This window comes from Corvus moneduloides, chromosome Z (genome assembly GCF_009650955.1).
Source record: "Corvus moneduloides isolate bCorMon1 chromosome Z, bCorMon1.pri, whole genome shotgun sequence".
NCBI classification, from domain to species: domain Eukaryota; kingdom Metazoa; phylum Chordata; class Aves; order Passeriformes; family Corvidae; genus Corvus; species Corvus moneduloides.
Genome location: NC_045511.1, coordinates 29,797,229 through 29,930,830, shown reverse-complemented (window position 1 = coordinate 29,930,830; position 133,602 = coordinate 29,797,229). Strand labels below are relative to the sequence as shown.

Below are 133,602 nucleotides of genomic sequence, written 5' to 3'. Positions count from 1 at the left end.
AGAACAAAGGCAGTCATGCTGAAATCAGGCAGAATTTCATGCCTGCAAAAGAGCTGCTGACAAAATCAAGGATTTAGAAAGTGCCCTGTACATACAAAAGTCATGTTTTTTTCTTGGGAAGTGTTTCATGCAGACCCCACACTACAGTCATAGGAATCTTAGGAATCATTATAGATATCTGTACATTGTTTGCTCTTGTTCTACATACACAAAGAAAAGTACTAATGCCTGCTTTAATAAAATAAGAGTTTCACATCCTCTTTGGGACCCTGTTCTGGTGTTTGACCATCCTCAGAAAGAAAACTTTTCCTACTGTCAATCAACATTTTTCTCATTACAGCTGGAGCCATGTTGTTTCACTGTGCCTTTCCAAGGGGAGTTTCAGTCTCATCTTCTCAATCTACGCCCATACAGGAGCTGTAGACAGCACTAAGTTCTCTGACAGAGGCTGAACAATTCCAGTTCCTTCCACATGTGTTTTGAAATGCCCAGCTTCAGCTCCAGTACCGTCTTTGTGGCTTCTGCAGGGGGGTTTGCCTGATAGAGTCAGTCTGTGTCTTGTCCAGAGGAGTGTGTGTGTTAAGTAAACGTTCCCATCTGACCACTCAGGAGCACTCTGGCAGTCACACCACCAGAGACTGTCACTGCTGGGACTGAAGCCCCTTCACAGTGATAGCTCCAGTGAAGGGTGCCTGCCTGACTCCCTATGCACCCTGCACCCACACGGTAAGACAGGGCTTCTTTTAACAGTTCAACACCAGGTTTCCCACAGCAGAATCTGAGATCTCTGGATCCCTGAGGAGGTTTATTTACAGTTCAGTAACAGTATCAGCTCCAGCTGGTGCCTCAAGGAGGAACCCTGAACAAAGGATTATGTGGGCTTCTATACCCTCACAATCTGTGTGCCAGAAAGTCTGGAGTCTTCCTGCTGAGTCCTTGGCTTCTGCTGTGTCTCAGTGTCTGCTCCCCTGGCTGGATCACAGGTCCCTGTGCCCTTTGTTGTGCCAAGGGTTGGCAGTTCCTGACCTCTTGCCTCTGGCTCCCACCCAGAGCTCAACCTGCAGCTCCCACTGCAGCTGCACCCTGAGCTACCTGCACTGAGTGTTCGTCCCTTTTCTTGGATTGAGCATATGTGCTAATACATAAAAAGGGAAATATAAAGCTTTCACAGCATCTTCCACTGCCCTTACGTACAACATTATTATAAGTAACAGAATGAAGGCTAACATTAATGTCATGGGGAAGAAATTATTGTCAAGACAAGATCATGAAAGATCCTTCAAACTCAGTTATTGACCCACTGGTTTATCATTCACTACTTGTTTGATATGAGACTGGTGTATCCAGTTTTCCTAATCCAAAATTTTAACAGCAAAGTAAGAACACAGTAAGCCAGCATATGGTCCCTCCCTTTTAGGTCCTAATTTGAATTTTTGTGAGATTATCTTGATTAACACTACAACGGCAGGTTGTATATCATTTACTTGTATTTCAAGTGAGATGAGATGTTATTATTCTGCATACTTTCTCCATTCCTCAAACCCTTTCTATATTTTATATATTAAGTACTGGGTCAGGCATTCATTTCCATCCAAAAATGGGCAGCTCCAGGAATTTATGCCACCACAAAAAGAATAAAAAATGGCTTTCTAACCTATCAGAAGTTCTCAAGCGTCAGACCAAGCTCAGAGTTAGGATGACTAACTGTGAACCTACTTCACTTTTCAGCAAATATAAATAGCCTCTGTGGACACCTATGGCTGGGTGTAAGCATTTGCTAGTGATAGCAGATCAGCTATCAGGCTAGGCAGTAGCCTTCCCAACAAAAAAGGAGAAGAAGAAAAGGCCTTGGCTAAAAAAAAGGTATACCTAGATACAGGGTTCCAGAGTCAACTGAGTCAGACATGGGTCCTCATTTTACAGCTAATATAAACAATCAAGTTGTGTAAGTCTTTGAGAATAGAGAGAAAATTACATATAACTGTATCACCCACAATCTTCAGGACAAGTAGAGGGGATGAATAGAACATTAGAAGAAAAAGCAAAAATATGCACATGTCGGGGTCCCTCCCCCCCTGCCGTGTAGCCCTGGGAGAGGGGCCCTGAGGGCACAGACACGGGGCTTCCCTGTCCCTGCTCAGCCTCGTTCCCATTGGTTGGTTTGTGTTCCCTGGTGTGGCCAAGGACCCTCGGGTCCCGTGACTGTGAGAGCTCCTCGGCAGAGCCACAGCCATGCGGCTGGGGAAATAAACATCTCTGAAACATCTAGCAAAAATCAACCTATACATATTTCTTTTCCACGGGCCGCCTTGTTTGATACATGTGTTACAGTAATCCCCACTGTAACATGCACATGCACTTATCTGAATGGCCACAAGCCTTAAATTTGTCGCTGCAGAATGCTTGGAATGTTCCATCACAACCCATAGCACTGGCAGAAATTCTCTTTGGAAGGGACTCAGCTATATCAGGAACTTGTGTTCCAGCTAAGACCAGCCTTTTGGATGGAAATGAATGCCTAACCCAGTATTTTATCTATAAAATATAGGAATGGTTTGAGAAGTGGCAAAAAATGGTGCCACAGGTCCCTGTGCCCTTTGCTGTGCCAAGGGCTGGCAGTTCTTGGACTCTTGCCTTGGGCTCCCACCCAGAGCTCAACCTGCAGCTTCCACTGCACCTGCACCCCGAGCTACCCACACTGAATGTGTTCCTCAACACGTGGCCAGTCTTCATCACCACAAAGCCACACAACACTGATGGAAGACACTCAGCCCAGGACCCTGGTTCCTTTTCTGGCAAAGTCAATCCCCAGCCTGTTTGTGTCCAGTCTTAATCGTTGCTGAGTTACCTTATGGTTTGGATTAGCCCAGATGCCTGTCTTGATCTTTGTGAGGTTCATGCTGGTACATTTCTGCAGCACCTCACAGTCCCTCAGAAGACTGACTCTGCCTGCCCCTTAATCTTTCCTCATCCTCTGCTTCATCCAGTCCTTGTTTGTAATGACAGCAAACGCTCTGAGGGAGTATCCCATCCTATTGCTCTGGTTGCTGTTAAGAACATTAAGGCACATTGGGCTCAGCATCTGTCCCTGGGGAATGGCACTAGAATCCAGCTGCCACTTGGACTCGGTACATCTATTGACAGCACGCAGTGTCTAGCAGTTCAGGTGTTCTAGCCTATCTATCCAAACAATGTCATGAGTTTGTCTGTAAGGACACTTCAGGGCCCATTACTTGCAGCATTAAAATTTGCACATTATTAGTACCTAGGGCATTTCCCGTTACAAATGAACTTATTGAGCTAGATTCTCTGTGCTTTCTAGTGTTTTAAATCATTAATTATGGAGAAGAAAGTTGTGATAAAACTAAATAATGCTTGTGTAAATACTACTGGATTACCAGGTGCTGTTGTAATGCACCAATTTAAGATGTAATTTGCCCCCAGGACTTTGCTGTCTAACACTGGAGGGAAGTGCTGCTGTACTGTGGTTGTGAAAGGTCTGAAGATTTTTTTTGCATTCAGCTCCCACATTCCTCTCTCTGGAGGAAACACCTTTTGTCTTTCAAAACAGGTTTTAAATGCCTCAGAGTGTGCCTCAGGCTGTTTTTGCCAAGAATAATCATCCTCCAGCACAGGCAGTGGAGAGAAGAGTTAAATCAAGAAGAAAACAGGAAGTTATAATGTTTTCCTAAATCAGCACAGTCTCAGCATGAAAGCCAGCTGAGGAAGACGTGTGGGTGGAGTAATCTGGTAGGGTCAGAATGGGTTTGAGTCTTCATCTGCTAGTTTTGAGGTGAAATGACACTTTCCTTCTCCTGACTTGGATCCAACAAGCCTTCTGCAAAATAGGGTGCATTTCTGCCAAGTTTGTGTGTGAAGCTGTGTCACGATCCGCTAATGCAAGCAGGGGTCGTGATGGTTCGTTTATCAATCTCAGAGTGTAAAAGAACACAAGAGATTTCAGTTTTAATCAGAACAGTGCACCTTTATTAAGTGCCCACAACACAGTAATGCAATAGAAGAGAGTAAGAGAGAGAGAGAGAAAGACAAACAAAGTAGAGAGGGGGAAAAAGAGGGGGCAATAGCTACCAACAGATGAGACGAAGTCCTCGTGGTCTTCCGCCAATAGATTCGTCTTCTTTCCGTGGGGAGATCTTCTACTTGGTTATTTTAGAAGGTCCCTTTGTAGTCCTTTTCAGAAGCGAGGGGCAACTGGCCAAGAGGTTGGGAAATCTACAGCCATTGTTATGGGGCCTGTTGCTTTGGGAAGCAGGTACAGGACAGACGTACAAGACAGGTGTACCGGAGAGGTGTACAGGACAGGTCATTCCTTTCCGCTTCAGCGCAGTCCTTCCCGCCTGGGCAGCAAGAACGGCGCAGTCCATTGTGACCTGCACTAATTTTCCTCAGGAATGAGTACCAGTTCCCAGCGGGCACACCCGTAGGCAACACTTGGCAGACAATCCCACCTCAGCCAGGCCAGGACTGCTGTGTTCAGTCTCTGTCTTTGGCGATGATCGTGAGGCAGATGAGGGATTTTCGGACCGTCTCTTACAAGCTGCCAGCATGCAATACACAGAGACCAGGCTTTTGTTCAGCCATAGCATCCTCTATTTCTTTGTACAGAAAATTCCTAATACAAGTTCTGACTTCATACTTGCATGTAGGGGTAAAGGAGGGAAGTCTAGTTTAGTGTACAATTTACAGGTTTTGGTGCAGATCTGGACTTCTTTGCAACCATCTACAAAAAACCAGCCAAACAAACAAACAAACAAATCAAAACCAAGTGGAATCACCACTTCAGCAAAGACATTGAGGACTGCAATTTGAATGGCACTGATACACAATGTGTATGCACTGAACGGCCTTTAGTCCCTGCCACACAAGGGCTGAATGTTAAATACGGCTGAACTCAAGAATCCTGTATCAAAGTGGGTTGTTTTCAATAGACGTCACACTTCTCACTGGCTTAAGAAGATAAATCATTTTTACTGCGGAAGTCAGAGTTTATCTTGGTTTGGTTTGCCTCAGGGTTACCCATTTCCAGAGGGCCATGAAGGGAACACCTATTTTATTCAGAATCAAGAGAACCTTCCAGAAACATGCATATATGTGTGTATTTTAGGTATTCCAATTTTACACTTAGAAAAATGTTTTAGCAGGGCTACATGAGCTCAGTTTTCATGTTCAAGGTTTTTTTTCCTGAAAAACAAATAAAATTTTGAAACTCCTAGTTTTACTGGCACTGAATGCTCGTTCTCTTTTGACATTTTCATTAAGAAACTAAATGAAAGTAGGAATTCTTCTGTGGCTTAGCTGCCCACTATTTCATTTTAAAAGATATTTTAGGCTCTCAAAAAAAAAATCAGAGTATGTATTTCTTTCTAATTTTTAGAAAAATATGCTTTCAAACACATACTTTTCAAAGTATACTTTCTGCAGTATTGTGAAGATAGTATGCATTAAAGAAGGTCAGAATTATTTCACACTGACATGAAAATTTTGTCTTTCCTTGTAGTGTCACTGAGTTGGCTGTGTACTGGCAAACCCTTTCAACACACACATTTTAAAGCACTGAAAGTACCCCAGACAAATAGGGATAAAGAAGAAGTAAGCATATTTGAAGCTTTTTATGCCTCAGTTTTTACTAGTAACAATAAACCTTGTGTTGCCTGGTCCTCAGAGTTGGGAGGAACATGACAGTGGGAAGTGACTTTCCATTTGTGGTCAATGAAATTGTCAGGGACCAGCTGTAGCAGCTGACTGTTCATAGGTCTTGTGTGGCCAGATGGGTTTCATCCCAGAAGGACAAAGGAGATGGTGGATGTTCCAGCAGGACCCCTCTCAATCACCTACCAAGGTCTTGGGAGTCTGGAGAGGTGTATGTTGACAGGCAGCTAGTCAGTTTTATTCCAGTTTACAAGGCCATGAAGGATGACCCAGGGAAATACAGACCTCTTAGTCTAACCTCAGTACCTGAAAAAGTTTTGGGGAAGATCATACTGGCTGCTGCTGAAAGGCATTTAAAGGATAATGCAATCATCAGTCACAGCCAGCAGAGATTCACATAGGGGGAGTCCTGTTTAATTAATGTGCTGTCCTTCTGTGATGATGTCACCCACCTAGGGGATGAAGAGAAGGCAATGAATGTAGTTTTTCTGGATTTTAGTGACACTCACTGTCCCTCACAGCCTCCTGAACAAGTTTTCCAGCTGCGAGATGATCAGATACGTGGTGTTCTGCAGGGGTCAGTGCTGGGAGAAGTGCTGTCCAACATCTTTGTTGGCAACATGGACAGTGGGATTCAGGGCATCCTCAGCAAGCTGGCCACCGACACCAGGCTGTGTGGGGCAGCCGACATGCTGGAGAGAAGGGATGCCACACAGAGGGACAGGCTGGGAATGCACTGCTCTCAGGTTGTTTACTCACCCACCTAATACCTTTGTCTTCCCTCAAGGCTGAGCTCTGACGCTGTTACTTTAGGATGGGTTTCTAGAGGAAGACAAATTCTATTTAGGCAGCTCAGACTACAATTGTTTTCCTGGGCTGTAAGTGCACATTGCTGGCTCATATCTAATTTTTCATCTACTGATATCCCCTGGTCCTTCTCTTCAGGGCTGGTTGCAGTCCATTCATCCCCCAGCCTGTACGGATAGGAGGGACTGCTTCTTCTTTTTATTTGCTTGTATGTGTGGTTTTTGCTTTTCCTGTTAAACCGTCTTTATCTCAACACGAGTTTTCCAGCTTTTACCCTTCTGATTCTCTCCCTGATCCCACTGGTGTGGGAGTGAGCAACTGCGTGGGGCTTTGCTGCTGGCTGGGGTTAAACAAAATGCAGGGTAAGGTGCCCTCTGGGACAAGCCAAAGTGGGCATAAACATGGTTACAGGCCAGGAGAATGTTCTTTCTGAGGTAACCACAGCCTCTAATACTGTACCATGAATGGATGCTGGTTGGACTGCTGTCCTTCCCCAGAGTTTCTCACTAATCCTAGTCCTTCCCTGTCACAGGGGAACTGTGTTCACCTCACATGTTCACCTTCACATGGCATGCAGAATCAAAGCGGTTTACTGGTTTCTCGATTACATGCAATTAGCTGACAATGAGCTTGCACTTCTAGTCTCCTGAGAGGTCTTGGGCTGCAACTGGGCAGGGCAGTTGGGCAGGCACCACCTTAATTCGGATCCTAGAGTTCTCCCAGAGGGGATCAGAGCTCAAGGCAGAGCAGGAAAAGAAAAAGGAAATGCCATTGCTCCCTGTGGCAGAAAGAGAACAGACTCATGGTCATTCTGACCCAAGTTCAGCTATCCCTTGATAACTAACATAGAGAATAGAAATTTTCAGCTCCTGTGAAGCTGCTGAATAGCACTTAAAGACTAACTGGCAAAAAAGAGAAAAGGATGTAAAGGTATGCACACAGGATGATAAATGTAGCTGGAACCAGCGGAGAAACAGATAACGAGGTCTACAGTGGTTTTTTAGCAAGTTATGTAACAAGAAGCAACAGCTCATGCCCAAAGAAAAAGTTTGACGAAAGGTCATCTTTAATATTGAAGTATGCAGGGAATATGACCACCAGAGACCCCTCCTGATGAACCTCCAGGACCATAAAAAGACTTCCAGTAGGAGGCAGATGCATGCAAATTAGTTCTAGGAAAGTGATGTTTATGTATTAGACAAGAAACACATTTTAATTGAGATAAAGAAATTCAGCCAATTTAAATTTAATAAAGAAATAGATTTTATTCCATGGCCAAAAGACCGGTCACACAGAAAGCCATGATCGAGAAAAGCAGCCCCAAGCCTGGGGTCGGAGCTGGGTGAACACTCATAGATCTGATCTCTATTGCACCAGACCTCCCAAGTTCACGACTGCTGCTTCGGCTGGTCCCTTCTTATACAGTTTTTGGGCAGAGTCTGAATTAATTCTATTCTTCTTGCAATTTAGCATATTCATGATGTTTTCTTGTCCCAAAGTTGGGCTGCACAAAAGCCTTTCCTGGGTCTGGTGAATTGTCCATCCTGGGTGATGAGTGGGCCATCTCTGATGATGGATGGGCCATCTCTGGTTCCTGGAACCGTTATTTTTAGTTCCTGGAATGTCCGATTCATTATCAGATGAGATGTAGATATCAGAAGATGGTGATCAAGTCTTCATAGTGTTCATGTCCCGGTGACAAGATCCAACCCCACCTGGGATGGAATCCTCACCTATTGATTACCTCTGTGCTGAAAAAACTTCTTGTTCAACTGCTCTAGTGTTGTGAAATTTTCCTCTCAGCCAGGTTGGTGGGGGGGGTGGTTTAAACTCTGCCTCTGCATCGTTTTATTACATTTCAGTTTTATACATAATAGCACGAATTACATACTTTATTTATAACATAATGAATATGTATGATTATGATGGATAAAACCCCTGTTGTGAAGTTTCACAAGATGCACAGAATAAAGAGATATCCTCTGTGTGTCCTGCAGATAAAGAACGTTTACTTTCTAATGCTTCAAATTGTGTTAAAAAATTTATTTTGGCCAATTACAGTATCTGCCTCTGCTCCAGAAGAAGCTGTCTGCTCATGAGGGATGGGAAAGGTTCTTCATGTGTTAGAGGAGCTCCAAATACAGGCTCCTGGGCTCAGGGCAGGCATGCTGGTAATCAGGCTTGGCGACTGCTGGGAGATGTGGGAAGCAGGGACAGGGTGCTCAGCAAGGGCACAAGGGTGGGCGCAAAGGTCTGCTGGGTACAGAGAGAGCAACTGGGCTTTTCCTTGCTGTCAGGGCTGGGTCATGTGGCCACTACAGAGCCCCAGTGAAGTCCCTGGCAGCTGGGAAGTCTGGGAGATGCATGGTGGCCCTGGAGCAAACCCCTAGCATTGGATGCTGAGCTGCAGGTGACCCCTCAGCCAACATGAGAGGCAGCTCTGCACAGCCCCAACAGCACCAAGTTTTGCCTTGCCTTTGGCTCTGTTGTGGCAGGGCTCCTCTGGCTTTGGAGAGACACACAAGGACCTGAGAGCCTGGGGCTCTGCAGGAGGTGCTGTTTTCAGACTTGCTGGTAGGGCTCCCCAGAAGGCAGTGACCCCTGCAGCAGCACGCTGGCCCTAGCTCTGGCCCTGGCTCGGGGACCCTGCAGCTGAGCCCATCTGGAGAACAGGGGGCATTTGTAGCCGGAGCCAGAGCCCTGATGCATGCCTGGCAGCAGAAGAGATGTATTGTGCACCACAGCCAGGCACTTGGTGCTTGCAAGCACAAACGGATTTTTGAAATTAAATCTCCTTCCCCTCCTGTTTGCTACCTCCAAATAGGTATTTGCTATGATGTGGCTCCACAGCAACCACCCTTAGTCATCTTAATGGCCCTTTCTGGACTCTCTCCAGTATGTCCATATCTCCTTTGTACTGGGAAGCCCACAACTCAGCTCATTAACAGCTCATTGAGCCTTTTTGTCCATGTCCAGTGGCCTCACTGAGCTGCTTCTCTGGCCGCTTGTACAGAGACAGGTCAACACCAAAGCCTCCCAGTTTGCTGAATACCATGAGATGGGAAACATTGCTGGAGACTTGAAAACGTTTCCTTTGAAACCTGAAGCCCCAATCCATCAGCTGGTGGGGAAGGAAGAGCAGAAGAGATGGGAGTCTTCCTTCAAGGATGGTATTTCTCCAGAATAACTTCTGGGGAGGTGGTAGCCCTGCCTGCACCTGCAGTCAGCCATCCTGTCTGGGAAAGGGTTCCCCAAATGCACTCTGACATGCCAGCACTTCATGCTCATTCTGGGTGGCTGAGGGCTGAGAGCAGCTCTCTGGCAGCAGACTGGCACCTAGGAAGGCATTCTTAGGTGTTATGTTCCTTACCAGCTTTCCCTGAAACTATTAAAGGCCGAGGCATTCACAATATTGTCCAACAAGATTTTCTCAGCCCTGTCAACTGTTACTGGCAGCACAGGGACCTCAGACAGAGGACAGGAGATAAAGACAGAAAAGGGGCAGAAAGAGGAGGGCCTGGGATTAGCCCCTACATCCCTTGGGAGGCAGCGCACATGCAGGGAATAGGGGCACACTAGCAGCCTCCACTGCAAACCCCTTCGCTTTCCCTGGTTTGGGGTCTGATTAAAAAAAGCCTTCCCAGCTAAACTTAAGAGGGCTGTGTGTGCTTCAGGTAAGCTCCTCTCCCTGCGGAGTGGTTCCTCTCCCTGCAAGAAGTGGTCTCTTCACCAAGCCACACAGTGCCATTAAAAACAGTATGTTTCAAAGCATTCCTCTAAGCAAAAAGATTTTGCCTGTAGTTCAGGCTGTTACTCAGACAGCAGCAGAGCATGGCCACAAGCAGCCCCTCCAGAGAGTTAACCCATGGCTTTTCACAAACAGGTGCCAGAAAAGGATGCATATGCCTCCCCACCTGCTCCCTAAAATAGTGCTGTAAGTCAAACATAAAAGGAGGGGTGAAGGAACCGTCCTAGGTTTCACTGAAGCAGGGATAGAGATAGTTAAGAGATAGTTCCCAGTTACCCCATCAAGCCAGGCTTTGCTCATGTCCTCCCACTGGTGTCCTCACAGCTGCTCCATCCTGGGCTACCTGTGCCTGCAGGGGTTGGGTTAGCTTTTGGGTATCCCTGAGTGTCCCTAGCCTAATGTGTTCAGCGTCTCAAAAGAGCATCTCTTTGTAACCCTGCTGCTCCTCATCCCTCTTCTTGCATAAGGGACCTCTGTGCTGACAATGGACAAGTGAATATCTCCTCTTGCCCCTGGGCTGCAGTACAAGCCATGGATTTGGCCTTAGAAGCATCTATCAGAGTTTATCCATGGCTTGTGCACTGAAAGCCTTCAGAGCAGGAGGAGCACCATCCCAGACCCCCTGTGAAACAAGGCACTTACATAAAATAGACCAGTTGTAATTCATTGATTTACTTCAGATTTATTGCCGCAAGCAAAACACTTTTATTACACAAGCTCTCTGGACTCCAGCCACATTTCAAAGCATGATACCACAACTGAAGACTAGCTGACAGGAGAGCATTAAAGTGCAACTGGCTCCTTCCTCCCCAGTCACATGCTCTTGCTTTCCACATGACACTCCCCCAGCACCCCGGCAGACTTCCTGCTAATTTGCCTTTTGATGACAGGCAGGAGTTTCAGACCCACGGGACCGCCTGCCCACCCCGGTGCAAGGAGTGCTGTGTCAGCCAAGTGCCTCATGTGGGCAACCACGGCCTGGAGCACAGGAAGCAGCATCACTCCACCGACTGATGTGACTTGAGGGCTGAGGAAGATGAGGTTCTGCTAGGGGCAAGTCCCAGGGTCAAGGCAAACAACTCTCAGCAAAGCCCTAGTGATGGTCAGGGGTTACTGCTTTCACAGGCAGGAGAGGGATTCTCTAGTGCCTGGTGTTCTAAGTCCCAGACAGGATCAAGGCTGCATATCCAGCATGGAGATGCTCAGATCAAGCAAGACTGGTTTCATGTGGTTTGCTTGGAAGAAGACAGCTAGGAAGAGACAGCAAGTTTCAATGTAAACACACAGTCTGGATATGCAACTGAGAGAGTGATTGCCATTTGGGGCTAGGAAATGTCGTATTTCTTCTTGGCATTCTTATCTATGCATTTCACATGCCCGCTCTCCCGATTTTGTACTGATTTAATTTTGTTTTCTTCTTTTCTCTCACTGTTGCTGCACTTCAGCCATGGATTCTTTCTGTGGTACGTTCTGCTCACTACAGACAATGCTCTAACTGGCAGTAAGGCAAAGATCTTTTTTTTCTGTATTATCTTTTCCCATCTACCTCTATTTATGACAACATTCTGATTTCACTTTCTGTTTTTCTACTTTGCTTGTCCACGAGGTTATTGATGAACTGTAGCATCAAAAACACTCTCCTAGGACAGCCCAGCAAATATAGCACTGAAATCAATCTGCACTCATTGGGAACCAAGATTTTCTTAGAATAGTTGTTCTCTGTGTCCTCTGCCCTTTGCTTACCCATGATATTATCCTGGTTATCAGTCCTTTGTAATACTTGCTCAACACTGCCAATCGCAGAGCAGGTGGTTCTTGCCTGAGTAACAAACAGATGGTTGCCCTTCAGGGGCCAAAGTACAGCAGCTGAAGTTCCTGCCCAAAAGGCACATTACACATTTCCAGGGAAATAGAAACTGCCCCACTAAGATGTGGTAGATAACAACCTGCAGAGCAGATTTTTGGAAAAAGAGTCCAGGAATATCAGCAGGTAGGTACCATCTATGTACCACCTGAGGTGTAAGAGGTGAATTACTATGTAATAATGTAATTATTGAGGAGAACACCACTCCGTGTCTCATTCACCTAATAGCAATGTCAGCAATATCTCTGAGGTGGAAAGGTATTACCTAATGTCATGGCTGTGCCACAGAGCTTCAGCAGGACTGTAACAGATTCAACACTTTCTGCAACATTCATAGCACACACAACAGCATCTATGAAAGGGCTTAGAGACCGGTTTCCCCCAGCAGTACCACAAGGCAGCAAGGCTGAGCTGTCTGCACAGCTCACAAGGAGCTTTGTCACATTGGCAGTAATATTGTCCTTAGCTGTGTCTGTTCTGTGCTGTTGTTGTCACAATGGGCAGGAAATTGGTTCAGTTTGGCAATAATCCATGATCCCTCCCACTACTGAAGGGGAAACATGCCATGTGGGGAGGTGGGGGAAGACAAAAGGGAGGAGGAGGGATGGGAGTATGTAGAACTTGCACTGTGTTTGAAGGTTTTGTGTTATAAAACTGCAGCTCTGAGACACAGCGAGATGCACAGGGCAGTGGAGGGAACGCCCCATGCAGAAAGAATTAGTTGTTGAATTGCTGCCATCTGCAGTTCATAGGGAGACTGGAAGCCTTCTGCTGGTTAATGCATTCTGCCTCATCCAACAGGCACAGTGCAGCAGGGGCTTGCTGTGCTTGGCTACAGTCTTCTCAACTCTCCTCGGCTCATTTTTTCCTCCAGGTCCTAAAACAAGAACAAAATGGAAGTGTATCTTTCCATTTCCACTCTTCGATAGAGCCACCTACCTAATAGTCCATGAACTGAGGGCAGTAATTCTAGCCACAAGCTGTTGTGTATCAGCAACAGACTCAGCAGTTTCTGAAGCTCAGGGACGCTGTGATCTGTAAGACAGTTGATGTTGAGATTCCCCTCGGCATCAGATCCTGCAAAATCCATCAGAACCAAAATTATGGGCTCACTACGACAATCCCCAGGAAAGCCAGAGCCCAGGGGTGTTTGGTATTAATGGATTCCCAAGGAATAATCTCCTTAGTCAGCGAATAGTCTCCTTAATTGAGCAAATCTTGTCTGTGCTCCAAATTTCTCACACCCTGAGAAAGATTCACCAAAGCTGATCATTGCTTCTTTTCTTAATGGATTCAAACAGATTGCACCTTTTGATTTACCAAAATATGAATATCGATCTAATACTGATATCCAACTGAGACGGACAGAAACTCTCTAACAGTTTAGAGTTAGAAAGTGTATGTTTTATTTGGCGTCAGGCTCTGTGTGGGATAGCTCCCTAAGACTCAGGGCCCTCATCCAAGCAAACACAGAGCTTTTTATTTACAAAAATTATGAATATCCAAAATACAAATGTATATTCATAACATTAACACCTCCCATTCTCCACTTGTATGTAAATGAGCTTACATGTCATTAAGCATGTGTAGTGTGTGTTCTGAATTGAGTCGGTGGTCTTGAATTGGGTCAGTGGTCCTAAAAAAGATGAAGTAACTCATCTTCCTCATTTTGACCTTTTTGCCTTTCTGAGTTTTAACAATCCTAATTACTTTAGTGACCTCTAAGTTTCTTCTTGCGTGACTTTTGGATGGGTTCCCACAAAGGGAGAAAATTGGTGATTGCCCTTGTTCCCTACACCAACTTATCAATGTTTCTACTCCTCATTCTAAGCACAGCTAAACAAACATGCAAATGACAGATCGTCAGTTATTTGGTAATCAGTTACTAACATCTTAAAACCCATTACAGGTCCAGCTCTCCTAACTATTTTAATTAACTCTCACTGGGCCCAAGTTATTTCCTATTCCAACTAATCTCAACACAGCTAGCCTATAACTAAAATCTTTATGTTTCTTCTAAATCTATGTTTCACTTTCACTTCAGGTATGGAGTTCTGTCAAAATAGCACTCCTACCTGCTACCCCAGGATGAATTTAACAGCTAAACATTCCACAGTGACCTTCAGTTAACTTGAAGGTTTGTGCTTCTGGCTCTCATCCCTAATCCCTCCCCTGCGGTAAAGTGAAGTCACACAACAATTCTTTATTTGTTTCACTCTTCTTCTATCAGTAAATTGATGAAACTTGACTGGTTGAGGATGTCACAGAAAAATGAGGGTACGCAGAATGGTATGACCATACAAATTCATTACTGTGATTGTGTTCCCTGTGACTTCCTCAGCATCTGGAATTGATATTCATCAGAAAATGTCAAACCCCATAGAAGTTTTACAGTTTCCTGTCCTTTCGTATGCAGCTAATGATTGTGCATTGTAGAAGTACATTCGTTTGTTGAATGAGACCCCCATTTATAACAGACAGATGGTCTGGTGATAGAATTAATTTTAGTATGTGAGTGAGCAATCATCCAAGACTGAAACTTTGATATCTTTATTTTTTTTGATGCTGTGTCACTTGTAGTATTCAACTGCATTTACTCCTTTTGTGTCTAATGGATCATTCTCCATGCTGAAGTCTTAAAGACGAAGCACAATCGCTTCTTTTCATGCTCTGCAATCTCCTTTCCCTGCTCTATTTCCTTAAATCTATCAATACTGGCTCAAGATGCAATGGTGTATGTCCTGGGTTGCAGTGTATTCTATTACCATCCTCATGAGATGTTGAAACCAGGTGGGGCAGTGTTCCCTTGCCTCCTCCCTCTGGACTATCTTCTGTTAATGGCCCATCAACGCCTGGCCTCATGACTCATCATCCCATTGTGAGATGCTCCACCCAGAGGGAGGAACCAAGCATTCCATCCTGGATATAATCTGAGATTCCAAACACCACAGACACCCTTTCCACTGGATTCCCAGAGGACAGGAGCTACATTGCCACCACTGGACCTTCCGAGGAAGAGCAGACCCTTCTACAGGATCACTGCTTTGACAGAACCACATCCACCACTTCAGGAGGACTGCAGCCACCATCTTACCGGACTGCTCGCACCACCCTGACTAACAGGGTGTCGGGTTGTATCCTGACTCTGTCAGTTTGAACCAGTGTTTTCTGCCTCTTTTTTTAATTTCACTATTAAATTGTTATTCTGACTTGGTGCCTCCCACTGGTTTGTTTTCAAACTAGTACATATTTTGGCGCCCAATGTGCAGCTTGACCTGAGAGAAAGTCATAATTACAATTTTGTTGTAATAGAAACTTATTCACCATGGTGCTCATCTTGTCTATATCGGTACTATACCTTGCTCTCTACATTTTTCCTCACATGGGGAACTACCTGCCTGTTGTATTGCTCCTGTTAAAACCAGGGAATGGTATGAGAATTGCTTTATTGGTTTATTATGTCTATAGCATAATAACGTGAGGCAATGAATACCATTCGGAATATATACGCAATTTTGTTTGGCTGTCCTAGTCTGGGCTTCTACGCCTGGGATCTCCTCAACAATCGCACCCAGCCCCTAGTGGGAAGTGTAGAGAGTGGTTTCTCCCAGTCTTTCAGGCCAGGCACAGCAGTTTTTGAAAATACTGAGCTCCCTCTGGATGTTAACGACAGCATAATCTTCTTGTCTGTTCTATCTTCTTTTTTCTCTATGACCTGCACTGTGTACACCATGCTGAGAAACAGAGCACTACTTGGTGTGGTGCAGCGTCCGCTTAAGAAGGAGGAAAAAAAGAGCAAAGCAACAAACACCATGTCTGTACAGACTGCCACAAAGAAGAAAGGAACCAAAAGCAAAGCAACAGCGTTGATGTCTACGCAGACTGACACAGAGGAGAAAGGAACCAAAATTGCAGTCAGTGTCACCACACAAACCGTCACTGAACCAGAACAGCCTAAACCGATTGCAGTTGCCCCCGTTCAGAAGAAGAAATCAAAAAGCAAATCAGTCCGCATAGTGACTGACGAGGATGCAGCAGGACCTTCGCACCCAGCAGAAGAAGCAGAACCGGAGATCATCACTCGATCACTATCCCTGGGTGAGCTGCGTGACCTGCGGAGGGAATTCACCCGCCAGACGAACGAGTCTATCCTGACCTGGCTGCTCCGCATCTGGGACGCTGCAGCCAATGACACAATTCTGGATGGAAGTGAGGCCAGGCAACTGGGATCTCTGTCCCGGGATGTGGTCATTGACCAGGGGATCGGGAGAACCCAAGAAACCCTCAGCCTCTGGCGGCGACTGCTTACAAGTGTAAGGGACAGGTACCTTTGTAAAGAAGACCTCCAGGGGCACCAAGGAAAATGGAGCACAACGGAACAAGGTATCCGGTGCCTGAGGGAATTGGCTGTGCTGGAGATCATTTTCTCAGAAGACGAGAGATTTCCTAAGAGCCCAGATGGTGTCCAGTGCACGTCACAGATGTGGTTGAGGTTTGCACGCCTTGGACCAGAGATATAATCCCGTTACCTGGCAACGCTGCAATGGAGGGAAGGCGAGGACAGGGTGGGCGTCTTGGTGAACAAACTGAGGATTTACGAGGACACCGTCACAGCCCCGTTTCGCACCCATGTCTCATCCGTGGAAACAAGTCTTTTGGCTGAGCAAGTCCGGAGCTTGATTGAAGAAGGCCATCAGAAATTGAAAAAGGAACTTAAGGAAGAGATTTACCACATCTCGCCAGAACCAACAAGAGTCTCTGCCATTAGGAGCCGGCGTCCCCCAACCAGGGAGAGAGGATACACTCCATGAGGTAATCTCTGGTTTTTCTTCAGGAACATGGAGAAGACATGAGGAAGTGGGATGGAAAACGCACCTCCTCCTTAGCAGCCCAGGTACATGAACTAAAAAGAGGGACAGCTACCACAAGAAGCGCATCTAGAGTCAACACTGCTCTGGTCTCTCGCACACAGAACTCCAGATGGTATAGGAATGATAGTATGACTGATCCTCTTGAAAAAGGACCTCAGGAACGTATTCACCAGAAGGGAGCAACATGCAACATGACCAGGAATAGAGGGGCCCTGCCTCTAGCCAGGTAGAGGAAAGGGATAATCGGGTCTTTTGGACTGTGTGGGTCCGATGGCCTGGCACATCTGACCCACAAAGATACACGGCTTTGGTTGACACCAGTGCTCAATGTACTCTGATGCCATCAAGGTATGTGGGAGCAGAACCCATTTCTATTTCTGGGGTGACAGGAGGATCCCAGCAGCTGACTGTACTGGAAGCTGAAGTGAGTTTAACTGGGAACGAGTGGCAGAAACACCCCATCGTGACTGGCCCAGAGGCCCCGTGCATCCTCGGCATAGACTATCTCAGAAACGGATATTTCAAAGACCTAAAAGGACATCGTTGGGCTTTTGGGATAGCTGCTGTAGAGACAGAAGATATCAGACAACTGAGCACCTTGCCTGGCCTCTCAGATTGACCCCTCTGCTGTGGGACTGCTGAGAGTTGAAGAACAACAGGTGCCAATCGCTGTGGATACAAAAATGCTGTTAGCAAGAAATTTTCCTGCTTCTTTCTAGGCCCGTGAGATACTTTTCTCTCTCACAAAGATATTTGCAGAGTTCTGTAAACTATGAACACCTGCAACTTTGTAGAACTACGTTTATGGTACAGTAGAAAAATATTTTGACAATGGATATTTTAGGATTCTAGCCAATCACCCCAGGGGGTGGCTGATCCTTTGTCCAGTTAGACTATGAAGAAAAAGGTCTATAAAAGAGTTTGTAAAATAATTAAATAAATCAATCTTGCTGCACAATTCCTGCCTGCTGGAGCTCTCTCCTCCTCCCTACCACTGCAGGATACAGTGATAAATCGCCAGAGCAACAGTGCACTGCTGGCAGTACCGCACCGACAGAGACTCTGTGGCTCCCATCCATGAGATGATTTGTGAGCTGGAGAGCCAAGGGGTGGTCAGCAAGGCCCATTCACCTTTCAACAGCCCTATATGGCCAGTGCGTAGGTCCAGTGGAGAATGGAGACTGACAGTGGATTACTGTGGCCTGAATGAGGGCACGCCACCCCTGAGTGCTGCGGTGCTGGACATGTTGGAACTTCAGTACGAGCTGGAGTCCAAAGCAGCGAAGTGGTACTCCACCATCTATATTGCCAATGCCTTCTTCTCCATTCCTTTGGCAGCAGAATGCAGGCCCCAGTTTGCCTTCACCTGGAGGGGCGTGCAGTACACCTGGAACCGACTGCCCCAGAGGTGGAAGCACAGTCCCACCATCTGCCATGGACTGATCCAGGCTGCACTAGAAAAGGGTGAGGCCCCAGAACATCTGCAGTACATTGATGACATCATTGTGTGAGGCAACACAGCGTCAGAGGTATTTGGGAAAGGAGAGAAGATCATCCAGATTCTCCTGGAAGCTCGTTTCACCATCAAGAAGAGCAAAGTCAAGGGACCTGCTCAAGAGATCCAGTTCCTGGGAGTAAAGTGGCAAGATGGACAACGTCAGATTCCCACCGAGGTTGTCAATAAGATCACAGCAATGTCTCCACCAACCAACAAGAAGGAAACTCAAGCTTTCCTAGGTGCCATAGGCTTTCGGAGGATGCATACTCCTGAGTACAGCCAGATTGTTACCTGCAAGAAGAATGATTTCCACTGGGGCCCTGAACAGCAACAAGCTTTTGCCCAAATCAAGCACGAAATCGCTCATGTGGTAGCCCTTGGCCCAGTCAGGACAGGACCTGAAGTGAAGAACGTGCTCTACTCTGCAGCCGGGAACAATGGTCTGTCCTGGAGCCTCTGGCAGAAGGTGCCTGGTGAGACTCGAGGTCGACCACTGGCATTTTGGAGCCGAAGCTACAGAGGGTCTGAAGCCAACTACACTCCCACAGAGAAGGAAATCTTGGCAGCCTATGAAGGAGTCCAAGCTGCCTCAGAGGTAATTGGCACGGAGGCACAACTCCTCCTGGCACCCTGACTACTGGTGCTGGGGTGGATGTTCAAGGGAAAGGTTCCCTCCACACATCGTGCCACCAATGCCACATGGAGCAAATGGATTGCTCTCATCACACAGCACACCTGTATTAGAAACCTGAGTCGCCCTGGGATTCTGGAAATCATAACAAACTGGCCTGAAGGCGAGACTTTTGGATTCAGCCTCTGAAGAAGAGGAAGAGCAAGTGACCCGTGCTGAGGAAGCCCCACCATATAACGAGCTACCGGAGACTGAAAGACATTATACCCTCTTCACTGATGGCTCCTGCAAAATTGTAGGTGCTAACCAGAAATGGAAAGCTGCAGTATGGAGCCCCACACGACGAGCTGCACAAGCTACCGAGGGACAAGGTGGATCGAGTCAGGTTGCAGAGCTTAAAGCTGTCCAGCTGGCTTTGGATATTGCTGAACGAGAGAAGTGGCCGAGGCTCTATCTCTACACCGACTCATGGATGGTAGCTAATGCTCTGTGGGGATGGCTGGATCGCTGGAGAAAGGCCGACTGGCAGCGCAGAGGGAAACCCATCTGGGCCGCTGAGATTTGGCAGGACATCGCTGCCTGAGTAGAGAGGCTGAATGTGAAGGTTCGACACGTGGATGCGCACGTACCCAAGAGTCGGGCTAATGAAGAACATCGCAACAACAAGCAGGTGGACCGAGCTGCCAAGGTGAAAGTATCTCAGGTGTATCTGGACTGGCAGCACAAGGGAAAATTATTCCTAGCTCGTTGGGCCATGATACCTCTGGCCATCAGGGGAGAGACGGAACATACTGATGGGCCCATGACCGAGGGGTGGACCTTACTATGGACAGGATCTCACAGGTCATCCACAGTTGTGAGACTGTGACATTTAAGTAAAACCTTACAAAAGGAAGGCCTTGTTGCCTTTGTAAAATTATGGCTCAGGCCTGTTACTTTGGCTAGACAAGGACTGTGAGAAAAGTTCGTGAGAAGAAATACAATTAGTTTTTACCCATGAGAATGGAGTATCAACAGAAGCATGAAAGTTAAACAGTAAAAGGAGAAAACAGCAACATATCTGCACCTGTTATTTGACTGAATGCTTGAATGCTTGTGCTATAGGTAGCCAATGGTAGTATATTGAAGTTAATAATAACCAAGGAGTCTATTGTAGCAGTTTAGCAGCCAGTGAATATGTAACATGAATGATAACATACAAAAGGTATATAAAAGAGGCTGCTTTGTTTAATAAACGGCTTTTTGGCCCTTGAAAGAGGCACTGTCTGTGTGTGACCCCCCCAACAGCGACATGAGACCTGTGCTGCAATCAAACAGGCCAAGCGGGTGAAGCCTCTGTGGTACAGTGGGTTATGGTCAAAGTACAGGTATGGTGAAGCCTGGCAAGTTGATTACATCATCCTTCCCCAAACCCGCCAAGGCAAGCACTACGTGTTGACCATGGTTGAAGCAACCACTGGATGGCTGGAGACCTACCCTGTGCCTCATGCTACAGCCCGGAACATCATCCTGGGCCTGGAAAAGCAAGTCCTGTGGAGACATGGCACCCCTGAGAGGATCGAGTCAGACAACGGGACTCATTTTAAGAACAGCTTCATAAACACCTGGGCCAGAGAACACGGTATCGAATGGATATATCATATTCCTTACCACGCACCAGCTGCTGGGAAAGTTGAGCACTGCAATGGACTACTTAAAACCACCCTGAAGGCACTTGGTGGGGGGACCTTCAAAAATTGGGAAGTGAACTTAGCAAAGGCCACCTGGATGGTCAATACCCAAGGGTCCATCAATCGAGCTGGTCCCGCCGAGTCTGAACCCTTGCACACAGTGGATGGAGATAGAGTCCCTGTGGTACACATGAGAGGTATTTTAGGAAAGACTGTTTGGATTAATCCCACCTCAGGCAAAGGCAAACCCATCCGTGGGATTGTCTTTGCTCAAGGACCTGGTTGCACTTGGTGGGTAATGCAGAAAGATGGGGAAACCCACTGTGTACCACAAGGAGACCTAATCTTAGGTGAGAACGGTGTGTAGGGTTTCATTGTATACATACGTGTGTGTGTGTGTGTGTGTGTGTGTGTGTGTAGAGGTACTGATTTGGGATGATGTAGATGGTAATAGAATAAGGGGTGGATAATGTCCTGGGTTGCAGTGTATTCTATTATCATCCTCATGAGCTGTTGAAATCGGCTGGGGCAGTGTTCCCTTGCCTCCTCCCTCTGGACTATCTTCTGTTAATGGCCCATCAACGCCTGGCCTCATGACTCATCATCCCATTGTGAGATGCTCCACCCAAAGGGGAGGAACCAAGCATTCCATCCTGGATATAATCTGAGATTCCAAACACCACAGACACCCTTTCCACTGGATTCCCAGAGGACAGGAGCTACATTGCCACCACTGGACCTTCTGAGGAAGAGCAGACCCTTCTACAGGATCACTGCTTTGACAGAACCACATCCACCACTTCAGGAGGACTGCAGCCACCATCTTACCGGACTGCTCGCACCACCCTGACTAACAGGGTGTCGGGTTGTATCCTGACGCTGTCAGTTTGAACCAGTGTTTTCTGCCTCTTTTTTTAATTTCACTATTAAATTGTTATTCTGACTTGGTGCCTCCCACTGGTTTGTTTTCAAACTAGTACAGTGTCCAGAGGAAGATGACAAGCAGTTTGCAGTAACCATTTTTTTAATTTGGCCTGGCTCTTCAGAAAGAGGAGATAAAGCAAAATGTCGTAAGGCCAAGCAAAATGAAATCGTACAGGCCCAAAGTGCTCCTGGCTTTGCATGTTGGACTAGATTTAGGTAGAAAGGAAGCATATGTTGCATAGACTACCAATAACCTCTGTATGCAGAAGGGATATAGTCTATGATCAACCGTAGGTCAGGAAATTGCAGAGCAAGAGCAAGCTGTAAGAGAACCATTACTTTTTGGTATTGCAAAAGCATGTGTTTTAGCAGAACCAGTATGCATAATTACTTCTTTCAATTAGCATGATTGTTTTAAGAATTTTCACAGAAATAATTTCTAATTACTGTGCAAAACTATCACAGCTACTCGGTAAGGATTTTTAAGATAGTAGACCATATAAACATTATGGTCTGTGTGCCTCATTTTGTTACTAGTGTGTTGCACATGAAAAAAAGATTTCCATTCCTTGTTTTGAGTACAGTTTCTTCTTGTTTCTCTTGTTGAACTCACAGATTTATATTCAGGTTTTGAACAAGGCTATATGATGGCCCAAGAACTCAAATGAGCTGTGAATTGCTTCTTAATTTCTCTCTCCATATTCTTCCCTTAACTGCCTCTCAAAAAAAACCAGACATTCTCCAAACCTTAGCAAGCATGGCTTGGTGAACATGATTCTCCTGCAAACACAAATCTATGGGAAGAAACGGTGAGATGGAGGAGCTTTGTCAGGTATCTCCCAGGACATTTATCATGGAGGACTTTGCTGGCTTGGGCATCTGCACAACCATTAACTTCAGACTCTTCTGCTGGTGCCAGGATGAGCCTCTCCAAGATGTCCATTCCAAAATGAAAATTTGCTAAATTTTGTTCTAGGTAGAAGTCTGATGGTACCTGAATCCTTTCACAGCTGGAAACTGCACTTTGGGACATACTGATGTGTTAAGTGGCCCAGTGCAATACACTGCAAAAAGCCAGCAGGTGACACTGTTTTAGGCAGAATATGTATTTCAGAACTCATGGCTCACATTTTTATTTGTGTGTTTGAAAAAGCACAGAGCTTTGTGGGTGCAGTAATTCATACACTCAGAGAATTTGCTGAGTTGAAAAGGACCCATCATGATCATTCTGCCCAACTCCTGGCCTAGCATGCCACCATCCCCTAGAATCACACCATGTACCCAGGAGTATTGTCCTAACCCTTCTTGAATTCTGCCAGGCTTGGCGTCATGACCACTTCCTTGGAAAGCCCATTCCAGTGGCAAACCACCCTCTGGGTGAAGGACCTTTTCTGATAATCCAACCTAAACCTCCCCTGACTCAGCTTCAGGCCATTTCCTCAAGTCATGTCACTGGTCACGAGGGTGAAGAGATCGGTGTCTGCCGTTCACTTGTGAGGATATTGAAAACCACAATGAGCTCTCCCCTCAGTCTCCTCCAGGCTGAACAGACCAAGTGACCTCAGCCATTCCTCATATGGCTTCCCCTCAAGGCCCTTCACCGTCTTCGTTGCCCCCATTTGGACGCTCTCTAAGAGCTCAGTGTCTTTCTTATATTGTGGCACCCAGAACTGCCCCCAGAACTCGAGGTGAGGCCACCCCAGTGCAGAGCAGGACAATCCCCTCCCTTGCCTGGCTGGTGATGCTGTGCCTGATGCACCCCAGGACATGGGTGGCCCTCCTGGCTGCCAGGGCACTGTTGGCTCATGTCCAACTTGCCACTAACCAGGATGCCCAACTCTCATTCCATGAGCTGCTCTCCAGCCTCTCACTCCCCAGTCTCTACACGCACCCAGTTGCCCTGTCCCAGGCACAGAATCTGGCACCTTCCCTCATTGAACTCCACACAGTTGGTGACTGTCCAGCTCTCTCATTTGTCCAGGTTTCTCTGCAAGGCCTCTGAGGGAGCAGACAGCTCCTCCCAATTTAGTGTTGTCGGCAAACTTACTTAGTATCCCTTCCAGTCCTGTGTCCAGGTCATTTATGAAGATGTTGAAGAGCACAGGGCTGAGGATGGAGCCCTGTGAAACCCCAGCAGGGACAGGTCACCAGTCTGATGTCACCCCATTCACTGTAACCCTTTGCACCTGACCCGTGAGCCAGTTGCTCACCCATCCCATGATGTGTTTTTCCAGCTGTGTTGTTCTGTCCAGAAGGACACTGTGAGAGCCACTATGGAAAACTTTACTGAAACCCAAAAGATTACATCACCTGGCTTCCCTTGGTCAGCTAGGTGAGTTACCTTGTTGTAGAAGGAAATAATGTTTGACAAGCAGGACTTTCCCCTCAGGAAGGTGTGCTGGCTGTGACTGATGACTGGGTTGTCCTCCAGATGTTTTTCAGTACTCCCAGAGAAATCTTTTCCACAATTTTACAGGCCACCAAAGTGAGACTTCACTGTAGTTTTCGGGGTCTTCCTTGAAAATTAGGATGTCACCAGCTTCCAGTCAGCTGGAACCTCTCCAGATTCCCAAGACTGCTCAAAAAGCATGGAGAGGGGCTTTGTGATGGTATCAGCCAGCTCTTTGAGGATTCCTGGATGAATCCCATCAGGCCCCATAGATCTGCAGGGATCCAGCTGGAGCAGCAGATCCTGCACAATGTGAGGGTCAACTGGGAGCTGATCTTTCTCACAGTCATGGTCCTCCAGCTCAGGGCACTGAGACCCCCTTGGTCCATCACCCATGTTAAAGACTGAGTCAAAGAATGCATTAAACACCTCTGCCTTGTCCCTGTCCGTGTTTGTGAGGTGACTTTCCTCATCCTGTAATGGGCTGATGCTATTTCTACACTGCCTTTTGTCATTAATGTATTTGAAAAGACTGTTTTTATTGTCCCTGTTTCCGGCCAGCTTCAGCTCTGGGTGAGCTTTGGCCACATAAATTTTCTCCCTACAGTGGAAAGCAGAATCTCTGCATTCTCCTCGTGTTACCTGATCTTACTTCCATTGGGCAGACACTTTCCTTTTTTGCCTTATTTCCAAGAGAAGATCGCTGCTCAGCCAAGTTGGCCTCCTGCCTCACCTGCCTGACTTCCAACATTGAGGAATTGCCTGCTCCTGTGCCCTTAGGAAGTGATGTTTAAAAAGGGACCAGCACTGATGGACCCCAGCATCTGCCCGAACATTTTCCCAGAGATTTTACTTACTAGTTCCCTCAGCAGTCTAGAGCTGAAGTTTTGCTGGCATTTTCCCTCCCATCAACAGAGATTTTAAATTCAACTGCTTCGTGGTCAGTATGGCAAAGACGGATGCCAATCCCTGCTCACGAGATCCTCTCTGCTGACAAGCAGCACAGCAAGGAGTGAATCTTTCCCAACCACTCCCTTAGCTTTGACAAAGCTGTCACCAAGGTTTTTTAAGAATGTTACAACCTGGGCTGTACCAGCTGTGTGATGCTCCCAGTTGATTTCTGGCAAGTTGAACTCCCCCATAAGGACAAGGGCAGTTGAACTGGAAGTGTACCCCAGTTCCTCAAAGAATCATGGATAAGGGAAGATCCTTATGCCATTAAATAAAGCCATCTAAACCTACCAAGGTTAGCAAAGGCTAGAATTGGACAAAAGCTGCAGCAGTGCCACTGCTCCTGAAAAGCCAAGCCCATCTACTGCACATGTAAGACAAAATAAGAAATGAGGAACTCCATCTGTTCTTAAACAAGCTGTCATTCCTGAATCAGTTGATAAGTACTGTGGGCATGCAAATCAAGGATCAGTTGCAAGGAAACACCACACCTGAAAGTCACATGGTCATGCGCACCACACTGGGAGCTGTGGGGGAAGGAGGGTTACAGCAGACACACAAGATGGAGAAACCAGAGCTGTAGCCAGTAGTTGAAAGCAAGACAAGAAAAAAGAACCACAGAAGAGTACATAGGATGCAGTATCTGGTGGCAGTGATATGATTTACTAGAACTTAGCAACAGAAAGCTGATTTGCCAGCTACTTACCGAGAACACCAGGAGACTCACAAGCAGTGGTAACACAGGACCAGCAAAGACAGACACTGCACAGGCTAAGCAAGAGAGTGAGATGCTGTGACACAAAGAGGGTGGGAGCAGAGAGCAGATCAGGAAAGAGGAGGAGGGCAACTCTGCTCTTCAGGCTAGTCATGGCCAAACTACTGATGATCCTGGAAGCTGCTCTGCAATATACTTGAGTGCAAAAAATGTGGCTTTGCAAGTATCCGAGCTCACAGATTGACACCTTTCTCTTTTCCAGTGTCTCCCAAATCCAAAAGTTATGTGTGTGAACCTGCATAAGGATTCTCAAAAGCACAAATGAATCTTCAAATATGTCTGAGTACCAAGAACGCCTGCTATTGATGCAGCTATTAAATGTCCTGTGCAAATGAAAACCTCTTAAGTAACTACACCTGTCAACTTAGTTTGCATTATCTTAAAACCAAAATCACACAAATTTTTTGTTTTGTTTTGTTTCACAACCAGTTTCTCATGTGACCCTGGCTAATAAAACCCATTATAACTCAGGATGCATCATTTACTACTGTTAGGGCACTGCAAAAGTTAACACATCTTCAGCTGATACATAGTGCCAATAGTACAGCTAAGGAGAGCCTTCATCCCTGCAAATTTTTTCTGGCAAAGTAAGATCTTTAGAACGCTGTCCTTTTAGGCAAGGCTTTGAGTACTTTGAGTTCTCGCATTCTTAAAAATATGGTACAGGATTTCATATCAGTTTCTTATGCTCAACATAAGATTAAAAAAAAAAAGTTGTGTGCTACAGTTAAGGGGGCAGCATGTCCCCCTACAACACAAGTGGCTGTTGCCAATAATATTTCAATTTGCATGATCATGCACAGAAATATGCCCAGTAACAAAAGAAAACAATACATCCCTCAGAGAAAGAACAGGACAAAATTGTGTAAGTGTACATCATACATTTATTACTGAACAACTCTCTCAACTCCAAAATTGGGCACAGGGATTAAAAATAAAAATTCATTGCACTACCTAGTAAAGCATTACTAGTAACTCTCATAAAAAATGTACAAATTTTGTTAAAAATTTATCAAGCCTTCAAATGATTTGGTTACAGATATTTATAATACATTTAAAACTACATGTTAAATGATACAATAGCATATGATTGAAAGAAAACACTTAACAAAATGATTCCAACAAAAACCATAAGCTTTCATAATAATTAGCAAGTCTGAAACACAAGTAGCAAAATGAGGTAACAATGTACCAAAGGAAAAAACCACAGCTTTTACAAAGGCCCAAAGATAACTCAGTTGAAACTGTTTTCTACAATTAAAACAGTTGGTAAATCTCATCCCAAGTATTATGCATTGTATTAACAGCTCTGAAGTCACATTCAAGACCCTGTACAAAATGACATACAACACATGGCCTTACTTCTTCTTCTAAAGAAAGCCAAAAAATGAGACACTGGAATTATCTGTAGGCCTTGATATCCACTAAGACGTCAAATTAAATTGACAGTTTATGCAAAGAAAACACAGCAGTGCCAATATGATAAAGCAAACATATTAGAGGTTGGATGTTTTTGTTTGTTTTTTGGAGAAAAAAGAATCAGTGGATGGCAGAAAGGCAATGAACATAAAAGAAGTGTTGCTGAATTCAGGTGCTGTCAGGCACCATGGCAGCTGTGCATAAGACATGGCAGTTAAGAGCTGAACAGAAATCCCCTGCCCTTGACAGCCACCACAGACGATGTGGTTGTAGCTTGTCTGAGCTGATTGAGAACATAAGCACGTGTGCTGTTTGTACACACTAACCACGGGAAGCAAGTCCACATTCATCCATGCAAACCAAAGAACCATTCCAGAAGAGATGAGCCATAAGAGTGCAACAATTAATTGCAGGATTCTACCAACTTAGACCCTCAATCTCCTAGATCTCCCACTGTCTCACTGAATTTTAGTAGGGGGAAAAGGGACATTCCTCTAGTTCCAGAAAGAGAACTACTTTCTCTTGGCTTCAGAAGGATGTGTCTTGTTCACTTGTATCAAGTTTAGAAAAAGTACCCTTTTCCATGCTTTGAACTGAATACTAAACACAGAAATGTTAGTAATTTTTAAATCTGTACACAAGGATTTTTTTTTCTTTTGCAGTTATATAAAAGAGGCTAAGTTTTGTAAGACATATGTGGCATATGCTTTTTAAACAACATGATTTATTTGTTAAAAAAATAAATTTTATTAAATGTAATTTAACCTGCTAGGCGCTATTGTGAAAAGCCTATTCTTTAACTCCACTGGAAGAGAGGAGAAAGAAATTCTAATATTTTGAAGTGGATTTTTATTTATTCAGTGTTCCTAAGTAAGGATAGGTATGGAAAGCTTCACTGTTTTTGAGAACTATCTGCATTGATGCCATGAAGATTTTTTTGCCTTTTCTTTTATACCCCTGTTATACCTTTTTACAACATCTGTATTCTTAGTGCTTTTTGCCTACATTCTTGGACTTGTCTGTCCAGCTAGGAGACTAAACATTTTAGAAGCCTCATAAGTGAGGGTTAGTGTGCCCCGGACCCCAAGGTCCTCTCCAGATCACATTCTGTAAACTAAGATAGAACCATCCAGGGGAAGGTTCCTTGGGGAGGGGGGCTCATTCAAGCCTCTCACTGGGGAATTTTTGATAGATATGCTAATTAGTAAGACCTATAATGTTATACCTGATCTTTGGGGGGGGCATTGCGGTGTGCATTGCGGTGCATTCGACCTGGAGGTGCACTTTCAGCGCACCTAAGGATCCTTAAAATAAATAGCAAGGTAAAATTCCTTCTTCCCTTCTAACCATGTTTGGCTCTTGATTTTAAGACCAGGAAAAGGCATCAGCATAACTAAACAGACGGAAAAACATCTGAAACAGGGCAAAATTGTGCTTTTATTTAGCTGCACAAAGAGCTGTGACTGGTCTGTAGAATGTTCAAAGAGAAAAACCAGCATGGAGAACATCTAACACTGTTTGAAATTGTAACTGATACTAAAGCATAGCAGCATACAAAAGCATCAGAAATGATAAAGAAGAAACTTAAAGCTGAGACTGGCAGCAAGTTGTAGCAATACTGGTAATTGTGCCACTTGTGGTGCTGCAACCAAAGTAATGACACTGAATTTATGAAAAGAGTTTAATTGCAAAAAGTGCATCCTTTTGGTAACTGTGGTATATGCAGACCTAAATATTTTGCTAGAATGTATCAGAGATGTTAACAGTGTGAATGTTAAAAAGAAAGCTAATTTTTTTCAATGGCCCAAATAAAATACTATTCAGAGCACTTGAATAGACATTATCCCCTCTATTTCACAGCACTGTTCTGGAAAGTATTCCAAATTTCTCCTATAGTGGAGTACTCTGGAAACTTGATTGCAAAAACCAAGGGAGTCCCTTCTTCCTATTACACTCATCATGAAATAAGGAAGGGAAAGAAGCAGCATCAGGGCAACTGAGTTCTGCGGTTAATGACCAAAACCTACCTCCTCTTGAGATATGGTGAAAAAAATATGAAATTCTACTTCTCTAAGAAAATGCTAAAAATTGTATTTTATTCATGAAGTTGCAGGAATAAAATTGTAACCTTTTACAAGTTATTTTAGTTACATACAAACTTCCTTGTAGATGACAAAGAATGTATGTGATTAAAGCCAGTGTTTATAAGCTAAAAGATGATGTCCTTAGCAAGTACAATGGCCAAAAGTTAAGAGCTGTTTCACAAAACCAGGACACCCTCAGTGTACTTTCTGCTTCCTTTCATGGAAGAAACACACAACTGGTAAACCCAGCTAGAAAAATTTAAAAGGAAAACAGAAAAATATTGATATTCATATTAGCAATTGAAAACATTAATATTGCTAAATGCGATATTGCAACTCTATATTGATAAAATAACTTGGAAATCAGCCATTAAAAAATCCAGACTTTGTAACATATGATAAAACCCCCAAAGTTACTCATGTATGAACAATCAATGCATTCTTTAGTGGTACACACTTAAAGCCTCCAATGAAGGGGAAGCGTAACAGCTGTTTGAGTAGCAGTAGGTAGAAAGGTCTTTACACCTGTAAGTACGTTGGGGAGGAAATACTAAATGTCTGTAATTGCTGCACCCATCGCATTCAGTGTGCAACTGCAAACACAAGGAAAGGAACCAGTGTACAGTACTAGTACTGTTTAAATAACACACAAGATTATACATTGCAGCATAATTATTACTACACACATACGTTCTCAGTACATGCTGGTATATAGGTTCTCAAACACGCACGCACACCCTGTCACAAGCACACTTCACTCAACCTCTCACAGCCTCTCACACTCACACCGTTCATCCCCACTCACAGTATCTGAAGGCTCTATATAAGGTAGATTGCTATATTGTTTGGAGCTACCACTTTTTTTTTTCTTTTTCTTTTATATAAAAGCACATGCTAAAAGATCACATCCACAGTAATCTCGCAGCAATACTCGGAATGATCACACAAAACCCAGGGAATGTTAGTGCACACACAAAATTAAGCTAAAAAAAAACAAAATCTTTGGAGTTCCACTCACACTTGTTAGTATAACAATCCCATAACTGTGAAGACTAGTTATAAGCTTTATAATTGATTAAGTCACACAGTGCAAAGTAAGGTCCACTGACCCTTTTGTGTAAAGGGTAGGCTGGAAGCCACATGGGTAGATAAGTTCAATAGAGAGTTCATATATACAGGCAACGAGAAACACCCAAACCAGATTTGTGCTCTTAGATTGGTCATTCTGAATCACGATGCACTTCTGAGGCATCAGCTCTACAAATCGGGCAGGTACGATTCGCCTGTAAAACCAGAAAAACAAAAGAGAGTTAAAGAGGGTTAAGACTGACAAATACAATGTAATGTGTATGTGACACTGACATCTATGACCACTGAAGACCAATTCAAGAGAAGACAGATGTGCTTAGGCCTTTTCTTAGTTTGTTTTGTTATGTTTGGTGTGGTGAGTTTGCCAATTCAAAATTACATTTACAAAAAGTAATTGTGCCTTTTATCTTTTAAGACAAAGCAAGACAACAAATTAGGCTCTAGCTAAGTGATGGTGGTTTTATTAATGCAGATTCACAGTTACAGTATATTGCAGTCAGATGGGTGGAACTAACAACCTGTACTGTATGCTGTAGAGAAAGCCACCAAAACAAATTGAGACATCTTGGGCTGCAAATAAACATCCTGTGTGAAGACGTCATGTTATCACAAACCCTACTGATCAGGAATGACATCATACTTTGTTTATTCCGTTATCGTCACACAAAATCAGCATACAGATTTGGTCAAAGCTGAAAGCAAACCAGGGAAAAAGGGAGGGGGTTTTAGTAAAGGGGAAGGGGAATAAAAAAAAGAAATACAAAGAAAGAGAAGATGACCTGACCAAGCAGGTATTCAAGTAACACACACCAGCAGGTCTAGATTTAGCTCTTCAGTAAAGCACACACTGAAAATTAAGTCCTGTGACTTGTTTACTTTTATAGCTTCCTTAAAAAGTAAGACAGATAAGAAGTAGTATTTCTTAAGCTACGGGGAAAATATTTCTGCTTTCTCATTCCCCTTTTCAAATAATGGCTAATTTTAGCAAATGATGAGAAAAATCCCCAGACAATTATGTAACATCTGTGAGTCAATACTTCCCTTGCAAGGGGAAGAGTGAAGAGAACTCTTCCCTGTCCCAAATTCTCTATTTCATAGCCACCAAAACTGCAGGACCAACCACTGTCTACAGCAAGTCTTCTAAGGAAACCAGATTTTTCAATGAAAATACAAGCAAAGAGCATCAAGAAATATGACTCTGTAGGCCAGAATTCTTTATCAAATATTTTAAATCCAAACAATAACAAATCCAATGAAAGTAATACGTTATTTATTACTGAAAAACATTATTCAGTAATGGAAGTTAAAGTGAAGGTTTATTTTTCCTGTCAATTTTCCTGCTGTCAACTGTTACCATTGTCCCTAATTTTTTAATTTTAATTTTTGTAAATCATGGATTGGAGTATAAATTAAGATTTTATTTCTCTCTCTTTCACTAGCAGTTTCAAAATATACTTCAAAATGTCCTTACCTGGTCATTTCATGTGCATGATTTTAAATATAATCTGGCTAATATAATGTTTAAAATAAAAAGGCGTGTTATTCAACATTCAGTGGATTAATGAATCAGGAGCTATTCACTTAGATTGATAATGAAGTAACAACCACTTGCACCACAGAACAGCATTCAGTAGGAGTAATTTCCTGATAGGAACTGCAGAAATAGATCTACTGTGCCAGGATAAAATGAATACTTATGGACACCACACCACTGCTTTTCAAGGAACTTTTCAAGATCCTACATGAACATGTGCTTTAAATTTAGTCACATTCTTGTGTCTTTCATGAAATTATTTTTCCCTTCCTGGCATTTAACATGACTCTTTCATGCCAAAAGAGGAGTAAGGGGGACATAATATTGTAATGTTGACCTTCTAACTTGCCACTCTTCCAGGCAGACTTAATTTTGTACTGTAACTAGAGAGTGCTGCACAATAAATGGATTTACTGTTTTATATTTTTTATAGAAATTTATAGTTAAAATGAACTGCATTTAGAATAATGAAACTATAGGACTACTAGAATCCTCTAAAAACCATTGCACTACTTTGGTGTTAGTCCATCAGAAATAAGCTGAAGTATAGTTACAGTTTGTCTTTTCTCATATATAATACAGCATTTCCTATTAGACTGCTAAATATAAAGGCAAATTGTCCTTTTAAGGTTGTTCTAAGCCTTCAGGCTGAACACAGGTCATGGTGTCAAGCTCTCCTTTGGAATGATGACTTTTGTTTTATAGAAGAACACATTTCTCATATATTCATATTTGACTAGAGGATATAGGGTAAGAAGCAGCCAAATACTGTGAAATATGAGAATTAGGAATACTACAAAAAATAAAAGGATAACATCCCTCTTTTTAATTCTGTTGTTTCCTCCACTGTATTACATCTTCTCTCCTTAAGACTTCAACCTTGCTTAAATAGGGAAGTATTTTAGCTAAAGTGGGCAACCAAATGCATTGTTATAGAACATTTCCTCTTACTTGCTCAAACTACCTAAGAAGATAGTACTGTCAATTATCCATGCATACAAGCCACAAAACTTTTTTTAGATAGTTTCTTTACTCCTCCATCATCACCAACAGGCAGCCCAAGAAGAGTATTTTTAAAGTAATGAGATTGAATCACTAACTTTTTACTTAGATCTTTCACTAAAGTGACATACAATGAAACTTAGAATCAATTTGACTCCATAGTTCTAGAAATAGTCCTAGATAGCAAATACTCTCTTCAAAAAAATGAGATTAAATTGGTAAAAAATAGCAACAAACCAGTAATTTTCTTCTTTTTCTATCTTGTGGAATAACAGTACAAGTGCTGAAAGCCACAATCTTAACCTTCCCTTGCAGAATTTATGAACATGATGTTGACTGGATGAGGTGAATTAAGTGGATGTGGACATAATTATACAATCAAGATACATTTAAAAAGGTTTTCAAATTCATAGATGAATGAACAGAAGCAAAACCAAAGCACAGAATACTTTCCCAGTTATTATCACTCCCAGATGTTGACTTATTAACTGTAACCAAGTTTAGGCAGAGGCTTAACTAAAATAGACTGGTGTTACAGGTAATTCGGTACAGCTTGCAAGCAAAATAATCTTTATTTCCATATACCATCTTTGTACCACTGTAACTGAACCCACATGGTGTAAAAGTATTGCCTTATTCATCCTACACTAGGATGGTTTAACCTTGTCTATCTTACTTTGTACTCAGCTCTGGAATAATGATGTCAATGCAAGTTTTAGTAGGTTTAACTGCACCTCCCTAGATTTTCATTGTGTATCTTGCACCTCATTCTGAACACAACCTTTACAAAATACCACATGTGAAGATCTGTTAGAAAATGCAGTTTCTAAAATGGGACAAGAACATCAGCAAAACTATTTCACCGCTAGAATAGTACACTATGATTTTGAAAACAGACTAAACTAAATCTACTTTTTTCACTTTGTGGTTCCAAATGCTATTGCCATTGAAAGGACTAACTCTTAACTTTAAACATACTACACTGAGTCCCAAAAAAGCTTAACTCGACATACTTGTCTGATTCCTGAGTGAGATGTCAGGTAAGAAAGAGCATTAAGAACAAGACAAGCATGCATCATACTTTCCTGACATGTTCTTCTAACTTTCAGAAATCTGCAGATCAGGGGTTCTATGAATCAGAAGTATATTTTTTTTTTTTGCATCAATAGCCTGAAAAGAGCTATCTTTAAAAAAGTCCACATAATAGACTTATAGCATCCACTATCTCACAGGCTGGGTCAAATGATATTTTCTTTAGATAATACTATCCCTGGATACTCACTTTCCACACCACAATTGAGTTAGAGAGTTTCATGCAATGACGCTGACACATGCAGTGTGAACGCTGCTCAAGAAGAGGAGGGGATGCTGAAGAACACAACTTTGATACATAAAGAGTCTACTCTTAATTTGTAGTAAGAGAATAAAACTGCATACATCTAGCAGAGAGAAACTGCTAATATTATGTGGGGTGTGTGCATGTGGGTTTTAATATGACGATATAACAACCAGGTATTTAGTTCCTCTTGATGATTCTTGAGCACGTACGTGAATTCAGATATTTTTGGACCACTTCTACCAAAAATTCTGAGCATTGCTGTAGAAATAGTTTCACTGGCCCTAGATTTTGTAGAAGCTTTAGACATAGACTACCATGGATACTGTAGCCAAACGGCAATTTCATATCCCACCTTTCAAATCCTTCTCGTTATTCTTCATATCTTGTTAGCAAAAAAAATACCATCAATATTAATTTGATTTTTTCATTCTCTGCACATTTCAGCACTTGCCTAAGACATGATGCCATAAAGGCAAGGTGTTTTTATTTCTTTTTTCAAAACAACAAACAGCATCTGTAATTCTCTAAGGACCATATCAACATAGTATCATTGCAGTTTCCAATGTTCTGCACAACAGACTAAATAGATTAAAGCTGAATAGAATAAAATAGTAAAAAAACTGAGGCAAGATGGTAATCAATATCTTGCTGAAAGTAGATCTGGCTAAATGCAGCTGGTAGAAATGTCTGCCATAATTTACTTGTATTTCTTGTTCTTCTCACCTTCTGCACAGCTGCTATTTCACCTATGCTCTTACTGGGCTGCCCTGATTCTTGAGCTTTTCTTTTTTGTTCAGATTCTCTTAGATGGGTAAATAATTTTGAAAAACTATAATTTCTATTTGTATGTATTACATTTTTGTGTATATGCATACACATAAACATACACATGTAACCCACTTTATTTGCCCCAGAAACTAACATTAATAGCAAAGTGGGGAAGGAAACGTGTCGGTACTCATTCTTGCCAGACAAGCTATGTAACAGTTGAAGCCACCATCATCATCTATGTCATACCTCCTATATTATTTACTTTTTTCCAAGTATTCTCTAATGTCATGTATTACTCTAATGCACAGTTATTGTTTTAAGCAAATGGAAAACACAGCAAGAGCTGTCCATGAAAATAATTGTATTCACATTCATTTTCCCTTGTGCCAAAGATTATGAAGAAACAATCTTTGTCAATTATTAGAATAATATCCTATCTAAGCAGTGCTTCCACTCTGCTAGCATTTCTAAGTATCAGAAACATGAAACAAGGTGAAATGAAGTGCAACAGCAAAATATCCCCACCCTCTCCTATAAAACTACATAATCAATTTCATCTGAGATAGGATTTTTCCTTACCTTCAGCCATTTATCAACACACTTGGCATGGAACTCGTGGTTACAAGGTAAGACTCTAAGTAGCTGCCTTGACTCAAAATCACACATGCACACCACACATCTAAAAAACAGAATGAAGTTTAAATGTATCTGCTATGTAAGAACAACAAATATGCAATTCCATACAAAACTTTACAGGTATGATTGCAACACAGCAGCTATTTTACTCCTTCAGTAGCTACAGTGATTGACATCTGACAATGGAAACTGAGAATTGACTCTGTGGGGTTTTACGGGTGTTTTGTTGCTTTTCTTATTTACTGTGCTTTCACATTGCAAAGCACGTATTCTTGCTCTTCTGACCTAGCTGTGACTGCAAGTTAAAGAAACGAAAATCAAACCATCTAAATCACGGATCTTTGAAAGAGACCAATATACTTACAGTGTCTGCTCTGATTGGTGATTGTTTGGATTGAACCTGTAGGATGGAAGCTGCTCAATGTCTGCTTTTGTTAATCCCCGTGGTTTGGCTTCTCCCAGACGTTCCGCCAAATTCAGCAGTGCCTGCAAAACATGGAAACTAGACATTTAAAAATTCACTGATCAAACAGGCTCTGGTTCTGTTGGTGTTGGGACTGCCATCACATCTTACTACCCCAGCTGGTAGTACAAAACACCCTTCTATTAAGAAATATTTAGAACTTTAGTTCTCCCATACAGTACAAGCTCCTTGGAAAGTCCTTCCGAACTTAACCATCTTTGTAATTATTTAACGTGTTATCTTTGGGATTTCAAAACCCACTCCAAGGACCCAATTTCCAATTACTACTGTGACTGCATGTATAGCTCAGTAAGTAATTTGCTTCTGAGGGATCCCCTCACCCTGCTATGAAATGAACAATGCTGGTAAACCAGAAAAAAATTGTCAACTAATTTCCTTCGTAAGAATATTTGAGTCTGGTCTTGTGAGAGAAATCATAAATTTAATGGGACAGTTTATGATTTCCACTCCACATTGAGGGCTAGTTGAATTAAAATATGGAGATTTTATCCTCAATCTGGAAAACAAATACATACTTCAAACTTTAAGTGCTTTTTTTGGCTGCTAATTTTTATGTTAATTTTCTGTAAGCCAAGCATTGCAACTAAAATCCTTCCATGTATATAATTTGCAGTCTGTCATGTATTTAACTCACACTCCTTCATGAGGGGCCTAGGAAACGTGTGATACAGAATCAATGCACAGAAAAGACCCTGTGAAAGCTGCAAATGGTACTGATTTCTTACACTGCTGAAACTAGGGCCCAAATTCTCAGAAGACATTGCTTCTTCTGAACCACCACAGAAGTTATTACAGAAGTGCTCATTGTTAAACTGAAGATGTACAACTACACAGAGATCTTAAGGGGAGCACAGGCAAAGAGATGCAAAAATCAGGGTTAATGATGACTAACTCAAGAGAAATCAAATGGAATCCATTAGCTTCAGAACCAGCAAAGAAACAACAATTGGAACAGCCCCATAATTGTCTAGGGTATTTAAGAGGGTTCTGCATCTCTAGATGTGAATTACCATCCCCTTCTGACGGCAAGAAGAACAGGCAGTAAGGCAGTTTTATAAACATTACATTTAGATTAATTAATCCTATGATATTAAAACTATTCTGAAAGTTACACTCATAAAACCAGTAACTTACCCTTTTTGAAAGTGTTTCACTTCTGTCTGGTATTTAAAATCAATTAAATTTTGAAAGGAGAAGAGTAGCATGTAGAACATAAAAGTTGAACAATTTAATGATTACTAGCCTGGAAAGGTGAATTCTGGGGAAGAGCAATAGACAAGAAAGAAAGCTAAACACTCTAGTATCCAGTTTTACAAAAAGAAAGTGGAAGGACTGTTTTTGGATTCTGTCTTCACAGTCATCACATTTATTTGAAAGACAAACAAGGATTAAAAGCAAAATATAATAAAATTTTATCTATTGCTTGAGCTAACATCTGTTCTTTAAAGGTAGTTGTAGTTCACACACCAACCTCATAGTTTTCTACCTCTCCATCTTCCACATCCAACTCAAAGCTGAAAGCTGGTCCAACTGCCGGTGGAACTGGGAGCATTGATCTACCACGAGAGCAAACAAGGATAAGGTTCAGCATCATGCTGAAGGAAAGCACAGAAACATCTGGCAGAGGTAAAGTAACCTTTCTGATGCCTCTCTAGTCAACATGTTCTCAGAACTGGCAAAAATGTTACGTTTGAAGTCAAGAACAGACATTTGAAGTGAAAGAGTCACAGAAAAAGCTTTTTCTGCTACTTTCTGATATTGGGAGTGCTGACTTTTTAACTGCATGCACATTTCACTTGGTACTTTTAACCAAGCTCAGCTTTATTACAAAAACTAATGTCTTAATTACCACACACTACGGAGAACTAAAACTGACAAAAAATTGACATTCTGGTTTTAAATGTATTTCTTTAAGTGGATAAAAGACCATCAAAGAGGAATGCTAAGTTCATTTAGGTCTCCAACACAAAAGTCTTTCAAGTTCTGCAAGCCTAAAATACACGATGAAGAAAAATAGGATTTGCTACTGGACAAACTTCCATACTGAAGGCAAGCACAAATTCATTTTCTCATGTACTGTGATGTTGGTTAAAGCCGAACCCCTTCAAACTGAGAGATCAGAGAGATGTTTTTCTGCTTGTATTTTTACCCCCCAAGACAGTACAATGGGTCAAAACTTCATCCACACACACGGAAATGACAAATTCAAAGCACTAATATAGTAGAATCAGGAATTACTGTGCCACATTATGTCCACAATGAATAGGCAAGAAGCTATGACATTACTCTCAGACTGCAAGATGCAAAGCTGAACAGCTTTGCTGAATCAGATTTCTGGTGCCATTTTCATGCCACGTCTGACACTGCGCACAGAGAAACTACAGATCTGGTGTCAGTGTTTGATCATTTCCTTGTCAATGTCACCTTTGCCACCAGAAACTTAATCTTTGTTTTCCAAACATTTAATTCTTACTTCCAATACAGAACATTAGAAGATAATACATCTCATGTCATAGACCCAAACTCTTCCAGAGAGTCTACCATAACACACTACAGATAATTCCTAAATGTTAATTGTTCCACATCTTTTCCAGAAACAGCTAATCAGAAGCAGAACAGAAATGTGACAGCTGCGACAGAGTAGCACTTCAGCCAATAAAGAGTAACACATCACAGAAGCTCCCACCCTTGTATTTTATAAGTAAGAACCAAACCAAATTAATTTATTCCATAAGTGAAGACTCCTACAATGTGATCCTACAGTGTAACCATGCCTCTGTAAGAGTATCACAGAACTATGATTTAAAATCTGTTGAAGACTTTACCAAGAGTTCAGAAACCAGAGGCTACTGTGCCTCAAAATACCTGCAAAACTACACTGGACAAAAACTGTTCACTTGTATTTTATCTTGCTCAGTGGTGTAGGTCATTCAAAACAGGCTGAAAAGTTTACACAGAAATGCAAGTTTTCCTCCGAGACAGGTGAAATATGCCTGGTCTCTGGTAGAGTCCAACCATAGGAAGTGCCAAGATGCTTGCTGCCTTCTTAATAGCCTACATGGAAGCAAATGTACTTTTCACTTACAGCACATAAGGTAATAGGCTGGGATGGTAAGGGTGTGGTGGTATTGGCTGCTGTGATCGGTATCTGCTGCGCCCTGTGAGTCTTCGAGGCATAAAAGGTGGGTAAGGCTGCAAGAAAGAAGAAAATAAGCTTCAACTGAAACTTGTGGAACTGGAACTTGTGTCCAGTTTTGGGCTCCCCAGCACAAGACAGACATGGACATACTGGAGAGAGTCCAACAAAGGGTCACTAAGATGGGTCTGGAGCATCTCACATGTGAGAAAAGGCTGAGAGAGGTGAGCCTGTTCAGCCTGGAGAAGAGAAGGCTTGGGGGGGGATCTTATCAAAGTATATAAATACCTGAAGGGAGGGTGCGAAGAAGATTGAGCCAGGCTCTTTTCAGTGGTGCCCAGTGGCAGGACCAGAGACATTGGGCACAGACTGAAACACAGGAGGCTTCATCTGAACATCAGCAAACACTTCTTTACTCTGAGGGTGACTGAGCACTGGCACAGGTTGCCTAAGGAGATGGTGGAGTCTCCCTTTCTGGAAGATACTCAAAAGCTGGCTGGACGTAGTCCTGGACACACGGTTTTAGGTGGCCCTGCTTGACCAGATGATCACCCTTCCAGCCTTCCAGTCTGTGAGCCCACGATTCAACATTTTCTATCCTTAATCTCCACCCTCAATAATGAAATCCACTTTCAGTAAAGCATTATTTAAAAAATCCAGCCTCTGCTAAAATCCAAAAGAATCTCAGCCTCAATTTGAAATTACTATTCCCATCTATAATACACAATCAGACCAACCTGTGCAAAAAGTAGTAATATACAACAGAACTCCTTGGAAGTTCTTGTGTTTTGGTCTACAGTCAGTATAGTTTGGGAAACAGGACATGAACTGCTGAGCCTGTTGTAAATATAAAAGCCCAAGGGCTATTATGCAGGCTTCCACACAAGCAGTTGAGTAAAGAAGCCCTTAAAAAATTCTTTAAAATGAAAATTTTTTAAAAATATCTTTAAAAAACCTCTAACTTTTAAGCAGTGGTATATATTTACATTTAGGCTTAAAGGCTTGAAGCCTTTCAAGTGTATGTGGAAAGTTTAATCAGTACAGTTTCTGCAGCTGACCACACCTAGAGAGACACTCAAGGTGAGTGTCACTCAAGGTGAGAAGCTTCAATGCATTCATTCCATGGATAAATCAGGGCACTTTCTGTCATCTTTTACTAAAAATTGTTTTGTATTTTCTACAACTGAAATTCATGTATCTCTATTGAATTCATATTTGAGGGCCTTCAGACCTTATTTTTGAAACAAAGACCCTAAGTCTTTACAAACACGTTTTTCTTCTTACATGTTTGAAACTGGAAAGCACCAAACCCCAACAACCCCAATGACTAACCTAAAATTCCCTAATTTTACATTATGATTAGGTAGCCACAGTCATACATAAAATTAACTTATGAATATAAACACAATGCAAAAGAGCCAGGTTCCTTTTGGTTGAAGTCTTAAACTAGGCATAACAAATATTAATTTTACTGCTTTGCGAATTCTGAAATCCAAAAACATAATTAGAAACTGTTGTGTTCACCGAATGAAAAAGAATCAGAAATGCAGCTATTCCATTCTAATGTTAATGCAAATAAAGCTTTATAAAGATTTAGTATTACTTTATAAAAGGCCACGTGGTTACTTGTAGTAAGTCTCTATTCTACTCCTTAGCAATAAACAACATGGAGCTGAAGCATCAGAGAGGACACATGCTACTATCTGCAGAAAATGGTATTATGTTCCCTACCTATTTTAACAACTGAACTTAAAAATGAAGGAAGTCTGACTCCCAGCAAAACATGTATAATTTGACTAATGCATCGAAGCATACAGAAGCTTTCAAGTGTCCTGGTCTCCAGAGTGTCTCATAGTGACTGAAAACTTCATTGAAAATCTGTGCATCTTTAAATTAACCATAAGTTGACCACTTTTTAAAATGGTGAACACTTACGTGAACCTTTATAAAAACTGCAGCAAGCATTTGATCAGGTTCTGTGATTTCAAGGAGATTAATTAAAGACAGATATCTGTATATTCTGCAGCTGCAGGGTCTAAAATTTAATTCTTATTTAAAATTTAAATAATATGCCTCTAAAACACTGACAACTTGATACACATGTCAAACAATAAATAATATCAGCACCCATACTTGGGATCTAGCTATTTCTCCCAGCATCACACAGGCAGGAGAGGTTTTTTGTTTGTTTGTTTTTAAAAAGTGACCCACACAAAACAACAAGAACAGCGACAACAACAAACCCCTGACCCATTTCAGGACTAATATAATTGCAGATTCAAGTACAAGACAAAGATCCTATAAGTAGCACCACTGGACACACCACAGAAACACACAATTCAACGAAGTTCAACACAGACTATCCTGCACCACTTTTAATTTTATTTTGTACTGCTGCAGCTGAACCACCTGTAGATCACCTGAAAGCTGACTTAAATCAAGGTTTGTAACATGGCTATCTTTATAGTATGTATAGTATAGTATGGTATGTTGTGGTCTAAATTATGGAAGCACTCTACAACTGCTTCAAGAGAAGAACGGTTTTTAAAGCATTCTGGCTTTCCTGAGCTGTAGAAACTCAACATATGATGAAGAATTAACAAAAGTGACAGCAGTTTTTCTAAACTGCACTAATTACTAATTACTAATTACTCCCTGCAATAGAAATCATGGACTGTGTGACAACATGGAAAGTTTTCTAAGTAAATGCTGCTGCACTCCGCAGATAACGTTACTGGAAATAATTTGCTGGTGTCATTAAATTATCCTTAACTTGATTAACACAAGCTTAAAAGAAAATACCACAGTATGCAGCTATTCCAATAACGGAATATGATTGCAAAAGTGTGACTTTTCAACAAAATGTACTACTAGAATAAAGATCAAGAATGTTAATGCAGCATGAAAGAGAACGTAGCATAGAAAACAATACTTACTACCCCAAATGACATCTCCTGGTGTAATGGATCATGGGCTAAGAATTGAAGAGGAGCTGAGGGAGGCAACGTTGGTGGATGGGCTGAGGGAGGGTATGTAAAACCTCCTACAGGAAGGTGTTCTCCAAGCAATTCTACGTCATTTTCTATCCTTTGAAGCGGCTAAAAAAAAACCAGAGATAGCCTTTGTTGCAGTAATAGAGATGAAATTTTTCCCCAATAAAGAACTGCAGTCCCACTTGTATATTCTGTGCTGCTGTGATCAATTTTGTAGTAACTCTGTGAACAATTCCTAGGTCATTAACACTACCCAAAAAAGCAAAGACAACACTACACATTTGATATAAATTCACCTTTTCCAGCTAGCCATGCTTATAGACCAGGAATTTATGAGATCTAGCAAATATAGGAGTGGCTGTAATTTCCTGTATCTTGCATTTTTCAGGAAAAATATTTGCTCTCCTTCTTGCCAGGCTCCTCTCAATTGTATAACTATGCGAGAGAAAAAAATAAACCACCATAGACAAGAACTGAAATTATGCCAGAAAAACTGAAAATCGGGAGAGGAAACATGGTGGTTCCAGTACATGAAACTGATAATGATGTCCAGTAATTAAGCAGAGGTTTTCCTAGGAGGGTCATGCAAGTAGTCCTAACAAGCAGTCCAGAGGTTGCAGAAGCATGAGATTCCAGATTAGTTTTGTAGCTAGTCAAATCTATTACATCAGTCAGGTCCAAAAGTGCCCAAGAAACAACCAGAAATTCTCCCTGTTTCATAAATACATCTTTCTGTTACTGACACTGAATTCCACCATTTCAAGAAATTCAGCTAAGAAAGCCACCTTGTGGAACCAAAGGAATATTCTGTTTTCCTGTTATGCAGAACAAACAAGATATTCTTAAACCACTACAATGCAAGCTTTTTGCCAGAGCTGAAAGTTGACAGACAAGCGTGGGTAAAAACCTAAGTAAGCAACTCAAGCTAAAACCTGAGTCCACACATTTTGTAAAGGAAAGTCTTATAAAGATTACTACCACAGAAAACCACTTTGTTATGATGATGGAAACTGTTTTCCCATGACTGTAATGAAGTGATTACAACCCTATCCACACCTGAGACACAGCATGAAGGAGTCTCAGCAGTGTTTGCAACAATAAAGCTATATCCTATTTCTGCATTACTGAAATATCTGCATCTTCTACTTAGTGGGGCAAACAAATGGTCCAGTACTCAGATAACCACACAGAAAGTGTGGTAGGCCAAAACTGTAAACCTGGTTTCCCCCTAAATCCAAAATAGGGTCACATTTTCCCATGTTTGCATAGTCCCTATCACTAAGCCAAATCTGCTTAAGCAGACAAGATCAGTAACTTTTGTAAGTGTGAAAAAAAGCTCCAGGAAAAGGACTGGTCATTTAAAAATTAATCAAGAAGTAATACAAAAGAAGCATGTAATTAAAGTAACATTCAGTACTTCTTTCTCTGCTGAGCTTTTCTCTGACATGCTTACTATGCTTACACAACCTCCTCTGGATTCTATTCTGCTTCCTGGGAAAAAATACCTGATGGTGAAGAAAATACCCATCTTTCTGAGAGAAGTAAAAGCGTATGGAAAAACAGCACAGACAATGACGAAATCTGAAGCAAAACACTGAACTTCAGAAGTATTTTTTCATCTTTTTCATCAACCAAGTGGTTACAGCTTGGAAGAAAATCCTTGTTTCCTCAATCAGGTATCAGTACTGTGTACCCATCCAGCCCACCAGGTCTACTGAGAGTGGGGTAAGAAGCATTACTTACCGACCGTGACTGCTGTGCTTGGAAAGGAACAAATTGTCCTGGAGGAGGTAAGTGAGGAGGGTGGTGTGTAGAGATATGAGGAGGATGCAAAAGGAATGGGTCACTAGAAATGAGGGGTGGAAATGCTGCATATGGTACAGGTAGGTGCTGGACTGAGCATGCCTGAAGCATCTGAAACAAAATGAAAACAATATATTTTTGTAGCACAAATATTCCCTATACAATGTTCCATATTCTATGTATTTATTATGGAAAGGTATCCTTATAAGAGAACAGTTCTTTTGCCTTGTTGAAAAAGCCTCCAAAATACACATAAATAAAAACTCATTCAAATACCCAAGGAACAGTGATGAGTACAGAACAGGCTCTAGGAAGTAGCATAGTGTGACATCTGCTAGGTGCTCATGAGGTCAGCAGGAGTTTGGATTTTCGATACTCCAGGATTAGACAGGCTCCTAAGTGATGAGAAGATACATTTATCCTAGTTCATTTTATTTTTCCCACATATCACCATCAAAATAATATGCCAGAGCAATCGTCTTGCAATCACTTCAAGCTCTAGATGCAGCTGAGGGACTCTCAGCTGTCAGACTGTACCTAAAGACTTCTGCTGCCTCATGTACTATGAATAATTCCTACAGTCTGCTTGGTTTTGCACTTTTGGGTGAGTCCTATGCTCTGAAAGCAGCTCCCTAGTGACAGATACTATGAGAAATAGTTCTTTTTCTCTCCTTCTTTAAAATCCTGACATAAAAGCAACTTTGGGTACTAAAGTTTGAACAATAAAATGATGAAGGCACTGCAGGGGAACTGGAATGTGCTTGATAGCACTGTTCAGTTTTACTTCCACCTTTCTATATGGCAGAGCAAGGAACCTCCAATCTCTTTTTTGTTACGCTTTGATCCATTATGAGAATGTCAGGTGTGTCTTTTACACTTTTAACAATTAAAACAGCATTTAATTAAGATATTCATTATCAAATCTTGAAAAGAAACACTACCCACCCAGTTTTATATCTCACTTTTTTTTTCTTATTAGTCATGTCACACAGCATACATTTGCATATTGACTATAAGAGCACAAAATGGTAAAAGGAACCAACTTAAAATTAGATTTCAGTAGTGGAGGCGGAACTATCATCTCAATTTGCTGTGACCATGACTAAACATAAATCTTCAAATGCACCAAAACAGTAGTAGATTAATTTGATTTGACTACTATTTTTCCTTAAATGCTGACTATTCTTTTCCCTCAGTTACTGCATCATTTTTCTAAAAAACAAATACTGTAGGCAAGTGTTTCTATGGTTATAACATATTTTTATTGTATTTTATTAAGTTGAAAACTGTCCTCTGAAATAGCTGAAGATAATTTTGCAGCTAGAACATCTCACAGTCCTCCTCAATACATGAGATTCTTTGGGAAACATCAAAATAGGATTTTATGCGGTAAAGAGTACCCTAGTTCCTATATATATTTGGAATGTTTGATTTGTGCTATGCCCATGTCACTTTTTTAAGTTAGAGCAAATGAGGCCACCTAGCTTTCAAGCAGAAAGAAATAAAAATTACCTGTTTATTCATGCAAGCTTTTAAAAGAGTTTTTCTGTTTGGACATATCACGGAATGATAGAATGGGTTAGAAGGCACCTTAAAGATCATTTTGTTCCAAACCCCCTGCTTTGGGCAGGGACAACTTTCACTAGACCAGGTTGCTCAGAGCTTCATCCAATCTTGCCTTGAACACTTTTGGGGATGGGGCATCCATGACTTTTCTGGGCAACTCATTCCAGTGCCCCACCACCCTCATAGTAAAGAATTTTTTTCCTAGTATCTAATCTAAACCTACTCTTTTTTAGTTTAAGGCCATTCCCCACCTTGTTCTGTCACTACATGCACTTGTAAAAGGCCTCTCTTTGCCCTTCTTGTAGGCTGCCTTCAAGTACTGAAATTAGGGTGCCTCAAAGCCTTCTCTTGTCCAGGCTGAACAAACCCAATTCTCTTAGCCTCTCTTTGTATAGGAGATGATCCACCCCTCTGATTACCTTGGTGGCCTCCTCTGGACTCACTCCAACAGGTCCCTGTCCTTCCTGTGCTGGGACCCCAGAGCTGGATGCAGTGTTCCAGGTGGGGTCTCACCAGAGCAGAGCAGAGGGGCAGAATCCCCTCCCTCCCCTGCTGCCCACGCTGCTTTGGATGCAGCCCAGGGCACGTTTGGCTCTCTGGGCTGTGAGTGCCCATGGCTGGGTCATGTCCAGCCTCTCATCCCCCAGCACCCCCAGGGCCTTCTCACAGGGCTGCTCTCCATCTGTTCAACCCAGCCTGTGTTGATGTGACCCAGGTGTAGCACTTTGTGTTCAGTCTTGTTAAACCACATGAGATTTCACACAGGCACACTTCTCAAGCTTGTCCATGTCCCTCTGGATGCCATCCTGTCCTTGGAAGAACTTTTAAAACTGATGAAGGTATTTACTAAATGGCATTTGTTTACTTCATAGCTACACATGCAGTGAGAGAGACAAATATTGTGAAAATAACAAAAGGATACTGGGAAGTTCACAGATTAAGCTGGTGAGCAGGTGACATGCTGGAGGGCACAGGCTACCTTTGAGATGAATTTTTATACGCTGGAGAAATTGGCTGACAGAAATTATGTAAAGTTCAAAGGCAAATGTGAAGTCTGGCACTGGAAGAGAGTAACTCGGTGGAGCAGGACACTCTGAGACTAATTGGTTGCAGTCAGATTTGCAGAAAAAATATTGGGGTTGTGGTGGACATGTACACAATACCCACAGTCAAAAAGGCTTATGGCATGCTGGGTTGCGTTGCTAAGAACGCAACTTGTGAAACCAGTGAAGTGATTCTGCCCCTCCATTCAGAACTTGTGACACTAATCTCAAGTCCTAGGCCCAGTTTTGGGCGTCCCAGTGCAAAACAAAGACAGTGACAACATGATGACCAGGAGCTTGGAGGAAACTGCATAGAAGAAGTGTCAGAACTAGACTTGTTCTGCTTTAAAAGAGAAAACTAAGCAAATACCTTACCACTGTGTCTAACTACTTCTCAAGAGTGGACAGGAAGAATCCAAATCCTCCTCAAGAAGCAAAGTGAAAAAGCACAAGCACCAATGGGACCAAGATGCAGCAAAGAAAACTCAAGCAGACATACAGAGGAAATTCTTCATTACAGGAACAGTCAAACACTGGAGCAGAAGTTCAGAGGCGTTGTGAAATCTCCATACTTGGAAATTGGTACTGCAGCAGGTGACCACCAGACAATGCCCAGAGTCCCCTCTTAACTTAAAACTGTTCCTCAATTTTATGCTCTAACAGAAGAAAGCATAAAGTCTGCTTGCTGATGCTACAGAAACGTAACTGTTTATATCCACTTGTACTGCATCTATTCTCTCAACACACTTATTAGCTGTTGTACATTCAAAATAAAAACTAGAGCTTTAGTCCTATATGTATTAAAAGGACAACTGCATCATTGAATTAGAAAACATTTTATGAATTGCACAGATAATATACCTATTCAAAGCAGAGGGTAAGATTGTTAGTATCCATTGGATGGATTTCCCTAAGGCCCAATATAGTTTCAGATTTTTCTTTGTTGTTGTTTCTTAGGACATGTTGCTTTCTTGCCTTGCTGAATTTACTGTGTAAGTATTGTTCCAGTCTCTGGGTACTCATTCTGAGATTGCTTTGCTACACTAACACCACCACTAAACAGAAGAAAAAGGCTGTCTCTCATGTTGCCTCAGGGATACACAGCAGTTTATGTAACAGATTTTCACCAACTTGGCAGGTAAGGGGAACTGATTCTCACAAATACTCCAGACTAGCCAGCAGTATGCTGCAGACCTTGTTGCCTCTCATGGGGATAAATGGCACTTGGACATGATAAACACAAATTACCTTTACTCTTCAATAAGCAGCTTAAAGAAATAGATGGGTCATATCGAGGGTTTTGTTTCAGCGCCACACAGGCTTATTCATGTCACAGAATGCACCACAGGGAAAGCAAAGTCACACACTGCTGGCAGAGACCAGCATTACACCAACATCAAAAATGTTCACCAGACGCTGTATGAAGTACTGTGCATGACACTATAGATTTATACTAGAAAAAGATTGAAGCAGCTGTAGTTACAGAGACCCACTTACTGGGGGAGGCACACTGCAAACTGGAAGGTGCTGGCCACTGAAAACCACTGAGCACCCTGGGACCTGCTGCGTGCTGCAGGCTGGAATGTGCTGGCCTGTGCAAAGTGGTATCCCATGTGGAGCCACAGTTGTCACTGTGTATGAAACAGGAACTGTGCCCTGATGGATCTGCAGCAAAAGGGGGAAAAAAAAGTATTTAATAACTTACTGCAAAGTCTTAACACTAACACAGCACAGTACGATTAAAAGCTTTTACTTACATTTCAGAAAAATAATATATTCACAAAGAAAGTGTAAAAGAAGGCACATGGTTGTAATTTCTGTTCATTAAAATGTTTTTATCAATGGAACGTTATTTATTGATTGGAAGTTTCTGGGCAAGAGGGATCTCTCAGTTTAAAATGTTAAAATTTCAGTGGCACCTTAGTCACTCAGAAGTATGTCAGACCTGCCCACCCTCCCTTTTTTCCCCCAGGTTAATTTTATGAAATAAGAAGGTAGTAACTCCCACATAAAAGCTAATCTACAAGCAGTTCAAGTTATTTTTTTATTTCTGAAGGGACTGATTCAGTATTAATTCAAGAGACTTGTATCTTTGAACAACAAAACAATTTTAAAGATTTTCTTTCTTCCAAAGAGACTGCTCTCTTGATTCACTTTCAGGACAACATTTAAGCTAAATTCCTAACCTAAGTAACAGAACAGCTAACCAGGAAGCTGAAAAGGAAAAGTTAACATGACTAAGAGGCTGTAGACCCTAACTATCCAGATTCATATTAGGAAACCATGTAACCCAATTCTCTAACTAGTGGCAATCCCTAAAATTTAATCATCAAACTAAGATTCAAAGATATTCTCAACCAACAAACCACACGGGTTGTTCTGCATGTTTGAAATTTTGTTGTTGGTTTTGTTCTGTTGGATTTTTTAACACTAAACAATCTTTTAACACTAATAAAACTGAAAAGACTTAAGAGTCAGGCAGCACAGATTAATTGAAAGTAATTATTTCAAATCTCTCTCTTCCTTAATGACCAGCCAAAATAGAACCTGCTTGTTTAAAATGGAAGAACAGCTCCTCAGGAAGGTGAGAATGAGTAAAGAGAGCTAAACTATCGAACCGGTAGTGTACAGCCAGACAAACAGAACACAGATCACTGAACAGAGGTTAAAATCTCAACCTGTGTATCAATGACAGAAACCACTCTCAGGAGAGACACTGAACTTGAACCAGTTCTGGCTCTGCAACAAAAGTTGGGTGTAAGTGCAATGCTGTGCATGATCCTGGAACATTTATTGGTCAAAATAATAGTAGAAAATGACTTCTCAAAATATTCATGCCCCTGAACTGTAAAGTAGCACCATGGAAGACCCCATTTAGTCTGGAAATACTGACATCTGAGCACAGATGGTGTGTGGCAGTGGGATGGAAAACTGTTCAGCCAGACTTGTCATGATGTAAGCTTACGACATAAAGCAAGAGCATTATCTGATCTGCAGCAGAAGAACTGTTAAAAATATAAGTTTGTGAGATGGCTAGAATGGCATTGGCTTCCATCCTTGCACTTGGTCCCAAAAGCAAATACTTCCCTGCTGAGAACTGCTCTGCACACATCATATGACACATCAGTGCTATGCAACTGCACAGAATGCAAACCACCATTTAAGCAGGGATGTTAGAGCTGCATTCTGAGCACATGCAGCTTCAGATCTGGACATCCACACAGCCAGGTCTAGTCATGGCTATGTAGCAACTAGTGTACTTGTGCTGCAGCCTGTTAATTTAGCAGACAACAACAAAGGTTACCTCAACAGGATCACAGAATCATTTAGGCTGGAAAAGACCCCTAAGTTCATCAAGTCTAACCACTAACCCAGCACTGCCACTCCTAAATCATGTCTGTAATTGCCACACCTATGTGTCTTTTAAAAACCTCCAGGCATGGTGACTTCACTACTTCCAGCCAGTTCCAACATTTGACAATCCTTTCAGTAATTTTTCCTAGTATCCGATCTAAACTATCCCTGTGCAATTTGGCACAATTTCTTCTTGTCCTGTCACTTGCCACGTGGGAGACCAACCCTCATCTGGTTACAACCTCCTTTCAGGTAGTTTTAGAGATTGCTAAGGTCCTCCCAGAGCCTCCTTTTTTCCAGGGTAAACCCACCCAGCTCCCTCAGCCACTCCTCATATGATTTGTGCTCCAGCCCCTTCAAGAGCTCCATTGCTCTTCCAAGGACATGCTCCATCACCACAATGTCCTTTCTGTAGTGAAGGGCCCAGAACTTCTTTTACAGGTCCTCATTACAGAATTCTATACAAAGTGCTGTCGCAGAGAGGAATTCTTTACTTTCTGGACCAACTATGTATGTAACTTTTTCATAAAATTTAAGGAGGAATTGACTAGGCTTGAATGGTTAATTTAGTTATGCAACAAAACTGCTGTGAGTTCTGCTGTTATGTAGCCAACCAACAACAGGCATTGTGAATTCTACTTCTAAATAATACATTTTAACAATTTAATGACTCCTAAGCTAAGGTGAGGTATTTCACGTGAAATCGAACACATAATTAGCAAGTACCATCTCACATCCTCATCACAAGAAACTAATTACGAAAACAAAATAACTGATTTCAAAGGTTTTAGACAGAGACCTAGAGAAATATGCCAATTAATACATTGACAAATTGTTAAGTACGAATTATTAAGTATCAATCTTCTTTATTAGAAGAGTGAACTTTCTTTTTGGTTTTTTTTTTTATTGCCTACTGCAATGCATCATTCACATAATAGTCAACAAAAACCACCACTCTGTAAGAAGTCAAATAGAATTTAGTGCTCTGTGACCTTCATTGTCAACTATGAGGTGAAGTGAACTATTTAGTGAGGAGAGGGTTCCTGAAGATGTTGGGAAACTCCCCCAAAACCAAACACATCTTGAACAGCCTTCTGTTTGTACTCTAAAAATTTTACCTGATCATGAATGTCAACCATCACTGCATTCTGCTGTGGTGGGTGAGCGGCTGGGTGCAACATACGAGGAGATACATTCGGTGGGCGAAAGGCTCGAGGCTCTTCTATTGCTTGCTGCTGTCCATAGGAGAGATGGTGATAGTTTTCATCCTGGCTAATAGAATTATGTCTAGACAAACGATCTCTCCTTGTTCTCTGACGTCGAACAGGAGGACTGGAAATGCATTAAAAAAATTAGAGGTTATATAAGCGACACAAATCCTTCTTAATAACTAAAACCTCAGACAATAAAATACCAAGAAAATTTTAAACTGGAAAATTTTACTAGAACAAGCTTATTAGATTGGAATAAAACTTTTACTGACGGAACTGTTAGAATCCTTAAAAATGATAGTTTTTTCAGTATGGAAACGCTTAACATTGCATAGCTTAATGCTGTTAGGGAAACCAAGAGAAGAACTCCTATGTAAATATTACCTTGTTAAAAAATATGACACTTGGATTGCCGCAGTTGTGCTCAAAAGTCAAGACAGCAATCTTCATAGTATTTCCATGCCTTTATTCTATCTAGGTAAAAATCCTTCATTAAATGATCACAGATTTCCCCAGGGTCTTTGTTTCAACCATGCCACAGAATGATTGCTTGCTTAGTGACAGCAGGAAAAACAGCAGACTTCTTTGAAGAAACAAATTAATTTTTCAGCTCTCACATGTTCACTACATAACTGAGTGCTTTCTAAAACTCTCTCCAGAAGATCCCAGGAAATCATGATTGCAGTATTTTTTCTTTCTTGGAGTGGAGAACTTCTGTAGATAGATAGATTTAGACCAAAGCACATACCTCTTTTGAGCAAGTGATCTACAGGTGTGTAAGATTTGATTATATATTCTTATATAAATGTGTGTATGTTCTGGGCAGAGCTGCAAATACCTTGAGCTGAAACTTACATAAATCAGAGACCAGTGGCTCAGGTTCAGCACTCAGAAAATGATGCACAAAGAGGTGATAAACTCACTATAAGAAATTTTGAACAAGTCACTTCTCATTTATTTGGAAGGGGAAAGCACTGCAAGCACAAAATGATCTTGCAGTACTTCCAGCACATGCCTTCCAATCTCCACGACACACACAAGTTACAGGTCCCAGAAGCAACAGCAAATTAAAGCTACATGGGGTGAAATGGTTTCCCATTTATGAAACGGGCTAAAGGACCCAAACTGCAGAGAACAGACAAAAATGATCTGTGATCATTATTGGAACACGTCCTCTCCAACAGTGCATGGAACAGAACTTCTGCTATTACTGAATAAAAATCAAATAAACCTGAAACCTGTTGGCAAATCCCAGGTCTTTCTCTGGTTGAGTCCAATTTTCCTGCTGCATGAAACAGACATACTCTGGGGAAGTGAGATCACTTTACCAGCTATCCACATGCTACTGTGAGTATATGATACAATGTCTCAAGCCACTATTTTTCAACCCTACTTCACACAGATTTTATGACATTATTGCCTCTGGAACTGAAACAAATGCTAATTCTCAACAGGTCAGATAGAAGGCATAAGGCCAGGCTGTAACACAGCAAAGAAAAACCCAAACAAACTAAAAAATGCATAGCCACCGTTATTTTTATAAACTACCATAGCAGAACATACAAGCTGAGTTTTCTTCTAAGCATCAAGAACCTAAATTTACATTCTTACGAATGTACTTTTCTTAAATCCAGTTTTCTTTCATTAAGTTTTTGCTGCATCCTCTATTGCTATATTACTAATATGATACAACTGCTACATTCTCCTTAGGTAAAATTGGCATATAATTTCTAACCATGGAACTAGTAATGCAGAAGATGTTCCTGTTTGGAGTGCTCAGGTTGTTTTAAATTTGCTATTTCCTGCTATGAAATAGAAATGGTCTGAATATTTTAATATAAAAATGTCTGTGTGAGGATTTTTCTTTGGAAAAGCTCCAAAAATAGAGGAAAGTTACGAAAGCACCAGTGCTTCAGAAGAACAGAAATTCTCTTGACTGCCACCAGCACTTAGACAAGGTGGCTTCTCAGACAAGGTAGTTCTCATAAAACTAGTCTTGCCTCTGTCTTGGTTAAAAGGCCTGGCTTTACTTTTCTATGAACCCAGAATTATGAAAATGCCCATAAAAGCTGGCAAAGTTTCTGGAATGACTTTTTAAATGAAAAAAGAAGTATCATTCTCTGGTAAAAAGCAAAGCTGTATTATTTCCTGTGCAGAATTATAAATTATACTATACTTTCAGTCAGCAAAATTCAGAGCATCAGGATACATAGCTTTATTAGCTTCTGAATTATTGGAAATTACTTCAGAATAATTGTCAAGTCATGGGTCTAAACTATTATTAAACATCAGTAATGAACTTGTGCTTAAAGTCTTTAAAAAACAGCCACCAAAAAAATCCTCTGTTACTACATGCACATTATAAACATGGTAAATGCCAGGTTAAAACAAAGAGACAGGATAAAGTGGTGAAAAAATTGCAGGAATTCCTACCCTCAGGTAAGAACAGTCATCAAAAGGTACCCATAACTGCAGAGTTAGTATGTGCAGATCTTAGTATTTCTAACAAGGGTGATTTCTTTGCAGTAAGACATTCTTGAATCCTTTTAGCTCAGAATTACATTCAAGACAAGGAGGAAAGGAAGCACAGATGAAAGATAAGGCCCAGCAATGCAACAGATCCTCCCATTTCACAATGACTGATAAATTGGAATGGCCTTCTCTGTTTCATATGGGCATACATCATGCTTTTACATTCATAATTTATCTGTACTACATATAAGTATCTAGACAAAAATAATCTTTCTGCAAATTTACACCAGAAGGCTATCTTTCTTAATGCAGTATGTATTTGCTTACAATGAATCAGAATAAAAAACCCACAAAAAATTAGGGCACTGTTATGTTAGGCACAATACAAAATCACTGATACCAAGACGTAAGGTCTAAATAGTAAGCCAGGTAGTTAAAAAAATCCAGGTAATAAAAAAACCCAAAACAATCTGTCCTGACCAATAGGAGCCAACTGGTAGGACGGAAGAGTTAATGCTGATGACATTGGGGCAGTGATGTCCACACTAGACACACTTCATAGGTTTTGTCTGCACTTGCCCTAGCCTGTTTCCTTAAGCTCAATGACCATTTGCAGCTGGAGTGCACCTTTCATCTTATTTTAACCTGAAAACCCGGTGAACTCTTGAAACCACTCTGCAATGAGAAGAGAAAACAAAGCAGGCAAAACAGGAAATTTGCTTCAAAAGCATGTGCATAACCTCACCTAAAGCATTAATAACAGATGTACTCATAATGATCTTAAGAAATCAAACTTTTGTTCCATAAGAATGGCTATTAGTTCTGATATGACTCCAGAGCATTCTTAAGACTCAAAAAGACTCCTGCAAAACAAGAAACACATATGTGGTGTTCTCCCTAAAAATCCTGGTTCCTGAAGAAGAAACTGGGTCCAATGCTATTCTGCAACTGACCTAAAGATAGCTCAAATGTAACACTGCACCCAAGCTAAAAAATGCCCTGGCTCAAGTGCAGGGAAACAAAGTACTGACACATTCAAATGCCTCTGATTAGAGCAAAAACTTGGGTTACTACCCAGGAGCAGGCGAGCTGGCCCTAGAAAGAGTAACAATTTGTGTCCACAATGCTGCAGCCAACCTAACAGCTCCTGTCAGACTGAAGATGGCTTTGCAATGAGGTGTCTTGCTGTTTGCAAATGGCTTACCTGCAAAAGCCACAGACTACTACCCCAGTGACACTTGACTGCATCTGAATGTCAAGACACTTGTCCCATGCACATTCACCCCTTACACATTTCTGTTCTTATCCTCCATCCCACAGTATATCCAAACTGTTGAGATTCTGCTATCTAGCATTTATCTTGTTAAGCACAGTGCTTAACTCTGCAGATGTTAATGAACACTGCGAAGAAATTTGTGTAAGCTGACTGGACACCAAACAAACACGACCAAATGCAAATATTCTAGGCATCTCAGTTCAAGACATTTGATGTCAAGATAATGCTGTAGACCAAATGCCCCTAACAGAGCATCCTTGTACCAAACTATATAAAAGGTCTGATCTTCTGTCTTCACAACAACCCTTTTAAGTTCACAATTCAACCTCCTTCCCAAGTCTGACAAGCTGCATTGAGAGCTGCATATTTTGCATGCCACTGACAGAAAGCTTTCAAATTCATGAAGCTGAAGCAAAGATACCAAACTAGTAGGCTCTAAAATTCCTTGCTTCAAAATTACTGGCTGATCATTGTTGACAAATCTGATTTGTGCAATCTGAAGAAAAATAGTTAAATATATCTTAAGCCTAAATTTTATATTCATTAAAAAGCATATTCACTTTTTTTTTTTAGTACAAACCAAGCCAAAACATTTCTTAGAAACAAACAGAGACAGTGTGTTTTAACTTGCATAAGATGACTCAGTATTTTTGAGGCAGAATGTGAGGAAATGAAAGCTTCTGTTTTGGATAATTTGTTTAACTGGAATAGCAAAAAAGTTTGTGGTTTTATGCTTTGCTAGACTGTTATCTGTCCAGGCACCAGTTCCAATCTCTCTTCCATGACCACTGGAACTTATTCTGAAAGCTCTGCTTTGAGAAGTTAATGAGCCACAAGGTAAAACCAACATGAAAATCTATATCCTGTTACACGTGAATCACCCACCTCAGCAAACATTTGACACTATGCTAACCTCTTCATCTCCCCAGCTAGTATCTTTCATCTTTATTTTGACTGGTTTTAAGTACAAATATAACTGTGACTTTAATGAAAACGATGGTATTACATAAGCAACTCTTTAACACCTTTAAAAGTACCCAGATGAGAAAGATTTTTCATTGCACTTTTCTACATGCTTTTTGCCTCAGTGCAGAGTAATAGAGAATTAGATTCATAATAAAACACGTTTTGAGCACTCTTTTCCTCAAGTGGACTGTTCACATAAATTACATGATGATGCACAAGCCTGAATTACTTCCAGTAACTTTTTAGTCACAAATGCAGTATCTTACAGCCCAGGAAATGTTAACATGTTTACCACATTTAATCTAGTCAGTGCTGCCCAAAATACACCTTCCTTGAGGTAAAATCAGAAAGAATAAGAACTTGTTTCCCAAGCTACACAGCTTGCTTACCTCCTCCTGTTTCGTGCAGGTGTGTTGCATCGTTCCCCTGAGAAGTGGTGTTGGTTGGGTCGAGCCAAAGGAGGCTGCCTATTTGATGTCATCTCCCATGGTCGCATTGGTGGTGATGGGGCTGGTGATGCTGCTGTGTAGTCAAAGACTGAATGGGAAAGGCGTTGTCGCTTGGGACTAGGACTGTCTTCGCTCTATGCCAGTGCAGAGAAAATCAAAACAAAACAAAAACAAAACCCACCTCCAGATGAGTGAATTACAAGCCATACTTCAGTTATTGCTTCACAGCTAGCATTAGGAGTGATTTATTGAAGACTTAAACACCATGAAATTTATCACCTGAAAGTATTCACCTCTATATTGTGTTTATAAACACAGATTTTTGATGGTTCCCTAACCCCTGGAAGAATTACTACTAAATTATACTTTAGCAGCACTAAAATATAAAAACTCCAACATCCACACAAAATCAAAACTCCATCAGAAAAGAGTAACATGAAGAAAATAAGGCATCACCTATTTTACATTCCTCCTGCCTCAGCACTTACAGGCTACAGAAGCATGGAAATATGTACAAACATTTGCACATATGCACAGCAATGGAATCTGTAAGGTCAGTAAGCAGCTGCCACACAGAGCTTGCTCTCTGCATTGCATCCTTTTCCTATCAGGTCTGTACTTAGCTAGTCAGACATTTGCTCTGTACTGTAGCCTATTTTAATTCTGCTATCTCAGCACAGAGATGCTTCATCCATCTAGTTATTTGTGTAATAATAGCCATTCATACACATAACCTGAAAAAAACAAATCATCAATCTCTGGTTAAGTCTGTGTACTTCATTAAAATTCCACAGGTGTGGAATTCCTACATAGTGCCTGAAGTTTCCAGTGCTAGTGATGTGAAGGTCATTCACCTCCAAGGAATGTTTTCCCAGTTGGTTATAAGCACAACTCCTTTTCCTCTTCACTGTGTGTCCATGCTATTGAACAATTCCATAAAGCTGTCATTCTTCTCAGAAGTTCCCACCAATGCCTATGAAGCCATCAGCAAATGCAATAGACATCCCTCCCCTCCACCCCACTATTCTGCCAAAATTAAAACACATCATGCTGTTAACAGGCATGGCAACTGAAAGTATAGAAAAGTACATGTCATACTTCAGAGATCACCAACTGAACAAACAAAAACTAGAAACACATGGAACCATCCTTGAGTCCAAACATCATGTGAACTTCTCTGACAGAGTTGCTTGTGCAAGCAAACTTATAGTATTTAGCTGCTCTCCAGCTTGTCCACTCACTCGAACGCTTCTGTTTCAGTCCACCACAGCACTATTTCCATTACATTTGCATGTAATTGCAGATAGCTGAAGCAGAGAAAACAACTTGTCTGCAATGCCTCTGGGTTCCAGAACTGCCTCCTCCCCCTAGATTGTTAAGAGGTCTCATTTCAGACTTAGTTCTAGACTGGACTGTGGACCTCTCCTGGCTCCTAGCTTTACAGGGGCATTTTGTTTTCTGAACTCTATTAAGATGCTTCTTGGTAGGTTTCCACCACCATATAAGTTTATATTCCAGCATTCTTTCCAGTGCAAGGACACTCCTTTTAAGAACTAGAAATTTTGTCCAGATGTTCAAGAGAAAAAAGGTATTTTTCCTCTCTTTGACTTGTGGCCATTTTAAACAAAATTTTAGAGCTTTTCAGTCTCTTGCTTTCAAATACTTTAACACAGATTGTAGTTTTCCCCTACTGTATCTTATCTAAAGCAATCAGCTTCCCTAGGGAACCAGCTTGATGATGCATCTGTTTGTTGTTCAATCTCTTCTGAACTCCTTAACCAACTGCACTTTAATGTTTTAGAGAAAAATAGGTGAAAAGGCAGGTCTGCACCTGGCAGTTCATGACAGTAGATGTCCAGGCAAAGGGTGACTTTTCCAGAAGGCTGCTTGCCCTCAGAAGCTCAACACAAAAAAAAAAAAACCAAACTGGAAGAGCTAGCCAATAAGCACCTTGAGAGCACAGCTTCTGTGAAAACACATATTTTATTAGACTTCAGAGAACACTAACAAAGGACAAATCTTAAAGGAACTATGCTACAAGAATAAGAGAAGGATGATTTGTGGCCCAATTTTTTGCACCATGATGACTAAGCCTATTCCCAGAAAAAGACAGGTAATAAAAATGCTGGTAAATTGGTATGCTGGGATTTTGTGAGTGCAAAAGAAAATGTCAAACAGAGGAAGGAAAAAACTGGATTTAGTGAAGCTATCAGAAAACAAAACCTTGAACTAACCAAATAACCACTCCTGTCCTAATACGGTCTACACATACCTGGGTGGGGATCTCCCACTGCTACTGCCCTAATTTAAATGTGACACCTTTCCCAAGCATGAACACTAACATACTCTGCTCTGTAGAAAGCAGACTACTTTGGAAAAACAGTTCTTTTATTATTAGCAGTAGTATTATTACTATTTTCCTTTTGCTTCAGGAGTGCACCATTTCAAAGACAGTGGAGATGCAAACTGCTAAGTGGTTTGCCTTCATCATCACTCCAGATTACTAGCTCTCACAGATACTTCAAATTCTGTAACTGCTAACTGCCCTCTGCAGTAAGCAACAGTAATTTTAGTCAAAATTGTTTCCCATCAGCAAGAAAATAAAACTAAAATAATTTCTTGGAACTACATGTACAGAGACTTAAAATGTAATAGTGTCTTTTTCTGTACTGAAAGTACAGAAATGACCTAAAGCTAAGTCCAACTTATTTGCAAACAGATATTACAAAAAACCCCAACACAAACCTGAATTCATTGAAGACTTGGTGTTTTGTCTCAGCATTTATTAAGAAACCAATTCTCATGTGAACACTGTATCAAGGTAATACCAGCATGCAGGAAAGTACAAGGAACTAATAACAGACGTAAATCCTGTATAATTTTGGTTTTATGTTATTTTCAATCAGCATGTGGAATAACTATATATTGACAGTATGTTTTTTCATTCTACTCTATTATTGTGGAATACAATACTTTCCACAATGACAGGAGCTCTCCAAATCCCAAATCACTCTAGTTGTTTCTTGTTAGTATTCAAAATATTTTCTGGGACTACTGATACTTTATCCAGCCATATGCTAGTATTTTTCTCATGTCCAACAGGCAACAAGAAGAGACTGGAAGACAGTTATCAAGAACACTCTATCTAGCTTTTAACTAACAAGATAAACTCACTGCCCTTCTTTAAATATACACTTAACAAGAAGAGCACGATGAGCAGGAACACAGATTACATCATATTTAAAGGAAGCAGTATCAGGACAAAGTCATCAGGTTTTTAATAGTAAAAGGAGCAGTATATGTCAGACCACTAAAACCTACAGTCTCATCCCTAAAAGTCAGCATTTCACTGACATACCCAGTACAGTTTTGTCTCATTCTCATCTCTGTACCCTATAAACTCTCACAAATGTAATGGTAACAAAAGTGAATAAAGAATATGGCTGCTTGTAAAACAGTGTTTGTTCTATTTCTGTATACATTTCTTGCAGTAATGTTTTATCTAAAAGCTTTTCCATTTTATTTGGGAAAAACTACGTATTCTCACCAAGACAACACCCTTTGAGGTGTATCTTTTTCACTGTCCTTTTCCAGTAAAATTATAAATACTGCAGCCACACACTGATTATCAACCATCACAGAAGGGTACTATTACCAAAGTAATTCCTGCAAATATCTGAAAATCACTTTCCAACTCCCTGTATATTCCTACTTAATGGTCCTGGGAAGCACAAGCACCTTCTCCATACTGTCCATCTCAAATTCAGAGAATAAAGTACATCTATTCTGTAGCTTGCAAAAGACATGTATTTGAAAAGTAAACTAATACTTCAGGAGTATTCTCAAGCACAGCCCTTTCCTATAGAAGGCTTTACACAAGGACAATCTGATGGGTATATGCTATCAAACCCTACCAGGCCGACTAGAAATCTGCAGCTGCATGTTTCCTCTTCATGAGTGCATACTGAAAAGGAAACTATTTTTCCTCATGATATACACTGGTAAGCATCAATATTTATAAGCATTTTCAAATTTAACTATAAGCATCTAATCGGCTAGTAAACTGAGTACTCTGCATATCCTATCTGCTCCAAGAATTCTAACAACTGTAATTTGAATTACATTTCAACACTTCTATTAGTCTGATTGTACCTACAGTAACAGTAAATTCTTGGGCTGAACAGACACTTACATTCAAATGCAGTGGCTTATTCATAATCCAAGACCTTGGCCTAGGTCTAGTAAGCTCTGCAAGAGCTGTGCCCCACAACCCTAAAACCAAGACAAGGGAAATGACTTATGTGACTAGATGGAGCCATTGCAGCCCAGATGGCTTCATGAGCATTACTGCCTTTTTGCATCTCTCCCATTGAAAGCAGCAGAGGCAGAAGTTTAACTTAGGTGTGGCATTACAAGGTACAGTTTATAAGCTCACACAAGTCCCCTGTAGCTAGCACTATAGATACAGACAGCTACAGCCCCCCCAGCTCCTGCCACCAAGAGCCTCACTCCCTTCAACTGCTGTCACTGCAAACCTGGTTGGTGCCAACACCTCCAGTGAGATGCCAGTTGCTGGCCTAGTTTCTACTCAAGCTGGACTCACTTAGCTGCTGCACACACATGGTATAGAAAGTGAAATTACATTGAGAAGTAGTTAAGAAAAGATCTAATAAAACAGGACAGACTGCAGGGATCAGGCACAGGGCTCAGCCAGACAAGTGTAAAGACTGGCCACAGTTTACCTATATTGGCCCTTTTTCTGTCTGGCCCTGTTTTGTTCCTTTCCCAACTCCCTTCCCTTGCCTATCACTTCCTCAGCTAGCACAGTCTCACTGACCTGCCCCAACAACCTGGACCCTCAGGTCTGCATCCTTATCAGTCACAGAATCCTTGTTTGTATGCACTTTTCTGACAGCTCATCAGTTAGTGTGACAGACCAGGTTTTGTTTCTTGTCTTTATCTCCATTAAGTTTGCTTGGCAGGTTTGTGTCTCTCTCTACATCTTGTTTATGGCTTCCTCCTTTCCCTTATAATACCATTTCATGAGGTCTACGATCAAATAATCTCACTGAAATAAACATTCCCACATTCTACTTACCCTCTTCAGTTAGTGACTGATCAGGTTTGGTCCTTTTATCTGTCTCCCTTATGTTTTGGTTCAACAGATTTGTGCCTCAGAATGTTCCTATTTATTTCTCCTTTTCTTATTATCCTCTTATGGTACTGAAAAGTTCCTTGACCAGACACAACTTACATGAGCTGATGCTCTCTCCTTCCATGTTCCCTTACAGATCACAGAACTCTTCCACTAACAATACGCCACACAATTGTAAGGACTCTGTTAGATACTACAATCCAGGAAGAGTGAGATGAAGACTACTTCTGAAAACAGTAAAAACTAACAAGAACATGGGAATAAACAGCAGCACTACACCTTGTGCCCTAAACAAGAATATTTAATGGAAATGCAAAGGGTTGGTGTAGGGGATGAGAAGAATTTGTTATGGTAAACCAGGAAAGTTTGTCTCTCCCATCCAGATACATGAAGTCCAAAGGACATTCTATCTCCTTGCCATGATAAGCCAGCATAGTTCACACACCCTAACCTGCAAAAACTTTAGCATCAGTACACATGACAGAGGCCAGCTGCAGATCTTGGAATCCAGACAGCACCTGCACTACATCTGCCAGTTCCCCAATGCGCAAACCAGGACACTACATAAACATCGCATGTTAATAAGCATAGGTTTTATCACCCTTCCCTGCGGTGCTCTCCTCTGAGCTTCACTCCCAATCAGGTCCCCATTTGATTAGCACTGGTGTCTCAGGACTCCCACGGTGGTAACTCTCAGCTTTCACGAGAGCCAAAGCTTTCACATGCTCATTGTCCTGACTTACTCCTGAAGGATCCACACCTGCATTCTGTGTAAGTGGGGGAAAAAACAACAGGATGAAAAAAGTGGGATCATATTAACTTGTAAGCTGACAGATGAAAAGCTCTTGGGAACCATGAAGTTTGACATTTCCTTTAAATATATTCTTAACGTTCTAGCTTTAAATAAAACCAGGAAGGAGCTACTTTAAGAAGCAACTATGAGCAGTAAAGAAAAAGCCCTGTGCCACAAGTGGCAATAAAGTAACAGATTTTATGAACAAGTGGACTACTTCCAAGCCTAATTGATGTGCTTTTTTCAAGACAAAATAAACAAGGCTTATCCAGTTGGACTCAGAGCTGCAGGACAAAGAACTTGTCCATGTATAAAGATTTGCCAGCAGAATCATACTGCAATGACACACATCTTTCATTGGCAAAAGCTCTTTAGAGGAACTTCAGCTGACAAAATAAACATCAGAAATAAGAATCTTTTGCTAGTATAATTGGATTTGCCCAAAGAATTTTGCTGGCTTAGCTACATTGGCCAACATAGTGATATTCCTCATCCTGCCAACTGTGTGCCATTCCAAATAGAGCATATAACACTGCTTGTTCAACTTCTGCAGGGTAAGCAGGATTCAGAGTCTTTGCTTCAACTCACCACCATTCACATAATTGTTATACATCTTTTCATGAATAAGAGAACACCTGGAACAGATACAGTGGTTTCTCTGGTAATAACTGCAAACTTGATACACATAATCTTGGTATAACAAAGTGATAAAGTAAAGGTAAATGGGTACATGGTGAGAAAATAAAAATTTTGATATTGATGTCCACACCCTGCATCCTCCAGGCACTACACATAAATCCTAGAATGCAAAAAATGCTTCATTTTTTGTTTTTGAAGAACCATTTAAATTTTACCTAAAAACCTCATTACCGATAATATTCAGAGCCATTTCTTTCTAGCCAAGCTTTGATTTCAGAGTTGTGACCAGGACATAACTTGGAAATGTGGCTGTCTGGGTGCATACCAGACAACTTCCTGATGAAGGAACACTAAGGAAAATCAGAATTTGTTCTAATAAAAAATTCACAAAGAAATGCAGAGACCTTCACAAAGCTCCAAACTGTTTAAAAAAAAGTAGAGAATGAAAGGAAGGACAAAATGAGCCAATGTGATTCTGCAATTGATTTTCATGCAATGCTAAACACAAGGCTTTTTGAGCCTTTTTACTGTGAAAGAAGTGCAACTCAAATAGTACTTTGGGGTACTTCAAGACATACCATTGAGACACAAAGTATCCCTGTGAGTGTCTATAGTTCCCAACCGAACATGTGATACATCTGAGTATTCAAAAAGGAAGACCATTTCTTTCAGTGCTTCAGAACTTTTTCTTAATTTTTTTTCTTAATTCTCACACTGTCAGGAATTAAGAAAATGAATCTGTAACTAGTACTTGGGATAAAAATTCTACAAACAGAGATCAAAAGCCACTAAGCAGTTAGTAAACTGTTTCCTATAGCCACAACAAAATCTCAAAAAAAAGCAAAACAACAATTAAAAAGCAGTTAAAAACCCCCACCCTCCTCATGACATCTCTGTGGATTTATAAAGAAAGTATTTTGTACTTCAGACAGAAGAGTGCTTAGCAAGGCACATCATTCTGAAATGAAGCCTACAATGTTTCCTTTAACTTGCTTTTGAAATATGATTATATGGTAAGAAAGCTAGCCACTCCATCTTAAAATGGAAACCAATGTTCAACAGCCATGTCAGGTTGCTGGCACAAAATTTGCTGCAGCAGCTTTATATATATATATCAGGTTTCTTAGTAATTTATGTGATTAAAGAGCCCTTCTCACAATGGAACAGTAGAACTTTCCACAGTATTTAGTAAAAGGAACACGATTTGTAAAATAAGAGCAACATTACCAGACATGGTAAAAATATGCAAGTTCATCTCTTTTTTTTGTCTTTCAAAGCTCTGATGGTATATATCAATTACACTGTTACTATAGCTAACAACTGTACCAAGAACATCCCTCAGTAATCTTTCTGGCCATCCATAATTCACTCATGACTAACAGGATTAATTCATTATTTACTGACCATGGGCACAAAAGCCAGTTTGTTCTTCAGCAACCAGAAATGACAATGAATCCTCCATGCAAAGTTTATTTGTAAAGACCTGAGGCATGCAATAGCAAATCGCACAGCAATAGCACAGAACTGTTTCAAAAAAAGCAGGTGACTGAAAGAAAGGCCAAAATGAGCCAACTCTTGTAAAAGTCCTGGGAGATAGCATCTGGAGTACTGTATGCAGTTCTGGGCTCTTACTACTACAGAAATACTGACATACTGGAGAGTCCAATAGAGAATTTTTTTACTTATGGTCAAACATTAAAAACTTGAATATTTAATTTGTTGCTTATTCTACGTCGGATTGATGTTTATCTCCAGTGCTTTCTCTGTATCAGTTTCTTCTCTGAAATGCACTTCTCACTTAACTGGATGTTTAGGATATACAAAAAAAACCATTCAGAGACTGCTACATCTAAACTGCTTAAGTTTCACACAGTAAGTACTTGAAACCGTCCTAAGAATTTGATTATTAGGTATCAATTTCTCATTCCAAACACTGCAATATTACTTTGCTGCACATGAATTTAAAATGCACAAAAACATTAGGAAAATGCAAAAATATTAGCATCATATTTAGCACTGCAGGACTCAATAGCATTAAAAAAAGAAGGAAACTGTATTTAGTAAGACTACATGTTTCTTATTTTCAAGCTCTACTGCTCATACAAAAGGGACAGTGAAAACCATATCACAACTGTAGCACTCCTTTTCTAATACTGCAGCAGGTTTAAGAACTGAGGCAGCACACTGCCATCTCAAAATTCTTCAAATTGAATTTTATGAGTATTTGCTACTGCTTGCAGTACTTGCTGCGTGCAAACGAGAATCCTTTGAAATATGAAAAGCTTTTGCAATCATTTTTTGGAGGAATAAATCAAAGCAACTTAAATGCTCCAAACTCACAAAGACGTTAACAAGTATTTATTTTTGTATCACATCATCGTATTTTTTCTGAATGGGAATCCTTAACTCTCAATATAAAAACACCAACCAAACGTCAATAAGGGAAGAAACCTCAGCTGTACCTCCCGCTCTACTAAAAAAAAACCCCAAACGTTGGAAAAATATTAACTTCACCTTAAAATCCAACTTATGGTCTCAGTTTTCAACTCAACTTTGTCAGTGGTATGTGTGATAGAAAATGGAAAAAAAATTGTGCCATTTCTGCAGATGCTCCCTGCAATTAGTATGTACTATGACAGTAAACATTTCAAGCTTTCTTAAAACTGAAAATTTAAAGAGTTCTGCAACAAACAGTACTAGTATCCAATAAGAATTTTAAAAAATATTTTCCATTAATCATTTTCTATCAGTCAATCTCCAAAATGCTTACCAAGATCTGAGATAAAATATCTGTGTTTTGACATCAGTACCTCACACAATATAGAAAGTGTCAATTTTCAGGTGATGGTGCTAAAAGCTATCTCTGGGCCTCCACGGAGTCCTGATCTCTTCTTTCATACGTAAACAGAAGATAAATTTTTAACTAAAATCACAGAAATAAAGATACAGGAAGAAAACTTATTTTCCTATATGCAAAGCTGAAACACATTAAACTTTGCATGCATACCATTAAAATGCATTCATTACTGTAAAGAAATTTCTTTAAGTGTCATAAAATGTGCTGAAATTGACATACTTAAAATGATGCCAGGGCAAGAGTAAAGTGGTGAAATCAAGACAAGGTGTTCAGATACAAGCACATCTCAAAAAGATTAAGTTTTCAATTTTAAAAATAATTCTGGTCTTTCTGCTTTGTTGGGACAAGGGGTCTGAAGAGAAATCTGGCTCAAAATTGCTTCACAGCAAAGTACTCCCTACAGACAGGTTGCATATTCAGTGTGTATTCACTAATGATTTTGCCATTTAGGCATGTGAAGCTAACAACACAGGCACCTCAGCTGAGACAGGGTAATTACGACAATCATTAAAAGAAAAAAAACAAAATCACACTCTTTCCACTTAAAGATTTTTTTCCCTGTCTTAAACTGCACATATATAGATGCACCAGGTATGCACACACATATATGAAACACAACATACATAAATGGACAAGCTGTCACTCGAGCACTGAAGACTGAAAACTTTTATTTGTGTGAATGAATGTTATACTGACTGTATCTGTTGACAAAGCATCAAAAGAACATCTGAACACTTATACCAAAAAAACATTACTCACACTACTATAACTGATGTCCATAATGGGCACGAGTGCAAGTCAGCATTTGAAATCTGTTCTCACTCCTCAGTGTAAGTGACAAATTATTTGAAATGGCAAAACTAAGAAAGAATTGGCGTTTTCTGTTAAGTTAACCAAAACAAGGAATAGATGAGAAAATACGGAAGGTTTTCAGCTTCAAGAAACAGCTTCTACTTGTGTAGATCTTTTAATTTACTTTAGAAAACAAGATTATCCTCACACCAAGTCACAGGAAGGTCTGCCAATAAAAAACAAACCACGATACACATTAGATGATATGCGAAGGAACACAAGCCTCACTCCCCCAAACACACTCAAATAACAGTTTGCCGACTCACTTCTTAAACCTCATCTCACCCCTTTGATAAGGAGAAAAAAAAAAGGGCATTAAGAACTTAAACCATTTAAGAAATTAGGTGAGATGTTTCCTTTTTCAAAACATTCTCAAGTTCTGCCCAGTGTTGAACAACACAACAGGTAGCCGTAAACATTCACATACAGAAAGCAGAGCCAAAGAATACAAACACTGTACGAGGTCTCCATATTTCAATTTGAGAAAAAGTGTTCTGACTGTTCTCTGATACAGCAAGGAAATTAAATAAAGAGGAAGAAGGCATCACATATGGTCTCTAACCTATGCTCAGTACAGCTTCACATACAAAATGACCAAATGCATACTGGTATTACCAGGTCCTTTGTGTCCACATCTGAATATTTTTCTCAAAGCCATACTCATCCACTTGAAACTTATTCATCTCCTCAAGTTCCTTTCAGAACACTATTTTAAATGAATTTTCTAGTCTTTCATGTCTCCCATCTCTTCATTTCCCATCTTGCTTTATATTCAGTTCGGATGTTTTCCCAAGACACAAACACAGAAGACAGATCAAAAATTCCCTCCCTCAGTACTTACTAATAAAATAGTCTTTAAATCTCTTTCCAAGAATTAGATTTTGAAAATGCAGCTCATCAAAAATACTCATCACATACCAACTTTTTAAAAGAACAATCCCAACACAGATCATCTAAAGAAATAACGTAAATAAGAAAACTCCTGAATTTTAGTCTAGAATGCCACCGCCTGTAGCCTTCATGAAGACTGCCAGACAGAGCATCTGCTCAGCAGCACCATAAACTGTGCCATGAATGTTCTCATCCCTTCTCACACAATTTACTGTTACTGCAGTGTGACAAAAAAAAAAAAAAAATTGACCACCTCTGTGAGAAATTAGCAAAGCTGGCGAAGACAGACCATAAGGCTAAGAGGTTCTAAGGTTCTGTAGAGAGAATGTAGCTGACTTAATGCAATTTCTGAGTTTTTCTAGGATAGAGGTGTTCACAGATTTTTCAACAGGCACAAACCTGCAAGACTGATAGTAAGAAAGGGCTACTTAAACTGAAAGTAAGCAAAGCGCACCACACATAGTGGTGCTCACATGAAGCACTAGGAATTTTTGTAGTATCTGAGGTAGTAGCGGGAAATACAAAAAAAGCAAAGTTATTGAAAATAAACAGGGAGATAAAAAATTCTGAGACAGCAAACATGGAATGTATTTACTGAAACCAGGAACTGTAGTCATTAAAGAAAGAATGTCACTATTTTCCTGAGAGGAGAAAAGCTACGGAATCAGTCTTTTTACTGCTACAATGCCAACAGAAGGCAAGTCAGATATACGCTGCTTACCTCCTCTTCTACCAGGTGAGGTATAGTTCCAGTGCAATCCAGACAAACTGGTTGGAAGGCAAACAGCAAAATACTTAAGGTGTAAAAGAGCTTCCTTTCCCTCTTTCCGCTTCCCACTGCTCTTAAAAAGCTGCTATTGTTAGCAGTTAGTGATAGTAAAGACCAAACACAGCACCAGTTTTCGATGTTCTGACAAACAGACATCAGCAGAGGGCACCAAAAAGCAGAACAAGTTTCCTCATCTTTAAAGAGTGTAGTAAAAGAGGAACCTACCCGCTCCCAGGAGAAGATAAAGAGTAAAAAAAATGAAAACCATCCAGTTAAATCATAAACCTAGTCAAGTTCCGCCCATAGCAGCATTTAAATATTCTGTATTAGATTATTTAACTTGATATAAATTCTTATATAGGGAAAGAAGCCACAAGTTCTATTTCTGTATGAACTGACTAAGTCAAGCCTGTATCTTCCACAAGTTTCAACAATCACTCCTCCACAGTCAAAACAACTTTCTGACTGAAAATAGGAAAAAAGAAGTTCCACATCTTTCCTCTACCCTTATATCTGCCTTTCAAATCCTTCTGGGGCAAAAGCAGGTGGGGATGGTAAAGCTACGTACAAAGACCGAGAACTTTGCAAATCAAAGACTTGCTCTGTACAAATTCTCATTAGATTCCCTAGCAATTCAGCCCACGGAATTTCTACAAACAAACATGTATGACAGCTTTGACTTACAATGAGACTACAACTTCTTAGTACAAGACTACAGCTCAACAGCAGGTCTGAAGAAGTAACGTCCCTTCCTAACTACACCATTTTTACACTTCAGTAAGACTTTGCTTAAAAACCGCCACAAATCTTAAAGACTTTCTTAGCAAAGAGTTGAAGAAGTAACTTGACTTCATCAACAGTATCACTTTAAATCATAAAAGTTATCTCTTATTATAAAGTGAATAAACTGTATCAAAAAATTTATTTAGACAAGCTGACACATAAACTTGACAAATCACAACAGTAACTGATTCAAGTAATACCAGTTTTTGAGTCAAATCCTTGTATTTCAGAAAAAGAAAAGACAATTATATACACCACTACAAGTACAAAGCAAGGACTGCTCCACATGCACCTTTAATTTAGTATTTATTACACCTGTATTAATTAAAAAACCCCACGAAGTGAACCAGATGAGAATCAAATTAAGTTTAACCTGCTCCGTAAGTCCGTGAGATAATGAAGCACGATTCACAAAGCAGATTCATGAGACCTTTAGAAGACCCTTTTATTTACATACCACTTTTCACAATTAACACTTTTCACAAAAGTGTATCTCTAGTAACAGTTCCCCGAAAACTTTCTCCCCATGTTACTCTATGTGTGCATAGGTTTCGTTTTTTGCCAGAGATTTGGTGATTAAGGAAGATCAAAAACATTATCAACTATCACTAGCAATGCAATCTGATAAAGAACCTATTTGTTCTTCCATCTTGTACTTAATCCTCTAATGACTGCACCATCCTTTCTCTTACTGCACACATTAGTATCCAAATGCAGTTTTTTTACTCTCAGAACAGTGAGTCTCTATTACCACAGCTGCAATACCCCCTTGAAGGTACAAAAGATAATGTAATACGATGCTGCAAAGCAGTTAAGGAGCCTGTTGGGTCCGCAGATAGCAAGATCCCCGGGATGTGGATAAATATCATAAATTTGGCAAATACAACCAAAGCAGTTGCTTCAGTGAATGACATTTAAGAACAAGAGTATCATCAGCAACACCAAATCAATTGTAATGCAATTGTATTCAGAACCTGAATAACGCAGACTTCTAATAATCCTGTTCATCTTACCATTCCAGCTGCCCCACTGTACATGTGAAGAACTTATCAGGAAATACACATCTGCTTCTAATACTACCTCTAAAAATCTGTTTCAAAATGCAAATGCGATACATTCATAAACATTGTCATGACTTCCAGTTCAATGAACTTCTGTGTAAGTAATAACTAAGCTACTTGCTCTGAATTGTTACAACTTGAAACTGATGTCCTCAGTTAACATCTCAATGCACAGTCAGTTTAAAAACACACTTCTTAAGGAAACAAGATGCAACTTTACGGTTTAAGCATAAAAAAAAGAAATCCCCTTTGTGTCATTTATGAATAGGAATTAACTCATGTGTACTGAAAAACACTGAATGCCCTAACATGTATGCTTGCTAACATCAGTGTTTACTTAAACAGCTGTCCTTTTGACTAATATAAGAAGATCAGAGATACCTAGAGACATCATTTTACTATACGGATGGTAGGACCTTCAGTGCTTCAGAAACACTTGCCACCGCCTTGCACATTGAACCTGCCTGTCTGAGGACAGCACACAGCACTGCAGTTCCGGAAAGTCTGTTAATTTTTAGGTTCCAGTTCTACCTTTTGTCAAGGCAGATAAAGCAACTTTAACAAGATCAGACAATTACACCCCTTCCCTAGCTCTCGTGCACCTCGCGGGCCGCCCCACGTGGAAGAAGCTCGGGCTCGCCGTCGGCCCAGGCCACTGGGCCTCCTCCACCCACTACCTGTGCGGACGGCGTCCCGGCGCCGCCGGGCCCGACGGGAGATCTCCCCTTCCCCTCCCCGGCTGACGAGCCGCGGGCACCAGGCGGCGCCGGCGAGGCCCTGGTGCCCCGCGCAAGCCGCCGCTCCCCGCGCCGGTACCTGCGGCCCTGCGGCCCCGCCGCGGCTCCCGCGGGGGCTGCCCCGCCTCGACCTCGGGGCCGCCGCGGCCGCCCCGGGCCGGGCCTGACCCTTCCGCGAGCGCTTCCGGGAGCGCGGCCCCCACCCCGCGGGCCGGTGACGTCACTCCCCGCGGACCGGTGACGTCACACCACGGCCGGCGCGGGGCGTCCTTTGTCTGCGCCCGGCGGCGGCCGAACCCCCAGCGCGCCTGCGCGGCGCGGTGACGGCGCGGCCCCCGCCCGGCCTGGCCTCGTCGGCCTCTGTTTAGTTTCGGTTTCACAGGATCACGGAGCTGACTGCGTCGGGAAACACCTCCGAGATCACCGAGGCCAACCTGGGACCGGTCTCCGCCTCGTCAAGCAGACCGTGGCACCGGGTGTCACGTTCAGTCTTTCCTTAAACACCTTGAGCGACGGCGACTCCACCGCGTCCCTGGGCAGCCCGTTCCAGTGTCTAACCACCCGCTGAAGAAATCCTGCCTGATGTCCAACCCGAACCTTCGCTGGCGCAGCTTGAGGCCACGTCCTCTTGTTCTGTCGATTGAGGAGACCGAACCACACCTGGCTCTAACCTCCTTTCGGAGTCACTGGAGAAACAGGATCAGCCTTCTGCTGACAGTGCCACGGGGGGCCGAGCTCTGAGATGCAGCACTGATCAGCACAGGGAGCAAATGGAGCCTCATACAACTGATGCACTCGAGCTAATCCCCTTCAGTAAGATATTACCGCCTTATTTTTCACCTTTCAAACCTCCCTGCACTCTCTACCTCAGCCTAATTAAAGTTTCCCCCAACTCTGATCCAGGAAAAAAAAACATCTACTGCACATATAAAGAATTAATGTTCTAAAGATGATTCAGTAGGTCTGAAAGTGGTTGAAAATTGGTAAATTACATCCTTACAGCTGCCAGAGGTGAAATGAAAAAGGCATAAAGCTGCTCAGTAAACATAGACAGAATGAACTGGGACTAAGAGTGTGAGGGTGTGGGGATGTAACAACAGTACATACCGTGAGGAATGAATCTGACCTGTCCTAACTGACAGGAAGATTTTTTTTCTATTTTTGAAATTGGAGGGGGCAAAAGAAATTCTTCCTAATACTCCTGTTTTTCTATGTACTGTCCCTCACACATTCCCCACAAGAGGTGAATATAGTCCTATATTAGACATCACTTATAAATAAATGTGACGGGTCCTTCAAATGTCTGAATTCGTGAATCATTTTTTGTTCAGCTATGTGTGAATTTCGTAGGCTTATGCTACCAGACACTGCACCATCCAAAGTGGAACACAAAGATGATTATTTTTACTTCAGGATTAGAATTTACAAATACTTCCCTTCTTGTGAAAATATCTTTTTAATGAGTTGACAGGCCTCTGTATTACAGACCGAATACTTGATATCCATGATGATGTCCATTAACAGGCAAATCAGAGTTAATTCACAGAAGCACGGAACTGTTCAGGTTGGAAGGGACCTCTGGAGATCATCCCATCCAACCTCCCTGTCAAGGCAGGGTCACCTAAGGCAGGTGACACAAAACGTGTGTGGAAGATGTACTAACTATAGATGGGAAATTTAAAAGTTAGAAATAGTAAAATAAATTATGTAGCTATGTATTTCAGTCATAAGAACCAAAAAGCAAAAATAAATCCTTTACATACTATGAAAGTAAAATAAATTAAAACAAGCTAAAAAGGAGAAAAGCAAAGTATAATTACCAACCCTTTGGTAGTAGTGAAAAAAATTCCACTGGATTGCCCCATAGTGATTTATTTTTTTCATTAGTACTGGATGGTCAATTTAGTTTTTAACTGCACAGAACAGACAACTTGATGAGACCTCTGAAAAGAGATGTCACAACAGTAGTTAAGGGTTGCATCTTTGGACTTTCCTTTCAAGATGAATTAGCATTCTTTAATGGAAGCACACCACTGGTGAAACAGCCACCCAAGGGACAAAAAAGTATTTTTAAATCTAAATAAATTTGGTATGATTGAAAGGCTCTGCAGGATGATATACTTGCATTTATCTCTAACACTAATAGGAGTCCACTGCTTGAGCATTAAAGTAATATACCAAGCAATACCAGTTCCTTCTTACAGGTACCTTTCCCTAAATGCTGTGCTCTATAAAGAAATTTATTCAGTTATTTTATTTAATATTTATACTTCTAAACAAAAATGAAAGCAATTACAAACAAGAGAAAAGGGCGCCCTGACTCATGCACTGAGGTTTAAAAGCTCCCACTTCCAAAGCAGCGATTACTTTAACATAAATCTCAATTCTAATCACTTTGCTACAGCAAGTAAAATGGGAAATGTATTCCATACCTATGCTATATTAGATTTCTTTGTAAGACAAGAAGGACTGCTTTTGGTGCTATAAAATTAAACAAGTTCTTAGCACTACCAGTAATGCTCTCAACAATGATACGTCCCTCTTAATGCAATGAGTCCACACATGAAAAATCTTAGACTTTGGTTTCCTGCTGATGTCACTCAACATGAATTCAAGATTCTCATGTGCCAAGTCAACAAAATCAAGTAATTGGGGTGGAAGCCTGGGAATTGTTTTCATTAAGATTGCAACATTCCTTTAGCATGTGTGGTGTAGAACTTTTCTCATGCCGTTGCCCAGAAAATGACGATTGGTCTTGTGGAGAAACTACTGTAAAATATATGCAGATTGCCAGTCAAATATTAACCTCTACATTTCTTCTAAAGTGCAAAAACTGGTTACACGTGATCAGGCAAAGAGCAGTAAATTATTTTGCTGAAGTATGCCTATTGACTAATCAAAGATATGTCGAACTATTTTAAATGCATGCTTTTCATAGAGTTTCTAGAATAAATACAAAAATGCCCAACAGTTAATAAATTCGTAGACAAATCAATTAAATCCTGCATTTTTTCTTTAAATGGTAATTCATACAAAAAAACCACCAGGTGGTATCTCTCAGTAAGGGCAGAATAGGTCAGAACTTGATTTTCAAAGTAACTCACAGTGGAAACTGTGACGGAAACTGACACAAGAATGTAGGCATATGTGAATACAAGCAAGGAATGATAGGGGATTGCAATTGTACCCTAGTATTGTAGCAAGCTACTTTTAGGAAGCATTACTTATGATTTTAAAAAAGTATATCCATATACAAAAACCCTTTGACAAAAAAATAAAAAAACCCCAGTCAGTGGGCATCCAGAGGGTAGTGGCCAAAAGCTAAGAGTCCCAATGGACATCAGTGACAAGTGGTGTGCCACAGGGGTCTGTACTGGGACCAGTGTTACTCAGTATCTTCATTAGTGACACAGGTGAAGGGATCGAGTGCATCCTCATCAAATCTGCAGATGACGCCAAGCTGAGTGATGTGGTTGACACTCCTGAAGGATAGGATGCCATCCACAGGGACCTGGACAAGGGGACTGTTCATTGTTTTTCCAAATGAGTGGTTATTTTTATCAAGGTATCAACTAGACTTTGTTATAAAATCGAAGTCAAACAGCTTCATGTATTCTTACAGAAAAATCAAAACCCTTACCAAATAAAACTGACACCTGAGGGAAAAACATGTCTTTTAAATAAACCCAAACCCATATTCTTTCTGCTTTTTATACTAGATCTACTTCACTAAACTTTACAGTTGGAAGTTCTTTCTCAGTTGGTGCAGAATCAACCCCAGTGAGAAAGATTGTTTCCTTCCACCATCTCTAATAGGCAAAAAAACAACATTTGGCCCAGTTCCTCTACTAATATGGAGGCAGGTGGTGTGCCAAACAACTGCTCTTCTGAAATTTATACCAGGTAACCTGCCACACCCCTTGCTACTCCCCTACCCCCAAACCAGTGAAGCACCCAACAAACAGATTTTCCAACAAGATTTAAACCAGTTTTAATTGCTGTGATATGAAATAAAACTAAGGGAAGACAATCAGTGTAACGCAAGAAATGATTTTCCATATAATGGCACACAAAAGGAAGAATGGTTATGTTGGTGCAATAGGATGGCTCTGAAATGAAATTTCCCCCACCCACTCCTCACCCAAGAATCCTCCAGTGCAAAGTGTACAGGCCCAAAAAACAAAGCAGTGAATACTGTTGAATACAGATAACCAAATAATCAAGTGGAAGCTTAAAATAATGTTGGCCATGTTCTGGATAGCATGTTTGATCAGTATCTGTAGGTCGAACCAGTAACCAAATCTAGGGTGGTACCTAAAAATAAAATTAAACTAAAAAAACAAACCGCACCAAAAAAACCCAACCCCTCCAAAAAAAAAAAAAAAAAAAACCAACAGGAAAACAAATACACACACACACAAAAAACCCAAACCAAACAAAGAAAACCCCCCAAAACAACAACAAAAAACCCAACAACAACAAAAAACCACAAACAAACGAACAAAAAATCCCCACAAAACTGGATGAAAGAGAGTGAGAGAGGAAAAAAAGATAATAAGGCAGTAGATCAGTAAAAGAAAGTTTTTCTGAAAACAAGTCTAGCTCTAGGATAAGGTGAAACAACTATAAAATTAACTTACTCCAGAATTTCAAAACAGAACGATTAGTGCACTTAATTAAGGCAGTGCCATGCAGGTTGCATTTCACTTCCCAAGAAAAATTTTATAGAATTTGACCAATACATGCCCCTTTCCAGGCATGTCAGGCCAAAAAGTTAGTTTACTATGAAGTGTCATACTTGAATACAATGTAAGACACATTACATGTTGAACAAAAGTTAATCAATTTGCATTATTTATGGACAATAAAGCTTAAGGTAAAACCATCAACAGCCAGTCAGTCTCACAAACAGTTCAATGTCAAAACTATTCCCGTCTGTGTGCCACAATTACAGTAGTGATCCAAGTATCATTGAACATTTAATATCCAGTATTCTACTGACCCCAAGCAAGCTAATCTGCAAATGTGCAAAAAAAGTTAGGAAAACTCATGCACACGACTAGACAGGTTGCTATTTTAAGGTTGCACCACACAGAAAGTTCCAATCTGTAAAAGCTTCAATTCCCAATTCCAAACCAGGAAAATACAGCTACTGTGGAAAAAAAAGAAGAGGCTTTGAACACTTAGTTAGGCTCTAATCTCTGAAGTCAGGAGAAACAAGACATACTACCTTATCTAGAAATTGGAAAAACCATTGCTGTTGTTTATTAACTGAAGGTGTCAATATGGCAAATCACAAATGTTTAAAACAGCAAAGGAATACAAGAAAAAATAAAAATACAATACTAAAGGAAAATTTCTCATTAACTGTCTAAAAGATTGTCTGGAGAATAATATGTATCTTATTAAGCAAGAGACAGTTCAAAAAGTAACTAAAAACTGACTGCTATATCTACAAAACAATACATCTTTGTGTAGTAAAAGCAATATATAAAAACCCAGCAATGCATATGCACCTTGTGAATGAAGCATTCATGTAAATCTCACCTTGTCACTGTCATCAGTACAAATGTGATCTTGATGGATTGAGTGGCATTGAAACGATGTACCAATACTACCTGGAAAAGAAGGGGGAAAGGCAGAAAAAAAAATTAAAATGATAACCCAATTTCTGTGAACACTAAAAATAAAGATAAATTTAGCAAACTTTCTTTTCTCCAAGATTTAGTTGCCAAACAACTACGACTGATAACAGAATAAGCATCAGAGATATTTTACAAGTGTGCCAATGTCTTCACATGTATTTTTTAAAGACATTTAAGCAGAATAAAATTACAGCTTGTTCATCAATCCAAAATAAACAAATGCAGTAAAGTACATATGCACATATACAAATAAGGAGAAGTTATACAATTCAAATGTATTATTGTACTACAGAACATTTTCCGCACCCTGGGTAACTACTAACCAGCAGTCTCATTGCAGCAATACATTAAGAATAAAAGAGGAACATTTCAAGGTCAAAGTTTTAATTATGTCCAGTTTTCTTGTGATGAAATATCTGCCTGCTTCATGTCTCTATGCAAGTTACTTTATGCCTAGGAATAAAACGAACAGTACGCCCCTACAAAGGCTTACCCCAGTCCTGAGACTTCTGTCCAAGGAATATATGAAAATAGTTTACAAATCTTCTTTCTGTCTTATCACTTCAGAAAAAATACTATTTTGCCATAGGAGTCATTGTACTGGCTTGAACACAGTAGAGCATGATCATACTATGTATTTTTTGTAGGAAGGGAAGGCAAAGAAGAAATCACTATACAGTTGAAGTTTCAAGGTGAAAAAGGAAAAAGAGAACCAGTTTTACACTGTTCAAAATATGCAGTGCCCCCTTCCCACTTGATTTAGACTTACACAAGCCACAAGTGTTTCACTAGAAACACTCCACAGGTTTTCTTGAAATTGGAATCAATTCAAGCTCAAAAGCAAGCTATAAGACCCAGGAGAACACAGTGCTAAAGAAAAGGCTTGATATCTTTCTGCCCATTAACCAGAGGCAGAATTGAAGTAAAAGACAACCTCTTGAATTAGTCTAAGATAAGAAAATAGGCAACAAATGAAAATAGTTAAGTTCTGCTAAATTATAACTAATACATATAAACTTGTTTCAGGCATCTGGATGATGAAAGGAATTTCCAGAGGTGGTGCAGAGCATACCTCTAACCCTAACATCACCTAAGACATATTCCCGAACAAATTAAAACTCATAAATGTGGACCTTGCATTACAGGCTACATTATATGCTTTACAGATAGGCTTTTCAGTAACAGTGATCACATACACAGTCACAATGATAAGCTGACTTTTTTCTAACTATAACAACCGATACCAGCAGTAGCAACACAGCTCCAATACCAAGGCTTCCAGTTAGTAAATGCAACAAAAGACACCTGGGCAGCTCATCACTTTTCATGATGCCATAGCTTCAATTCTAACAATATCCACATTACCAAGAAAAAAAATCTAGCTTGGGTTTTATCTCCATGTTTCAGTCATACTCAACTGTTGCGCAGACAACCAAATGCAATTAGCAGAGAATATGGCAATGGCAATGTCGTCCTTTCAATTCTTTTTTTTTCCCTTAACAGGATCATTCATGGCCTTTATGACATATTTGTTTCATTTTCAGTCACCTAATACCCTACAGTAAAATAGCAAGATATAAGACACAATCCCTAACTACGAGAAGTGAAGGCTTTACTGACATCCTGGCTGTTTTGCAGCAGTGAGCTGGCTGACCTCACCAGCAGCCTCACCAAAAGCTGCCTTTGGAAAAGGATTTACTTCAAAGACAGCACTGATAATGCAGTCCCTTGAATGGGGCCACCAGAAGTAACAGATCTGAAGACACGGACACAGAGGACTACCAGCTAAAGGCTCTACTTCACAACAATGCAAACTATAATGTTGAGTTACATAGTCAGGAAATCCTGTAGGACTTTCCTGATCTTTAAAATATTTTTTATATATATACACATAAAATATAAAAGCAGTTTTTAGTAACTGAGTTTTTGTGTTTTTACAGCATTTTCTTTCTGACAGATTAATCACCTTTCACCCACCTGCAAGGAAGATCAGAGTCAGAATCTCAAAAGATGACCTCAGCAGCTCTCTAGTCTGCGTCAAAGGCTTTTCAATTGTTGTTTAACCGTTAAAGATGCCAGAGGACAGAAAGGAACAGAAAGGAACAAAAGCCAATTTGCATTGCACTGACTGCAGGGAGTAGGTACCAACTCAGTTAAACTACCTTCATATCCCCAAATTTACAGGGCATTTCAGACCAACTCAAGACTAACTGCACTCCAGGGCTAGCAGATCCTAGGGCTACTACAATCAACTTTTTAATTCTGACTGAAGAATTATCTCTGCGAAGCTGACTGAGAGTGGAGAAAATGCCATAAAGACTCCTACGTAAGGGACAGAATGTGGCATGAGGGCCACTGCCCACAGCACCTTCCAAACACACTTCCTTGCTACTGTGTTCAGGAGATGCAACTATGAGGTCTAATGCCCATCATTTTCTCAAGCAACATCCCATCCTCTCTCCCACAATCCAAAACGATCTCCATTGTCTCCCACAATCCAAAACAATCTCCATGCTGTGCAACTAACAGGGCACTTATAACAGTTGTTTTCTCAGACTCACAGCTTCTAATACCTAGGTGACAAAACAGTAGCCTCAATTTATGCTGAGACACCACCAACAGACAACAGGCATCCATGAAACATCAGATAAGACATCCCTTCACCATTAGCGGTATCAGTCAGGGTAGAGAGCAACGCCCTTCAATTGATGCACTATATATATGTGTGTGTGTGTATATATATATATATATATATACATATATCACAGTTATATTCTTTTGCACACCCTTCTTCAAATAGAGTGAGATACCCAGCTTAGTATTACAAGTTGCACTCCAGGAGAAACATCAGTTCTTTTGGAACAGGCAAGAAACAAGGAGTTCTGCGCTCCCCAGCTACCACAGGAAAGGGATTGTTTTTCTTCTAAACCCACACATCAAAACTGAAGAGCAAAAAGAGTCTTATTTCATGGGTTCTGTCTAACTTGTGCATTGTAATAAAAAGAGAATCAGTATCATGTTTGAATGGCCTGTTTCATGCTTGCCAATTTAAACCATCCAAACACACACAATGCTAGTCCAAGGGAAAAAGAGGTGTGAATTCAAACCTTTTAATTCAGTAATTTCAGAGCTAATGGAAATATCTCATTGCTTAAATGAATGATACTGATTAATATATTCACTGACTGCCCTCTCCAGCACCAGTCTCATTAGGAAATCATTTGTGCATGACACCTGTACTATTAAACCTACTTTATCTAGAGTGAAGCTGTTGAGTTTTACTAACTTGCATGAATCAGATAAGTTCTGGGCTAAGTGTTTGATTTGCAGACTAGAGTTTGCAAAGTAGGAAATGCACGGAAACAAAGTCTGAATTGGATCAAGTTTAGACTCTTAATTAACTGCTCCCTTTAAAAAACCTGTGAGTTAACGGAGTGTATATATATACACTCTGGTGAGATACAGCCATGGATGGCTAGTCTACTTGAAAATATACAAGAAAGGGAGGTTAAATTATCTGTGATCTAGGAGCCTCAAGTTCCAACAAAACAATGCAAACCACAACTGCAGATTATTATCATGTGCTAGTCAACAATGTCCCTCTACCTGCAACACATTATTTAGATTTTTAGATGCCCCTTCTAATTCAAGAGCCTTTCAAACTGCAATGAAGAAGTTACTTAATGGGTAAACAGAATACTTTGCTGTTACAACAGAAAGTTAGAGGTGAGCTCAACAAAAGATACAGCTACTCAGGCTGGTCAAGTAAGAGCAAGGCTGCAAATTGACTACATTATAATGCTTGCAAATCTGACCACAAAGAAGAAACATGTTACATTGTATGCTAGCTGCATACAATGTATGCCAGGATTGCCATTCTTCTTTCTTCCACTCCTTTTTTTATGAACTCCAACAAATTGAAATTCCACTGGTTTCCTATAGATTTGCATCCACTTTAACTTAGGTTTTTTGGAAGAATGTATTACACTCTAGGAAGAGCCAGTATTTTTCAGTTGCATGGTATGGGGCACTCCATTGATAATTTTAAGCAATTCCTGAGCTTAAATGGAGTACACCTATCTAAGATGCTGAGATAAAACTCTGGAACACATTCTAGCCAGGAAGCAGCCTAAAGTCACTAGAGAAGAAAAAAAAGGTAAAATGCCTCCTGAACTTCTCTCCTTCTTTTCCTCCTGCTTCCCCTACTTGTCAAGAAATCCTTGCTCTTGTCAAATTGCAAACAGCATAGGTTTGCTGGTGTTTTCTGAGTTCTGGTGTTCCCTTCCACACCCAGTCAGCCTGACTGGTAAACCTGCCAGCCCCTTTTCCCCACCGCAATGCTCAGCCAAGGAATGCTGTCCACAATTCCACATACCCAGTGAGAACTTATATACAGTAAGCATCAGGAAGCATGGTACATGCTGCAAGGAAAGCTCCCTCAGCTTTTCCTTTTTCTGCAGCTATCAGAGAAGCACACAGCGTGCTTACTAACCAGCAAGAAATGGGATAAAAATGAAACAACTGAGAGTTCAAAATGAAATCTGGGCTCATGTTATGTTCATATAAGCTAACTGTATCTTCCAGTCAAACTTCTGACTGAATGACACCTCTCAAGACATTTTAGGAGAAAAGGAGAGGAACCCAAAAGGAAGACTTTGTATTTTAAAACCTTGAAGTCTGACATATTTTAACAATACCAGAGCTTAAAAAAGGAACAGACACACTGACTTTAATATAGCAAAAAGCCCAAATATGAGGCAGGCCTCAGTTTCATAAACAGAGCTCATCTATAAATCAGTACTGAATAAAGATCTTTTTACCCGAGGTTTCTGCTGTGTCTCTACGAGACTACATACTTCTGCTTCAAGGAACATCTTATTTAAATTTACAGGTACAAACTGGACAGCTTACTCCAGGAACTGTTCACAAAATGGCCTTCACAGCAGCCATCTGAATATAACCCCACCTATAAGCTCTTTACCTTTGTGTTGAGAAGTTTATATTATTTGAAAGTAGACAACAGTAACTTGAATTGTTAGGATGCAAGCTGAACTTTACCTGAACTATAAGGCTATGCTGTGTAAGTCAAAGGAGTATTATTGTGAAACCTGGAGCTAACAATCTGAACATCAATAATAGGACAGACAAACCTAGCAACTTAAATATTACTTTAAAATAAATAGCTAGAGTAGACAGCCCATAGATTGTGGTTTATGAACTGTAAGAACCATATTTCAACAGGGACTATAAAACCAACAGAAATTCCCACCAAAACCAGCCTAAGATGGTGTGAAGATGACCACATGGCAGCCACTTGGTAAGAAACAATTAATCAATGCAGAGCAAGAAGACCCCAGACCCTAACATTGCTATATGTCCAGACTGTCACATAAGAGACAGCCAATAAACCTACCTAATGGAGATGGGAACATATTGTCAAATATTTTAACACTGTGCTTGCAAACAAGCTTATAATAATGGCCCCCTCACCTCATACGACAAAGTACCGTGGCCTAGCTGTTGCCTTCTGCTTTCTGCACTAACTTTAGCAGCTACATGTTTTTTAGTGATGAATGAGAACAACTACACTTCAGATGGACTGGTAACCCACAGAGTCAACCATATGGTTTCACCCCCTCCACAGCAGTCTGGGACAAGGAAAGAGGCCACTGCTTTGGCAGCCACCTAAGGTCACCTTGCAAGGTCCAAATTCTGAAAAGACTTGCATATTTTTAAGCTAAGCACATACCTGCTAAAAAATGTGAGTCACTTCCGCACTATAAAGTGTCTGAAGGATTCAACTCATCAGCAACATGATTCCCCACATACCCTACAGTTTCGCAGCTCAAGTCATGTATCAAGTACAACATTGGAAGATTTTTTCCTCAACTAACAATGCGGCATCACTGAATAACCAAAGACTCAATAACCATGAAGTATTCTAAAATTTGTGTTTTCATATCTTTACAGTGCACATACAAAAGGAAGGAATGTTTGCCGTAGGCTTATTGACAGCTATTTGCTTTGCTCTGGGGATCAGTTTTTCCTGTTTATTCAAGGAGCTGTTCAGCAAGAAATTATCCAGTGAACATATTTACAGCATGAATAAACCTTCAGGAAATCAGCTTAATGCAGAAATACTACTACACCCATAAACACAGTACCAGTATTTTACTGGTGCTCTTAACACTCAAAATGTCAAGATGTGAACTGTGACTGAAGAGACTACACAGCCAAGCATCAACAAAATGTTAGCAGGGTGTTAAGTCTGGTTCCTAGTAGTAAGTCACAATCGGAGAAAATGAACTACCTAAACAAGTAAGGTAAAAACACTATTTTTGTCATATAAGCTATTTAGACCATTCCCACTCTGTTACCTTTATATCCTCCTAGTTCTGATGAACTGAGTTCATAAAAATCACACTGTTTCTGGCTGTCTCATGCAAGTGTCAAACATGGAAAATTGACAATAAATCAGGACCAGGAGATCATTGAAGAACTTTGCAACCAAAAAACCCGCATCAGATGACTGTTCAAGTCCTCTGGGAAAATTCACTGCTCATTCAATAGGGTACAAGCTAATTTCAGAGAATCATAGAACCACTTGGATTTTAAGGAACCTTTAAATACCATCTAGTCTACCAATCATTAGATCAGGTTGTGCAAAACACTGTTCAATCTCACCTTTAATACTTTCTGTGATGGAACTTCTACAACTTCTCCACAATATCCACATGAGGGCAACCAGCTCCAGTGTTTCTCCAACCTCATTGTTAAAACTTTCTTCCTTATATTCCTAAATCTACCCTAAAACCACAAAGACCCCAGAGCTGGATGCAGTACTGTAGATGGGGGTCTCAACAGTTGAGTGCAGTAGAAGGAGCAGAATCACCTCTCTCGACCTGCTGGCCATGCTTCTCTTTAGAAAGCTGAGGACATGGTTGTGAGCTGTAAATACACACTGCTGGCTCATGTGAATGTTCATCCACAAGTACACCCAAAATCTTTCTTCACAGGACTGCATTCAGTCAATTCATCCACCAGTCTCTATGGAAATGGGGAATTGCACTGTGCCAGGGGGCAGGACCTTGCCCTGTAAAAGCCATGAGGTTCATGTGGGTCCGCTCAATGCCATCTAGTGATGGATGGCAACCCCTTCATCAAGCCTATCAACTGCACCACTCAGCATGGTGTCATCCACAAACTTGCTGAGGTTCTGCTCAATTCTTTTATGCCATTGATTAAGGTATCAAAATGTATTTGTCCCAGTAGAGACCCCTAAGAGACACCAGCTGTTACTAGTTTTCACATGGATGCTGAACTCTTTGGACATGGCCAGCCAGCCAATGTCTTATCCATCAAACAGTACATTCATCAGATCCTTCTCTATTCAATTCAGCAACAAGAATGCTGTGCGGGACCATGTTAAAGGCTTTACAGAAGTCTAGGGAGGTATCTGTAGCTCTTCCCTTGTCCACTGATGCAGTCACTCCAACACAGAAGGCTGTGAGATTAGTCAGGCACAATTTGCCCTTGGCAAAGTGCTGCTGGCTCTCTCTAGGCATCTCCATGGCTTCCTTATGATTTGAAATAGCTACCAGTAGGATCTGTTCCATGATCTTGCTGGGCACAGAGGTGAGGCTGACTGGTCAGTAATTCCCAAGGCCCTTCCTTTTACCCTTTTAAAAAGGGTATGTCCAAAAGAAAGCCAAAAGTGCCTGTGGGATTATTGATTATAGATACATTTATCTCAATCATCTCAACTGCTCTAAGGACATACAGAAATAACACCTAATATATAAGCCAACCTTTGTGTGAGGAAACAATTTTCCAAAAACTGACATTCCCACAACACGTTCCTGTTTCTTAAGGGGTGATCTACCTGTACACTCTGCAAATAATTTCCATGCTGCTGCAGACAAGATGTACAGGTTTAGAAGAGATTACTCCCATGGAAGTGGCAGTCGGGTACTTGAACCAAGTGAACGACACAATCACTAGCTCCTTCCCCTCTAAGCAGTCATTCTCTTTAGATCTTCTCTCATAACCAAATAATTCTGAGGTGATTTTCTGAAGAATTAACATAAACTTAAATTGCATCTTGAAACACATGACCTCTGCAGCTAAAGCACAAAAACATACTTCCTCTTAACTGCTGTACTACAGGACTCTTACAAGACCCACCTAACAAAGAATACTTGAGACACAAAGCTTCATGCTTTAAAACACAGAGATTAAAGACAAGTAATGTTTTATTTTCCATTCTATCCTCCCCTGTGTACAGTAAGATTCACAGCTCCTACACTGGAGTTATCTCTGATATGTAACAAAAATAATTCATAGTTTATTAACAAGCTAAAAGGAGACTCCCTTTCTGCATTAAAATTCTGCAAGAGAAGGACACTATTGCTAAGAAACTCTGAACAGCATCTCCAGTTTGTGGTGTCTAGTCCCTGTGGTAGTGCTTAGTAGTTAGTCACAGTTTCCTTGCTGTTCCCTGAAGGTTGTTTCATCAGGATTGCTTCTGTGCAAGTGTAGCCTAGTGAAGGATGCTCGCAACCTTCATATGCACATTTAATGCCATTCCAGAGAGAACATAGTAACATTCATTTATACAGACGAAGAGTGAGGTAAAGCTCACCAGAGAAAATACTACCCAAGGGCCAAAATATAACAGTGCCTTTTCATAAGGAGCCTCTTATCCAGGAAGTTCAGTATCTACTTAGAAAGAAGGAAACTTTTTGCCTGTTCTTATCATCTTTCAAGAGGAGGCTAACAGCAGTACCATAAGCCCAAAAGGCATCCAAACACAGTTACTATAAAGCATATGCAACTGCTAGAAAAGGAGAGAAAACAGGTATTTCAATAACTCAAGGCTGACTTTTGCTGAAAGTAAATCAATCCTAGAACAAAGAATAAAACTGGCAAGCCACAAAGCATTTTAAAAAGATAAAATCTTTTAATCTTGTCCTGGAATTCAGTTTTCATCAACCACTGTGTGGGAGCTGAAGCAAGAGATGCAAATACCAAGCACAACTACATTAAAAGCCTGGTATGAGCAGATAAGATCACACAGATATCCTCTACACTGTTTCCATCTTTATAGGAATTTGAATTACTGGTTTTGAAGATTCAGTTGTCTTGAATTTCTGAGCCTCCTGAATGTAAGTTATTTTTCAAAAGCTACCTAAAATTTCAAGCCGTTTGTTCTTCTCTATTTGTAACTAGATTATCAAACTGATTTTCTTCAAATTAATCTTCTCTTGAGAATCTCATTTAGTCTCAAAAACATCAGACTGCTTATACAAACTTTCTGTCTGCAATGAATAAAGGGCTTCTCATGGCTTACATTTATTGTTACCAACATAAACCAACCATCATTACCACAAAAAAACCCCAAACAGGCATAGAAACACAACTTTAACTCTAGACCTTAGCTTGTTGTCCCCTGCCTGTTTCTTTTTGGTATCACTCATCAAATGTAACATTAATTTGCACAAAGGCTGGGGTATTTTTTTGGTTAGGGTTTTTGGTTTTGATTGGATTCTTCTAATTAAAGCCTTAAAGCTCCCATCCAGCCTAGCCTGGAGAAGAGAATGCTTCAATGGTAAAATTGGTCCCAATTCTTGTAGTCTTTGACACAGACAGGAAAGAGCAATCCAGTCCAATGTCAGTGAAATCCTGGAAACAAAGTTTTAAATGCACCTCAATTATTTATTCTTTTGTCTTTTATTTTCACTGCATACTCAATCTAACCATAAAGCAAAGGGTAATAAAGAGGTATTTCCTACTTAGGAACTGACCTTGCAAATATCTGTTTGAAACAGAATCAATTCTGAAAACATGGTTAAAGGTGCATGATCAAGCGATCTCTAGGAAGTTGTTTGAAATGAGAGCCCAAGCTCTCTCTAAAGATAACTTACTTGGTAAAATGCAAAAACCCGAACACAATCAAAACTGGTCTAAGAGAGAAACCAGAGAAGTGGGAGTTAGGTAGTGCTCTATTACTGTGTATGAATTCTCCACATCCCTCACCTACGTGTGGCCGATTAAGTGCTTACAACTGCAACCTACATTAATAATCCATAAGGAGTGACTTGCCCCAACAAAATGAAAAAGTTAATTTATATTTGACAGGCCATGAAATAACATTCTCTCTTCCTGTCTTTTTTTGGTTTTGTTCCAATTAGTAGGCACTTGTCCCAGTCTTGTTTCAAAGAAAACCATGTTAACAATCAATTTTATGTCTTTTTCTCATATGTACAGAGCTTAAGGCCGTCAGCAGCCAGAGACACCACACCAACTTCTCAAAAAAATCATACAAAATGTTTAGCAATATTTCTGTCCCCTGAACAAGCCAAGCTATGATGGTAACACGGAAGTTACTTTGGAGGAAAAGAGCAAAAGATTGACAGAACAACTCCTTTAACCCAATGCTGCTTGTAGTAAAAGATAATAGAGATTTCAATTCCACAATATCAGAGTTTTCCTCCCTTTCTGGATATATCCTGTCTCAAACTGACAAGGCTTTCACAAAGAGAGAAACATTCCAAGGAACCTCAACTTGGTTCATCACAAGCAGCCAGTATCATTATCATCAAGAAGACAAAGCTTCTGAGAAAATAAGAAGAAAATTTGACATCTACACAGCTGAATGTTTCTCTGAAAAAGCAGGTTCCAAGTTTTTGGAGTAACATTCAGTAAGTAAATTACGTTAAGCTTTATAGAATAACAATTCTGTGCTGATTCTCTCATGGAGAATTCTTTACAACTCCTTTTTTTGTACTCTGGCTTTTAAAATCAAGATGTACTATCGCATACTTTGTCCGATCTTGGTATTCCTTTCCTAAGATGCCTAGGCATCTCCACAGCTCCCAGTCCCTGTCACTTGCTCTTGTCCAATTTTCAAAACCTTTTTCTTCTACACTATCCTGATGAAGGATATCAACGGTTACATAAAGTCCCCAGTTTTAGATCTGGTGCAAATATGAGAGACAGTTATTACAGGCATAACTCAGTTAAAACTACAAGTAATTCAGCCAGCAATCAGGTATGCAGAAAGCATCAGGTTTGTTGCTTTCAGTTTCCAGCATTTCAGAAATCTGGTTTCTTTCCTGATGATTTTGAGTTTTAAAGGTTCTTTAATTTAAAAGGATATCCATAAGGAGGGTAAATCAGAAGCCTGGCACAAGAGACCAAGCCTCTGCCAAGTTTCAAATCTGAACAGCGTATTAGGTAACTAGAAATTTTTTTTAATTTAAAACCTTTGCTCCCTGTCCTGTCACTACAAGCTTTGACAGTAAGTCTCTGTCCGTCTTTTAAATCTCCTTTTGAAAGGTCACAATAAGGTCTTTCCAGAGGCTTCTCTTCTCCAGACTGAACAGCCCCAACTCTCAGCCTCTCCTCAAAGGGGGGGTGCTTCAGCCCTCTGACCATTTTTGTGGCCCTCCTCTGGATGCGTTTCAACAGGTCCATGCCTTCTGTGTACTGAGGTCCCCAGACCTGGGCGCAGTACTCCCACTGGGGTCTCATAAGAGCAGGATCACTTCCAGGATACAGTTAACTTTCTGACTCAAAATGCATTTCTCTCTGTCCTGGACCCTGGAGATTGCAGAATAGATCTTCTAAAGTCTTCCCAAATCTAACACAGGAAAAATCCCTTAGTTTCTCCAGCAACAACAACAGACAGAAAAACTCTTCTGAAAACAACCACATGCCCTATGATAGAGGTGAAAACCTTCCAGGGTTAAATATGCTTCTTTTTCAGTGTGAGAACACCCACACTGCCCTATTGAGTATTGCAAATAGGGCAACTTTTCAGTATGGTTGTGTCAGTCATCATTTTTGCACACTGTTGTCTTTTCCCTTTTAAAAACAGAAATTGGTCTATCCATATTCCACAGGCTACCAAGTCTTAGCAAGATCATTAAAGGTTAACAGAAGCACTCTTCTGATACATATCCAACACCCAGATTAGAAACCCGTCAGCCATGGAATGAGTTAAGTTTGTAAACAGGAGAAAGTGTTTACATTTATTTTACCTTTGTTAGACATTAATAACTCTAATAAAGGAACTCTGGAAGCTTTGATACTTCAGAACACATAGATAATCTTGTTGCAGTACTGGTCAATAGCAATTCAGCCTGGAGTGAGCACAGAAGATAGCACTGCATTTCTCCTTCTTTTGGCACAGCCTATCTGCTACAACAAACAATAGTTGTGGGACCCTGGATCTTCAGGTTGTATGTGGATGGTGTTGACAAGTGAAGAGTGATGGATCCATCCCCCATGAATTTGTCCAACTATTCTCAGTCCTCTACTTTTCATAACAAATTTAAACTTCATTTAGTTTTTCCCTTCTAATAATCCTTACATTTTCCAAAACTCATCTAAGGTTCTCAACAAAAAAGAAATTTTTTTTTAAAGAGCACATTAACAAAATTAGCTCTAACATCCTGTTCTGAAATCACTGCAGGTAATATCCATCAGAAAGGTAATTTACCCTTCTGTCAAGTATCTATTTAAGCAACACTAGCTGGATTGCACCCATATGTCTATGTTAAAAATTTGGAATCAAATGGCCTAACACTACCAACATCAAAACTAATGGGATAGGTAATACCAAGGGTGAAGTTTAGCTCCCTTTGGTTCTGTAAAATATGCAACATAATGACAGTTTCTCATTACTTCACAGCATACAGAATACACATACAGAAAGATTCTTCCATCAGGAAGTCTGCTGAGACTCAAACAGCCATACAGCCCCATTTTTTGGACTGTACATTCAACTTGTCAGTATTTTAAAAGATAAGAGTACTGAGTAGTTCTCCAGAGAGCATTTCTATTCCAAACCCTTTCATAACAAAGGACAAAAAAAATGCAGAATAATGAAATGCCATAGTAACACATTGTCCAAGAAAAATCATGATGGACCAATATAAAAATTGTATGGACAACCTTGCTTACAATCCCTGATCCAAAGAAGAGGCTTTGAACACCAGAAACTAGCAGGTAAAAATACTTAAGTTTAAATTAAGACACTGTATTTACACTTAATCAAAGCTATTTTCAAATGTACTTGAAATGGAAACCTAAGTTGTCTAGAACAAAAACCAAAAAGTAATAGAATATTTCAGACAGTGAACACTAGTCCTGAACTTTTTGAATCAGTCAAGCCTCTGAAGGAAGTTCTTGGCCAACCAAATGAAGTCAGACATGTTGAGGTTGTTCTTTCAAAAGCTGATGTCTTTTGTTCCTCTTTCCATTGTAAAGAGTTTAATACCTTGCTCATTCAAAGTTAGGAAATTTATTACAAATTGTAGGAGAAAACAGTCTAAGTTTTACATATTGGAAAAAGAAGGCAAAGTGCAAGTGAATACTAAATCACTAGTTCTACAAATACTACATATCAAGAAAAAAAGGCTAAAATCTGCATTTGCCACAAATAATTTTGTTTCCATTTTCCTGATTTCTCAAAGCTGCTTTATTCTCAGCATACTGACAAAACACACCTGCCTTTCAAGACTGTTTTAACAAGCTTGTTGTCTAATTTAATTTATATTTCTATTCGGTAGAAGCCCATCATGAATTAAGAAATAAAAACTGATCTTATCAAAGAAAACAAAGTAAACCATGCAATTTTTCAAAAGACTAAAACACAGAACATAAGAAGCCAATAAAATGTGCAGCTATATAATTCTTTAAATGTGCCTGTAAGCTACCTTCTTTCCTCACAAAATTTAGCAAATAAGAGTTCAAATGTTATGTTCAATAGGAAATAGACTTATTGACTAGTAAGATTCAAAGTTTCTCTATATGAATGCTCCAAAGTTAAACTGAAAACCATAAATCAAAATAGTACCCTAACTGGCAATTTAAATTAATTAAAACCAACCTTACCCAGTTTCCCTGTGAAGGCATTTTTGTGGTGGCCTATGGGTTGTGCTTCAGGCTTTTTTCCCCAGGTTAAAGGTGAACACAAAGCATGCACAGCCTTTATGAATGCAAAAGAAGCAAGATGTAAGGCACGCTAGCGTAAACATATGCTAAGTAAAACCAACAACAAAGTAAGGGACATCCTATTTTGACTTACAACAGCATTTGTTTTCAAGGTATGAAGTTGCAAAATCTAAGTAGACTGAAACGTAAAGCAACTTGCTAATTTGTTACTGGGGTTGGGTGGTTGATGGAAGCACTACCAGATAAACAAAAGACCTCTGAATGGAACAATTATGAAACCACAATATAACTTATTTTTAAAAACCTACAGGATGATTATTAAAAATGGTCCTGTAAAAATGTTTGAACTGTTAACTGCATCCAATATTTAACCCATAGATACCTGCATTTGAGAGGCCTTCCAATTACCAGCCTCCTCTCCTGTAAGCTTGTCTATGCAGCAGTTTGTGTATTCATGCCCAGGCACCACACACGTGCTGAGCCTTTCTTTGCTACTTCGTAACTCCAACAGCCATAAGCACAAGCAGCCTGGGTGGTATACAATGAGGAGAGAGATCTGTGACCAAGAATGTACACAAGAATCTTGCAGCTAGCTAGCTTCCTTGATCGGTCTCCAACAGATCTGCTTAGTGACTCCTGACACAACAGTAGAAATACTCCTCTCTGCGCATCCATAGCCTTCTCAGACATCATTTAACTCCGTGCTCAGCAGTCACCAACTGACCAAGAGAGGCATCACCTGAAAAGCTGGCATAACATTACCAAGCTCAATTGTAAATGGGATTGTCTCATCCGGAGCAACTTTGACTAAAGTTGCCACAGTGCAACTCTGCTATGAACAGAAGTACTTCCCCTTGCTCCTTCCACTATAAACAGAGGAGTAGCATGAGAAGAATAACTTGAATGATTGCTCATTTTTTAAGCATCACAAGTACGATGGATATAAAGAAATTTTTTCTCTCTGTCCTAAAGACTGCATCTACTTTAAGTCTATAACCTAGAGAAATTGACTAACCAAAGTTTCCCAGTGCAGAACTGTCCTTTGATCTAATTAAAACAGTCTTGTAACTTCATTATATTTAGGAAAAATAAAGGAACAGAAAATCAAGAAGCCTCAAATGCTTCATTCACAAAAACATGCAATGCACAGAGTTTGCTTATGAACCTGTCCCAGTGCTGTTCCACCTGGCATTACAAGATAACTAAAACCCAGTAAAACTAGGAGTAGTGTAGTCTGTACTCAACAGGCTTATCAGATGTTAGGCTGAGAGCAAAGTGCCTTCAGCTACCAAACAAGTGAACTAAAATCCTAAATGATCTACTGGGAGCTCATTTTTTTCTTTCTTTAAATGTGTGTGTGTGTAACTATACCTGCCTGTTCAATAGCTTGTAAAATCTGAGAGTTGCCTTGACACAGTGCACAGTGGCACACAAATTTTAACTTTATTACTTTACCATCAGCTTTAAAAGGCCAATGCAACACACATAAACATGAACATAGTTTAAAAAAAATAATATACTCTACTTCTTTTTAAAAGCAAACCTAGGCTAAAGAGAATTTTTGTATATGAGACTGAGACAGTTTTTCCCAGCAGAATACACTTTTGCCAATATAAACTGCCTCAGTGCTGTAACCTTGGTTTCCTGATCACATCAGTAAACTCATTCTAGCTGAACTCTGTCATACAACACCCCCACAACTCACTACAAAACAAAGTATTGTTTATAGTCCTACTCCAGCTTTCTCTCAACAACCTACACTCTGAAGGCCACTTATGAGTACAAAAGGTTCACCTGCACTTCTCCAAAACTGTAGAAGCTAGCAAAAAAAACTAGAACTTGATGCAGAACTACCTATCATTACACAGTAAACATCTGCTGAATAGGCTTCTCTCAAAAACACCCTCTTGCAAAGTAATTCACAGAGACTTCCTTTTAATCACCTGCTCGAATCACTGTGTCACTGCACAGTGTCTGCAGCAAGAACTGAAAAGAATTAAAAACAATCAGAAAAAAACCAATCATTAAAAACAATCAGATGGCAGGAGATGCAGCCCAGGAAGGCTAAGCTACACTATCAGTCTCACTGCAATCAGTTGAGAGGGCTCACAGGCAAACTGAGGTTGCCGAAGTCATAGCTCTGTTTTTCCAGCTACAGCAGACTGTGTGTGTGCATGGTCTGTTTCTGTGTTCGTAGGGAAGCAATAAAATGTATTCAAATGGGTATAAAAAAAACCCCTGATACATTCTTGACATAAGCTTTACTGTTAGTTAACATTAAACATTCAAGTACAATTTTAACACTGCGTACATGTAATGGAAACAAATTAGATCACACTATTAATTACCCAGAAATTTGTATACAAACAGAATATAGCTGCAGGAGCTACAAACACCAGCCAAATCCATAAAACCTCTACTACTCAGGGTCTTTCAAACCAAAATAAAATTATGTTTTTAAATAAAAAAGAAACAAAGAAACCAAAGAGTAGCATTTCCTTGCGCTCTGCCCAGGAGTGCCAAAATCTATTGTCTGCAGTATGTTTTCAGTGCAAAGTAATAAATTCTGCCACGGAAGAGCTTATAGTATAAGCAGCAATTTTTAACACAACCCTAGTAATAAGAACAGCCTTTAACACACTTCATGAAACTGTTAATTCTATCTTAAGATTTGAAGTTGGTAACCAAACTCTCTTCCTTTTCCTGTCTTCCTTTTCTTGAACAGTCTTAAAAAAAAAAAAAAAAATCATTGAATGACCCAAAACCCCACAAACCAACACACAAGATTTTGGCAAGGGAGGTACCAGTGATTGCCATGGGCACAAGATAGTCATTGTGAATGCTACATATATCCCATAAACCTAATTTTTCTACATCTCTACATATACCGCCCATTGATTTAACTTTTAATTAACACAGCAACAACCTTAGTGTTATCACACAATTTAGGAAGCCTTTCCCAAGGCCTCACGTCAAATGCAGTGTGCTTCTGAGGATCACTGTCTGTCACCACTGAAATTCTCAGAACTCAGGGTTCCAACATGAATGGATATTATGCTTTCCACTTCTCTACACAGCAGCATTAGCCAAGGCAATACATCAATTTTCACCATCTATGTTACTTTCAAACTCAACATCTCCAGCTGGAAAGGGAGACTCACAGATAAGTAAAGAACTGGGGAGCAGTAGTAGAAAAAATAAAGGACCCTGAGTGACAAGAACAAGAGGCACTTCAGGACCAACATTACAGGCTGAAGGGGGCACCTGTCTGAAATGTACATGCAACATATCCAGTCTGAAAACACACAGGAGGAGAAGTAAGAGCTCTGCATCCAGTCACGACACAACGTGACTGGAATAACTGAGATGTGGCGGGAATGACAGAGCTGTGATGGACCAATAGATGCTCTTCAGGAAATGAATACAGGGAAGGTGAAGGGTGTCTTTATGCAAAAGACTAGTTTGGATATATGGAGCTCTTTCAGGGGAGAACAGGTGGGTGAGGGTTTGTGGATCCACATGAGAAAAGATGTCAGGAAATGTGGCATCATGACAAAAGACTTTTTTACAGACCTCCCACATAGAAGGAGCACCCTAAACAACTTGAGGATTGCTCTTGATCACAGTCTTGGTTCTTGTGAATGATCTTAATCTCCTTGACATCTCCTTGAAAAATCAACAGAGCAGGTGGGAACACACAGTAAAAAGAATAGAATAGAATTTCTATAAAGAATATCTCCTTAAGATTGGTACTGGACAGGCTAACCTGGGCTGGTGTACAGCTAAGTACATCTGCGATTCACTAGCTGGGAAGTACCAATTAAAGATATAAAAATCACTGGCAGCCTCAGTGGTAATGACTATGACATAGGGGAATTCTAAACCCCGGGGGCAGAGAGAAAGGTGAGCAGTAGAGTACAGACCATGGACTTTTGGAAAGCAGATTTGGGGATTGGGAGGTATGACCCCACTGAAAGCTGCAATGATGGGTAAAGGACCACAAGAAAGCAAGGAGGTCAAAGGACATTCTCCAAGCACAGGAACAGTCTGGCCCAATACTCAGGAAATCAAGTTCATGTATCAGCCAAAGAACTCATGGTGGAACTCTGCTGCTAAAAGGCAGTATACAAGAGGTGAAAGCAACGTTAGGCTGCAAAGGAGGAGTTTAGAAACATTGCCTGGGCATGCAAGAATGGCATTAGGAAAGGCAAAGCTCAGCTGCAAGTAAGACCTGCAAGCATCAGAAGGATAACAAGAAGAGTTTCTACTGCTCCATGAACAGTAAAAGGCTGACAACTGAAAACACAGGATAGGTACTGAATGGAGTAGGTTATTTAGTGTACCCAGGAACAGATAAGAGAGAGGTACACAATGTCTTCTTTGCCTGTGTTTTTTACCTGCAAAGTCCTCCTGTTCTTATAGGCAGGGTTCAAGGAGGTTCAAAGGACGGCCATCAGCTGACGATGATTTAGTCAGAAATTGTATAACAGAACTTGAGCCTTAGAAATCCATGGGATGAAACCTGCTGAATCCAATGATACTGAGAGACGGGCAATGCCATGACAAGGCCCTCTCTATCTCACATCTAAAGGCATGTAAAAAGCATGGAGATCAGGAAGGCCCCTAATGACTGGGAAAAAACAAATGTTACACCAGCCTGGGGAGGAAGGCCAAAAGGTCATTGGGGAATTGCAGAATGGTCAGATTCACTTCAATCCCTGAGGAAATAATGAAACAAGTGAGTTCTCTGAGCTTTTTTCTGAACATACAACTGGAAGGTGACGGTGAATAGTCAGGATTTGCTCCTGTAGTCCTCACTCTATCACTAGTCAACAGGATGAAGTTAATATGGAATCTCATGCATATCAGTACCTGCAGCTGAAAGCAATTAAAGAACCAACATATGGGGGGATGAGAGAGGAGGATGAACAGGAGTCAAAAGCACATGCCTCTAATTGGAAACCTCCACTTAAAAGCTGGCTATTGAAGTATTAATACAGATCCTAAAGCTTACCTTCACTTTAACACCTTTCTTAAGCAAACAGATAAAGCAATGAAATAAATGAGACAAATTTACAGAAAAACTAGTTTTAGAGGAAACAGTTTATCACAATTTTTGCAGTAAAAACAATAGAAAAACCTCCACTGGAAGCTCATAAAAGTCCCAAGTTTTTAGGAAAGAAACTGCTCTTTTAATTGTCAAACTGTCAGTATTACTGCAAGCCAATCTTTGCCACTGAAATCCACCAACATACAAACCCCAACACACCTTCTAAAACAGAAAGAATGGGCTTTCTTTTTCAAAAAGAGGAATGTTTGCAGGTGTTCCTGAAAATTACTGTCTCTGGGAGCTGTAGGTAGCTCTGAAGAACTCAGCTGGAACTGAGAGGCTCTCAGCACCAGCATCCTTCCAAGTCTCAAAGCATGAAATGACAGCACTCCTTGTGCTCTCACACAGACCACCCCTCAGAAAGAAGAGGCTTGCATTCTACAAATGCCAGCTGCTCCCTCATTACAATATTATCGTCCAGAAACATTCACTAAAAGCTTTTGAGCAATCTGCAGCTTCACACAGGTCCTCTCTCATTCTACCTCTACACTGTCCTCCTTGTGTATTATACTGGCCTAAAATTACTTACTGAAAACCCATGCTCATGTGACAGCATCTGGGCTACAACATCCCTTCTAAAATCTCTTCCCTACTCCTACCAAGGCCTCACTGAGGCTTGACTCTGAGAAAGGAGAAACTGAGTATGAATGAAAACAACTGTCTCTTCTCAAAAATATTGTGAGCACATGGTTGCTTATTTTTCATTTGTTTATTGGGGTTTTTCTGCCCCCAGTGTTCAAAGGTTGAATGTAAATGTGAGAGGCAAGGAAACAAAAAAGACCAGAAAAAGTGAAGAGGCTATGTAGTTAAGTTTGGTATTTTGTCGCTCTCACACAGACTTCATGGGACAACGAAGCACACAAAGATGATTTTTCTAGTAACTGTGACATGTGAATATAACCAAGAAATAGCAAGAAAACCCCATAACCCTATGAGAAGGTTATGAATGTGGTAACCCAGGATGGCTCACCTTCCCTGACCAAGTATGCATAGTCAGGAGCACGTATTACATTGTTGTTACAGTCAGCTGGGACAGTTTGCTTCCCAGCATCTCCAGGCTGAGTATACGGAGCCTCAAGCATGTTTTATTTCCTCACAGTAACCCACCATAGCTCACCCACCCCATCTGCACATACCCTTGCACCGGTTCACATGATGGAGGCCAGCTGCAGACCTCAGAATTCAGACAAAAGCATATGCACATCTTGTATCAAGCCCCTCAAGTTCTGAAACCAACTTTGCAATTTTTTTTTGTTGCTGTCAATCAGTAGATGTAGCTAGACAGTTATGATTAAGCAATTGCATTGTGAACATTACATGCTTGGCTAATGTTTGTTTTAAGGAAAAGGGAAGACAATCCCAAGATGAATGGGCTGTCTGGATGAGAGCCACCAGGAGTAAGGTCAGGACTGAGCAGTAACTGGGAGAAAGGTAATTCCAGCAGTGGGAGATCTCGACCACCAACTCAAGGATCACCTCCTCCAAACAGACCCCAGGGCCAGACGGAGGGAAGACCTGTGCCTGCAGACTGATTAGCACGAGGAGCAAGAGACATAATGAGCAAACAGGGTGTTGAGTACTAATTAATGAAAAAGTCATGTAATCTGTAAGCAATGAATGCTGGTGCCTTTGTTAGAATTTACAAATGGTGCAAAGTTTTGATGACTGGGGAGCCAGCCTTCTGTGGGCTACCACCCTGCTGCCTCCTTTGCACAAACCAGAATAAAAGGTAGGAATACCTCGCCTGGGTGTGTGTTGGTGCTGCACACTGGGGAAGGAGGCCGCGGCTGGGACAAGTTTTTGGAACCCAAGTGGGACAGATGCAGTGCCCTGCCCAGATTGACTGGCCACTCCAATCAAACGGGCTCAGTCAGACAAATTCCAGTGCACACTGACTTCCTGACTGGGGACTTCAGAAAACCAACCCCGAAGTCAGGACAACCAGCATGACGCTTTAGAGAGGCATTTCATCAGTAAACGGGGGTGATTGGGAACTGATACAGAGGCAGGAGGATTTTGGGATGGGACTCCGCAGAAGCTGCAGGAGCAAATATTTTGTTTCTACACTTTGGTGACGTGCCTTGGATTTTTTGTATTTTGCACATACTTTTCAAACTTGTTGGTAGTGTGAAAACTTGTTTTAAGGTGTGTGCATTTGGACAGTTTATGAAACATGGAGAATTTCAGTACTGAAATGGGTTCCTCTGCTTCTACAAAAAAATTCCTCTTATTTGCTCTGCCCCTGGATGCATCCTAAAGAATTCGAGTAAAGGTCAGGGTGACCCTATGACTCAAGAGAAATTGAAAAGGTACTGTAATCAATGGTGGCCTTAACATGAAGTAGATTATGGTGGAAAATGGCCAGAAAATGGGGCTCTGAATTAAAATATGGTTTTATAGTTGATGTTATTTTGTAGAAGGCAAACCAAATGAGATTAAGTCTATTATGTAGCTTTGTTTTTTGCTTTAAGAAATAATTGGGATGTAAGAAAACCACATCCCCACCTGCTTTCCATGAGCAAAATTTCAAAAGTAAGTATCTTGATCAGCCTGATAAATTTTCTTAGTTCTTATACCTTATCCTTTTTAACCAAGTGCAAATAATCCTTTCATCATTATAAACGCAAGAAAGGAAGCCCAAGATGAAGGCCCTCATGTTAACATACGTAGCACCAAAGAAAAAGACTAGAAGCACAGTAGATCCAGCATAGATGTATTAATCAAAGCAATAAACCGCATGTCAAAACACACAACTAAACCTCTGGGTATTCCAGCTTCAGCAGACTAGGTATAATGAACCATTCTTACCATCCTGTCTTGCTCAGAAAAGCTGAATGAAACTCAGCTGACATTCAAACTTTAAAATGACACTACTCCTACACATCCCACATGTTAAACCAAATAGAAAAGGAATGACAGAATTATATACTTGTAAAAATAGAAAGGTCTTTCCCAGCAACATACAGAACTTTTGTTAGGCCTTGACTACTACAGTGGATAAATCACATTTTTCAGTGATTAACTGTATGTCAGGAAATCTGGCACACACAAATATTGTTGCATGCAGGACATGCTGACCTTTAATATGATTTCTAATTCCAATGTTTGATGCACAGCTATAAAATCACAAACTGAGAGCTGTAGAATGTTTTACTGGGCTTCATAAGGAAGGGAAATCTAACAATTAACCCAACTTTTAGCTAGTGAAAACCACTCTATAAGGAAGCTAGACTATTTTCAAATGATTCCAAATTATTTGGAAAGGCAGAGAATCACTTACAAGAATTAGCTAATATAGTGACTGAAACCAGTATCTGCAATGTTCAAGGACAACACTGTGGATAGTCCTTGGCTGTTTTTAGATGAGGAATTGTGTTTAGCCAGGTATTTCACAGTCTGAATGCTACCAGCATTCAGACTTGTTTTTCAAGGTTTTCACTTCTTCCAAGTTTTCCTTAGCCAAAGAAAATCCAAAGACATTTTCACTGTATAGCTTACCAGTATGCTCCTCAGCAGGAACAGCAAGACTGAAAGCTACCCACACACACACGGTACAGCCCAGCTCCCAAGTAAGGGAGGAATCATGGGGACATAGCTAAAATCCAGGACAGAAACACAAATGAATGCAGTACACAAACAAAGGGCAATCAGAGAGATTATGTCAAGATGTAGAAACCCACTGAAAAAGCTACACCTGCACCCTGAAGTAGTTTTGTCTCTCAGGACTAGTCTAAAAGACTATCTAGTGTGTGACAGGAGCCTGAAGAAACATCTGTAATAATAATTTTGTTACCAGCCTTTATTTCTAAGATACTCTCTCCAGGATTCAGTTCTGGAAATTCCTTCCCATGTTAATACATGAAACAGATAAAACAAAGTAGGTGAATGCAGCACCATTACTAAATTACACCCTAATTCCTTCTACCCTCTACAACCAGAACAAAACAGTCACACTTCTTTCTGAAAGGCTGGGAGAATTGGGATTGTTCAGCTGGGAAAGGAGAAGGCTTAGGGGTGACCTATATGCAGTCTTCCAGTACCTGAAGGGAGTCTGCAAGACAGATGGAAAGAGACTACTTACAAAGCCATGTAATGACAGAACAAGGGGCAACACTTTCAAATTGAAAGGCAGTAGGTTTAGATGAGATACTAGGAAGAAATTCTTTACTGCGAGCGTGCTGAGGCACAGGTTGCCCAGAGAAGTTGTGGATGCCCCAACCCTGGAATTGTTCAAGGCCAAGTTGGGTGGAGCTCTGAGCAATCTGGTCTAGGGGAAGTTGTCTCTACCCACAGTAGGGTTGGAACTAGATGATCTTTGAGATCCCTTCCAACCCAAGCCATTCTATAATTCTCTCATGCTACACTAGGGATAATCTAAATCAAACTCTCTTTTCTCATCCCAACAGCCTTCAAATAAGTATACGCATAGCCTCCATTTAGAATTTTATGCCTCATATTTCTTAAGTCTCCTTGGATGAAAAATGTCCTCCTGCAATTGCCGTTGAAGGGTCTAAGGGCTCACAGCCCTCACAAAGCTCCCTGCTGTGTACACAAGCAGCAGCCTCTCTGTTGGAAGGCACCTGTTGGCAGGCTGATAACATCAGGAAATGGGCCTGCAGTGACACCCACACTTGACACACAACTCAGGCAGCAAGCACACTGTAGTTCTTTATAACTCCTTTTTCAAACCTAGAAAATGTCAATGAGATCTGTACACTAGGGTCAGGGTCCCTTTTGTTTGAGTTAAGCACAAAGCTACACATTTCACTAGCTCTGTAGGTAAGAAACAGCAAAGAAGTTTGACTCCCTGTCTTCTCAACAGTTAAATGTATTTCAGCTATTAAAATTTACTGATCATACCTCAAGACAGAACATTCAGGCAATTTTAAAAAATCACACCAAATTTGCTATGGAACTAGAGAAAAACGAGTGAAAAACACTATTAGGTTTCATATGGGTATCTACACCAGCTGCTGAGTGGGTTTGTAACTGTACATAAAAGCAGAAAAACATCATTCTCCTTGCTTAACTGATACATGAAAGAAATGCACAAAGTGATCACCAGAAAAGATCTGACAAAGTAGATGGAAGTACTAAAAAATAAGACTCCAGACATCAATTGTCATCACATACTTAAAGTTAACAAATTAGGAAAAACATTCCAAACTCTCTCAAGTGCTTTCTAAACTTGTTTATTTTAAATGTTACACAAAACAGTTCATGATTACAGTTCATAGAAACAGTGCAAATACATACAACTTGTAAAGGTCATAGAAGCAACATCTGCATTCTGTCTATATACCACAACAAAGGATACACATGCTTAAAAACAAATTGGAAGAAGTAAAATAATAAAGACTTAACAGTAGTGCAATTTGGGGAAAAAGCTATCCTTTCTCAGGCTCTCTTCATGAAGAAGTGATGTGTGTATTCAGGACGGGTGTTATTTGGTTGATTTGGGGTGTTTTGTTTGTGTTTTGTTCTGGGGTATTTTTGGTTGTTTGCTTTGGGGGGCATTGTTTCTTTTTTTAGGGGCTTTTTTTTTGGTGTGGGATTTTGTTGGGTTGTTGTTTGGTTTTTTTTCATAACAGTGACCGAACTTAATTGGACTACTTGACTCCTAAGTATTTTTTTTCCACATGAGTTGTGTTGTCACAGAGAGCCCTGTCTCCATATTAAAATTCACAGTAGCATCTATCCTGAAATCAGTTTCAGGATCTGGAGATATTAACAAAATCCAAGTGGACACTGTCCTGGGCAACCCGTTCTAGATGACCCTGCCTCAGCAGAGAGGCTGGACTTGATGATCTCAAAATATGCCTTCCAACGTCAACCATTTTCTGATCTGTATACACTGACAGAGCTTACTTTTGCTTAATTAAGGAAGCTCCAGAACAATGTACACTATCCCAAGCAAACATGTGGTATTTTAAAGCTTGCCACACTCCTTTAAGGACAACACTGTATGAAATGCCATTATTAAAAATAATAACAAATTATTCAAAAAGAGCATGAAAAGCTATTATTAAAAATAGTTTAAGGTACTCACCATACCATCTGATTCAATTCACGAACACCCTCTCATTCTCCTGCTGTATATCCAAGTACAGAGCCAGTATCTGTATTTTAGGGAACTTCTTTATAGATGTAGGCAAATTATTACTACATATCCCTGCTCTATAGTTGTCTTTTCTCCACACCAAATAAGTCCCAGTCCCTCAGCCTCTCCTCGCCTCAGATTCTGTGGTGCTTCATAATTCTGTACTGAGCTCAGTCCAGTTTTGCATCATTTTTTCTCATACTGGGGCATCAAAAGTGGATGCAATATTCCAGATGCAATTTAACAAGTGATAAGTAAAGAGGAATCCCTTGGTCTGATTTCCTTGTTACGCTCCTGTTAATACAGCCCAGGATGCTGTTGGCCTTCATCAGTTGCAGAGCGCACTCTTTGTTCATGCGTGGCCACTGTTACCCAGGATCACTAAGAGCTTTTCAGGAGGAGCCAGTCAGCTCCTGTCTGAGGGAAACAGCATGTCCTGCTGCCTGTGACTGTTCAATTTCACAACATGCTTGTTGGTCCACTCTTCTAGCCTGTCTAGATTGTTCTGGATGGCAGCCCTTACTTCAAGTGCATAAACTGCAAACCCAGAGCAGAGTCATTCACAGATTATAATGACATGCGTGATCAACAGCTGAACAAGGAGATGTGAAGACATTAAACAGAGTTTAGGACAGGCACCCATGATATTACTATCAGGAGCTCAAACATCTAGCCAGTTTTTCATGCACATAATCACAGATCAAAGAATCACAGCATATGCTGATTTGGGAGGAATCAAATCAGGATAATCGAGTCCACCTCCGGGACCTGCACAGGACACACCCAAGAGTCACTCCACGTGCCCAGGAGCATGGTTGAAATGCTTCTTGAACTCTGTCAGGCTTCATCCTGTGACCACTTCCCTGGGGAGCCTGTTCCACTGCCCAGCCACCCTCTAGGTAAAGAAACTTTTCCTAATATCCAACCTAAACCTCCCCTGACACAATTTCAGGCCATTCCCTTGGGTTCTCTCACAGGGCACCACAGAGAGATCAGTGCCTGCCCCTCCTCTTGCTCTCACAAGGAAGTTGCAGATTGCAATGAAGTCTCCCCTCAGTCTCCTCTTTTTCAGCCTGAACAGACCAAGTGACCTCAGCCATTCTTCACAGGACTTTCCTTCAAGGACCTTCACCATCTTTGTTACCCTCATCTAGCAGTTTTTCATCCATCCAGACTTTACCATCCCAACCTGGATGCAAGGATGCCATGGGAGACCATAGCAAAAGCCTTGCTAAGAATCAAGGCAGATGACAGCCTCTACTCTCCCATCATGCACAGATCTCGTCATATCATCACAGAAAACAATGAGGTTGGTGAAACCTCCTACTTCATGTACCCAAAAATGGCTTCCAACAGATAATATCCCACTTAGGACAATGTAGTCTACTTCTTTCAAAATAGAGACTACTGTGCTGTTCTGTTTCTTTTCTTAACTAATTAAAGATCCGTATCACAGGGAGAGAATGTACTCATTCTCCAGCCAAGGTGAAAGGAAGGCTGTAAATATTTTAAGACTTGTCTGATCATATAAGTAAAATTGTAATACATAAATAATAGCAAAAAAAATTGCTAAGGAGACTCCCCAACACTGCCTTATAACTTCAAAGTCAGTTCCACTGACAATTTCACAGAATCCATGTTTGCTGGTATTGCAAGGTCCGTATCTTCTCGTGTCATGTGTCGTGCAGAGCTCTAATATTATCTTGCTCTGCTTTAGTTTTACCATCTGCATTTAAAGGAGTGAATGTCTGCTTTTGGCCACCAGATATTGCAAGTGAAGGAATTCACTCACAGCACTGGACAACAGGGCTCAGTCATTTAATCCCCTCCTGCACTGCACACATCTAGAATGCACGCTTAAAGTAACGCAAGTGCTTTATGGAGCACTTTGGGAATATTTAAAACTATCTAATGAAGTACCAGAGCTTACCAACCGGTCTACAATCCCAGGTGGGTTGCTTACTTAACTGCTCTGTAATGAGAGAGAACTCCCCGTACAAGCCAAGACTGGTACAATAAACATGCACTTGACCTCTTCTAGTTTTCGGTTTGCATGGTCTCCAAAGGAAAATCAACAGTCCTTTGATTTACACAGCTACTACAGTCAAGCATTCTTAACTTTAAAACAATTTTGAAAAAGACATGTGATTGAGCTTAGTTTCTTCAAACTTCCATGGATCTTTCTTGTAAATGTGTTTTTTCCTTATAGGGCAAACAGATAATAAAAAGCAACACTTCTAATCAATAAGAACAATATACAAACTTATGCCATTCCAGTACTCAAAATTACATATAAACTCATGGGATGGTTACCAGCTTCAGGAGAGTTCACTCAGCTAAGATTTGAATGACAACTAAAAACAATTTTCCTGTCTTCTGCCAAATAGAAAACAGTAAGCTGTTTGGGCTGATAGAAAGCAGAAAGGCATTAAAGACAAGAAAACACAAAGGATAATTGGAGGGTTAGAAGTAGAGCAGGCTACGAAAAACTCAGCATAATTTAAATTATAATCTGCCAATAAGTAAAAATAATTTGGTTTTGACAATGTTTCAGTGAGTTCCATTGGTCCCTCACCATAGCAATATCCTGCCAGCCAGGTTCTCTAGGAGTCTGGACAACCACTCCCAGGCTGTGTCTCTGGGGCCACCTGCAGGACCTGCCCAAGACTCTTGACTATTCAAAAACGCTGCAGTAATCAAATCCTCCATAAAACCCCAGTGTTCTCCTCCCCAGCATATCCTGTGCCCTGATTAGGGAGGAAGTAACTACTACCTAAACATGTTTCTATTGTCATCCCTGCTTTTGTGTGCCTTGGAATTAAGAGCAAAAGTAAGGAAATGGGGAAAAAGAATGCATGTTAAACTCCAAAATGTAGTAATACGTTTTAGTAAGACAAAATGGAAGGGCAACTCTGAATGAGATATCTGTTAGAAAATCTATCTGACCAGTTAGAGGGTGAGAATGTCTGGGAATGCAAAGGTAGGTCAAAGGAAAAGCAAAGTTTCTAACTGATTTTGGAGAAAGACGAGTTGTTTTTGTAATGAAAGGGGAAATTATTTTAAGGAGTGAAATACTGTTTCAACTCCTAGCCGTACCTACCTTTCCCTCTTCAGAAAAAATTTTCCATGCAATGCAAAAAATTCACAAAAACAGTCCAACAGCAGAAATACATTTTACCTTTGGGGAAACACCAAGAATTTCTGTGCTTGTGTCCTAAAGCTAAACTGGCAGCCCCTTGGTTGTTTGGAGCATTAGAAAAGGCTTTTCCCTGACACAGACCAGTATCAGAAACACCTCTACAGTAATGCAACCCATACTGGTGTTTTCCACATTCACCAACACTTGGTGTTTCAGATATTAAACTAACATTTTCCAATAAAACGCACAGACTCTTGCATTGAAAGAAATGGGGTCTGTGTAGGTAAAGAGCAATAAAAAACTGTACAAAAATCTGATCTAACTTCAAGTCCCTTTAAGTATAAAAGGACACATGCAGCACTTCACCTGCAGCATTTCTAAAAGCTGCTATACCATGGCAGTAGTCAGTCACTGCACAGCAGCGGCAGTATACAAACCTGCAGGGCTGCTGGCAATGCCACAGCTTGATAAATCTGTCAGTGATTCTACCCTGCAAAGGAGGACACTGGCCACTAAAAACATAAACTGCTACTGGCAAATCAAACAACCATGTATGTGACATGCCTCTGGTCAGGAAAATTGCAGGGAGCAGTCTAAGTCATCTCAGTCAAGTCTTTGTCACTGCACTTGGCTGGAGTTCCAGTTTATCCAAAAGTCAACTAACAGTCCTTAACTGTTGATGCAGAATTTTGCTAACACGTTGTTAAAGAGCTCAAAGAAAATACCAGTACAACAGAATTACGAACCATTTCAGTCTGCTCGATTTTTGCTGTAGGATGTGAGCAGTTTGATACAAACCTTCAAAAAGCTGTTGCAAAACACAAACATTTGGTTTCTAAAAAGAATAAAATGCTTTAGATCACTTCTGACACAAATTTTACCCTCACCAACATTTGATTACGTAAGTCAGACAATATCAGAAAGTTGGAGCAAAGTAGCAAAAGTCCAACAACGACACACACACAAACCCTCCTGTTCTTTCCTTATGTTTTCTGAACAACTTTCAGAGTTGGAGTAGCTGGAATAGCCAGTTACCAAACACAGGACCTCCAGCTAATATTTTTTTGACAGCAATCCACAAAACAGCCAGGTCAGAAGCAACCACTGGATTTCCACAGTACACAAAAAGTGTTCACCTTATTCAGTAACATCATCTTTGCTAACCCAGGATGAATTTGTTATGATCCCCATGACTGGAAATTGTGTAGCTGTTGCAAGGTGTGATGTGGGTAATTTTTCTGAAGAGCTTCACTTTTGTCTAGCCATTCTTTCACCAGTGTCCTCTGCAAAAATGTCCAGAGTTCATTCCTATATGAAAGCTCTGGTGAACAGGCTGCTCATACCACCTCCAGATGGCAAACTGCTTCACAGACTGCCAGCCCACCCCCATACCCCCAATCATTTTTACTGCTAAAACCTAAAATTCATATTCATGGTACTTAACAAAAGCTATGTGGATAAGTGACAGTTTGTAAAAGCGGCCCAACAGATCTTTTTGTCTTGTACATTACTCTGGAATGACATGAGTTTTTTTTTCTGGCATCTCTTCTTTCATATTGAAGGAAGAAAGTTCTTTCAAGGTAAAGCACTACCTCAGCACTTAATTAAAGAATACATGAACAGATTTTCTTCAATGATCAGCAATTTTCACTGCTGACACAACTGAATGTGTGCCTTGGTTGGACCACCTCATCTATTTGGCACTCCAGAGGCAGAATATGCATTTTCACTTTATAGATTCATCAGAAATATCTCATTTTTCAAGTAAATTCTTTTCTTCTTTCCTAAAATCTGCTTTTATCCACACATAAAACTAAAGAGCTTTAAGACCTTATCATCTCAATGTGAAAACAAGCATATGACCTTGCCTTCAAAAAGACTGTCATAACACAACAAGATGTTTCTGCAATGAAGCCAGCTGGTTTGTTTTGTTTTGGGTTTGTTTTGGTTTGTTGGTTTTTTTTTTTTTTTTGAGCCAGCTAAATCTTGGAAGGTTTCTGTTGTCCCCAGATAAGTAGTTTGTCGCTGTTGGGGCGGTCATGACATACACAGACAGTGCCTCAGATAAAGTGCAAAAAGCCTCTTATTAAACAAATCAGCCTCTTTTATACACCTTTTGTATGTTATCATTCATGTTACATATTCACTGGCTGCTAAACTACCACAATAGACTTCATTGGCTACCTATAGCATAAGCATTCAAGCATTCAGTCAAATAACAGGTGCAGATATGTTGCTGTTTTTCTCCTTCTACTGTTTAACTTTCTTGCTTCTGTTGATACTCCATTCTCATGGGTAAAAACTAACTGCTTTTCTTCGCACGGGCTTTTCTCACAAATAGAAGTTAACCATGTCCAAATTAAGGTCTATGATGCCTCTGGACCTGCTGTCGGCCTCAACAGTAGTTCTCACTCTCACTGTAGGAAACCTTGTGTCACTTCTTTTCTTTTCATGGAATGGGAATTCTTCCGGTGGGTTACAAGTTAGACCACACTTGTTAACTGAGAAAGCTTTCAAGGGCTTATGCTTCTCAGCAACATGAAAAGTTATGAACAGGATGAGAAATTCAAATCAAAGCCATTAAGTCAAAGCATACCTCTCACCTTCCTTCATAAAATTCATCTGATATGGTACAAAAGACAGTCAGAAGAAAGTATTTTTCGTCTCTGAAAAGCTGTCAATTCTTACTTAAATTCCAAATTAAAGCACCAGTTGACATTCTGAAAAAAAATTAAAGTTTAAATTTGCCAAATATATTATTAAGGGGCGAGTGCTTTAGCACAAATATGTATTTGCTTCAGGTGTCCCTCTCCTCCAAAGAGCTTACTATGGGAAGATGCCTTCTCCAAAACAGAAGCCGGGATACTCTACGTAAACTGACCTTCATCTATAGGCCCTCAGCTGAAACTTAACAATATTTGATTTTGACCTTCTGAAGTTAGTATAAATCAATTTCTGGTAAATTTTTTTTATTTGAAATGCCTCAAAAGTCACTTCCAAGTATTAGAAAAGAAAGCACTTCTGGAAGAAAGAGAACATTTTTTGGAGGTAGGAACTTCCCATTTCATGCTTCAAATAAAAATGTTGACAGCTTTTTTAACGTGGAAGAAATAATCCGCCATCATTGCCGATTACTATGGAAACAAGTCTGCTGTGAAAAAGACAAAGAATCACAGAATCACAGAAGAGCTGAGGTTGGAAAAGGAAGGTCATCTTGTCCAAGCCCTTTGCTCAAGCCAGACTACCCAGAGCAGGTTGCTCAGCACAATGTCCAGATGAGTTGTATCCCCAAGGTGGGAGACTCCCAAATCTCCCTGGGCAACCTGTGTCTAAGTGCAGTCCCTTTCACCTTTTCTTGATGTTCAGAAGGAAGTTCCTGTGTTTCAGTTCATGCTCACTACCTCTAATCCTCAATCCCACAACCACAGTTGTCATAACAGAAGGAAATAAAATCACTACTTTTTCCTCCAAATTTCAGCTGTTTTGGCCACTTCTCAAGATAGCATGTAACCCACAAATGAGGATGCAAGAGCATAATATATTGTCCACTTGACTTACAGAGAGACTATATTGAGGCAGAAGAAAATGAAATTACTCCAAAATCATACTGCTGTCTGCCTACTTGGAGAACAAGGAAGAAAATTCATCCATTCTTTTTTTTTTTTTCCCAACATGCATTTGCAACCTTCTCAGTTGCAACATCAAAATATAAAAAGGCATTTTTATCCTCAGTAGGAGGTAGTATACCAGAGGAAAGGAAATGTATAGTAAAAGAACAGTTAGTTCCCCAACTACACACATTCAGACAATCAAAAGCCATGGATTTAGAAAGCACGCTCAATTTAAAAGCTAACTAAACTTAGAAAAGTTCAATGCAAGAACTAGAAATGACTGTGCCCTAATTCTTTTTTCCTTCTAAAAAAGGTGTAATTTGGGAGAAACTTGCTGAGCTTACTGGATTGTAGTAGAAGTTCTGATTCCACAATTTTAACAATGCACAAATATTAATTCCAGCATGTATGTGACAAGAAATAGGAAGGGCTACAAGCCTTGAACAACAATTGTTTATTAGAACCTGGAAACCTTATAAAAGCCTTCCCCAAAATGCTCCCTTTTATCAGCTTGCTGTTTTCTATGAAGTTTAAATAAAAGCACTATAGTTACCAAGTAGAGGGCCCTACATAACTGCCTGCAAAACAAACTGAATGTAATGCCAAATATGTAATCATGGTCAACACAGAATTTACAGACTTATCCAAATGCTCTTCCAGCAGAGTGATAAAGCCCATGGCACAATTTATTTGTATTAAGGAAATCCATTACAACACTGTTCACTATGTGTGCTATCTCATCTGAAAAAGCTGTAATTCAATACAGCGATCGAAACTAAGGACTAACTACTGGAAATAACCAAATTAAGTTTTTTGAATTAAAAATGCTTCTCTTCCTAAAAACCAGCTATATATATTGGTGGTCTCTTGCAAAGATTCTGTTTCTCACAAACTTAAAAGTCCAACTAACTTCAAAGAAAAAACCTGAAGATACCATGTGCTGAGAGAAGACAAAAGATTAAGTTTCAGTAGTGCTCAAAGAAGGGAGTCAAGTGCTATTTATTGCACATACCAATTGCTAGTTCAGACTGTCAAAACTTTGTTGTGAGGTCACACATGAATAACAGAGACTTTAATTTATTACTAGGCAAAACGAAGAAAGAATTCAAAGACATTTTAAGTAAAATGTGAATTTTGCTTACAGTCAGGAAAGTCTTTATACCCTCCAAATGACTATATTTGATATGGAAATGAAGAAACAGAGAACCCAACTGTACAAGCTTTCCAGATTTAATATGCTTTCTGAATACACGAAGAAACTGCACACTCAATGAAGCTGATTATCAAAGTATTGGGATGCGCACTTGTATTTGTAACAGGTTATTTGCCTAGTGTTCAGTGCAGCATACCTATGCTAGACAAAGTCTACTAGCTGAGGCCAGGCTAGCTGAGGGTAACATAGCTTATGACATTCACTAGGAGGCTACAAAGACCATGCCAGAACAAGGCTTAAAAAGTTAGGAGAGAGTAAGTTAGGAGGTAGCAGCAACACACTCACAGCATATTTCAGTTCCACATTAATATACTTCTCTCCTTCACCAGCTTTCAGTGACAGAGGTGTGAAGATTACAAGAGAGCTGAATTTGTCAAGGAGGCAGATGCAGGGCAGCAAGAATCAAAGGCATACACGTCAGGTTATGCTCAAACCTGGCAGACAGCACAGTGACGTGGAGCAAGAATGATCACGACATGAAGAGATCATAAAAAGACCAGTACATTTTAACTTAGAGAAAACGTAACTAAAAGACACTACACTTAACCCTAAAAACATGAAGTCATAGGTTTACATAACAGTATGAAAGTCAGTGATCATACAGGGAAGAGTATCTCTGAAGACAACAGGAAAGACACACCAAAAGAGAAAGCAAAAGGTCAAGGGGCATAATGTATGTTAAGGAGGGCACTTTTGCAAAAGGTCTAAAAGAAATTACCCAGAAGGAGCTTTTATACAGGAGGAACTGGAAAAAGTCCTAAGTGTATCTGGTATGAGATAAAGATCATAAGAACGATACTGTTCACTAATACTACATAGTAAGTATTATAATAATTTTTGGGATAATCACACATCGGAATATTTAACCTGCAGTTTCCTAACTTAAAGAAGATGTTTTAAACCTTAAGACTTTACAGGGACAAGAAACTGCAGACGTTGCTCACAGGAGAAAAACAACAGTGGAAAAACTTCAGGTAACTGCCTGAATACTGAGGAGCCGAACTGTGACCATTAAACAGTCTCTTCTAACTCAGAATGGAGAAACAAGGAAGTTATCCTATGTTTTCATGGCTACAGCAGAAATTAAACCACAGGACACGACTTTTTTGAGTACTCTTGGAAGTTCATCCTTTAAGCATGTATGGTTCCGTATCCCACCATTGCTTTAACTGTTCATTTTTCTTTCTCTCTTAACCCCAAATGTGTAACAATTCTTTGCTAGTATGACTAGATCTGCTATACCATTGTACAGAAATATCAAAATATCAATTTCTCTCACTGCAGCAATTAAAAGAAATTATTTCGCTCATCCTCCTTTGTACCTGAGCATATTGCCAAATAATAAAAGAGTGACAACATGAAGTTAAACACCTAGCCAGTAACCTAGACTAACTAGCATGCTAATGATAATGCACATCTCACCTAAGACTTCTTTTAAATAGAAAGTGTTAATGCCATCTAGAGAGAACACTTCAGCTTCCTCATCCATCAGAAGACTCAAATATTCACCCATTTCTTAAGTTGGACAGCAAGCAGATGTTATGTATCAGAAAGCTTAGAACTCCAGCCAAAGCTTATTTGGAAAAAATTAAGGATGTGGCTGCCACATTAAGTACAGCAACTCCCCAGGGTGAATCCTTTTGCCTTTTCTTTCCCCACCAGCTCAACTGCAGATGCAAGATATGAATCCTGCCTCCAGCACTTCCACTACTGCAAAAGTCCACATGAGCTTAGTTCATCCTTTTGTGACACTTACCTCAATGAGAAGTGAATATATTTACAAGAACATTATCAGAACATGGTTTACTTTGCCTCTGAAAAACAAAGTTCTAAGAACAGGGAGACTGTCCTAGGTGTACTACTAACTGGTAGTAGGACTAGTAGTAATACTACTAGTAGTCAGTTACATTCAGGAGATTTCTCCTCAATAGAATTGTTTAAATCTTATTCAAGAAATTTACAGTTGTTTACCCTGCAGTGTAATTACCACCTGCCTTTTGTTCTCTGTTTAGAATACAAACAAAGCAGACACGAGACATACTTTTTGGTATTGCTAATTTCAAGGAAGCAACAAATTGATTTAGCTAGTGAACAGAACCCAGACTTCTCAAGCAGGTGCAAAAACACAATCTAAAATTGGAGTAGAGCAAACCGCTGGAAGCACTCCTCAAAGAAAACCACAAGATTTGTGGGGTTTTGTGAGATCTTCCAATCTCCATCCCACTCTAGTGCAATTACAGCTTTGTACGCTCCAGCTTAACAGCAAGATTTTCTATTAAGATATCTCTTAGGAATGATATGGAAAAGAGGCAATCCCAGCAGTGGAATGTGGAGTGAACACGTTCCCAGAAAGCAGGGGAAGGAGAGATCAGTAGATTCACTAAGTCATCTTGAAGAAGCACTGATGGGTTACTACAAAAGCTTCCTAATTATTCATAGCAATTAAATATCAAGGCTGTTGACCCAGTTACTTATCATTTTAAAGAGGAAAAATCATTTAAGTAACTTCATAAGTAAAAGCAGGGAGAGGGCCAAAAAATACCTTCAAGGAGATGAAAGGAGGAGTAAGAAGACAAAATCATTATTGAAATCAGAGGAAGTTACTCTGCGCAACCTTTGTTCCCATTGCCAGGGCACAGCCTTCACATTTCCAGAATATCCTCAGGACACGCTCTATTCAGGAGCAGGGAGAGCTGCACACTGCCAGCAAAGTAAATGTGAAGACATGACCCAGCCAGTTGCACAGGCAGGCAAATATGCTTGATTAAGCGTAGGCAGAATTGTTCAACTAAGGAGTGTTTATCCTCATCTGTCTAACACGGTTCTGTAATTAATGGACAAAGCCTTCAAAGTTTCAAAGCAATCCATTTCAAAGCAATCCACGTTTTCTAATCTATTAAAATCAGCAGCAGGCACAACCTGGGGTCAAATGGAAGAAAAATACAACAGAATTATGACAGGATTTAACAATAGCAAGTGAGGGGCAAATAAAGTGACTGATGAAATCCAGTGCCAGTAACTACAAAAAAGTCCACGCAAGGAGAAAAATCATCCCAGCTACACTTGTGGACCAAAAACTTCCTTTTGCCTCCTCCCCTTAAATGAAAACATTCTATTTGTTCATCTGTTAATTTTATCAGAAGTTCTGCATTGAGAATTATCAGAAAAAGACTACAGAACAAGACTGAGAAATACCTCAGAGTGTTCCAGTACCTTGAAAACTGCATTCTTAAGAACCTCTAATTAGTCACAGAACACTGATAAAACAGATGGGTGTGGGGAAAAGCAGGAAGACAGCATACAGACCTGGACTCTTCAGCTTTTAAATTGATTGAGCCAGTATAATACCACCAAAAAGAACATTGATGAAAAACACTCACTGTGCCTCAAAAAAAGTCCAGCCCACTGAACAAAATATTCCTGGTAGAACTTCCCCCTCAGGAAGTCCCTGACCAGGACTTCCTGAAGCTTGGTAATACGATGGGACAGGTTCAATCCAGCCTGTCTTAGGACTAGCTGGTATCTGAAAAAACAAGAACAATTTGCTCCAAAAGCCATTGTTCACCTTCTACAAACATTCCTCCAGACTTTTAAGTCCATTTGTAGACAAGCTCCAGGTTCTGGAAAACTCTTCAGTACTCTGTGTGGTATCAATAAAGCTGCAACACAGAACAGGGCACCATCAACAGTACTGACAGCAGTCCTCTTCAGGACAAGAAACCCCTTAATAGACACTGTGTGGTTACTGGGGTCAAGCAGTTTTCCACAGCCCTAGTAGTCCTATCAGACTGGTAAGTGCCTGAACAGGACAAAAGAACATTCCCGACCCCAGGTCAGATAAAATCTACATGACACTTTCTCCCCACTATGAAAGTAGTCTGCTTGATTACAGTTTTTCTTTTTTGCACCATCTATTTGCAGCACTTTGCAAAATACAGCCTCTCCAAGCACAAGAGCAATGTAAGTAAAAGGATTCTGCCCCATGAAGAAAAAAGCATCGCATGTTGTTTCCTGGTTCAGAAGCCCAATACCAAGCCTGTGATTTTCCTGGAACATGACCAAGCATCAGCTGTCAATTTCTAGCAGTACACAAGCACTGAGGGAAGGCTGAATTTCTTTAGATTGCTCAACACTTAGTACACGACAGAACCTTCTGGGCTCAGGTGCCTGGAAACTGAAATCAGAGGAAAGAACAGCAGGTTGACATAAGGGCTACAGAAATCAAAAGAGAAGAAAGAATTTCCAGAGGAAATGATGTCTTTATTTCTCTTCTTACTCAAGACACCCAGAGGTGATGGATGGCAAGACAAGTTGGAACACAGGGAACATTATTCAGAATGAGGATCTGAATATCAAGGAAATAAGCAAGAGTATGTGTGGCCAAGACTCAACAGTGGGAAAAAAGGAACTGGAGAGAACTCCCAGATGACGCAAGCTCAACCTGCCTAATACGAAAAGATTTCCACTTCTGCCAATAATGGGATGTTATAACATCTTCAAATCATCCTTTCAAGAGAGCTGAACACAGAGCAGCAACTAAAGTAAGTGCTCTCAGTACAATCGCTCAGAAAGACTGAAAGCCTTGCTTAGTGCTCCTAATAGACCTAGGTCCAGATCTTCTTTCAAGAGCCACTTTGAGAGAGAAAAGCACAATTCAGATTATGTAACTCAAGAATCAGCAGTTTGCCTCAATAAACCATTTAATTTAATGTTATTTCTCCTAGAATCAAATGACTAAGCTATGCTCTGGATTTCTAGACACAGATCCTCACTTGTCTAACTGCCAATGCGTCTACATTATTTTCATAACAGAAGCAACATCTTATGATGGGAAACTCGCTCAGTTTTTACAGGAAATTGTTTCTCTCCAAAAATGTCAACCATACTAAAAAGCTTATGAGAATGAACACTAAGTTGAAAAGAACTGTGATGCTAAAATGTTTTTAATGAACAGTTCAGCGGGGGAAAGAAGTGCAATGAAACACTCGGTTTTGTATGACAGGGTTAATACATTTCTGTGAAATGATAGCATGCTTCTGATAAGGGCAATACAGGTTTTCTGCTTTTCACTTGATATGAAAGAAAAGCTGTCTAATATTCATTATATGACTTGTACATGGTTTACATCGTATTTGTTTGTGCGTATCAAGTACCAGACAAACGGCACCAAGCCTGTACTACTACTGTACAGGAGGAAAGCACTGGGGCTACATGAGCAAACCATACAGCAGGATCTGGTAAAAATTTCATTCAGCAGCTGAGGTTGGCATTTACCAGCCTGCAAGCTTATGCTTTGCAATATTATTTGAGGTCGGGCAGGAAGGATCAGTACCTCAAAGTGAGAGGTCTCTAGCTTCAGTCCCCTGATTTATGAGGATTACTTAAAACTGCAGTTACAGAGTGCCTAAGTTATTCTCTTTGATTCATGAACAATCTGAACCACGTAAATGAAGGTTAAGCTCTGCACACTGAGGCCACTGTGTGTGTGAAATTTTTCATTCACTTCACACTACTGTAGAACTGTACTCAATGGAAAAAAAACTTTTCTTCCTGAAAAAAACAAGTTTACTCTCTTTTTATCTTCCTCCCAAGTTCCCAAGTATATGTACCTTCATCACCAATGCCATCTCTATCACTATTTCCACATGGGGAATTTTTTTAAGAGCCAAAAATATAAAAAAAATCAATGCCATCACTATTTACTTACTCTTACAAAGCACTTCTTTATTGTGTTTATTGTATATCCTAATAGCCCTCTAAAGACTATCAAAATAGATTGCAATAGGTACAATGGATGACAAAAGGAGGAAGCAAATATCACCTGGAAGTTACTACACAGACAGAAAATAAGTGGTTGCAATCTCTTTGCTTTAATTTCTTGATCCCACATTAGAGCAGCACTACCAATGAGAGAAACACTTCCAGATTTCCCACATACTGTAGGCATACATCTGTAAGAACACCCAGTGAACCTGCACAGGTGGTTTACCTCAGTTAATACCTACTGCTAGTGTTAAACTGGAGCAGTACATTCAGCCACTTTAGCAGTAAGGTGGTCAGGAACCAGGTGATAATGCGCAGCTACTTCTGCTGCTCCAGCTGCAGCTTAAGAGCACATGAAGTTATTACCCTAGAAACACAGTTTTTGGCATATTCCTTATACTGTTTCTGCATAACTAATAAAAGGGTGGATGCCCGATTCAGAGCTTCATTGCATGAATCAGAGAAAATACACACACACACGAGCCAAATGATTTATGAACTCTGAAAAGAGCAAAGCTATCCTTATCTCCTTTAAACAACCAATGCCAGCCTAACACTGGAAAAACCACCACAAACTAAACCAGCTCTTGCAGCATGTCTTGATTTCACCTTCTTCCTCGGTATTGTCACAAAGGTCCACAATATCACACTCAATAAAAAGAAACATTGAAACACTTCTAGTAGTTGATTCAGATGGTGTTCTTTAAAGAGACTGTGCATCACCACAGTGAAAACTTCACAGAGGGACAACCTACCCAAGAGTTCATTAAAAGGCCCCACACCCACTCATTCCAGTGAAAAGCAGATCCCTTCAAACATAAATCAGAAAATTTTCTTCAAACAATACAGATGTATTTGATCACTTTGGAAAGGCTAGAAATGGGCAAATTTTCAACACTGTACAAAATACAAGATGGGTCACCTACAGCAACACCGACTGATCCTTACAAACACAAGAGTTTTTCCTTGGTATGCAAACCAAGTGCTACTCAGAAAGAAGCACTTCTATATAAGCATGAGGACAGAAGTCATTTCCCTTTTCTCCTTACTCATAAACCCATGCACTCTTCCAGAAACATGGTTTCACTGCTGAGTAAAGTTTATTACTGCCTATTTCTGTCAACAACCTTGCTGACCCCTGTCCTTACATGAAAATGTGTTATTGAAGCTCCCTCTGTCCTTGTGATGGATGTGACTGCTTTCTGAAGTTTACTCTGAACATCACAGACACTGACATTTTACCAGAAGATGGGTATTAGATAGACATAATCCACTTAAAAGATTGTTGCAAAAACACGCTCAAAAATCTAGGTACTGTATTTACAAAGACAACAGAAAAAGTGCAGAAATTTCAATCAAATGACAAAGCAGCAGGTCAGTCATAAGTAGATTTTACTAAAAATCAGAGATTAGTCTGAACACTGTTTCCATCCCATTTATATTGCTGGATTATTTCTGCATCTTTGTTAGTCCTGCAGTTGCTTTCTCTCTGATGTGTGAGGGAGAAAAAAAAAAAAAACAAAACCCAGAAAAAAACCCCAAACAAACACCACCACCACAAAACCCCCACAACTTTCTGAAAGCCTTCAAGGTAAAGTTGAAAACCTGAAATCCCTGAAAATCTAAGCAAAATACATGATACACTAATCTATATCTACATCAAAAAGTTTCAGTTTAGCATTTCACTTTGAATTTCATTCTTTTATTTTTTTTGTAATTCCAGACCTCTCCCCAATGGCAAACTTACAAGTATATACAGCATTTTTATTTCTGACAAGTGAGTAATCTAGTAGGATTCATAGCCTTTATCTGGATTCTTCTGTATATACACATTTATTTTTTCAATATAATGGCTGCAATGCAGTCCATTTTCAATTTTGGATGCAAGCTATAGGATGAGAAACCCAGAAAACCCTTCCTTTAGGGTCAACTACATTACCCTTTTCAGCCGTAGAACTTTTCTAGGCAGCAAACTGTTTAAGTCATAAGCAATCACAAACCAAAAAATACAACATGCTGAATTCACTCTACTTCCCTGCGTTAGCTTTTCCACCCAGTTCATCATACAACTCATCTTGCTCCAGGACACCCTATGGAAAGAAGCTGTGTTTCCTTCTTCAAGCAACTGTCTTGGAGCTGTGACAAAATCATGACATCACAATCTTTGCGTAGCCAAAGGTCAGATAACACATACATACAGGTAATGTTTGTCTGCACTGGTTACCTATGCGGACAATTAGAGATTTTTTTCAAGCCATCCTGTGTGGCAAGGTTTCAGTAGCTGGCTACAGGGATAACTTCTGACAGATGATGACAGAAGCTTCCTCTAAGTACAAGAGCTAGTGCAGCCAGCTCCAAAACAGAACCACCATGGCCAAGGCTAAGCCCATCAGTGACAGTGATTGCATCTCTAAGAGAATATACTTAAGAAGGGGGAAAGACCACTGCACAACAGCAACAAAGCAGACCCCAAGGTCAGTGAAAAAGGTGGGAGAGGAGATACTCTTAGGCACTGGAGCAGAAATTCTTTTGCAGGCTGTGGTGAAGACTATGATGAGGCAGGCTATTCCCCTGAAGCCCACTGAGATCCACGGTGCAGCAGAGATCACCTGCAGCCCACGGAGGACTCCACATCTGAGCAGGTGCCTGAAGGAGGCTGTGACCATGCTGGAAGACATACTAGGGCAGTTCATGAAGAACTGCAGCCCATGGGAAGGTCTCATGCTGGAAAAGTTGGGAGGGACCTCACGCTGGAGTAGGGGAAGAATGTGAGGAGGGAGGAGCAGCAGAGACAAGTGTGATAAACTGACCACAGCCCCCATCCCCCATTTTCTTGAGCCACTCAGCCAGAAGAGGAAGAGAAGGCTGGAGCTGAAGCTGAACCTGGGAAGAAGGGAGGGGTGGGGGAAAGATGTTTCAAGGTTTGTTTTTATTTCTCATTATCCTTCTCTGACTTTTCATTGACAATGACTTAAAACAATTTCTCCAAACCAAGTCTGGTTTGCCTGTGACCGTACTTCCTGAACCTTGTGTTACACCTTTTCTTCCCCATCCAGATGAGGAGGGTGAGTGGTAAGAGTGGCTTTGGTAGGCACCTTGTGTTCAACCAAAGTTATCCCATCACAACATAACCTCCTTTCTCCACTGAATTTTATTTTAGTTTCCATATTGTCTCATTTTTTTTGTTCTGCACAAATGAACTATACTCCGGAATTTGCTTCATGTCTCCTAATTCAGTGACAGGCTACAGAGGTAATAGTGGATTTAGTATTTCCTTCTCTGTAGTTGCCAATTCTCAGCTTGTGATATACTCTTTGACTTAGTAAAGAATCTCATTGCTTGGTGATCTTGCCTGGCTAGTTATCACCCATTCTCACTCTGTTCCATCAGGAATTCCCACAACCCCATCACACTCTTACCTTTCTCAAGTATACAAGACCCAGCTCTCCCAAACACTCCTACTACCATAGCTCCTTGTGCTCCAACTGATACTCATGGTAACATCTGAAAGCAAAAGCAGCAACACAGATGCACGTCAGCCAGTACCTGTGACACATCCACATAGCTCAGCAGTTTTCAGTTGTTTGTCTAGCAGCTTAGCAGCCAAAATACCCCTTTGACATGAAAACTTTGAGAAAGAGAACACAAGTTACTGCAGTTACATCCAGGCTGTATGGTCATTTTAAGAGACTAACTTCTGTTGATGGGGATTGTTATTACCAGTATTTTTAAACAACTGAACAAACTACCACTGTTGCTCTTAATGAAGGCATACCTCTCTCCAGCCCAGAACGCAAGGCTCCCACATTTACACAAAAAGTACATACACAGATTTAAAGACACATATATAGTCCAGTTTTCTTTTAGGCGTATTTCAGCTGAAGCCAAGATCTCAGTAAGGAGCATACAGAACTGGAAGAGAAGTGTCAAAGTCGCTGGGCCATCCAGTCACATAGCAAACCATTAGCTATACGACTGCATAATGTAGACAAGTTTCATAAAAAACCCCCTCTAAGTTTACAATGCATTCAACACACATAATTCTAGGAAACCATAGAGCCAGTTTCAGCAAACCTTTTTTTTTATACCTTACATAATGCACTGAGGCACAATTAGAAGTGAAGGACTGTGGCCACTGCCAAATGGCGGATCTTTTTAAGAGACAGAGAGATGACTGTTTATATATCTGAGGTATCTAAGTTTGTGTGTCTGTCTGTGAGCATTTCCACATGCATGTGCTCTTTGTCTCTAGATGCAAACAAACTCAAAGTACGCATGTCAAAACAAAAAAGGTTAGAACTTAAAGACACTGGATTTAACACTAGTCATCTCATCACCAGTGTCGAACTCTCAAGCACTCTTTAAGGTCACCAGCATGTTAATAACAGTAATAGCCAGTGGAAAAATACAGGATAGTCAACAGAAATGTGTATGTAAAGGAGACTTTGAATGACTAACAACCTTGTGACCAGAGAGATATCCAGTTTTTGTTTCAGCACACTACCCTTTTCAACTTCAACAGCTTCTGTGTCATCTTCAAAGCAAAACAAAGCTTTCTAACAGCCTCTCCCTAGTAACGAAGATCAGCCATTGGACTTGTGGAAGAAAGTTTCTTGCCCTCCTCTTTACAAATACAGATTTCAGAGTACAATAACACATTACTCGTTAAACATAGGCATAAAGAGTGAAATCTACACAGACCAGTAGATCACACGTTAATTCTGTCTTCATGATACTTGATTTACAAAGTTCAAGTATGACTATTTGTGGTTGATGGTGAGAATTATGTCTACACTTCTGAAGATAGTAGAGCAATTCTGCTCCTCAAAACCTGCCTCCATCTGCTCTGTTTCACAACGCTTTCTGGAAAGGAACATCTGCAGTGCTTGGGTGAGTAAATTTAGAATTCAAGCTCTCACTACCTAAGTTTTTCCAAAACAAAATATGCTATAGCCAGAGCAAAACTCCACAAGTTCAGACTTAACCAGAGATCAGACTGCCACATTTTTTTTTAATATATACAACAACCAAAGTCCACTTCCCCTTCTTTCATAAGTAGTACATTCATAACAATAGCAGGTTGCTTCATGTGCAAAAGTCTTTCTTGGTAACACCGTAAAAAGAAAGTTCTGAGCCCAGTTTTGCAGATCATACAAAATCCTCACAAGGAATCCAAGCAGTTGAAGCAAGACAGCATTTTGTTTACTGGTGCTGAGAATCACTTTCACATCCCAGAAATGCGTCTCCCAGGACATGATTCTTCACCCTCAGCCTGCTAGCTGTATCTTCCATTGAGCACTCTGGACAGCCCTGGAGAACACATGACCTGGTTTCCCCTCTCCTAAGACTTTGTAATAGCGCTCCCATCTTGATGTCGCTGCTCCAGTGATAACATAAAAAGCTTCAATGGTCACAAGAATGCTGAACATAATAATCTGCAAGAGGCGCAATTCAGCCCAGCAAAGGATTTTTACTACACTTTGAAATTTGTTCCTTCAGCAATAGCCTTGAAAAGGACAAGCTTAATTGGCCTGGGAGGTAGCAAAAGCAAGGAAAAAGCCTGGAAAGCCATGAGAACAATCCAGGAGGTTCCAGCATGACTCCTCAAATGAGCTGAGGGGAGCACAAAATTTTTAAACACAAGGAGCGGCAAACCCAAGACAGCAAGAGTTAGGCAGAGCAAGGTAAAAGCTTAAAATACAAATGTTTTATAGGAAATCACCTCTGAATTTCACCACATGGACTGACTGCAAGGAAGAGGCAGCTGACACACACACTCCAAAAAAGGTACCACATGGGCCCCAATGTGGCTGAAAATTTCTTTTCCGTACCACACATAGCTGCTAGGAACTTCAAATTTCAAGCATCTATAAGCTGGTGCTCTACATAAGAGAACAGGCAAGTGTATTTGTAAGCCACAATTCTCCAGATGCACTGTGTCTATAATCCAAGAACAATGGGGTTATCAGACTGAAATACTCATACTGACGAGTTACCCTGTTTCTCAAAATTGGACAAACTCTCCCAGAATGAGCATTTCAAAGGCACTTCTATGTCTGAGAAGACCATCCTTGCCCCTTTGGATATAGTGACTAAGTTAGCATAGCATAACTTTCTAGCACAGACAATCCCTAAGCAGTAACTCCAAAAGTACTGCATAATAAATATCAAAGCATGTCAGTGTACAGATATTTAACAACAGTCATAACAAATGTACTATGCAGTTTTGAAGTATTCTCATCTATTGCTCTCTAGAGAGTTCATAAGATCTTTCATGGTTATTCTAGACCTTCCTCCTAAAGAGATTCAACAAACCTTAGACAACATTTCTTCTTCAAATTGTGTAAAATCTTTAATTTTGATCTTTAGAAGATCAAAATTAAAACCAGTCCAGGTGGCAATCATTCAGGTATCTCTTTTCTGGACAATCAACCCTATTTTGAAAATCCATAGGGACATAAAAGGCCATATACTAGACATGGTGCATTGAAAAAAGAGCTCTCGTACAGTGTTGTACAGTGGTAGAATGATATCTTATGTCTTGCCTTCTAATTGCAAACTATTATACTGCTCCTTTATCTGTGTTGCTACTTGAGACCAAAAAAACCCAAAGGGCTAAACCAGCAGAAAATGGAGAAACATAAAGGTACAGAAGAGCTAAGTTGCTAGAAACAGATACCTCTCTATGACATCAGTCGCAAACAGAAAATGCAGCATCCAAGAAATAACTGATAGGAAACAAAAACTTGATGTAATGCAGAAATGTAACACTACTACAGAATAATAAATGAAACAAATGGCACAACTCTTTGTTTTAAAATGCTTTAAATCCACTTTTGCCCCAACCTAGCTGAAGACTCAGTAACTCCAGAACACTCTGGCATCATTGTTTGGCTTCACTACCCACCCTGCCACATAGCCTCCACGCAGCCCATAAACAAGAAATACAGATGATGCTTCACTTAATTCACAGTAAACAAGTCCATAAGAACATGGACAACTCACTTACTTTGAAAATTCTCTTTTATGGCACAGACTTTTTAAGAGTGATCCTCAAAGAAATCAGTTGTTACATGAACATCAGAAATAATGAAAATCTGTGTTCATGGACTCTTGTTCTGTATTTTTATGTTTTCTCCCTTCAATAACCCAGTTTGCCTTCAAATCCTTACAATTCCTATTCCCTGCAATTCCTTCGGTTTTCCTACTCCTCGAGATCCTCCATTATTTCCTATGTCCTTGTAAGACAGACCGTACACTGCAACTGTTTGGAAACAAAATACTGTCTAACTGCCCAACAACTACCTATGTCCATGGATCAATATGTCAAATGGAACAGCATCAGATCCCTTTAAGCTGTTTGCTTCAGAGAGCAGACTATCCACTACTTAACCAGTGATTTACTAGAAGTCTTTTTAAAAACCTAAAAAGCCTCCCTCAAGTTTGAAGCTATTTACAGAGAAACAGGACTAAGTTAACAAGTATGACAGCTTTACTTAAGAATGCCAATTTCACTTTTATGTGGAAAGGCAGCCTGAGGAGGTCAAATACCACAGTTTTTCACTCTTCTCCTACTTTCTGCTGTGTTCATATTTTATATTATTGACTGAATTCTTGTTTGGACCATTCTCTCTTAAAAACACTACAGAAAATTTATACACTAGTAGAGTCATCATATCAGAAAGACTGGTTTGGTAAAGACTAACAAAAAAGGATAAAAATACATCAGTGAACATATTCTTGTATTTTTTAGACACCCTCCAAGCTTGGAAACCCCTCCTCCCCCCATTGCTGAACACATCTCTCAATTACTTTATCTGGCATTTTCTGAGAGTGTACCAAGCATGACAGCAAAGACAGGACCCAACATGCCCTATACCTCTAGGACTGAAAAATAATAAAAATTAAAGTGCATACTTTTGACTGTTTTTCATAAACCAGCAAGTAAGTTAGGAAGAAGGGCTGAGAGGCAGAAATGTAGCTCTGCTTTAAATACAAAGAGCTATTGATGCTTTACCCAGAAACATTCATACATTAAATACGCATCACAAAAGGTACTGTTGGGTGTGTGGGGAAGAAGCATATGAAAAAATCAGAGTTAAAAAGCAGTCTCACAGGACTGAGGCGACATTTGTACGCCGAAGCAAATTGCGTTCGCACCATCACTTCTGACCATGTGCAACTAAACCAGTCCCAAATTGCTGTTCCTTCTCTATTTACAATGCCTGAAGCAGGCATCCCCAGGCTAAAAGTAACACGCTCACTACAGAGTCATAGAGGGTTATTCAGGCTGCAAGAGACTGCTGGATACCCCGTAATTCAATCCCCCTGCTCCGACCAGGCCAGTTTAGAGCTGTGCCTTGCCTGGCTAAGTTCTGAATCTCTCCAAAGTTGTAAGGTCCCTAATGTCCACAGTTCTCTGCTTCAGAGCAAAGAAAGGTTCTTCCTAATAACATCACATATTCAGGTGTTTCACATATTCAAGTGTTTCAGCCTGAGCCCTCTTCCCAGTCTCTTGCCCTACCAGCAAGCAAAAGTCTGGCTCTATCTTTACTTCATTTGCCATAAGAGGAGGACAGATGCCATTGGGATCTCTCAGTCAGGATCTCCTCTGGGCCATCTCTTCAACCAGGCTGTCCAATCCACCTCTCCTCAACGGTGCCATGATGCAGCCCCTACATAAGCTTGCTGCCCTCGAGCGAGCTCACTCCACTAGGTCAGTACCTGCCTTTTCCGCAGAGCTGCTACCCACCCCTTCCGCCCGCTCGTGGCACAGAGCTGTTCTGCCCCCATGCAAGACTCAGCCTTTGCTGAATGCCACAGGGTCGCCAACTCTCCAGGCTGTCAAGGTCCCTCTGAATAGCACACGGGCGCCCCAACATACTGACAGGTCCTCACCATATAATGCAATCTGTGAGAGAGCTGAGGATCACTATCCCACCAGAGAGATATGTTGTTCCATAAAAGGGTTTTTTCCAGGTTTGAAAGGTGACACAATCCTAGTCACTATTTGTAATTTTTACCATATTTACCACTTTCATAGGTCTTCCCCTTCATATTCAGAATGCCTTATCAAATAAAAAGCTGCCAAAATGCAACAAACTCTTTAAGTTATTTTTCCTCAGTGTCCAAATTATTCATTAGTAATATTTTTTTTGTATCTCATTGCATAAAAGCAGAATCAATACCCTAAGAGCACAAGAGATTGACAGTGTTTTAAAAATTGAATTAAGTTTTAATAAAGAAAATAATATTTTTCTATCTCATCCACTTTTTTCAGTCCAACTCAACAGGCCCCTATGAAGAACAACATCAAACACATCTTGAGTCTCACTTTCTTGAAATATGTCCCTGCCGTATGTACCCCAGTTCACTGATCTTTACAAGGATAATCACGTATTTCTTAAGTTTGAAGACACTTGTCACACTGGTGGCTAAAAGCCTTCACTCCCAAGCCTCCAAAAATCAAAACGCATTTCTGAAACAACTCAGAAGACTAACCTGTACCCAACCTCCAAAATAATCTGCAAAAGCAATTTTCAGATAATATCATAAACACTTTATGTAAACTTGCTCAAAAACACACACGAACCACAATGATCACAGACTCACAGGGTTTCTGTGCCAAAAGGCTCAATATCCTACTACTAAATCTGCATGATAATTCTTTCCAAAAACTACTGCTTACTCTGCTTGGCTTTGGGCCATTTCAACTTACAAAAAGGAAAAAAGTGATGCCATGGAAAAGATCTATACAGAAAGCCTGCACACACCAAAAAAACACAGATAAACACATTTTTAATGGAAATTCAAAAAATCACTTCAAAATGTCGACTTGTAGGCAGGGAGGAAAAAAAAACCACCACAATTCAGATCCTTCAAACATTTGCACAGGCTCTTAATGAAACTGGAAGTATCCATGTGCCTAAAAAACAAAACTTCACAGAGCAAGAACCCAAGCAGAGAGTAAACATAAATCTCTAATATTTTCACTCTGGAACCTGAATATAGTTTAGGTGCCAAGCAGCAAAAGATAAAGAGGTGATAACTTTCAGCTGTGCTGTAAAAACAGGCAGCAAATGTTTTCAAACTGTATGTTGCTGTTCCGTGGTGCAGGTTCAATCATACGGCACAGGAGCTGTTCCAAGTATCCTCCGACAGACCGAACTGTTCCATATACACAGCTAATGTTTCTAGCCATACTTTGTGGTTTAATAGCCATTGCTCAGGCTCTTACACAACTAGAAGTCATGCAAACAAATAAACTATTTAAGGGTAGTCTTCCTAACAGGGAATTTTCCAGGCACGCAGATTATGAAGTATTTTAATAAGATTCACAGAATTCATACTTTACTCCTCCACAAGCTGGCAGAGAATTTATAACGTAACAATCTTCCTCATACCCTCCTTCCAGAAAAATGTGCACAAGCACAAATGACATTTTTTCGAAGCAGAGATCGGTAGTATTACAGGAAGAAGTGCAATTCCACCATTCATAAAGGGTATCAGAAACAATCATAAACACCTCAGTTTAAGCAATGTTCTTAACTGATACTGGCTGCACACCCTTGTGCTACAGTTGTGTTCCTTACACAGAAGAACAGAAATTCAGTTAAAGACTTATGTAAGTTTTTCAGGGGGTTATTTTGCTGGAATTTTGTGGGGTTTTGGTTATTTGGTGGTTTTTAGGCTTGGTCTGATTTTTGTAATTGAAATGCTAGAGTATGTTTCCTTTAATATTTTAATTTCCCATTTGGGATTGTCCTAGAAGCTGGTGACCAAGTCCAAATGCTTAGAGATCTGAGCTTTGAAATACTACAATGTTGCATTGAAGGCTGGTTATTATGACAGCCCATGTTCAAGAAAACCACACCAGCTGCCAGACAATGCAGCAAGCAACACAGATTATTTGTGTAGATGCAGAACTTCAGTCATTACAAAAGACATTAGAGAAACATCTTGACACACCTTCCCACCAAGAGACTGATAACAGATGTTACTTTTTCATGCATCATGGTGGCAAAGGGCTTGCATGACACATGATGCAGAGACCCAACCTAAACACAGTGCCAGGGATAATGGGAACAGCAACTCAGGAGCATAGAGCTGTGATGCCAGGCTCTTCACTGAGAAAATCTAAGGAAAATTGTTTTAAGAATGAACATTTGGAGCATGTGTGTGCATTTCAGAAGCTCAGAAAACACAGTATATCATACTTGCTTAAAATAGTTGTGAAAATACCTATGACTTACTGTTTAAAAAACTTCCTGCATCTTTCCTTAAGTGAAGTACGCATTCTTTGCCCTACATTACACATCAAGCAACTTCCTGAAGGAAGCTTTATTTTAAGTCATCAAAGCACAAGAACAACAGTATTTTTCCCATCAAGAATGGAGGGTCTTTTCTTTATGCAAGGAATTTCACCAAGCATTTACTGTACTTCACGTACACAAACAATAAAAAAATGGTTTAGAACAAGCATAGAAGAACGCAACCAGAAGGTGTTAAAAAAAAGGCATTAAAAAAGCCATAACATAAAATAAACAAAACCAAGTAAAACAAAGGTGGGGGAAAGCAGTACTATCGTATTAAAATATTCATGTAAAGGGAGCTCCCGGTGTGCCATGGTTCAACCCTGACTAAGCACCAGCAGCAGCCCTCCATCACTCTCCCCCTTTGCCACTGGGAGGTGAGCGGGAATCAGGAAAGGTAAAACTCGTGGACTGAGATAAGAACAGCTCAGTAATTGAAATAAAACCAAAACAGCAATAATGATACAGTATTATAATTATAATTAAAAGGGAGATGAGGGGGTGGGGGGAAAGGGGTGACCCAGGACTAAAACCCAAGAGAAACAAGTGATGCACAATACCATCACTCATTACATGCTGACTGATGCCCAGAGTGCCTGCAAGGAAGAAAATTAACTCTATTCCACCCAAAACCAGAACAAATTCGCGCAAAATTCGTAACACTCTCTCTTATTCTGGTACCCTACCTTCCTGTTAACCCATCCACATCTTGCATCACACGAACACTGACAACCCTTACATTTAGATGACACATCTCCATTTGAACTTCTAATATGAAGCAGATGGCATACAAGACCATTTAAAATACCTAAGGTGCAAGACCTAACAGAAAAGGTGCAAAGCTATTGGTTGAAAAAGGTTTAAAGCCTATCTTTTTCATGGAAAAAAAGAAGAAAGAAAAAAAATTGGTCAGAAATATTTTGTCTGCATGTGGATTTCATTTTGCCAAGATAATTTGTGGGGGAAAAAAGGGCTGTATAAGCAACAAAATTAAATATAAAAAGGCAGAGAAAAAACACCTGAACCCCACCATTACTTTTTAATTGAACACAGCTTTTCCAAGAATTTACAATGTTCTCAATCATGCTTATTAATATTCTTTAAAGCAGTTTCCCATTTTAACCTTTCTGTGACAAGGCAAACATATTTCTCAAACTCATTAGCATGATGGCTTAGACCAAAAGGATAATTCTGATTATTTCATAAGCAGATGTTGCAAAGCAGAGCATGCATTTCCAAATTAAAGACATATCTATGGTCTTCTTGCTATTATAAACTGAAATTTGTACTTTAGAGAATATTCTGAATTTTTTATTTCCATGCTTTTGTATATTTTACATCTAATATATGGCAGATTAGGAAAGGATCAAGTTGTTCATACTCTATGAATTACAATTAAAAGAACTGTATATTAATTTTATATTATGTATTTTACTTAAAATAGATTTATTTCAGTCTCACACTATCCTTAAATACTTATGTTGGGGGTGGGGGGTGGCAGTATATCAACACTTGCTAGCATCCACTTGAGCTGCCTTGATGCTGGCACCCAAAAGGCACACCTCCAAAGAACAATTTCAGGCCATAAAATTATAATTTCCAGTTCCTATAAACACTACAAAGTAAAAATGAAATAAAAATATAGAAGCGATAGTCACAGAGCATGGCTAAAAATAAATGCATATTATCTGAAAATAATTGTTAAGGAAGTACATTTGCATTTATTTCCCAAATTAATCCTATAAATATGCAACTCATATCTCTTATAACCAACTTCTTGAAACAAACATTTATTATATGTCTGTTAACATTAATTCTGCAATTACTACAATCTATTCAAAGTACAACTAATTTATGTAAAAAACAAAGCCTCCTATCTTCCTTTATAATTCAAAAGTAGCAAAACTAACATACCAACATTATAATGAATAATTCTGATATACTAAAGGTAATTGCAATCTCGTGTCCAAAACAGATCATGTTCAAACATGCAAAGTAATAGATTTACAATATTGTGGTAATTCTAACCAAGAAGTACCATCAAGCCATTTCTTTACATCACCCTTTGACCAAATTAAGATGGAGATGCTCCAATGATAGTTTCTGGTTTTGGTGGGGCTTTTTTTTGTTTGTTTATTTTCTCTTTAATCTATCAAAATCAATTGTTACTCTTGAAAAGTCTCCACATATTGAACACACTTCACTTGTTCCTACCAAGAAGCTATCTTTCCATCTCACTTTATTTTATATGGTTATAAAGCTGTGAAGGCATCACCATGTCATAAATAAAAAAACTAGCATCTATCTCCAAGCATGCCAGAATTAAATATGACTCTCACTGTAAAGCCACATTAACTGCTCTCCAGTTCAAGAATAAAACCACAAATACCACACAGAGATGGTATAACTATGCACAACTACTAAAAGCACAGAAGTTTGTATGTGTCAATATGAACACACAATTCTATTACAGCTGCTCAGCATATACAGCATTAAGCTGTGTATTAATTCAGATTTCTACTGCACTTTACTGATTCATACAATCTTTACAAGAAGTCCAACTTCCCACGTTCTACAATCAACTATGTTTGAAAACTGGCACTAATCCTTTTGGCAGAAGTTTCAGCTTCTCCAAACTGAAAGACTTAGCAAATGCATAGCTATCTGCCAAAATAAGCACCTTCCATTACCCCTCTTAATATAGGACTTAACCTCGTGTGCACCTTAAAAAACAACTAAACTAACTAAAGACTTAGCAACAGAAGGAAAAAAAGCAATATTAAATAAACTTATCAAAGCTCATCAGGTGACGTCCAAAGAGCTGATATGAGTAACAAAGATGTTTAAGAGCAAAGCTGTTTTCACCAGTTATGGACATAACACTGTATCTTAAATAGAGCAAAAAACATTCAAAAGCTATCTTTCCTTTCCAGATGTTGCAAAACCTGAGAACACCAATACAGACCTTAAAAACAAATAAACAAAAAACAAATAAACAAAAAACCCCAGACCAAAATAAAATGCAAAAACACTAAGAATTTCCACTACAGACACCCTTTTCCTAGCTGACAAGTCCTCCTCTAGGCGAATTACTCTTTTTCACCAAGGAGATGTAGGTATCCCAGGAGAGGCAAAAAAACTTTATGGACAGTGAAATGCCTTTTAAGATCAGGATCAATTTTCTGAATGAAGCAAAGAATCAGCAGCATTTCTAGTCCAATATCCTTTCACATTTGATAGTCACGAATGGCGACTTTCTATTCTGTTGACACATACTGGAAAAAAACACAAAAGAAACAACAGCAGAAGAGACCCAACCATCACTGAACATTTTTCTGCTGGGAGAAAAGACGTAGCAAACATTCTCTTAACCTTGCATGTAAACTACAGCAATTTCATTACCCCTCGATGTTTTAAGATTAGATCACAATACAGGTTTTTATTTAAAGTTAATATATTATGATCAAGAGTACGACTAAGAGGATGCTCAGCAAAACAATCCAAGTTTGGCCCTGATGCCTGAGTTTAGTGCATCATTCTTTTCCCTGGTGACAAATATTTGACTGAAAAAGGTAGACCTTCACGAAAAGACTTTCCCTTTGGAGAAAAGGAAGGAAGCAAGCAAGGAAACACTTCTCATGCCCAATCTAGAAATCTCCTGGCTTTGTCTGAAAATTATGACACTATTTCAAAATTAGAAGAGGATTTACATATCATACTATTTCAAAATGCTTCATGTATTTTTGAATGATGACTGGCCACAAACATTCACCTGCTACTGTGACCTAAGTATACTGTAAAACTTAACCTTTCAATCTGGGTGTCTGCAAGAGCTCTTTTGAGCAAAATCGTTACAGCTATTGCAATTACCATTAAACGCGGGACTTTTAAGGGCTTTTAAACTAGTGCTAGTGAATACCAAAACTTCAGCACAAACCCAAAAAAGGCCCTTTTGGAAGAATAAAAAGTCCACCATTCCCTAATCTAACACTAAGGTCTTTGTACACTAGGCCTGTGAAGAATTCATTAAATTATAAAAATTATAGTTCTTTCTCCACCATGACTTTCCAAATCACAGAAAATACAAAAGCTTTTATCTCCCAACAGTAGCATACTAGGTCAATTTGTTTATAGGATTGCTAAGAGCTTAAGAAGATTAGGAGAGGTTTTGAGATCAGGCTTTAAGATAAGTTTATCATCTACACCAGGAATGTCCACGCAATTTTAAAACAAAAAGTTGAAATAGATCTTCATCAGGTAAAACCTCCTTTTCCAAATAACCTATACTGGAAAAATATTTTTCTTCAATGTATTTTATTTGGAAGGCCTGGGAGAGACTAATCTGCCCCGTGTACTGTGTGGTCTCAGGACACCGAAAAAGCTGCTTTTGAACTATATAACACAATGCAAAGGTAAAAATTCAAGTTCTCCCTCAACTGTCTGCATTGTAATCCTTTACTATGTTGTCAATCACGAATTTCAAGAGGAGCTTGTCTATAAAACCTACTTCATTTCAGAGCAAGATTTCTATCAGTATAAACACCCATACCATAGACTCTGGTAAATCACCCAACTAAGTGCCCAAGACATAAGCACCACTAAAAATACATTCTAAGAAAAGACTTAATTAGACACCCCGTTTCTTCACCCTCCAGGCCCAAAGAATGATGTCTTGTTTTCTGACCTTCTCCCATACCACTTCCTAATTAGTAACTTCATATATGCATAAACAACTTCATTCTGGCTGCCATTCACAAAGAACAGCTTAGGAAAACATCTAAGGCCCTGATCCCAAAACCACACAGACACGCGTTTAAATATAAGCATGTGGGAAACTCTAGCACAGCCTTGGAAGCGGCTCTTGTGTTTGACTATAAACAAGTACACCAACCCATATGTTGGGACCATAGTCCTGAAAACATCGAAACTTCAGGATGAATGAACCACATGTGCAAAACCAGCTCCTGAGAGGGACCCTCCTGTGGGGGCGGTTTCTAAGAGGAAATCCAAGAACATGTCTATAGGATTGACGATGAGAGCCCCGAAGACACTCAAGAAGGGTCTCACAAGACAAGAACCTGACTTGCAAATAGCATTTTGGAGCTCCACGCAGGAACTTGATATGACCGGTCACTGTGCTCCGTGAATTCCCGCAGTTACCGGCAGCCCGCTGCGAGGGGCGGAGCCTGGCTCCGGGCACGGACACGGACACGGACACATCGCCCCCTCTCTCTCTCTCTTTCACACACACACACACACACACACACACAAAAATCCTTCCAGGAGGGGGGCACAGCCGGCAGGCTGCAGCAGGCCGGCGGCCGCTGCGCAGAGGAAGGAGGGCGGCAGAGCCGGCGAGGCCCCAGCGCTGCCCAGGGCACATCAAAGTGTGATGAGGCGCAGGAGAGAGGACGAGCGCGCACGATGCCCCGCACGGCGCAACCCCTGCGGCTGCGCCGGCGGGCAGGGGCGCGGGGCTGGGGAGCGCTGGCGGCAGCAGCGCGCAGCCGGAGGCGCCCGCCCGAGCGCCAGCACTGCGGGCCGCCCGCGCTTCGCACCGCCGCATCCCGACCGACCGTCGGGGAAAGAGCCGTCGCTGCGCCGGCCACCGGCGCAAAGGCGGCCCCGAGCACTTCGCTGCCGGCCAGGCGACACATGGCCTGCCGCCAGTCGCCGCCGCGATTCGCCACGCCGTGCTCAGAACAGCGGGAGTTTGCCCTCCATCCCATCCCGTCCCGTCCCACCCCGCCTGTGGCCCCCACCCGGGGACGGACCCCGGGCGCTGCGGAGGGCAAGTCCGCGGCCCTGCGGGCCGGCTGCGCTGCCAGCCGGGGGTGGGACGCCCGGACCCAGTCCCCGTCCCCCGGGGCCCCTCTCCCGCTCACCTGGTGGCGGGGCTCTGACGCCCGGGCCGCCGCGGGGTGCGCCGTGCCCGGCGGGGCTGCCCCGGCCCTGGCTTCGCGCTCCCGCCTCCGGCAAGCTCGGCCCGTGGAGGGGCGGCGGCGGGCAGAGGGCGGCGGGCGGCGGTAAGCGACCGGAACCGCCGCTCATGGCGAGTCCCGAGAAGCCGGACCGGGAGCGGACACGGGCGCGGGTCCGGGGGAGTGCCGGGAGAAGGGAGGCAGCCGAGGGGGAGGTGGAGGCGGCGACGGCGGCCCCAGCAGCGGGGGAGGAGGCAACGGAGGAGGCGGGGGGCGGCGGAGGGGAGGAGGAGAAGGCAGGCAGGAAGGGGGCGGCGGAAGAAGCCACCCATCTGCCGCGCCGGCCCGCCTCGCCGGCCTGACGGAGGTGCCGCTCGCCGCCGCTCTCCTCGCCGCGCGGAGCGGCGCCGCGGTCTCGCCGGCGGGCAGGGGCAAGGAACCCGGCGTCGGGCTGCGCCCCGGGGGCTGCCGAGCGGGCGGCCACCGGCATCGCTTCCCGCTCTGGCCGGCCGGCGGCAGCCGCCGCCCCGGGAGCAGCCCCACCGCGGGCACGGCGGAGCGGTCAGCGCCAGCGGGGACGCGTGGGTGGCTTGGGCGGCGTGGGGAGACTCCGGCCGGGGCGCAGCTCACCGCCGGGCGGGGGGAGACGGTGCCCAGCCGTGCCGGCCGCTCCAGCGGAGAAGCTGCTTACTGCTGCCGCTGAGGAGGAGGAGGAAGTCTCCCCGCCTGCTTCCTCCCTCCCTGCCTCCCTCCTTCTCTCCCTGCCTCCAGCCCCAGCGGCCCGCCGGCAGCCCGGCGCCTCCCCAAGGCCTCTCGCCGCTCGCAGCAGCGCTGCCGCAGGGCGTGACGACCCGCGGGGCGCGCACA

General features: G+C 40.7%; 1 protein-coding gene and 1 long non-coding RNA gene across 6 annotated transcripts; one reads left to right on the top strand and one right to left on the bottom strand.

Moving 5' to 3' along the window:
- Positions 1-26,662: 26,662 nt before the first annotated feature.
- Positions 26,663-133,240, bottom strand: RNF38 (ring finger protein 38). Of its 5 annotated transcripts, XM_032096570.1 has the most exons (13): positions 132,700-132,714; positions 118,922-119,006; positions 76,510-76,580; positions 56,366-56,559; positions 51,170-51,383; positions 48,195-48,362; positions 44,029-44,199; positions 42,229-42,390; positions 39,242-39,348; positions 37,628-37,712; positions 36,037-36,158; positions 35,616-35,715; positions 26,663-30,584 (listed from the first exon to the last, which is right to left on the bottom strand). In XM_032096570.1, exons 2-13 carry the CDS (start codon positions 118,968-118,970, stop codon positions 30,522-30,524), a joined length of 1,506 nt encoding a protein of 501 aa, XP_031952461.1. In that variant the 5' UTR covers positions 118,971-119,006; positions 132,700-132,714; the 3' UTR covers positions 26,663-30,521. The 5 variants fall into 5 exon arrangements, with proteins under 5 accessions (XP_031952461.1, XP_031952459.1, XP_031952464.1 ...); XM_032096568.1 differs by lacking the exon at positions 118,922-119,006 and having other exon boundaries at positions 132,700-133,240; XM_032096573.1 differs by lacking the exons at positions 76,510-76,580; positions 118,922-119,006; positions 132,700-132,714 and adding an exon at positions 71,042-71,107.
- Positions 71,266-79,624, top strand: LOC116438036. The gene is made up of 2 exons (XR_004237576.1): positions 71,266-71,775; positions 78,548-79,624. It is a non-coding gene; the product is annotated as an uncharacterized LOC116438036 (long non-coding RNA).
- Positions 133,241-133,602: the final 362 nt, after the last annotated feature.

Coding starts and splice junctions, on each gene's coding strand:
- RNF38 (XM_032096568.1), bottom strand. CDS start 133,225: ATGCCGGTGGCCGCCCGCTCGGCAGCCCCCGGGGCGCAGCCCGACGCC. Junction 48,363..51,169: donor TGGTTGACATTCATGATCAG/GTAAAATTTTTA, acceptor CTTTTGCTGCAG/ATCCATCAGGGCACAGTTCC. Junction 42,391..44,028: donor AAGCACAGCAGTCACGGTCG/GTAAGTAATGCT, acceptor GTTTTTTTTTAG/CCGCTTCAAAGGATAGAAAA.